The sequence below is a fragment of the Loxodonta africana genome, unplaced genomic scaffold, assembly GCF_030014295.1.
Source record: "Loxodonta africana isolate mLoxAfr1 unplaced genomic scaffold, mLoxAfr1.hap2 scaffold_34, whole genome shotgun sequence".
Taxonomy (NCBI): domain Eukaryota; kingdom Metazoa; phylum Chordata; class Mammalia; order Proboscidea; family Elephantidae; genus Loxodonta; species Loxodonta africana.
In genome coordinates, this window is record NW_026975055.1 from 105,203 (window position 1) to 249,381 (window position 144,179).

The 144,179-nt window shown below is 36.1% G+C and overlaps 3 protein-coding genes and 2 pseudogenes across 3 annotated transcripts; all 5 read right to left on the minus strand.

The window, feature by feature from the left end:
- Positions 1-1,824: 1,824 nt before the first annotated feature.
- On the minus strand, positions 1,825-2,711 carry LOC135229520 (olfactory receptor 4A47-like). Its single transcript, XM_064279037.1, has one exon. The coding sequence runs from the start codon at positions 2,632-2,634 to the stop codon at positions 1,825-1,827; it is 810 nt and encodes a 269-aa protein (XP_064135107.1). The 5' UTR covers positions 2,635-2,711.
- A 12,521-nt stretch (positions 2,712-15,232) lies between these two features.
- On the minus strand, positions 15,233-16,587 carry LOC135229535 (olfactory receptor 4A5-like; annotated as a pseudogene).
- A 26,934-nt stretch (positions 16,588-43,521) lies between these two features.
- Positions 43,522-53,954, minus strand: LOC135229525 (olfactory receptor 4A5-like; annotated as a pseudogene).
- A 42,857-nt stretch (positions 53,955-96,811) lies between these two features.
- LOC135229528 (olfactory receptor 4A5-like) lies at positions 96,812-102,308 on the minus strand. Its single transcript, XM_064279042.1, has one exon. It carries the CDS (start codon positions 100,790-100,792, stop codon positions 99,806-99,808), a length of 987 nt encoding a protein of 328 aa, XP_064135112.1. The 5' UTR covers positions 100,793-102,308; the 3' UTR covers positions 96,812-99,805.
- Positions 102,309-138,150: 35,842 nt separating this feature from the next.
- On the minus strand, positions 138,151-139,462 carry LOC135229531 (olfactory receptor 4A8-like). The gene is given in 2 exon segments (XM_064279045.1): positions 138,151-138,759; positions 138,761-139,462. Coding segments are annotated over 2 exon segments (840 nt in total). The 5' UTR covers positions 139,019-139,462; the 3' UTR covers positions 138,151-138,177.
- Between the last annotated feature and the right edge of the window lie 4,717 nt (positions 139,463-144,179).

Below are 144,179 nucleotides of genomic sequence, written 5' to 3' on the forward strand. Positions count from 1 at the left end.
GTGTGTTATTCCTAATTCATAGGTGGGAGAGCTGAGGTTCAGAATGTTTTGTTTCACTCACCCAGTGTTGTATAACTACTAAGCACTAGAACTAAAAGCCAGCTTATTCTGTTTCAGTTCCATTACATTCTCTAATGTAAGATTTCTCCTAAATCAGAAGTCTCTGAAACGAGTTGGACCATGTTTCCTACTGAGCAAAGTAATAACCTACTCATATATTATAATGAGAATTTTCTGAGAATCTAAGCACATGGAGGGCAGAATGTGATCTATAAATAAATAAGTAGATAGATGATAGATGATGGATGGACGGATGGACGGACGGACGGATGGACGGGCGTGCGGGCGGGTGAGTGGGTGGGTGGCTGGATCAGTTGGTAGATTCTTTTCATTTTGCAAATGAGGATAACTGAGATTAAGAAAAGAAACAGACATTTACAAAATTGCACATTCATATGGTGGTAGATTAAGGACAAGAATTCAGGTTTCCTGAGTCTCAACCTGTTTATCTTTTCCCTACATGGAATAGCCAATAGTCTCACTTTTTACATGTAATTCAAACAAAAGTTATTGTTTTATTTGCCTAATTGATCTATATAATTGTCCCAATTACTGTAATGAATTGAATTTTTTCCCCCCAAAATTTTGCCAACTTGGCTAAACCAGAACGTCCAGTACTGTGTGACCTACCACAATTTTGTCATCTGATGTGATTTACCTATGTGTTGTAAATCCTATCTCTATGATGTTAATGAAGCGGGATTAGTGGCAGTTATGTTAATGAGGCAAGACTCAATCTACAAGATTAAGTTGTTTTAAGCCAATCTCTTTTGAGATATAAAAGAAATAAATGAACACAAGCACTTAACCATTGCACCAAACTACTATAGGACAATTGTAAACAGAGAAGACACCGGTGATTTAGCACCTAAGTCAACAAGAATGTGTAGTCTATTTTACTGACAATCAGAAAGGCATTCATTACATAAAACAATCTGTTCCAAAAACATTTAATACTTGTTGTGTGTCTTAATTACCTAGTGCTGCTGTGGCATAACAGTTAGGAGCTATGGCTGCTAACCAAAAGATTGGCAGTTTGAATCCACCAAGCATTCCTCAAAAATACTATGAGGTGGGAGGCGGGGCCAAGATGGATGAGTAGGTAGAAGATACCTCGGATCCCTCTTGCAACAAAGATTCGGAAAAACAAGTGAATCGATCACATTCATGACAATCTACGAACTCTGACCATCAAACACAGATCTAAAGAGTTGACCTGAGTGACAGGGGAGCACTATATTTAAAACATATTTAAAAATAAATACATAAATTTCTAAGTAATATATTCTGTCTCTGTTTGGGATGGAAGGAACAATTTTTATGTTATATTTCAAAATGTATTATTCTGAAATTGACAATGAGCACTACTAATTGTGAAAAAAGGATTAGACTTATTTAAAAGACATGAGAGAACCTTCCATCAACTAAAATAGCTTTCTGGCATTAGATGTAGCATAAGTCATCACACAGAATATAAATCCATAGACTCAACAGAACTATTCTACATAAAAAAAGTATGTATATTTTCTCAGGAAATAAAAATCTCAAAAATTTATTTTCAACAAAATTAATCATTGGAGGTATCCTAATAAGTGTTTTCCATCATGCACAATCATGATGACTTGAAGAAATATTTACTACAATTAAATAATTACACACAGCTTCCCTGGAATTGACTGGATGGCAGTGGATTTCAGTTTTATCTTTTGTTTTCCTGGAAGGGAAAACCTTTATTCAAAGTAGGTGATGCATTTGCCTATTGCCTCATTTTCTTTTTCTTGTCCAAAGCTTCTTCACGGCATTTTTCATCTCTGAATTTCTCAAAGTATAGATTAAAGGATTAAACATAGGTGTGAAAACAGTGCAAAACACCGTCAAGAATTTATCAATGGGTAAGGTGGAAGGAGGTTTCACATACAGAAAAATACCAGGGACAAAGAAGAGGACCACCACAGTGATGTGGGAGCCACAGGCGGGTAAAGCTTTGTGCCTCCCTTTCTGACTAAGATTCTTCAGGGAGTGCATAATGACTCCGTAGGAGATGAGTAACAGCATAAAGATAACCACACATATTACCCCATCATTGACAATCACAGTGAGACCAATGACATAGGTGTCAGTGCAGGCAAGCTTTAATAATGGATACATGTCACAGCAAAAGTGGTCAATAACATTGGGACCACAGAAGGGAAGACTGTAAACAAAGAGAAGGTGAGCTATACCATGCACAAAACCTCCGACCCAGGTCACCAGCAGCAGCAAAACACGCACCCTTTGGTTCATGATCATCATATAATGCAGGGGTTTGCAGATAGTCACGTGGTGATCATAGGCCATGACCACCAGAAGTAAAATCTCAGAACCACCAAATAAGTGTTCTGCAAAAAGCTGGGTCAGGCAATCTTGGAAAGAGATGGTTTTCTTCTCATAGATTAAGTCTATAATCATATTTGGGGTAACTGTAGTAGAATAAACAGCATCCATAAATGATAAGTAGCCAAGAAAGAAGTACATAGGAGCATCCAGTGTTGGGCTGACCCCCACAGTCATGATAATGAGGAGGTTGCCCACCATTGTCACAATGTAGATGAGCAAGAACACAACAAATAATACCTTCTGACCCTGGAGACTCTGAGTGAGCCCCAAAAGGACAAACTCAGTCACATTGTTCCATACGTTCTTCTGTGTATCCTTATTTTAGACGTCAGGACAAATTTACCTGTAAATGTAATGGCAACTAGTGACTTTATGAAATCTCCCTATAAGTTGTTTATTCTTTCAACAAATAGGCATTAGGATTTATTATATTTCAGCACTGTACAAAATTTTAGGAATATAAGGCTGATTAAAATATGGTCCATAACCTCAGAGATCTTATCAAATAACAAAGATAAACAAGTAATTAGAAACATATGGGAAAAGAGCAGATTATGAAATAAATAGGTTTAACACGCTAATTTGCCACATCTGCTAGAAAATAAAATTGAGTATATATACTCAATACTGTTTATAAAAATAAAATGTAAATAAAGTTTTAGTACAAAAATAAAGGAAGATTTATTTAATATTCACTTTCATGTTAGCAAATGAGATTTTTTTTCTGCATTGTAGGAATGGCAGAATCTTTTTAACTAATAACTGAAATCCACAATGGACATACTTCACAATTTTAAAAATACTTATAACAACTACTGTTGAGCAACAAAGAAATAAGCATGAAATTATGTATAATACTATTATAAGACAAAATAAAAATAATTATGTGAGCATGAATAAAACATGGAAAGGTTAAATTTTTGTTGAAAACCATTTACTTTTTGCTGGTGATGTGTGTGCAGGAGTGAAAAAGACTAGGGAAGAGATTTCAAGGAAAAAATGAAAAAGAATATGGCACACACAAACACAAAGTATATCATAAATATCTTCAATATTAACCAACCCTGGTTTCTCTTAAAATAATCCTAGTAATGATATCTAGTTACTCTTGAAGTCCCTATTGACATTTGCTTCAATATCTGACATTGTAATTCTGCTGGACCTCTTCACAATATATGAATTTTCTGTTTCTATGACCAAACCCTCTGTGTTCACTAGATCCCATCTCTTTACCACTTTTAAAATAGTCCTCCTGTAATTGTCTCTTCCATTTTCTACGGTAACAATTTTCCTCTCTATATTTATACAGTGTAGTATCTCCATTGTTTAAATAATTAATCCATCTACTCTACATCTATTTCAAGCAAGCAACCCAATTCTATGTTCTTCATTGTTAAAACACTATTTGCTAAGTTTACTGATCAATTTCAGTCCTCTTCTTACTCAATCTCTCACTCCTATGAACTGAAGTAATAACTGCTTACATAAGTATCATCTTAGGTCCTTGAAAGCCACTCATGCAAGGTTTAAAGATTTACATTATAATCGAATTATTAACAGATTACAGAGCACTTCCGTTGATCCTATATGAGCTTTACAAATCTCTGCCTATTAGAATAACCCCCAAATACCCTTACATTAGTTTCTAAGAACACTGATGTAAGAGGAGGTAAATGTATTCTAGATCTTTACACTATGAAAGTATCCAAAAAGGTATTTCAGAATTAAGTCAATCCCCATATTTTTATCGACCACAAAGGTTCTCTAACATGGCTCATTATCAGAATCACTCAGGAGAACTTTTAAAAGACTATGACTTTCCAAATCACACTACCAATGTACCCTTGCATAATATAAACCCTAATGAAGACTCTTATGTGTACAAACACTTCCTGGGTTACCTACATAATGAAACAGTCATTCATTCTAAGTTCTGAATTGTGGTTCCTTCTCCCTTGTCCTAAAAAATAAGAGCCTCATACACCGTCTCTGTGATGCCGTCTCTGTGAACACAGAGAGTAAGATAGTACATGCACCATCACCTGAATTAGAACTGTTTCTTTGTGGCCAAACTTTCCATGCTTCAGGAAGTCCGTCTCAATCTTTCATAAAATTGTTACCTTTTAAATTGTTGGTACTTCTAACACAAATATCAAAAATGTCTTCTAGCCAAAAGAAGTCTGAATCTTCATTATAAGCAGAGAGAGCCAGAGACCTCAACACTGGGATAATTTGTTCTAAAAAATCAAATGTTAAATAAGTTGTATGAGGTTAAAAAAGTAAATAAGAAGTAAATTTCGTGGGAGAGAGAAATGTGACTAGAAAAATATTTTGCATTTTGTGGTTTAGAAGTGAAATAGCCGTTACAGCCTTTTGATTCTCAATCTGTTATATTGGTCTGACTTTTTACAACAAAGTCAAACTTTGGTTTGCCTGAAGGATGGAGAATAATTTCATATTCATATGTCATTACGCTTTGGGTCCAACATTTCAATTCCTGAAAAAATTAGTCATGTAAACACTCACTTAGGCAAGCACTCTCTGTGGTAACATAAGAATCTTTGGCATTTTATTTACACTTGAACTACAAAAAATATTTTTGAGTCATTTAATAGATGTATCTTAAGTAGTGATGCTTCCATCATTAAATTCATTGTGACCTTAATCATAATTCTGAGAGTAGGTTCTGCATCTCTAGAGATGTTGCAAGGATAATCACCCATGTAAAATAGGATTTATAGGACCAGGTACTCACGGGAGAAAAATCACAAAAATATAACCTGAGGTCAAATCATCCAAAGGGAAGAGTCCAGACTGGGAAGAACTTAAATATGTAACAATTCTCCTTTTTAAATCATGACCTCCAAAATAGGCAAGCCTTTTGAATGTGTACTGTTAAGTTATATCCTTGCAGATGATATCTGAACTCGCTCCCACTGGACGAAGACTATTGATTTCAGAACAAATCATTGAAAATTCAATTCAAATATATATAAAGCAGGGTTCTCACTTGTTATGGATTCAGTTGTGTCCCTCACAAACATAAATTGAAGTCCAAACCCCTATACTTGTGAATGTGACACTTTTAATAGGATCTATGAAAATGTTATTAGTTAGATTAATAAGAGATTTTAGTGGAGTAGGGTGGGTCACACTGGTGATTTTATAAAAGAGAAAGTACACAGAGACAAAGAGAGAAAGATGAAGGACTCCATGTGATGCTGCAGTAGCAACTCAGGAATTCTTGGAGCTACTAGGAGCTAGGTTAGAGGAGCAGAACAGACCTCCATCAAAGCCTCAGAAGGAATCAGCACAGTTGACACCCTGATGCTGAACCTCCACCTCCAGAGCTGAGACTAACTTTCTGTTGTTTAAAGCCACCTACTTTGCAGAATTTTGTTATGGTAGCCCTAGGAAACTAATATATCACACTAGCAGTAACAGCCTTGAGTTTGTCACTGTAAGAGTTTCAGACAGGCAAATTGGTAAAATCTGTATTAAACATGAAATAAAGGAAGTAAAAAAAGTTAAAGGAATAGCTTGCAAATCTATGATTCTTAGTGTTAGACCTTATATTTCCAGGAAAATCAGTAGTCCCAGATTTAAAAAATTAAATTCCCAGCATTCTTTGAAAGCTAAGGTGACATAAGATACGAGTTAAGTCATTAAATGAGACACGCAGGAAGTGAAATGATCAAATTCGAAGCCAAACTCCCTTTTACCCTTTCTCCTTGATGCTTCTCTAGATCTCAGACAAATTGTTCAGAGCTCCAACAACCATCCTGTGACCACAATCATACCAAAGAATGGAAGTTAAGAGAATGGGAGGTGAGAGTCTTTCTACTCTGTTCTTTTTCAAGATTGCTTAGGCAACTAAGAGCCCTTGGCAGTTCCATGCATATTTGAGGATTGATTTTTCCATTTCTGGAAAGAAGGCTGTTGGAACTTTGAGGGGGATTTTCTTGAATTTATAAGCTGTTTTAGGTAGTATTGACATCTTGACAATACTGAATTTTCCAGTCCACGAGCATGAAATGCCATTCCATTTATTTAAGTCATCTTTAATTAATTTTAGTACTCTTTTACACTTTTCTCTGTACAAGTCTTTCTAAAATTAATCCTAGTGATTATATTCTTTTAGATGATATTGTAAAAGGGAATTTTTTTTTCCTCTTTAGTATGTTCATTGCTGATGCAGAAAAACTCAACTTACATGCATGAGCACAAGGAAATTTTTCCCAGAGATACTCTTGAAGTTTTAAATCTTAAACCAAAGCTAACCCCTGAAGTCTTCTTTGAACGAAAAAATACATTATTTTCATTAGTAAATTACCTCTGCTTTGAGCATTGTGTGCTTTTAAAGAATGATCTATGTGAGATCAAATTTACAAATGGCAACTCAAAACATTGAATGGGAAACTTAGGCAGCAGTTAGTTTAAGATAATGGTAGTAGAATAATGAAGAAATGGTAACTAGTAAGTATGGTAGCACAATTTGAATAATGTAACCAATGTCACTGAAATGTGCATGTAGAATTTGTTAAAATGACGTATCTTTGGCTCAGTATACTTTAGCCAAAATAAAGAAATTAAGAAAAATAAAATAACATGGAAGTCAAGAGTTAATAATTGCTGAGTAGAAGAATTCAATGTCCATAAGCAACCTACTCTGTACTTCTTTTGTAAACAGAAAATCAAAACTCTACCTTGTTAAGGTCACAGTTCTTTTAGATCTTTCTTACTAGCAGCCCCCAAATCATCTTAATTACACTTCAGAATGTGTGGTGAAGGATTCTGTGGCATGTCCTAGTTCTTCTCAGGCTGCTCAGTAGAAACGAAAATTGTTGCATACATCAATGGTTCCCCACTATCTAATTTCCTTGTGTAATCAATCCTATTGTCAAAAATCATGAGTGTGTCTATTTACAGGTTAAAACACGTAGCTTAATTTTTTAAACATTTCATACAATTTCATTAGCCAATATCCATAAAAGAGTGCTTAAATCGACAATTACCTACATTTCATTCTGAAGAAATTTTTAGAAATAAATATTTCTAGACTGGAATATAATTATAGATATAAATTCACTTTAAGGAAATGATAAAATCACTGCAATTTATACTACAAAAAGAATTTGTATACAATTATTTCTTAACATTAAATCAAATTATAAAACTCAACCCAAAATTCCTATAATAATTCTAAAATGAGAAGTTATAGTTTGTACAATAAAATGTTGGGTAATGATCATCTGACTTAAAGCTTTATATTAAACCAATAAAGACAAAAGTAAAGTGACGGTATGGCAATAGAGAAGAGAAAGGAAATCTGGGACTATTCTATTTATCACAAAGTCCTCATGGAACATTCACCAAAATAGACAATATCCTAGCACAAAACAAGCTGCAATACATTTCAGAGGACTTATTCAGAAATATGTGTGATAATATTAGCATTCAACTAGGAAATTTGATTAAACAAGTAACTATACACTCCCCAACTATTTACAAATTAAAAAACACAGTTCTTAATAAGCTATGGATCAAAGAAAAAGTCACAGTAAAAATTAGAATGTATTGTGTACATTATTATATTATAAAAAATACTAAAATTTGTTGGATGCAGCTTACTTAGATAGTGCATAAAGAGAAATGTATACCTTAAATTGCAAATATTGGAAAATAGGAAAGATTATTTAAAAAATGAACTAGCTTCTACCTCAAGAAGCTAGAAAGGAAAGAGCAAAATAAACCCGGAGAATATTGTAGAATTGAAACAGTAAATATAAAAAAGAAATCATAAACATAGAAATTAATTTAAAATAGAGAAAATACATAAAACTAAGAGTTGGTTTTTGAGAAGACTAATAAAATGGATAAGTGTCTAGCAAAATGAATTTAAAAAAAAAAGAGGAAAAACAAACCGAGATCTGGTAGAGAAGAAAGTGTCATCACTGCTGATTCTGTATATTCTAAAGGATAATAAAAGGATATTCTAAACAAATACATGCCGATATTTTTCTGAACTGAGAAGAGGTGAAGGAAGCCTTTGAAAAATACAACTTTCTGAACACACACACACAAAATTAAAAATCAAAATAATAACATGATACCTGTTAAATGATGCTTTAATTTCTCCCCCCCCCAAAAAAAAAAAGATCCATCCACATATAGCTTTATCAATGAATTCAACTCATCATTTCAGCAAAAAATCCTTCTGGGACAAAAGAAAATTAAAATACTTTCAAACTCATTTTCTACACACAGCATAACTCAAGCAAAGATAAAAAAGGAGTTACAAAATTTTGTAAAAATTCATCAAAATAGCCTCAAAATCTCTCAAGTATTATTTAGCAATTCGAATACAGCCATATATTTTAAAAATCTAACATGACAAAGTAGGTTTTATTTTAAGAAAAAAATCTGGCCTTAATATTTGAAATAAGTTGATGTAATTCAAATGACTACAGGAAGCACCATAGCCTTTCACTTGCCACTTTTTTGAAAAGTAGTGTCTATTTTGATAATCTTGCATTCCCTCCCATTGTATGTTGTGTGTGTGAAAGAGAGAACATGACTCCAGTTCATATGTCTTTAAATACAGAAAAACAATAATTTAGGAGCTGTACGAAATGAACTGTACCCACGGAGTCTCACCCATACCTGATATGGATTTAGAAATTGAAGTCCTGAACTTCAAGCTGAGGCAACGATGAGATAAGATGTTGGTGAAGAGGTTGAGTGTACCTTGCCTGTGTATGATTGTGATTGTGACCTTAGGTGAACCGATACAAATTGTATTTCTAAAGGTTGACACAACTCTTCTATCTTATACTTTTCTACATGTTATGTTAAAACTACCCAAAGATATGGTGTTAGTTTCTTCACCCTTATCAACCTGAACAAGTATATGGTTGCCTTGGTCTCTAGAATATGACAGAATCTTGAGCCATTTGTGGGGATAGCCCTTAACTAGCCTGGCAACTTCTACGTGCTCCCTCTGAGAGGCATGAGTAGTCATTTTAGAAGTCTAATAAGCTCGCTGGAGAAACCTTCTCTACATAGGTCTACATGGACTACAGAACAAATGTAATTAACACTCTGTTACACTGTTGCACAATTACACAAACAGTTGAACAAAATTGAACACAGAGTCTAGAAATAGAACCACACATATATACTCGTGAATTTTCAACAAAGTTTTATTAAATTCAATAGGGAAGTGAAAGACTTTTAAGGAATGGGTATTCAAAGAACTGGATACACATATTAAAAAATGAATCATGTGAATCCAGCTTACATTACATCCTAGACACAAGCACCATGCCATCTCTCTGAAGCAAAGACCCAAAAAACTAAGTAAAAGAGATACAAACATCAATCCTGGAACTTTAAGCATCAAATGAAGGGATGAGGAACTAGGTCAAAAACTGAATGAAAGAAGATATTGACAGAAAGCAGAGAGCTAGGAGAGACATGAAGTAGAGGTCCCTGTCAACTATTATGAAACAACCAATAATGACCCCAGACAGGGAAGATGGAAATCAACTTCAAAGAGCTCACAACACGGTACAGAACACCTCGTAACCAGAAAAACAAGCTTTTTCACACTTCCTCCTTCAGTACCTATGCCACTTCCTCCCCTTTATCTGGACCCCTCCCTGCTGCCAAGGCTAGAGTATCCCCAACACTCAGGCATACCTCCACCCCAGACTTCCATTGCATGTGCCTTTCCACCACTCAACCAACAGCTGAATGGTGGGAAGTAAGCCTGTACCACCACCCATCTGACACCCTGTTCCATATAGTGAGGGGCTGTGAATGCTCCCACACCTCTGGACCAACATCAGAAAGCAAATATCACCCACCCAAGCCACCTTAACCCACCTCACCAAATCAGTGTAGAAAGAAGAAGCCTTACTCTGACTGCCGCTGCTCTGCCCACTGGACAAGGTGGTGAGAAATATTGTGCCCACAACAAGCAAGCAGCAAGCAAGCCCAGCCTACCCACCCTGATATCAAAACGAAAGAGAAAAACAGGATGAAACAAACAAATATACAATCAATAAACAAAGAAAATAAGACCTTAATGTCTTAGAGACAGAACAAGTTGGCTCCAGAAAGTGACCAAAATAATCAGATAAACTTCTGGTAGAAGAAAAGGCAGTGGAACTACCTGATAATACAAAATACTAATATTTAGAGCTCTCCAAGACATTAGGAAAGAGATAAATAAACACAGAAAAAAAAAGAAAAAAATACACAACATTATGAAAAAAAATAGATGAAAACAACAAAAACAAAGACAAAAAAAGGAAAACACAGACAAAAATATAGAAGAATTCAGGAAAATAATACAAGAACAAAACTACACAATAAATAAAGAATTAGAAATCATGAAAAAAGGCAACTAAAAGTCAGAAAGATAACAAAATTTCAGAAATAGACAACTCAATAGAAGGCTTTAGAAGCAAAATTGAAACAATGGAAGACAGAATCAGTGATATTGAAAAAAATATATGGACACCACTCTGAGGAAAAATTAGAGAAGACAATGAACAAAAATTAAGAATTATGTGGAATACAATTGAGAGCAAAATTTGCACATGATTGGAGTTCCAGAGCAGGAGAAGAAAGTGGAAAAAACAGAGAAGATTGTTGAAGATGTGCTGACAGAAAACTTCCAAAATAGCATGAAAGAAGAAAAAATGACCAGCCAGTAAGTTCAGAAACCCCATATAGGATGGACTCCAAAAGAAGTTACCATGATATATCATAATTACACTTTCCAAAACCAAAGAAAAAGAATCCTGAGAGCAGCTCTAGAAAAACAAAAAGTCACTTACAAAGAGAAAAAATAAGATTAAACTCTGATTACTCAGCAAAAACAATGCAGGCAAGAAGGTGATGGGATGACATATAAAAAACCTTGAATTAATAAAATTGCCAACCAAGAGTAATATATCCTGCAAAACTCTCCAATAAAATAGCAAAATTAGCACGTATCCAGATAAACAGAATTTAAGGGAATTCTAAAACACCAAACCAAACTTACAGGAAATGTAAAGGGAGACCTTCTGTTATAGAACCAACATCAGACAACAACCACAATCTAGGACAAAGGTAAGCATCCGTCAGATACCAACCTAGGCAAAGAAATCTCAATAATAAAACAAAGCTAAAGACTCAGAAAGGAAAACAGAAACATCAATCAATAAATGATGACAACATCAAAACAATAAAAAGTAGAATAAATGGGTAGGTATAGAACTTTCAGATGGAGAGGTAGTCAAGACAATATCAAGTAATAAACGACTGATTCAAACGTAGGAAGATAAGGGTAAATTTCAAGGAAACCATAAAGAAAGTTAACAAAACTAACCATCCAAAAAATAAAAAAAATAAAGACTCAGTAAACACAAAATTTATAATAATGAAAGAGAGGAAAAGAAAATCCACAAACAAAAGGAACTCAGCATGGGAAAGTAAGAGAAAAAAGAAAACGTGAGCAACACAGAAGAAAAGCACAGTATGACAGGAATAAACTCATATCCGTCCAACAATAATTACACTGAATATAAATGGCTTAAATGCACCCATAAAGAGATACAGAGTGGCAGAATGATTAAAAAATAATATTTCACCAATATTCTATCTACAAGAGACATATCATTGACAAAAAGACATAAAAATACTAAAAATTAAAAGAAAAAAAATCAAGGAAACAGTAACCAAAAAAGAGTAGGAATGGAAATATTACTCTCAGATAAAATAGACTTTGAGGTAAAATAGAACATAAAGACAAGGGAGGACAGTATATAATGATTAAAATGACAATCGAATATCTATACATTCAATGACAGGGTTCCAAAATACATAAAGCAAACTCTAAGAGCATGGAGAAGAGAAATACTCAGTTCCACAGTAATAGCAGAAGATTTCAACACACCACTGTATAAAGGACAGAACATCTAGAAAGAAATACAACAAAAATGCAGAAGATAATAAAGACCATTATCACCCAACTCTACCTCATAGGATTATATAGAACACTTCAGCACACAAAGCAAAACGTGAATTTTTTTCAACGCACATGAAACATTCTCCAGAACAGACCACATTTTAGGGACAAAACAACTCTCAATAAAATCAAAAACATTAAAATAATACAAAACGTTCTCTCTAATCAGAACACCATAAAAGTAGAAATCAACAACAAAAGAGCAAGGGAAAAAAAATCAAATACATGAAACCTGAATAACATCTTACTTAAAAACCACTGGCTAATAGAAGAAATCAAAGAGGGAATCAAAAAATTCCTGGAATCAAATGAGAATGTAAACATAGCATATCAAAGCCCTTGAGAAACAGCAAAGGCTGTGTTCAGAGGTCAATTTATAGCAGTAAATGCACACATCAAAATAGAAGAACATATCAAAAGAAAAATGTTAGGTCTACAACTAGAACAAATAGAAAGAGAATAGCAAAAAGAGGCCACAGTCAACAAAAGGAAGTAATAAAGATTAGAGCAGAAATAAATGAAATATCAGAAAAAAACAACATAAAGAATCAACAAGACCAAACTTCTTTCTTTGAAAAGACCAAACAATTCTGCAAACCATCAGACAAGCTGACAAAAGAAAAAAAAAGGAGAGGAAAAAAATAACCCAAATAAAATGAGAAGAGAGACATTACAACAAACCTACCTAAAATAAAGAAGATCATAACAGAATACTATGAATAATTGTACTCCAACAAATTCAAGAAACTAGAGGAAAGAGTTAAATTTCTAGAAACACACTACCTACCTAAATGAACAAAAACTGAGAGAGAAAATCTGAAAAATGCATAACAAGAGAAGAGATTGAATGGGGTAAAAAAAAAAAAAAAAAAAGAACTGCCAACAAATAAAAGCCCTGGCCTGAATGGCTTCACTGGAGAAGTCTACCAAATATTCGAGAAGAGCTCACACCAGCACTATTCAAACTATTTCAGAGCAAAGAAATGAAGGAAATCTCTCAAATTCATTCTATAAAGCCAGTAAAACCCTGGTACCAAAGCCAGGAAAACACACAAATATAAAAAATTAAAGTACAGACTAAATTTTATCTCTCATGACAAAAGCAAAAATACACAGCAAAATTCTTGCCTGTAGAATTCAGCATCATATTAAAAAAGTAATACGCCACTAGCAAGTGGGATTCATACCAGGTGTATCAGGATGGTTCAACATTAGAAAATCAATCAACATAATCCATCATACAAAAAGAATGAGAGAAAATAATCACATGATAAAACAATTGACATTTGATAAAGCCCAACACTTATTCCTGATTAAAAAAAACCAATAAAATAGGAATAGTAGAACAATTTAAGGAACATTTATACAAAACCAAAAGCCAGCATCATTCTCAATGGATAGAGGTTGAAAGCATTCCCCCTGAGAACAGGAATAAGACATAGAGGCCCTTTATCACCACTCCTATTTAAACTAGTGCTGGAAGTCCTAGCTGGAGAAATTAAAAAAAAATTAGGCAAGAAAAATAAATAACGGCATTCAAATTTAAAAAGAATTGTTAAAACTATCCATATGCACAGATGATATGATCCTACACATAGACAACACACAACACAACACCAAATATTCCATAAGGAACCTACTGGAATAAGAATATCTAAACAATATTCTTTAAGGATACATACACACATAAACTATTTTTAACTATGGTTAAAAATTAGGATTGGGATTAATTCTGAGAAGAGGTGGAGAAATGGCATCAGAGAAGTGCAATCACGTAGTTTCAATTATATAGATAATATTCTAGGTAAGAGGCTACAAGATTTATAAATAATTGCATATATTGCTGGATATACATGAAAAATTACACACTAAGATTTAAAAAATAAGAAATGTTTTAAAATCTTTCTTTTAGTTAGAAAAGTAAACTCTTGTTAAGCATAATGTTCCATATTACACTGAAAAAAATCTTTCTGCTTTCTGGTTTCTGATGTTCCTGGATGGGCTGTAGACTAAGAAAAACTTATTTTTTTACATAAAATTGAAAAAATAAAATTTTGTTTTTATCAAACCAAATCATTACTAAGTGCTACATAAAAAAGCATTTAAGTTTAGTACAACTTTTAGGGAACATGCTGCTTATGAAAAATAACACATTTCTTTCTACGTCTTCAATTTCATGGAGATAAAATCAGAAGCTGTATTTAATCTTTTAAGAACCACAAAAAATGCACATAATAACTAATGAGGAAAATATAAATATGTTTATAACTTAGATTAATGTCATTTTCAAATCCAAAGTGAAAGAGTAGTATCTTTCCTCTAATCGAGAACAAGATTGGGTTTTCTTCATCAACCACATCCCATCTATCAAAATTGCTCACTGATGGTGTCTCAAACCAAACACAATATCATGTCCCACTAAAATATGCAGAATTGGAAATACATAGAAATTGCCCAGAGGAACAGAAGTAATCTTAAACACAAAACGGATAGTGGAGCTAAAAAAAAAAAAAAAAAAACTGTTGTGTTAATAGAATAATGAACAGTAAAATTTTAAAACCGCACTCTTGGCCTCAAAAATTTGTTCTAAGTATTGGCCAAATTGTTTTCTCACTAATATGGATGATAGAAAATTTTTGTAAGTAACTTGTTTTTTTCTCTTTTTAAAAGGAAAAAAAATAATTTTTTGACTCCTCTTTCAGTATATACTGAGAAAAATAAAATTAAAAGTAAACTTATTTTTATTTATAACAGGAAAAATACTTATGGCTTCTATCCAGCCTCCAGAATGTCTCGATTAGTTTCATTCTAATGTCAAAGGATAATTTATTCTACATTTTGGATGCCTTTACGTCAGTAAAGAGAAGTATTCCTAGGGAATCCATTGAATTGACTTAATCATTCAATGTAATAGTTCATTGCCTATTACTTGCTTTAGAATTACCAATATTTTCAGTGTGGATGCAAATTCTTATTCTACATGTGGTTAACTTTCTACTCCAGATTTTTTCCATAGCATTTTTCATTTCAGAATTTCTCAGGGTGTATATCAGAGGATTCAACATGGGAGTGATAACTGTATAAACCACAGTCATAAATTTGTCAATTGGAAATTTGGAAAGAGGTCTAACATACATGAAAACACAGGGAACAAAAAAGAGGGCAACCACTGTAATGTGGGAGCTGCAGGCAGACAGGGCTTTGCACCTCCCTTCCTGACTGTGAGTCTTCAGGGATCTTAGGATGACCCCACAGGAGATTAATAGAAGGATAAAAATTACCATACAGGTGTCTCTGCCATTGGCAACAACAGTGGGCCCTATAAAATAGGTGTCAGAGCAAGCAAGTTCCAGTAATGGGTACATGTCACACATGAAGTGATCAATGACATTGGGGCCACAGAAGGGGAGGCTGTACACAAAGAGAAGTTGAACCACAGAGTGCAAAAAACCTCCAACCCAGGCCACCACCAGCAACAGAATGCAAACATGTCGATTCATGATGGTTAAGTAATGCAGTGCCTTACAGATGGCCACATAGTGGTCATAGGCCATTGCCACCAGAAGAAAAACCTCGACACCACAAAACAAGTGCATTATAAAGAGCTGGCCCGTGCAAGCTGGGAAGGAAATAGTCTTTTTATCACAGAGTAACCCTAGAATCATTTTGGGGAAACGGCAGTGGAATAAACAGCATCCATGAGTGACAGATAGGCAAGGAAGAAGTACGTGGGGGAGCCCAGGGAGGGGCTGACAACAACAGTCATGACAATAAGCAGGTTGCCCACCATTGTCACAATGTAGATGAGCAAAAACATGACAGTTAACACTCTCTGGCCCTCAGGATCCTGCGTGAATCCCAGGAGGACAAATTCTGTTACATTGTTACTGTATCCCATTTACTCTTCTATAAGACCTAATTCAGAGATGAGAGCTTAGGAGAACAATACCTGTAAAGAAATCATGAACATCAGTGTGAATATGTCCATTAGGTCTTGGAGTTCTTCTTCACTATTAATCTTGTGCAGTGGCTTATTCATAATAAATATTTAGAAATATGTACTGAGTTTCTCTTCCAAAGATTCCAGTATGTCTTCCCTTAACAATTCTACTTCTATTCATGTGCCCATGAATAACAGGTTCTCTCTCTAAATCTTAGTGGATCTTCTACACAGAAGATCAGTCAGTGGCTCAACAGTCTTTCATTCATTTAATACTTCTTTTTTAAAACATGACAGTGCTTGGCACAGAGGTCAGCAATGACAAAGAGGGAAAGGATTTCTGCTTTCAAGAAACATTCTCTGGTGGCGAAGATAAACTCTAAACAAATAAATGGATATAAAACCAGTACTTACAGTTGGTAATATTTGTGGTGTGTCCCTTTACAATATGATCTATATAGCAGCAAAAATAACCCCTCTTCAGGAATATCTCATGAAATATTATGATATTCCACTATTAGAAGCTTGGTCCTTCCTGCCTCAAATGGCTTTCAATGTTTATGAATCTCTCACTAAATTTGAAGAGCCTGGACTTTGAAATGCATCAGATAACTACAAAATTATTTAGTATATTATTCCCTCTAGCAATTATTTGGACATAGATTTTCTGTCTCTTCTTAAGAACTCATAATGCCTTCCATTTTCTGTTTGCTTATCCCACAACTCCTAACATACTTTTATACTCTACTGACATACAGTCAGTACTTTGAGTTGGTAGTATTTGTGGTGAGTACCCTTACAATATGATCTATATTTTCAGCAAACATTTTTGAACTGAAGTTAACTGACACATAACAATTAACAACTAGTACCTTAGCAGCCAGCATTTTTCAAACCCATCGCAGGTGTGCTGGGTAGCCATGGGGGAGAAAATAGACACTGTAAAGAGAGATAAAGGACAACGGAAGAGGTTTTTATATATAATACTTCTTAGGCGCTGAGAGTGGTCAGAATTAGAACTTCAATATCCAGATTCCGAAAAGGAACATACTCAAAGGAAAAATCCAAACTCAGTGTAAGAAGGTATGAGTTTTAGTTGTTTTCTGTATTTAGCCACAAATCTGTCTCAATTTACTCATTGGAAAATAAAGGATTAAACTAGATGATCTTAGAATCGTTTCTAATCCAACTGTCTATGACACTATCAGTGAAACCCCATCTTATTTTATTCTGCTGGATATTTCTATTTATATATTTGTAATTAAACAACAATCTCGAAACTCATCAATGATACTTTAAAAAATGCTAGTCAGCGTTGGAATTGGATCATTCAAGTGACCAAATAATGGTTAGCTTTCTCACTCAGTGTGCGCCTGTTTAAGGCCCAGGACACCCCTGGAAAGAGCGCACAGCACAGTGACGATTAATGCGTACTCTGGGGCAACACTGTCTGTGTTTGAATTCTGCCTTCACCGCTTACTATCTCTGTGACCTTGTGCAACTTCGTAAACCTCTTTGTGCCTCAGTTTCATAATTCGTAAAATGGGGAAATCAATTGTATGTATCTCTGAAGTTAGTGTGTGTGTGTTTTTACGTGTAAAGTACCTAAAGAACTGCCTGGATCCTGATAAAGAATCAATAAACAATAGCTTTTTATTATTGTCCTTGAATGTTTCTCTATGGACATTTGATCAGAACAAATCATCTGGATCTTTTATAAGTATATTACTTATAAAAAGAATATTATGTATTTATAATTCACAGACACACATTTTTGGACATAGGATAAAACTGTACATTATAAGAATTGTCTATTTTGTTGAATGTGTCTTAATATTTACCTCTCATGGTGAGTATATTGATGAAAGTTAAGCAGGAAAAAAGGAAAAACTTGTACCCACGCATCAGATGGAGACCTAAAAAGTAGAAAATGAAAGAAAAGAAGAATCAAATCAGGAAGCAGAGAAATTATATTTAAGAAATTAATATACACAGGTAATGGGGATATTAATGTGTTAAGTGGGGATAGCTTTCTTAAGAAATCTTCAGAAAGATTTCTTCTCGTGAAAGAGTGCTGGAAGACCAACCGCTGAGGCTTCCTGAACTTACTCAGGAGGCTTCTTGGGAAGCCATTACAATTAAACACAGAGCCCATCCTACAAAATAAAGAATAAAAAGGGAAAGGAAGGGGAAAACAGAGATGAGAGTGAAACAAAAAAAAAAAAGAAGAAGAAGAAGAATAAGAGTGGAGAAAAGGAGAGAAGGAAAGAGAAAGCAAGTGAAGGAAAAGGGTAAAAAGAAAAGAAAATTCAAAGGAAAAAAAAGAAAGAACATTGATCCCTCAGAGGCCCTAGCACTTATGGTTAAAGACAAACTCAAATAAGAGTGGACAGTAAATATATAGATACAAACACAATCTTTAGGATTATTCTTTCTTGCAGAAAATTGCTGAATTACTAAATCTCAAATGTAGACAAGCTGATTTCATTGATATTGATTTGATTGAGGGGAAAGAACACGTGCAGAGGAATTTTGAGCTATCTTTTAGGAACCAGCTCTAATGAGTCTTCTATATGTCTGTGTGGTTCAGGAGTTCTTTCATTTTTGAAGATTTGTAGATTAATAAAGGCACAGCTGTTGAAGAATATAATGGTTAAAGATAGTTTATATCTAATTTTTCTTTAACTATTTTCTTCAAGGTCTAGTGCTCTTAATTTTATTAATGTCAATGCTGGATTTCACCGAAATAAATATTCTATTGGCCAGCTAAATTATTTCCATGTAAAACAATCAGTATGTGAAGTATCCACTATAGTTTCAGTCCTCAAAGATTTGATACTATAAAAACTAAAATAATTACTAGGCTCTCAATGTAAACCACTAAGCTTACACCTTTCTAGAAAAAAAATCATTTAACTTATTTTTATAAGGACATGGCTTTTTACAAATAGAAATTAAAATGCCATAGTAACAAAAATAACCTCTATAGTACATTACGATTACAGTTTTTTAAGTCTAAGTGGCAGTAGGCAAGGTACTTCCTGATCACCAGTTTCTTTTTGTATAATTAAAAAAAGTTATATATATATATATATATATAGGCATTTGTACATATTGTTGTTGTCATAATTTTGTATATATACAAAAAGGTATACATATGTATATATATATATATAAGGTTGTTAGCATAATTTTAAAATATTCCCACTTAAAAGCACATATCAAATTTTCAGACATAACTTTTTTTTTACACCCTGACACTTGATATAATACATAGTTTTAAATTTTCTTGTTCAAATATGGAGCCTCCGTGGTGCAGCGGTTAAGAGCATGGCTGTTAACTAAAAGGTCGGTAGTTTGAATCCACCAGCTGCTCCCTTGAAACTCTATGGGGCAGTTCTACTCTGCCTTTCAGGGTCACTATGAGATAGAATCCACTTGACAGCAAAGGGTTTGGTTTTTTGATCTAGCTCAAATATTTCTAAAATAACTATAAATATATATTAACATATCACATATAGTTTACAAATCTGTTGACTTATTGTAATGCATAACTTGCTTCATTTTTTATCCTGCAAATGGACAGTAAACATCTATCAGGATAAAATACTTAAGCAAAATAGACTGTGTATGTTCTGGCTAATTTCTGTGTTTCTCTTGCTTAATTTTACAAATTCACAATTAATCTAGTGAAATATATTTAAGAACTTAACTCTATTTCAATATATCATGGACATTTTTAATGAGTGTCCTCCATCAGATGTTTCAAAAACTCACCTCTTGGTTCTTGTCCTTGGTCCTGAAAATCAGGGCTTCTTTCATTGAGACTAACTGTAGATACCTCATGTATTTATCTGAAATCACAGAACACATGGCAATGTGCACTGCTCAGTGGTTCTAGAAATAGTTACAAGTTGTTACACTTCTCATACTTCCACACAAGCTGCCCATCGTATCATTTTTTTTTTTCAGAAAACTGTAGAAGTGTACATGTGGATGCCTGAACACAAAGACACTTAAAAAATAATAGTAAACAGTTTAACTTTCTCACCTGTTGGGAAAATGTGCTGGAAGAAAAATGAAGATGCTATGTTTGCATGACTATGTAAAAACTGGGCAAATTAATGGAAATTAACCTGGCCAAGCCTGTTATTTAGTGACACAAACAAAGTAAAAATCACTGAAATTAGTTATTTGAATTTGTCTTTTTTTAATCAATTATGATGAAGCAAACAAAAGTTTTTGACTGAGGATCTAGGGTCATACTCATGTCTCCCTCCTCATTAATTCTGTACTTAACAAAGCAAAGGCTGGGATTTAACTTCCCAGAAAAGCCAACGACAGAGCTTCTCACAGATAGAACAGATCTTTTCAGCAATTCAGTCATTCAAAAAGCATATCCAAAGACCATTTCTTTCCTCACTAGAAGAATGCCCCTACATCTCTCCACCTGCACTCCAGAAAATCATGACTTTCCATAAATTCCAACAAGGAATGACAGATATGTATCAACAGAAAATATAACATGAAACCATCTACAGGACGAGATGCTAATTACAGACAGTCCCCATCCTAGACAGGAATTTGAGTTTTCAGAAATCTCTTGGGTCATTCTATCAGGAAATAATTCTTCCATTTATATGTGCAGATGTAGTGTGTGGCTTTTTACATAATCACTGTTTTAAATGAAGGACAACGCAAGTTCATTATAAATTAGTTTGTTAGAATATTTGGAACAAATTCAAATGAAATTTCCTCTCCTGCATAGTTTTCTTCCCTAGACATCCCTAGAGGAAAAAGGCTTGAGTCTTGCCAAGAAAAAGTAGCAGACAAGCAAGTAATGAGAAAAGTCTGTAATGTGAAGAGAAAATTCTAAAATAAAGTGAATACTAAATTATGAGTTTTATATTAGTAAATCTTTAGACAAAGTGTTGTTTTTAGGTGCCATCGAGTCGTTTACAACTTGTAGAAACCTGATGCACAACAGAATGAAACACCGCCTGGTTCTGAGCTATCCCTACAATCGTTGTTATGCCTGAGCTCATTGTTGCAGCCACTGTGTCAATCCACCTCGTTGACCGCCCTCCTCTTTTCTGCTGACCCTGTACTCTGCAAGCTTGATGTCCTTCTCCAGGGACTAATTCCTCCCGAAAACATGTCCAAAGTATGTAAGACGCAGTTTCGCCATCCTTGCCTCTAAGGAGCATTCTGGCTGTACTTCTAAATCAGGTTTATTCTTTCTTTGGCAGTCCATGGTATATTCAATATTCTTCGCCAACACCACAATTCAAAGGCGTCAATTCGTCGGTCTTCCTTATTCATTGTCCAGCTTTCACATGCATATGATATGATTGAAAATGCCATGGCTTGGACCAGGCCCAGCTTAGTTTTCAAGGTGACATCTTCCCTCTTCAACACTTTGAAGAGTTCTTTTGCAGCAGATTTGCCCAATGCAATGCGTCTTTTGATTTCTTGACTGCTGCTTCCATGGCTGTTCATTGTGGATCCAAGTAAAACGGAATCCCTGACAATTTCAATCTTTTCTCCATTTATCATGATGTTGCTCATTGGTTCAGTTGTGAGGATTTTTGTTTTCTTTATGCTGAGGTGCAATCCATACTGAAGGCTGTGGTCTTTGATCTTCATTAGTAAGTCCTTCAAGCCTCTTCAATTTCAGCAAACGAGGTTGTGTTATCTGCATAACGCAGGTTGTTAATGAGTCTTCCTCCAATCCTGATGCCCCGTTCTTCTTCATACAGTCCAGGTTCTTGTATTATTTGCTCAGTATACAGATTGAATAGGCATGGAGAAAGAATACAACCCTGACTCACACCTTTCCTGACTTTAAACCAATCAGTATCCCCTTGTCTTGTACAAACAACCACCTCTTGATCTATGTAAAGGTTCCTCACGAGCACAATTAAGTGTTTTGGAATTCCCATTCTTTGCAATGTTATCCATAGTTTGTTATGTTCCACACAGTCGAATGTCTTTGCATAGTCAATAAAACACAGGTAAACATCCTTCTGGTATTCTCTGCTTTCAGCCTGAATCCGTCTGACATCAGCAATGATATCCCTGGTTCCACGTCCTCTTCTGAAACCGGCCTGAATTTCTGGCAGTTCCCCGTTGATTTACTGCTGCAGCCATTTTTGAATGATCTTCAGCAAAATTTTGCTTGGGTGTGATATTAATGATATTGTTCTATAATTTCCACATTTGGTTGGATCACCTTTCTTGGGAATAGGCATAATATGGGTCTCTTCCAGTCAGTTGGCCAAGAAGCCTTCTCCCATAATTCTTGGCATAGACGAGTGAGCACCTCAGGTGCTGCATCTGTTTGTTGAAACATCTCAACTGATATTCCATCGATTCCTGGAGCCTTGTTTTTCACCAATGCCTTTAGAACAGCTTGGACTTCTTCCTTCAGTACCATTGGTTCCTGATCATATGCCACCTCTTGAAATGGTTGAACATTGACTAATTCTTTAGATAAAGTAGATAATATTTATTCCAAAATGAAGGGAGAACAAGTCCCAGACTCTCATGCGTTACTATATTCCTAGTAGAGGAAGGCCTTACTCTGACTGTTAGAGCGTTATACCCAATAAACCTTATGGCTCAGAGGCAGAGAACACTGGGACTAGGTAAGTTACTGAAATTTACCTTCCGATTCTTGAAAAGGCAGATAATCACAGTTCTGCACTTCTGCATTGGAGCAGATGTTGTTGATCTAAGCCTGAATCTAGATCAGCTAGAACCACACTGATCTATCTCGCAAACACCATCAGCAATTGCTTTCATGAATAGTTACAACATGAAGATTTAACTCCCGATCCAAGAAGATGTGTCTTAACTTAATCATGTTATTCTTTCTTGGACCAAGACTCAACTTGACTAGGACTTCAAACTGGCACCTTAACTTTGAGTGAGCTAAGTTTTACTTGCATGCATGGCTCCTTTACACAAAACTAATACACTTTATCGACTAACCCTGAAGCTTGCCATAACCTTGAAGTTTATAGTTACAATGACCATTTAATAAGTACATTTACAGTTCAAAAAGTTTCTAGTTGAGTTTTCTGTCATTTGCAACCAAAAGCATCCTAACTGAAACACCCTAATCTTAAATGCATATATGAATTTAGGTTAGTTTATGTGTATGAGTGTGTTTTTGGGGCAGCATCACTTTTTTTTTTTATCACTTGACTTTAATTTTACATTATAGTCTCTCTTCTTATCGGCAACAGTTCATTAATCTTTCAAAATTTTAATGGAATTTCCATGCTTTTCTGCTTCCAAATGGGCTTTTAGAATTAGAGAAATGTTAGGCATAGTTATATGTAGAAAAAAGGGAAATATGTATTTACTCTTTTCCCCAAGGATTGACTTAGCATATTATCATACTTTTGTGAAATAAAATTTAGACAGGATCATACTCAAAGTAAGTTAACTCATTACATTCTTCTGACAGTCCATGGTATTTTAAATATCCTTTGCTGACACCACAGTTCAGATGTACTAATTCTCCTTTTGTCTTCTTTTTTCTTTGTATAGCTTTTGCATTAGAAAGCCATAATCCTAGTGCTCAGATAGCTTTGGAAATGTCTGTTATACGAACATTTGTGCATGGAGACACTGGCAGAAGTCTAATATTGTCACCCAGTGATGAACACTAGGAGGCAGGATTCAATAGTTTCCTGATACACTGGTAACATGCATGCTATTTGAAAGACAGCTAGCGTAAGGTCATTGGAATTCATAGGGACACAAGGAAATGACATCATGAGTGCCCTTTACATCATGCTTGATATCAGAGAGTCATTCACTAAAAGATTGAGCAGCATAACAAAACTCCTTAATAAAAACAAAATTGTACATACAGATACATGGCCAGGGATGTGGCTCAGGGGAAGTATGCTATATTCATAAGTATAATTTTCAGAACAAATGAAACTTCTGTCAAGATTTCCATTCTGTTTTTGAGTGATATGACTGTGATGCTCACTTTCTGAAAGAAAAACAAAATCCTTTGTTTTCCAAAGAGAGTTCTTAAATAAAAGGGTGTGGCATAGTGGTCAAAGAGCTCAGCTGCTAGCCAAAAAATCAGCATTTTGACTCTACCAGCTGCTCCTTGGAAACTCTATGGGGCAGTTCTGCTCTGTTCTACAGAGTGACTATGAGTCAGAATAGACTCGATGGCAACAGATTTGGTTTCTTTTGGGGGTGTACCAGGTATAAATAACATTAGAAATATTTGATTACTGAAATATGTGTTTTAGTAGCAGAGAAATAAACCAAAAATAGAAGAAAAGATTTAATTCTTTTAAAGGTGTATAAAATGACATATTAACAGGAAAAAAATTTCAATTTGTACTTAATTAATAAGCTATGCTGGCAGAATATTTTACCTATTTGGAGAAAATAGTTTTAGATAGTCTCTTTCCACAAATAAAAATAAATTCTAGACGGCCTGAAAACAGAATTATTTGCAAAGTTACTTACAAAACAAAACAAAAAAGATTAAAATGTATAGTCAATGAAAGGGAATAGAATTCCTCAAGTTTAAGTAAATGAAGAATTCTAAAAGTAAAAGAGTTTTTAAATAGAATGTATATAAAAACCAGTCATAATGATAATATGAAAAACATGGTATGCTAAACATTTCTAGCAAATATCAAAGAAAACTAGTACATATATTTAATACATGGAGAGTTCATCAGAATTCATCAGTAAAAATTCTGATTCCAATAGATTGAGAATTCAAAAATACAAAGAATTTAAAAGTTTCTGGTGTGATTTCTATATCCCATACATTGCACAAGAAAGAGAGGGCACAACAATAATTAACTTTTTTACCTTCCGGTAACTTATAAATCAGTGAACATAGATAATTAACTAGAATTTTTATCTCATCGTTTGAGATAACTATGCAAATTTTAAAATTGACTAAATTGCCAAAAGTGAAGGATTTAGTTATGTTAACTCAGACCAACCAAATGTTTGACATTATTTGATGAATTGTGTTAGGCTTTTGAGTTGGTGTAAGAAATAGCCATGTAATAATATCATACTGGAGATAAATTCCAGGATACAAAGTCATGCATACAGTGTGCTTTACCAGTGAAATGGACCCAATCTCCCACCACATTAGACCATCATAAAATAGGCCTAAATAGGGAAGGCAGGGACCAGGAGTGTCTTTGACCACAAGTTTCCTACTATCACAGGGGTAGATAATATTTTAAGCCTGATTCAACAGAGAAATGCTCACAAAAATGTAATGAATGAGGCCTCTGTCAAATAAAACAATATATTCCAATCTCTTTATTACTTAATAATCTGCATTCCCCTAGGAAGAGATGTGAGGATGGAAACAGCATGAATGGTCAGCATCTTTCTTGAGATGAAATCACACAAAACAATCCAGTGTCAAGTTCTGGAGTGTACACGTGAAGCTCAGTGATTATGGATTTTGCTAATTTTCCATGAGAAAGGCAGGGCCTAAGTCCTTTTGGAAACCCTGGTGGTATAGTGGTTAAAAGCTACAGTTGCTAACCAAAAGGTCAGCAGTTTGGTTCCGCTAGGCACTCCTTGGAAACCCTATGGGGCAATTCTACTCTGTCCTACTGGGTCTTTATGAGTTAAAATCGACTCGAGAGCAACAGGTTCGGTGTTTTTGGTTTAGGACCTTTTGGAAGACCATGAATCCCAAGAGCAAGAAGGAGATGGGATATTGAAAAATAACAAAGCATTCATCAGATATTTTAAATGACTTTGGAAGATGAATTCATCATCTTTCTGAAAACATAACACCAAACAAAGCTTCTCCACTTGAGGAGATAAGATGATTTCCCAATTGGGAAAATAAGACTGAGACATTTTCCTGCCTATCTGCCTTGTTCATTCACATTCTTTTTGTATGTTTAGTCTCTTTATGATTAATTTAGAATTCTGACTCATTCTTTACGATAAACCTTAACATGCTAATATAAACAAAACACCATGTTTAAATTATCTTGCGGATACAAAAATAAATATATAATATTCTTAGTATTAGCAGTTATCTCTTTATGGTGTGGATGGAAACATTTTTATGTTATATTTCAAAGTGTGTTATTCTGATATTGGCAATGAGCATCATTATTTGTGAAAAAAGGAGTAGATTTATTTAAGAAAGAGACATGAGAGAACCTTCCATCAACTAAAATAAATTTTTGACATTAGCTGTAGCATAAATCATCACATAGAACATAAATCTATAGACTCAACAGAACTATTGTACACCAGGAAAAAAAGGATGTATATTTTCTTAGGAAATAAAAATCTTAAAAATGTATTTTCAACAAAATTAATCATTGGAGGTATCCTAATAAATGTTTTTCATCAGGCACAAGCATGATGACATGAGGAAATATTTAGCACAATTAAATAATTAAACGCAACTTCCCTGGAATTGACTGGATGGCAATGGATTTCAGTGTTTTGTTTTAGTGGAAGGGAGAATTTTTTATCGAAAGTGGGTGACACATTTGCCGGTCACCTCATTTACTTTTTCTGATTGAGAGATTCTTCATGGCATTTTTCATCTCTGTATTTCTCAGAGTATATATTAAGAGATTCAAAATCGGGGTGAAAACAGTGCAAAATACCGTCAAGAATGTATCAGTGGGTAAGGTGGAAGAAGGTTTCACATACAGAAAAATACAAAGGACAAAGAAGAGGACCACCATGGTGATGTGGAAACCACAGTTGGATAAACCTTTGCGCCTCCCTTCCTGACTAAGATTCTTCAGGGAGTGCATAATGACTCCATAGGAGATGAGTAAACAGCATAAAAATGACCACATATATTGCCCCATCATAGGCAATCACGGTGAGACCAGTGACATAGGTGTCAGTTCAGGAAAATTTTAATAAGGGGTACATGTCACAGCAAAAGTGGTCAGTGACATTGGGACCACAGAAAGGAAGATTGTAAACAAAAAGAAGGTGAGTTATACCGTGCACAAAACCTCCAACCCAGGTCACCAGCAACAGCAAAACACTCACCTGTTGGTTCATGATCATCATATAATGCAGGGGTCTACAGACAGCTACGTAGCAATCATAGGCCATAACCACCAGAAGTAAAGTCTCAGAACCACCAAATAAGTGTTCTGCAAAATGTGGGTCAGGCAAGCTTGGAAAGAGGTGGTTTTCTTCTCATAGACTAAGTCTGTAATCATATTTGGGGTAACTGTAGTAGAATAAATAGCATCCATAAATGATAAGTAGCCAAGAAAGAAGTACATAGGAGCATCCAGTGTTGGACTGACCACCACAGTCAGGACAATGAGGAGGCTGCCCACCATTGTCACAATGTAGATGAGCAAGAACACAACAAATAATAGTTTCTGACCCTAGAGGCTCTGAGTGAGCCCCAAGAGGACAAACTCAGTCACATTGTTCTCTTGTTCCATATATTCTTCCGTGTGTCCTTGTTTTAGACTTCAGGACAAATTTACCTGTAAATGTAATGGCAACTAGTGACTTTATAAAATCTCCAGATAAATTGTTTATTCATTCAACAAGCAGACATTATGATTTATTATGTTTCAGCACTGTACAAAATTTTAGGAATATAAGGCTGATTAAAATATGGTCCATAACCTCAGTGATCTTATCAAATAACAAAGAAAACAAGTAATTAAAAACATATGGGAAAAGAGCAGATTATGAAATAAATAGGGTTACCATGCTAACTTGCCACATCTGGTAGAAAATAAAATTGTGTATATATAGTTAATACTATTTATAAAAATAAAATGTAAGTAAAGATTTAATATAAAAATAAAGGAAGATTTACTTAATATTCACTTTCATGTTAGTAAATGAGGTTTTTTTTAATGCATTGTAAGAATGGCAGAATCTTTTTGACTAATAACTGAAACCCCCAATGGACATGTTTCACAGTTTCAAAAATTTGTACTGACAAGGTACTGTTGAGCAACAAAGAAATAAGCAGAAAACTACGTATAATACTACTATAAAACAAAATAAAAATAATTATATGAACATGACTAAACATGGAAAGATACAATTTTTGTTGTATGCAGTTTTCTTTTTTGGTGGTAATATGTGTGCAGGAGTAAAAAACATGAGAAAAGAGATTCCAAGGAAAAAAAGAAAAAAGATGGCGTGCACACACACACACACAATATCATAAATATCTTTAATAGTAACCAACCCTGCTTTCTTTTAAAATAATCCTAGTAATGATATCCAGTTACTCTTAAAATCTCTATTGATTTTTACTTCAATATCTGATGTCACAATTCTGCTGGATCACCTCTTCACAATGCATGGATTTTCTGTGTTTCTATGGCCAAACCCTTCATGTGTGCACTAGGTCCCATCTCTTTATTACCCTTAAAATAGTCCTCCTGTAATTGTCTCCTCCATTTGCTACCTTAACAATTTTCCTCTCTATATTTATACAGTATAGTATCTTCATTGTTTAAATAATTAGCCCTTCTACTCTACATTTTCCTCAAGCAAACAACCCAATCCTCTGTTCTTTTTTTATAAAAAACACCTTCTATTTGCTAATTCTACTGATCAATTTCAGTCCTCTTCTTAGCCAACCTATCAATCCTATGAATTGAAGTAATAACCTGCTTGCATAAGTATTATCTTAGGAGCTCAAAAGTCACTCATTCAAAGTTTACAGATTTACATCATACTCTAATTATTAACAGATTACAGAAAATTTCCTTTGATCGTATATGAGATTTACAAATCTCTGTCCGTCAAAATAAAGTCCAAATACTTACCCTTGAAAGTAGTTTCTAAGAATATTGAAGTTAGATGAGGTAAATGTACTCTAGATCTTTATGCTATGAAAATACCCAAAAGGGTATTGCAAAATTAAGTCACTCTACATATTTTTATCGACCACAAAGGCTCTTTAATACGGCTGATTGTTGGAATCACTCAGGAGAACTTTTTAAAGACTATGGCTTTCCAAATCACAGTACCAATGTACTCTTGCATAATGTAAACCCTAGTGAAGACTCATATGTCTAAAAACCCTTCCTGGGTTACCTGCATAATGAAACAGTCATTCAGTCCAAGTTCTGGATTTTGGTGTCTTCACCCTTGTCCCAAAAGATTACAGTCTTATACACAGAGCCATCTCTGTGAACACAGACAGTGAGATAATACTTGCACCATCACCTGAACTAGAAATGTTTCTCTGTGGCCAAACTTTCCATGCTTCAAGAAGTCTGTCTCATCTTAATCTTTCATAAAATTATTACCTTTTAAATTACTGGAACTCCTAATACAAATATCAAAAATGTCCTCTAACAAAAGGAAGTCTGAGTCTTCATTATAAGTAAAAATCAAACCAAACCCACTGCTGTTGAGTCGATTCCAACTCAAAGTGACCCTGTAGTGACCCTATAGTGCAGAGTAGAACTGCCCCATAGAGTTTACAAGGAGCGACTGGCAGATTCCAACTGTCGACCTTTTGGTTAGCAGCCGTAGCACTTAACCACTACACCACGAGGGTAAGGAGAGTTAAAAACCCCCATGCTGGCATAATTTGCCCTAAAATATCAAATATTAAATAAGTAGTAGGAGGTTAAAAAAACAAATAAAAAGTAAATTTTGTGGGAGAAAGAAGTGTGAATAGTTTACAAAAATATTTTGCATTTTGTGGTTTAGAAGTGAAATAGCCTTTAGAGCATTTTGATTCTCAATCTGTTATACTGGCCTGACTTCTTACAACACAGTTAAACTTTGGTTTGCCTGAAGGATGGCGATTAATTTCCATTTTCATATTTTTCTTAAGCATTGAGTCCATCATTTCAATTCCTGAAAACACAGTCATGTAAATACTCACGTAGATAAGCACCCTCTGTGGTAACATGAGAGTCTTTGAAACTTTTATTTACATTTTAACTACAAAAAATATTGTTCAGCCATTTAATTGATGCATAGGGTGACTCTTCCATTATTAAACTCATTGGGACATTAATCCTAATTCTGAGAGTAGGTTCTACGTCTCCAGAGAGGCTGCAATAATAATCACCCACATAGTACAGGATTACAGGACTGGCTCCACGGGGGAGAAAAATCACAAAAGTGTAATCGGAGGTCAAATCAACCAAATGGAAGAATCCAGATTGGGGAGAGTTTGAAAATGTAAAAACTCTCTTTTTTAAATCATGATCTTCGAAATAGGCAAACCTCTTCAATGTGTAATTTTAAGTTATACCTTTGCAGATGACATCTGAACTCACTCTCACTGGACCAAGAAAGTGAATTTCAGAACAAGTCATTGAAAGCTTAATTCAAATACTTATAAAGCAGGATTCTCACCTGTTACAGATTGAATTGTGCCCCTCACAAACATATGTTGAATTACAAACCCCTATGCTTGTGAATATGGCTGTTTGTAAAGAGGGTCTATGAAAAAAATTTTTGTTTGTAAAGAGGGTCTATGAAAAAAATTTTTTATTGAAGTAGCGCTGGTCACACTGGTGCTCTTATAAAACAGAAGATACACAGAGACAAAGAGAGAGATGAAGGATGCCATGTGATGCTGCCGTAGCAACTCAAGAATTCCTGGACCTACTAAGTGAAAGGAGTAGAACAGATCTCCATCAAAGCCTCAGAAGGAAACAACACAGCTGACACCCTGATGCTGGACCTTGGCCTCCAGAACTGAGACTATCTTTCTGTTGTTTAAAGCCACTTACTTTGCAGAATTTTGTTATGGTAGCCCTAGGAAACTAATATATCACAATGGTAGTAAGCATCTGGAGTTTGTCACAGAAAGAGCTCCAGACAGGCAAATAGGTTAAACCTGTATTGAACATGAAAAAGAAGAAGTATAAAAAATTTAAAGGAATAGCTTGAAAATCTAAGAATTCTAAGTCATCACACAGCACAGCCCTTTCTGAGGAAAACACTGCCGTTTTTTTACACAAAGTTTCAAGGAACAGTGTTCCTGTGGGAGGAGGAAATTCCATCACTTGGAAATGGGCATAAGGAGACTGAAAATTTGTAGAAATTGTAGAATTCTGGTTACCTTCTTTATATTTTCTCCTCCCTCCACCTTAGTGTTAGACCTTGTATTTCCAGGGAAAGTGATAGTCCCAGATTTAAAAAATTAAATTTCCCAGCATTTTTTGAAGATTATGAGACATGCGGGAAGTGAGATGATTCAACTGAAACCCAAACTCCCTTTTACCCTTCCTCCTTGATGTTTCTCTAGATCTCAGACAAGTTGTCCAGAGCTCCAACAGCCATCCTGTGACCATGATCTTGCCACAAGAATGAAAATCAAGAGATTTGGAGGTAAGAGTTCTCCTATTCTGTTGTTTTTTTCAAGGTTGCTTAGGCTGTTTGGAGCCCTTGGCAGTTCCATACACATTTGGGAATTAATTTTTTTCCATTTCTGTAAAGAAAGCTGTTGGAATTTTGAGGGGGCTTTCCTTGACTCTATTAATTGCTTTAGGTAGCATTGACATCTTGACAATATTGAGTCTTCCAATACATGAGCATGAAATGTCCTTCCATTTATTTAGGTTATCTTTAATTTCTTTTAGCACTCTTTTACAGTTTTCTGTGTGGAAGTCTTTCACTTCCCTGCTGAAATTATTCATAGGAATTTTATCTTTTTAGATGTTATCGTAAAAGGGAATTTTTTTCTTTGTTTCCTTTTGAGCATGTTCACTGTTGATGCAGAAAAACTCAACTTATATGTGTGAGCACAAGAAACTTTTTCCCTGAGATAATTTTTAAACTTTAAACCTTAAACCAAAACTATCCCCTGAGGTCTTCTGTGAACCAAAAAATAGATTATTTTCGTTCGTAAATTACCTCTGCTTGGAGCATTGTGCTCTTTTAAAGAATTATCTATGTTAGATCAAATTTACAAATGGTGACTCGAAATATTGGATGGGAAACTTAGACAGCAGTTTTAAGATAATTGTGGTAGAATAATGTGGAAAAGGAAACTAGCAAGAATGGCAGCACAGTTTGAAGAATGTAACCAGGGTCACTGAAATGTGCATGTAGAAATTGTTAAAATGATGTATCTTTGACTCAGTATACTTTATTCAAAAGAAAGAAATTTAAAAAAATTAAATAACATAGAAGTCAACAGTTACTAATTACTGAGTAGAAGAATTCAGTGTCCGTAAGCATTTGAGACTAAATTCAATCAACCTACTCTGCATTTCCTTGAAGACAAAAAATCAAAACTCTACCTTGTTAATGTCACAGTACTTTTAGATCTTTTTTTTTTTAGATCTTTTTTTTTTTTCTAGCAGCCCCTAAATCATCTTAATTACTCTTCAAAATGTATGCTGAAGGATTCTGTGACATGTCCCAGTTCTCCTTCAGGCTGCTTTGTCTTTACAGGAATGAAATTCATTACATACATCAATGGTTTCCCCACTATCTAATTTCCCTGTGTAATCAATCCTTATTGTCAAAAATCACATGAGTGTGTCTATTTACAAGTCAAAACACCTAGCTTCAATTTTTAAAAAATATTTCATACAATTTTATTAGCCAATGTCCGTGAAGGTGTGCTTAAATTGACAATTTCCTATATTCCATGGTGAGAAAATTTCTAGAAATAAATATTTTTAGAATGGAATATAATTATAGATATAAATTTCATTTTGGAATTCATTTTAAAGAAATGATAAAAAAATTCATTACAACTTATACTGCAAGAAGAATATGTATACAATTATCTCTTAACATTAAATCTGATTATAAAACTGAACCCAAATTTCCTATAATAATTATAAAATAATGAGTTATACTTTGAAGAATAAAATGCTGAGTAATGATCATCTGAATCTAAAGCTTGATATTAAACCATTAAAGACAAAATTAAGGTGATGGTATGGCAATAGAAAAGAGAAAGGAAATGTGTGACTATTTTGTTTATCACAAAGTCCTCATGGAACATTCACCAAAATAGACAATATTCTAGTACAAAACAAGTTACAATACATTTCAGAGGACTTATACAGATATATGTCTCATAATAATAACATTCAATTAGGAAATTTGATTAAAAACTATACACTCCCCAACTATTTACAAATTAAAAAACACAGTTCTTAATAAGCTATGGATCAAAGAAGTCACAATGAAAATTAGAAAATATTTTGTATAGTAGTATAATGAAAAAATACTAAAATTTTTTAGATGCAGCTTAGATAGTGCTTACAGAGAAATATATAGCTTTAATTGAAAATATTAGAAAATAGGAAAGATTAAAAAAAAAATCAACCAACTTCTAGCTCAAGAAGCTAGAAAGGAAAGAGCAAAATAAACCTGGAGAACATGGTAGAATCGAAAGAGTAAATATAAAAGGAAATTGTTACCATAAAAATTAATTTAAAAATAGAGAAAATGTATAAAATTAGGAGTTGAATTTTGACAAGACTAATAACATGGATAAGTGTCTAGCAAAACGAATTTAAAAAATAAGAGGAAAAACAAAGTTCCAGATTTGGTAGAGAAAAATAGTCCATCACAGCAGATTCTGTATATTCTAAAAGGATATTATAAACAAATGTATGCCAATATTTTTGCCAACTGAGAAGCGCAGGAAACCTTTCAGTTACACAACTTTCGGAACACACATACACAAAATTAAAAATCAATATGAATTAATTTATTAAATTAATCGAAACTTTAACTAAGACAATTCTTCCCCACCCTCCCCCCCCAAAAAAACTCCATTCATATATAGCTTTATCAATGAATTCTACTCAACATTTCAGTAAAAAACACTTTTGGGACAAGAGAAAATTAAAATACATTCAAACTAATTTTCTACACGCAGCATAACTCTTAAGCAAAGATGAAAGAGACTTACAAGGTTGTGTAAAAATTCATCAACATAGCCTCAAAATGTCTCAATTATTATTTAACAATTCAAATACAGCCATATATTTTAAAAATTTAACATGACAAAAAAAAACCCAAAGTAGATCTTATTTTACGAATAAAAGCTGGGCTAATGTTTGAAATAAATTGATGTAATTCAACTGACTACAGGAAGCACCATAGCCTTTCGCTTTCCACTCTTCTGAAAATTAGTGTCTATTTTGGTTATCTTGCATTCCCTGCCATTGTACGTTGTGTGTGTGGAAGAGAGAATATGACTCCAGTTCATATATCTTTAAACATAGAGAAACAATAATTTAGTAGCTGTAAGAAATGAACTGTACCCAAGGAGCCTCATCCATAGCTGATAAAGATTTAGAAATAGAGGTCCTGAACTTCAAGCTGGTACCATAATGAGATAAGATGTTAATGAAGAGGGTGAATGTACCTTGCCTGTGTGAGTGTGTTATTGTGAACTTAAGTGAACTGGTACAAATTGTGTTTCTAAAGGTGAACACAATGTCTTCTATCCTATGCTTTTCTTCATGTTATATTAACACTGCCCAAAGATACAGTGTCAATTTCTTCACCCTTATCAATCTGCACAAGTCTGTGGCTAATTTGATCACTAGAATATGACAGAATGTTGAGCCATTTGGGGGGATAGCCCTTACCTAGCCTGGCAGCTTCTGCCTTCTCCCTCTGAGAGCCATGAGTAGCCATTTTAGGAGTCTAACAAGCTCGCTGGAGAAATCTTCTCTACATAGGTCTACATGGAGAAGAAGAGGGATCCAGCAGAGCCTAGTCTTCAAGACATTCCTGCCAGGGCACCATTCATATGAGTGAAGTCATCTTGGTCCCCCTGTAAGTATGGCCATTAGCAAAATATCAAACGCTAAACTAAGTTCATGCTATATGGAGCAAAATTGATGAGTCAAGTTCTGTCTAAATTTCTAACATACTAAAAATGTGAGATATAAAAAAAAATGTGTTTTTTGAAGCCACCAAGTTTTAGGGTAGTTGGTTGTGCATCAATGCATAACTGCAACAGTTGAAATGAGCAAGAGATTCTAAAATATATGTTAGAATGAAAAGGTCCTACAACTAAAATAATCTTGAAAATAAAAGTGGTAGAATAACACTACACGATTTTAGAATTTACTACAGAACAAATGTAATTAATACTCTGTTATGCTGTTTTTTATGCTGCAGAAAGTCAGATAAATAGTTTAACAAAATTGACCACAGAGTCTAGAAAAAGAACCACACATATATGCTCATGTATGCTCAAAAATTTTCATTAAATTCAATAGGGAAGAGAAAGACTTTCAAGGAATGGGTATTGAAACAAGTGGTAATCCATATTAAAAAAAGAATCATGTGAGTCCAGCCAATATGACTCTAGACAGAGGCATTATGCCATCTCTCTGTAGAAAAGACCCAAAAAACTAAGTAAAACAGATACAAACATCAATTCTGGAACTTTAAGTATGAAATGAAGGGATAAGAAACTAGGTCAAATACTGAATGAGAAAACCAGGAGGCAGGGCCAAGATGGCTGACTAGGTAGAAGCTACCTCAGATCCCTCTTACAACAAACACTCAGAAAAACAAGTGAATCGATCACATACATGACAATCTACGAACCCTGACCATCAAACACAGATCTAAAGAGTTGACCTGAGTGACAGGTGAGTGAAAAGCTGCATCCTGAAGCAGCAACAGCCTCTGGAACCTGCGTCTGGTGCCACAGCCTTGAGCCCTCGTGGTTCCCTGATGCCAAGTGGCGGAGCTGATTGCAACTTGCTGAGGCGGGGCAGGCAGGGGACAAAGCCCTAACCCCTAGCCCCCTGTGGTTACCTCGGTAAAGACTCAGCCAGCGCAAGCAGGTTGCACCCTGATGGGGCTAACGAGAGAACGAGCAACAACGGGGAAGCAGCAACTGTGTTTAGAGCCTGGAGCCAGAGTCCCAGTCAGAAAACCTTGGCGCCGGGTGTTGGACTGGGCGCAGGGAGCTGAGAACAGCTTCCTGAGATGGCACAAACACAGGACCCAGCCCTAGCCCGCTGAAGTGACCTCAGGGGAAGCCCAGCCAGTGCATCAGGCAGCAAGCGCAGCAATGCAGCTGACAGAGAAGTGACCAGGAGGCAGCAACGGGTTTTGGAGCCTGGAGTGCGGCGTCCCAGGTGGGGAACCTTGGCGCCGGGCTTTGGACTGGGAGCAGAGAACTTGGCCACGGTTCTGAGAAAGCACAAGCACAGGACGTGCGGGCCTGACCCTCGGGGGCAATCTCGACCTAGCCAGAGCACACAGACTACATGCCCCTCAGGAATCTCAGATAAATCAGTCATCACCAAGCAAGATAAGTACCTTTGTCTATTTTCCTGGGTGCTACTCTGTCCTATTTATCTGGTCCCTCCCCTCACTTCCCAGGCTTCATTAACATTGGAATTTCCTGGGCCAGGGAGTGAAGTGCTCTGCGTTTTTTTTGTGTGTGTGTCTTTTCCTGACCCATTCTCCTGGCCTGAGAGAAGCAGCTACTAAAAACCCAGGGGCCAAAAATCCATCCCTGACTTCCCGAAATTGGAATAAAAATATGGAACCAGCTCCAGCCAAGCTTATGAGATCCACAGTCTTGGGCTTTCATCCCTACAGGGAGCAAGGTGGTTATTATAATGCAAAGGCTTTCTGATACTGATCTGACTGTAATTGTTTTATCAGGTTACTGGAAGGACAAGTTTTCCAGGTCTGATATCTCTACCTATTAAACAGAGCCCTCACTGACACACACGGGGAGCTGAGGGCTGAAGCTCCACCCAAACCACCTAGCCTCCTGCCAAAGGGGTCTGAAGATAGTGACACCAACCAATCTGTAGAGGTACATGTATTGGGTGCCTAAGGTACAGCTGCAGAGCCCACCTACCAAAATGCTTTAGGAATGGAGACACACCTACCTCACTGGCACTTGGGGGAAGCCTGTCAGCATCCTGCCCCCCCCCCGGAGAGTGACCTCCTGCTGCTACTAGAATCTGGTGCACACAACTATCACCACCACTCCTCTAAGTGAATAGGTGACAGTCTACACCACACATTTGGTGACCCAAAATCAGATTCTATTCAAGAATAATGAATGGACTCTTAGGCTTATATACCTAGTAAAAGCCCAAACCAGCTGGTAATAGTACATAAGTGATTCAAAGGCTACAACAATCAAGACAGCACAATCTAGTAGTCCTTCTACGTATATTGAAAGAAAATAAAACAAGATAAGACTCAGTGAGCAAATATAAAATAAATCATTACAATATCTTATAGATGGCTCGGAGACAGCACTCGATATCAAACCACATAAACAAGCAGACCATGATTACTTCTACAACTCCCCAGATTAAAGAATCAAAACCTTTCCCTAACGAAAATACAATCCTAGAATTGCCAGATGCAGAATATAAAAGACTAATTTACAGAATGCTTCAAGACATTGGGGATGACCTCAGAAATGAAATAAGGCAATCTACAGAAAAAGCCAAGGAACACACTAATAAAGCACTTGAAGAAATCAAAAAGATTATTCAAGAACATAGTGGAAAAATTAATAAGTTGCAAGAATCCATGAAGAGACAGCATTCAGAAACCCAAAAGATTGACAGTAAAATGATAGAATTAGACAACTCAGTAGGAAGTCAGAGGAGCAGAATCGAGCAATTGGAATGCAGAGAGGGGGAGATGGAGGATAAGGCAGTTGACACCAATATAGTTGAAGAAAAATCAGATAAAAGAATTAAAAAAAAATGAAGAAACCCGAAGAATCATGTGGGACTCTATCAAGAAGAATAACTTGCGTGTGTTTGGAGTTCCAGACAGGGAGGGATAACAGAAACTACAGAGAGAATAGTTGAAGATCTGTTGGCAGAAAACTTCCCTGACATCTTGAAAGATGAAGGGATATCTATCCAAGATGCTCATCAAACCCCATTTAAGATTGATCCAAAAAGAAAATCACCAAGACATATTATCATCAAACTTGCCAAAACCAAAGATAAAGAGAAAATTTTAAAAGCAGCCAGGAATGAAAGAAAGGTCTCCTACAAAGGAGAATCAATAAGAATAAATTCAGACTACTCAGCAGAAACCATGCAGTCAAGAAGGCAATGGGATGACATATATAGAGCACTGAAGGAGAAAAACTGCCAGCCAAGGATCATATATCCAGAAAAACTCTCTCTCAAATATGAAGGTAAAATTAAGATATTTACATATAAACACAAGTTTAGAGAATTTGCAAAAACCAAACCAAAGCTAAAAGAAATACTAAAGGAAATTGGTCAGAAAATCAATAATATCAGATACCAACACAACACAAGGTCACAGAACAGAACATCTGGATATCAACTCAAATAGGGAAATCACAAAAACGAATTAAGATTTATTTTAAAAAGAAAAAAAGGCTTAAAACAGGGATTCATTGAAGTCATTAGGTAAAAGATCACAATAATCAAAAAGAGGGACTAAATACAGGGGGCATAGAACTTCCATATGGAGAGGAAAACAAGGTGATATAGCACGATACAAGTTAGGTTTTTACTTAGAAAAATAGGGGTAAATATTAAGGTAACCACAAAGAGGTCTAATAATTCCGTAACTCAAAACAAAAACAAAGAAAAATATAACGATTCAGCAAACATAAATTCAAATACTATGAAAATGAGGAAAACACAATTTGTGCAGAAAAAATCTCAGCACAAAAAAGTAAGTGGAAAAATGAAATCGTCAACAACACACACAAAAAGGCAACAAATGACAACACTAAACACATACTTATCTATAATTATCCTGAATGTAAATGCACTAAATGCACCAATAAAGAGATAGAGAGTCTCAGACCGGATAAAGAAACAAGATCCGTCTATATGCTGCCTACAAGAGACACACCTTAAACTTAGAGACACAAACAATCTAAAACTCAAAGAATGGAAAAAAATATATCAAGCAAACAACAATCAAAAAAGAGCAGGAGTAGCAATATTAATTTCTGACAAAATAGACTTTAAAGTTAAATCCACCGCAAAACATAAAAAAGACACTATGTAATTATTAAAGGGACAATTGACCAGGAAGATACAACCATATTAAATATTTACAACCCAATGACAGGGCTGCAAGATATATAAAACAAACTTTAACAAAACTGAAATGTGAGATAGACACCCCCACAATTATAGTAGGAGACTTCAACATGCCACTTTCGGAGAAGGATAGGACTTCCAGGAAGAAGCTCAATAGAGACACGGAAGACCTAATTCTACAATCAATCAAATTGACCTCATAGACTTATACAGAACACTCCATCCAACAGCTGCAAAGTATACTTTTTTTTTCTAGTACACATGGAACATTCTCTAGAATAGATTACATATTAGGTCATAAAACAAAACTTTGCAGAATCCAAAACATTGAAATATTACACAGCATCTTCTCAGAACACAAGGCCATAAAAGTGGAAATCAATAAAAGAAAAATCAGGGAAAATAAATCAAGTACTTGGAAACTGAACAAGACCCTGCTCAAAAAAGACTGGGTTATGGAAGACATTAAGGAGGGAATAAAGAAATTCATAGAATGCAATGAGAATGAAAACACTTCCTATCAAAACTTCTGGGACACAGCAAAAGCAGTGCTCAGAGGTCAATTTATATCAATAAATGCACATATACGTAAAGAGGAAAGAGCCAAAATCGGAGAACTGTCCCTACAACTTGAACAAATAGAAAGTGAGCAACAAAAGAATCCATCAGGCACCAGAAGAAAACAAATAATAAAAATTAGAGCTGAACTAAATGAATTAGAGAACAGAAAAACAATTGAAAGAATTAACAAAGCCAAAAGCTGATTCTTTGAAAAAATTAACAACATTGATAAACCATTGGCCAGACTGACTAAAGAAATACAAGAAAGGAAACAAATAACCCGAATAAGAAACGAGAAGGGCCACATCACAACAGACACAACTGAAATTAAAAGAATCATATCAGATTATTATGAAAAATTGTACTCTAAAAAATTTGCAAACCTAGAAGAAATGGATGAATTCCTAGAAAAACTCTACCTACCTAAACTAACACAATCAGAAGTAGAACAACTAAATAGACGCACAACAAAAAAAGAGATTGAAAAGGTAATCAAAAAACTCCCAACAAAAAAAGCCCTGCTCCGGACGGCTTCACTGCAGAGTTCTACCAAACTTTCAGAGAAGAGTTAACACCACTACTACTGAAGGCATTTCAAAGCATAGAAAAGGATGGAATACTACCTAACTCCCTCTATGAAGCCACCATATCCCTGATACCAAAACCAGGTAACGACACCACAAAAAAGAAAAATACAGACCTGTATCCCTCATGAACATAGATGCAAAAATCCTCAACAAAATTCTAGCCAATAGAATTCAACAACATATCAAAAAAATAATCCACTATGACCAAGTGGGATTTATACCAGGTATGCAAGGTTGGTTCAATATTAGAAAAACCATTAATGTAATCCACCATACAAACAAAACAAAAGACAAAAACCACATGATCTTATCAATTGATGCAGAAAAGGCATTTGACAAAGTCCAACACCCAATCATGATAAAAACTCTCAGCAAAACAGGAATTGAAGGAAAATTCCTCAACATAATAAAGGGCATCTATACAAAGCCAACAGCCAGCATTATTCTAAATGGAGAGAGACTGAAAGCATTTCCCTTGAGAACGGGACCCAGACAAGGATGCCTTTTATTACTGCTCTTATTCAACATTGTGCTAGAGGTCCTAGCCAGAGCAATTAGGCTAGACAAAGAAATAAAGGGCATCTGGATTGGCAAGGAAGAAGTAAAATTTTCTCTATTTGCAGATGACTTGATCTTATATACAGAAAACCCTAAGGAATCCTCCAGAAAACTACTGAAACTAATACAAGAGTTCGGCAGAGTCACAGGTTAGAAGATAAACATACAAAAAGCACTTGGATTCCTCTACATCAACAAAAAGAACATCGAAGAGGATATCACCAAATCAATAGCATTCACAGTAGCCCCCAAGAAGAAAAAATACTCAGGAATAAATCTTACCAAAGATATAAAAGACCTATACAAAGAAAACTACAAAGTACTAGTGCAAGAAACTAAAAGGGACCTACATAAGAGGAAAAACATACCTTGCTCATGGATAGGAGACTAGACATAGTAAAAATGTCTATTCTACCAAAAGCCATTTATACATACAATGACCTCCAATCCAAATTCCAATGACATTTTTTAATGTGATGGAGAAACAAATCACCAACTTCATATGGAAGGGAAAGAAGCCCCGGATAAGTACAGCATTACTGAAAAAGAAGAAGAAAGTGGGAGGCCTTGCTCTACCTGATTTTAGAATCTATTATACAGCCACTGTAGTCAAAACAGCCTGGTACTGGTACAACGACAGGCACATAGACCAATGGAACAGAATTGAGAACCCCTAATCCATCCACATATGAGAAGCTGATATTTGACAAAGGCTCAGTGTCAGTTAATTGGGGAAAAGATAGTCTTTTTAACAAATGGTGCTGGCTTAACTGGATATTCATTTGCAAAAAAATGAAACTGGACCCATACCTCACACCATGCACAAAAACTAACTCCAAGTGGATCAAAGACCTAAACATAAAGACTAAAACAATAAAGATCAAGGACGAAAAAATAGGGACAACTTTAGGAGCCCTAATACAAGGCATAAACAGAATACAAAATATTACCAAAAATGACGAAGAGAAACCAGATAACTGGGAGCTCCTAAAAATCAAACACCTATGCTCATCTAAAGACTTCACCAAAAGAGTAAAAAGACCACCTACAGACTGGGAAAGAATTTTCAGCTATGACATCTCCGACCAGTGCCTGATCTCTAAAATCTATATGATTCTGTTAAAACTCAACCACAAATAGATAAATGATCCAATCAAAATTGGGCAAAGGATATGACCATGCACTTCACTAAAGAAGATATTCAGGCAGCTAACAGATACAGGAGAAATGCAAATTAAAACTAGGATGAGATTCCATCTCACTCCGACAAGGCTGGCATTAATCCAAAAAACACAAAATAATAAATGTTGGAGAGGCTGTGGAGAGATTGGAACCCTTTTACACTGCTGGTGGGAATGTAAAATGGTACAACCACTTTGGAAATCCATCTGGCCTTTTCTTAAAAAGTTAGAAATAGAACTACAATACAACCCAGAAATCCCGCTCCTCAGAATATAACCTAGAGAAATAAGAGACTTTACAAGAACAGATATATGCACACCCATGTTTATTGCAGCATTGTTTACAATAGCAAGAAGCTGGAAGCAACCAAGGTGTCCCTCAATGGGTGACTGGTTAAATAAATTATGGTATATTCACACAATGGAATACTATGCATCAACAAAGAACAGTGAAGAATCTGTGAAACATTTCATAACATGGAGGAACCTAGAAGGCATTATGCTGACTGAAATTAGTCAGAGGCAAAAGGACAAATATTGTATAAGACCACTATTATGAGATCTTGAGAAATAGTATAAACTGAGAACACATTCTTTTGTGGTTACGAGAGGGGGGAGGTAGGGAGGGTGGGAGAGGGTTATTTACTGATTAAATAGTAGATAAGAACTACTTTAGGTGAAGGGAAGGGCAATACCCAATATAGGGAAGGTCAGCTCAACTGGACTGGACCAAAAGCAAAGAGGTTTCCTGAATAAACTGAACGCTTCGAAGGTCAGTGGAGCAAGGGCATGGGTTTGGGGACTATGGCTTAAGCGGACTGCTAAGTCAATTGGCAAAATAAATTGTATGAAGAAAACATTCTGCATCCCACTTTGAAGTGTGGCATCTGGGGTCTTAAATGTTAACAAGCGGCCATCTAACATGCACCAGTTGGTCTCAACCCACCTGGATCAAAGGAGAATGAAGAACACCAAGGTCACACGATAACTATGAGCCCAACACAGAAAGGGCCACATGAACTAGAGACTTACATCATCCTGAGACCAGAAGAACTAGGAGGTGCCCAGCCACAACTGATGACTGCCCTGACAGGGAGCACAACAGAGAATCCCTGAGGGAGCAGGAGAACAGTGGGATGTAGACCCCAAATTCTCATAAAAAGACCAGACTTAATGGTCTGACTAAGACTAGAAGTATCCCGGGGGTCATGTTTACCAAACCTTCTGTAGGCCCAGGACAGGAACCAGTCCTGAAGACAACTCATCAGACATGGAAGGGACTGGACAAGGGGTTGGAGAGAGATGCTGATCAAGAGTGAGCTATTTGTATCAGGTGGACACTTGAGACTGTGTTGGCAGCTCTTGTCTGGAGGGGAGATGGGAGGGTAGAGAGGGTTAGAAACTGACAAAACGGTCATGAAAGGAGAGACTGGAAGGAGGGAGCGGGCTGACTTATCAGGGGGAGAGTAAATGGGAGTATGTAGTAAGGTGTATATAAGTTTATATGTGACAGACTGACTTGATTTGTAAACTTTCACTTAAAGCACAAGAAAAATTATTTTAAAGAATACCGAATGAGAGAAGATACTGACAGAAAACAGAGATCTAGGAGATACACGAAGTGGAGGCCCCCTGTCAACAAATGTGAACAGTGTTGCCATCTTGAAGCACAGCCAGCAACGAGCTCAGACAGGAAAGATGGGAAAGCAACTTCACAGAGCTCACAACAGGACATAGAACCCTTGGTAACCAGAAATACAAGCTTTTCCATACCTCACCCTTCTGCCCCATATGCCGCTTCCCTCCTTTTACTTGGGCCCCCACAAAGCAGCCAAGGCTAGAGCATCCCCCAACACTCAGGCACACCTCCATCCCAGATTTCCATTGCACGTCCTCTACCACCACTCAACCAATTGCTGAATGGTGGGAAGTAAGCCTGTACCACACCCCATCTGACACCCCCGCCCAACTGGTGAGGGGCTGTGAATATTTGCACACCTCTGGAACAACATCAGAAGGCAAAAAACACCCACCCAGTATACCTTCACCCACCTCACCAAATCAGCGTAGAAAGAAGTGGGCTCACCCTGCCTGGTGTTGCCTTGCCAGTCAGAGAAGGTGGTGAAAGCTATCATACCAGAGACAAGCAAGCACCAAAGAATGTCCAGCCTACCTACCCTGAGATGAAAACAAAAGAGAAAAACAGGATGAAACAAATAAATATACAATCAATATATAAAGAAAATAAGACTTTAATATCTTGGAGACAGCAGGACAAGATGGCTCCAGCAAGTGACCAAAATAAAGAATCAGATAAACTTCTGGTAGAAGAAAAGGCAATGGAACTACCTAGTAATTCAAAATACCAATATTTAGAGCTTTCCAAGACATTAGGAAAGAGATTAAGAAAAACACAGGGGAAAAAAAAGAAAAAATTCACAAAATCATGGAAAAAAAGAGATGAAACCAACAAAAACATACTCAAAATCAAGGAAAACAAAGACAAAAATATACAAGAATTCAGGAAAATCACAATAAATAAACAATTAGAAACCATGCAAAAGAAAAAAAAAGGCAAATCTAAATCAAAAAGATAACAAAAGTTCAGAAATAGACAACTTAATAGAAGGTTAAAAGCAAATTTGAAACAATAGAAGACAGAATCAACTATATTGAAGGCAAACATATGTACACCACTTTCTCTGAGGAAAAATTAGAGAAGACAATGAAGAAAAATTAAGAATTATGTGGGACATAATCAAGAGCAAAAATTTGCATATGATTGGAGTATAAGAACAGGGAGAGAAAGTGGAAAACATAGAGAAGGTTGTTGAAGATTTACTGACAGAAAACTTCCAAATATCATGAAAGAAGAAAACCTGACCATCTAATAAGCTCAGATAGCCCCATATATGATGAACTACAAAAGAATGTCACAACAATACATCATAATCACACTTGCCAAAACCAAAGACAAAGAAGGAATCCTGAAAGCAGATCTAGAAAAACGAAAAGTCACTTATAAAAGGGAAAAATAAGATTAAACTCTGATTACTTGGCAAAAACAATGCAGGTAAGAAGGTGATAGGATGACATATATAAAACCTCGAATTGATAAAAATGCAAACTAAGAATAATATATCCTGCAAGACTCTCCAATACAATAGCAAAATAAGTACATATCCAGATAAACAGAAGTTGAGGTAATTCTAAAAAACCAAACAAATATTGAGGGCAGACCTTATGTTAGAGAACTAGCAACATCAGACAACACCAGAGTCTGGGACATAGGTCAGCATCAGCCAGATACTAACCTAGATAAAGAACTCTTAATATTAAAATAAAGCTAAAGACTTAGAAAGGAAAACAGAAATGTCAATCAGTAAATGATGACAGTGTCAAAACAATAAAAAGGAGAATAAATGGGGTAAACATAGAATTTTCAGATGGAGAGGAAGTCAAGGCAATATCAAGCAATAAACAACTGATTCAGACTTAGGAAGATATGGGGAAATTTCAAGGAAACCACAAAGAAAGTTAACAAACTTAACCATCCAAATAAAAAAAAGAAGAAACACACAAAAATTCAGTAAACACAAAACCTACACAAACGAAAGAAAATCCACAAACAAAAGGAACGCAGCACAGGAAAGTAAGAGCAACAAAGAAAACATCAGCACCACAAAAGAAAAGCACAACATGAAGGCAATAAATGCATACCTGTCTATCAATAATCACACTGAATGTTAATGGCTTAAATGCACCCATAAAGAGACAGAGAGTGTCAGAATGGATTAAAAAAAAAAGATTCATCAATATGTTGTCTACAAGAGACATATCATTGACACAAGACATAAACATAATAAAAATTAAAAGAAAGAAAAACTATATCAAGCAAGCAGTAACCAAAAAAGAGTAGGTGTAGCAATATTACTCTCAGATAAATAAGACTTTAAGGTAAAATCGATCATCTAGACAAGGGAGGACATTATATAATGATTGAGATGACAATCAACCAAGAACACATAATCTTAATAAATATCTATGCACTCAATGACAGGGTTCTAAAATACATAAAAGGAATTCTAAGAGCAAGGAAAAAAGAAATGCTCAGTTCCACAATAATAGTAGAAGACTTCAACACATCACTAGGTGAAGGACAGAACATCTAGAAAGAAACTCAGCAAAAATACAGAACATCTAAAGGCCATGATCACCCAACCTGACCTCAGAGGTGTATGTAGAACACTCCACCAAACAGCAGCGAAGTGTGCATTTTTTCAAAGCATATGAAACATTCTCTAGAATAGACCACATTTTAGCACAAAACAAGCCTCAATAAAATCCAAAACATCAAAATAATACAAAACATTCTCTCTAATCACACCACCATAAAAGTAGAAAACAACAATAAGAAGAGCAAGGGAAAAATCAAATACATGAAACCTGAATAACATCTTGCTTAAAAACCATTGGCTAAAAGAGAGAATCAAAAAATTCCCAGAATCACATGAGAATGTAAACTTGTCCTATCGAAGCTTTTGCAACACAGCAAAGGCAGTGTTCAGAGGTCAACTTATAGCAATAAATGCACACATCAAAATAGAAGGACAAATCAAAATGAAAATGTTAGCACTATGACTCAAACAAGTAGAAAGAGAATAGCAAAAAGAGGCCAGAGGCAAGAGAAGAAAGGAAGTAATAAGGATTGGAGCAGAAATAAATGAAATAACAGGAAAAAAAAAAATAGAAAGAACCAACAAGACAAAAACTTCGCTGCTTGAATAGATCAAAAAATTCGGCAAACCATTGGACAAGCTGACAAGAGAAAAGCAGAAGAGGAAAACACCCAAATAAGCTGAGATGAGAGACTTTACAACAGAAATAACGAAAATAAATATCACACCAGAATACTATGAAAAATTGTACTCCAACAAATTTGAGAAACGAGAGGAAATGGACAAATTTCTAGAAACACACTACCTACCTAAACTAACAAAAACTGAGATAGAAAATCTGAAAAATGCATAACAAGAGAAGAGATTGAATGGGGTAAAAATAAAAAATAAAATAAAATAAAAAACTCCCAACAAAGAAAAGCCCTGGTCTGGACAGCTTCACTGGAGAATTCTACCAAACGTTCAGAGAAGAGATCACACCAGTGCTATTCAAACTATTTCAGAGCATAGGAATGCAGGAAATCTCCCAAATTCATTCTATAAAGCCAGTATAACCCTGATACCAAAGCCAGGAAAACACACAAATTTAAAAAATAAAAATACAGACCAATATCTCTCATGAATACAAAAGCAAAAATGCACAGCAAAATTCTAACTAATAGATTTCAGCATCACATTAAAAAAGTAATACACCCCTACCACGTGAGATTCATACCAGATATGCAAGGTTGGTTCAACATTAGAAAATCAATCAACATAATCCATCATATAAATAGAACAAAAGAAAAAATCCCATAACACAGTAGACATTTGATAAAGCTCAACACTTATTCCTGATAAAACTCTCAATAAAATAGGAATAGTAGAGAAATTCCTCAACATAATAAAGGACATCTATGCAAAACCAAAAGCCAACATCATTCTCAGTGGAGAGAGGCTGAAAGCATTCCCCCTTAGAACATCAGCAAAACAAGGAGGCCCTTTATTGCCACTCCTATTTAACCTTGTGCTGGAAGTCCTAGCTAGAGCAATAAGGCAAGAAAAAGAAATAATGGCATCCAAACTGAAAAGGAATTGGCAAAACTATCCCTATTCGCAGATGATATAATCCTACACATAGACAATACCAAATAGTCCATAAGGAAACTACTAGAATAAGAAAATCTAAACAATATACATTAAGGATACATACATACATAATTAAACTATTTTTAATTGTGATTAAAAACTTAGCATTGGGATTACTTCTGAGAAGAGGTGGAGAAATGTCATCAGAGAAGAGCAATCAGGTAGTTTCAATGATATTGATAATATACTAGGTAAGAGGCCATAAGATTTATAAATAATTGCATATGTTGCTGGATATACATGAAAAATTACACATCAAAAGTAAGAAAAGTTCTAAAACCTTTCTTTTAGTTAAAAAAGTAAAATCTTGTTAAGAGTAGATTATGTTCCATATTACGTTAAGAAAATTCTTTCTGTTTTCTGGTTTGGGGATGTGTCTGGATGGGCTGTAGACTGAGAAAAGCATTTTTTTTACATGAAAATGAAAAAACCAAAACTTTATTTTTACCAAAACAAATCATTACTAAGTGTTTACATTAAAACATATTTAAATTTAATACAACTTTTAGAGAACATGCTGCTTATGTAAAATAACACATTTCTTTTCATAAATTCAATTTCATGGAGATAAAATCAGAACCTCTATCTAATCTTTTAAGAATTGCAAAAATGCACATAATTGCTAATGAGGAAAACATTGTTTATAACTTAGATTAATGTTATTTTCAAACCCACGTGAGCATACTATCTGTCCTCTAATCAAGAGCTAGAATGAGTTTTCTTCATCAACCACATCCTATCTACCAAAATTGCTCACCGATGGTGTCTCAAACCAAACACAATATCATGTCCCACTAAAATCTGCAGAATTACAAATGCATAGGCATTGCCCAGAAGAAGAGAAATAATCTTAAACACAAAGTACATAGTGGAGCTTAAAAAAAAACTGTTGTGCTAATAGAATAATGAAGAGCAAAATTTTAAAACCGTACTTTTGGCCTCAGAAATTTGTTCTAAGGATTGGCCTAATTGTTTTCTCATTAATTTGAATAATACAAAATTTTCCAAAATAGCTTGTTTTTTTCTCTTTTTAAAAGGAAAAAAAACAAAAGAATTTCTTCTAAGTCTTGTTTCAGCATGTACTGAGAAAAATAAAATTACAATGTGAGCTTAGTTTTACTTTTATTTATAAAATAAAAAATACAAATGCCCTTCATCCAGCCTCCAGAATGTCTCTATTAGTTTAATTCTAACCTCAAAGAGTAATTTATTCTACATTTTGGATGTGTTTGCATCAATAAAGAGAAGTATTCCTCGAGAATCCACTGAATTGCCTTAATCGCTCCTTGTGATCATTGTGATCATTTATCGCCTATATTTTGCTTTAGAATTAGCAATGATATTTTCAGTGTGGACACAAATTCTTACTCTACCTGTGGTTAACTTTGTACTCCAGATTTTTTTCCACAGCTTTTTTCATCTCAGAATTTCTCAGGGTATATATCAGAGGATTCAACATGGGAGTGATAACTGTAAAAACCACAGTCATGGATTTGTCAATAGGAAAGTTGGAAACAGGTCTAACATATACGAAGATACATGGGACAAAAAAAAGGACAACCACTGTGATGTGGGAGCTGCAGGTAGACAGGGCTTCGTGCCTCCCTTCCTGACTGTGAGTCTTCAGGGATCTTAGGATAACCCCATAGGAGATTAGTAGAAGGATAAAAATTGCCATACAGATGGCTCCACCATTGGCAACAACAGTGAGCCCTATAAAATAGGTGTCAGAGCAAGCAAGTTCCAATAACGGGTACATGTCACACATGAAGTGATCAATGACATTGGGGCCACAGAAGGGGAGTCTGTGCACAAAGAGAAGTTGAATCACAGAGTGCAAAACTCCTCCAACCCAGGCCACCACCAGCAAGAGAATGCAAAACCGTCGATTCATGACGGTCAAATAGTGCCGTGGTTTACAGATGGCCACATAGCGGTCATAGGCCATTGCCACCAGAAGAAAGACCTCAGTACCACTAAATAAGTGTTCTATAAAGAGCTGGCCCATGCAAGCTGGGAAGGAAATAGTCTTTTTATCACAGAGTAAGTCTAGAATCATTTTGGGGGAAATGGCAGTGGAATAAACAGCATCCATAAGTGACAGATAGGCAAGGAAGAAGTACATGGGGGAGCCCAGGGAGGGGCTGACAATAATAGTCATGACAATAAGTAGGTTGCCCACCATTGTCACAATGTAGATGAGCAGAAACATGACAAATAACACTTTTTGGCCCTCAGGGTCCTGAGTGAGTCCCAGGAGAACAAATTCTGTTACACTGTTACTGTATCCCATTTACTCTTCTATAAGACCTGCTTCAGAGATGAGAGCTCAGAAAAACAAGACCTGTAATGAAATCATGGACATCACTGTGAATATATGCATTAGGTCATGGAGCTCTTCTTCACTATTAATCTTGTACTGTGGCTTATTCACAATAAACATTTAGAAATATCTACTGAGTTTCTCTTTCAAAGATCCCAGTATGTCTTCCCTTAAGAATTCTACTTATTCTCAGATGACTGGATTGGGCCTATGATTACGAGGTTCTGTCTATAAATCTTAGTGGACCTTATATAGAGAAGATCAGTCAGAGGTTCGACAGCCTTTCATTCATTTAATACTCTTTTTTTAAAACATGACAGTGCTTGGCACAGAGATCAGCAATGACAAAGAGGGAAAGGATTTCTGCTCTCAAGAAACATTCTCTAGTGATGAAGATAAACTCTAAACAAATAAATTGACATAGAATCAGTACTTAGAGCTGGTAGTATTTGTGGTGAGTCCCTTTACAATATGATCTATACAGCACCAAAAATAACCCCTTTTTAGGAATATCTCACTAAATATTATGATATTCCACTCTTAGAAGTTTGGTCCTTTATGCCTCAAATGTTTTTCTGTCTTTATGAATCTCCCATTAAATTTGAAGGGGCTGGAATTTGAAATGTATCAGATAACTATGAAATTATTTAGTATATTATTCCCTGTACAAAGTATTGGGCCATAGATTGAATGTCTCTTCTTAAGGATCCATAGTCCCCTCCATTTTCACTTTGGTTATCCCACAACTCCTAACACATTTCTATACCTTATTGACGTACAGTCAGTATCTTGAGTTGGTTGTATTTGTGGTGAGTACCCTTGCAATATACTCTATATTTTCAGCAAACATTTTTGAACTGAAGTTAACTGACATATAACAACTAACAACTAGTACATTACCAGCCAGCATTTTTCAAATCCATTGCATGTGAGCTGGGTAGCCATGGGGGAGAAAATAGATGCTGTAAAGAGAGGTAGAGGACAACAGAAGAGGGTTTAATATGTAATACTTCTTAGGCGCTGAGAGTGGTCAGAATTAGAACTTCAATATCCAGATTCCGAAAAGAAACATACTCAAAGAAAAAATCCAAACTCAGTGTAAGAAGGTATGAGTTTTATTTATTTGCTATATTTTCTAGATTTAGTCTCAAATCTGTCTCAATTTACTCATTGAAAAATAAAGATTCAAACTAGATGATCTTAGAATCCTTTCTAGTCCAACTGTCTGTGACACTATCAGTGAAACCCCATCTTATTTTATTCTGCTGGATGTTTCTGTTTATATATTTGTAACTAAACAACAATCTCCAAGCTCATCAATGTTACTTTAAAAAATGCTAGTCGGTGTTGGAATTGGATCATTCAAGTGACCAAATAATGGTTAGCTTTCTCACTCAGTGTGTGCCTGTTTAAGGCCCAGGACACCCTTGGAAACAGCGCACAGCACAGTGACGAATAATGCGTACTCTGGGGCAACGCTGTCTGTGTTTGAATTCCGCCTTCACCGCTTACTGTATCTGTGACCTTGTGCAACTTCATAAACCTCTTCGTGCCTCAGTTTCATAATTTGTAAAACGGGAAACCAGTAGTACATATCTCTGAAATTTGTGCGTGTGTGTGTTTTTATATGTAAAGTGCCTAGAGCACTGTTGGATCCTGATAAAGAATCAATAAACAACACCTTTTTATTATTGTCCTTGAATGTTTCTCTATGGACATTTCATCAGAATAAATCTTCTGGATCTTTTTCACATTAGGAATAAGCATACTTCTTATAAAAATAATATTATATACCTGTAACTCACAGACACACAGTTTTGGACATAGGATAAAACTGTGCATTATAAGAACTATCTATTTTGTTGTATATGTGTCATAATATATACCTGTCATGGTATGTATATTAATGAATGTTAAGCAGAAAAAAAGGAAAAACTTGTACCCATGGATCAGATGGAGACCTAAAGAGTAGAAAATGAAAGAAAAGAAGACTCAAAACAGGAAGCAGAGAAATTATATTTAAAAAATTACTATACACAGGTAATGGGGATATTAATGTGTTAAGTGGGGATAGCTTTCTTGAGAAATCTTCAGAAAGACTACTTCTAGTGAAAGAGTGCTGGAAGGTCAACCTCTGAGGCTTCCTGAATTTACTCAGGAGGCTTTCTGGGAAGCCATTACAAATAAACACAGAGCCCATCCTAGAAAATAAAGAATGAAAAAGGAAAGGAAATGAAAGGAAGGGGAAAAGGGAGACAAGAGTAAAACAAACAAACAAAAAAAGAAGAGCAGAGGAGAGAAGATGGGAGGGGAGGAGAGAAGGAAAGAGAAAGGAAGGGAAGGAAAAGAAGAAAAAGAAAAGAAAATTCAAAGGAAAAAAAAGAACATTGATCCCTCCGAGGACCTAGCACTTCTGGTTAAAGACAAACTCAGATAAGACAGAACAGTACATATACAGATACAAACACAATCTCTAGGATTGTTCATTCTTGCAGAAAATTGCCAAATTACTACTTCTCAAACGTAGACAAGCTGATTTCATTTATATGGATTTGGTTGAGGGGAAAGAACCTGTGCAGAAGAATTCTGAGCTTTCTTTTAGAAACCAGCTGTAATGAGCACTCTGTATGTCTGGGTGATTCAGGAGTTCTACCATTTTTGAAGCTGTAGATTAATAAAGGCACAGCTATTGAAGAACATAATGGTAAAGATAGTTTATATCTAATTGTTTTTTAACTACTTATTTTCTGCAAGGTCTAGTGCCCTTAATGTTATTAATAATCAATGCTGGATTTCACTGAAATAAATATTCTATTGCCCAGCTAAATTATTTCCATGTAAAACAATCAGTATGTAAAGTATCCACTATAATTTCACTCCTCAAAGATTTGATACTATAAAAACTAAAATAATTACTAGGCTGTCAACTTAAACCACTAAGTTTACACCTTTCTAGAAGAAAAATCATTTAACTTATTTTTATAAGGACATGGCTTTTTACAAATATTAATTAAAATGCCATAGTAACAAAAATAACTTCTATATAGTACATTACAATTACAGATTTATAAGTCTCTCTAAGCGGCAGTTTTTTTCTAAGCGGCAGTAGGCAAGGTACTTCCTGTTCACCAGTTTCTTTTAGTATAAATTTTTTAAAAAACATATATAGTACTATGGTTGTTGTCAAAATTTTGTATATATACAAAAAGATATACATAAGTAAATATAATATATACATACATATGTAAGGTTGTTGTCATCATTTAAAACATTCACACTTAAAAGCACATATCAAACTTCCAGACATAACAGACATTTTTTTACACCCTGACACACTTGATATAATACATAGCTTTAAATTTTCTAGTTCACATATGGAGCCTTGGTGGTGCAGTGGTTAAGAGTATGGCTGTTAACTAAAAGGTTGGTAGTTTGAATCCACCAGCTGCTCTTTGGAAACTCTATGGGGTAGCTCTACTCTGTCCTTCAGGGTCGCTATGAGTTAAAATCCACTTGACAACGATGGGTTTGGTTTTTTGATTTAGCTCAAATACATCTAAATTAATTATAAATCTTTATTAACATATCGCATATCCTACGAACCAAGGTTACAGACCTACTGAATTCGTTGTAATGCACAGCATGCTTCTTTTGTTTTCTGGCAAACGGACAGTAAACGTCTATCTGATAAAATACTAAAGCGGAATAGACTGTGTAGGTTCTGGTTAATTTCTGTGTTTCTCTTGCTTAATTTTACCAATTAGCAATAAACCTAAAGAAATATTTTTAAGAAACTAGCTCTATTTCTATATATCATGTAATATTTTTAATGAGTGTCCTCCTTCAAATGTTTCAAAATCTCACCTCTTGGTTCTTGTCCTTGGTCCTGAAAATCAGGGCTTCTTGAGAGTAATCGTACATACCTCATGTATTTATCTGAAATCACAGAACGCATGGCAATGTGCATCTGATCAGTGGGCCCAGAAATAGTTCCAAGTGGTTACACTCTTCACACTTCCACACAAGCTACCCATCATACCATTTTTTTTCAGATAACTGTGGAAGTGTATATATAGATGCCTGGAAAATGAAGACTTTTAAAAATAATAGTAAACAGTTGAACATTCTCACCTGTCGGGAAAATGTGCTAGAAGAACAATGAGGGTGCCATGTTTCCATGACTATGTAAAAACTGGGCAAATTAATGGAAATTAACCTGGCCAAGCTCATTATTTAGTGACACAAAGTAAAAATCACTGAAATTAGTTATTTGAATTTTTCTTTCTTAATCAATTATAATGAAGCAAACAAAAGTTTTTGACTGAGGATTTAGGGTCATGCTCATGTCTCTCTCCTCATTAATTCTGTACCTAACAAGGCAAAGGCTGGGATTTAGCTTCCCAGAAAAGCCAATGACAGAGCTTCTCACAGATAGGAACAGAACTTTTCAGACATTCAGTCATTCAAAAAGCATATCAAAGACCATGTCTTTCCTCACTAGAATAATGCTCCTACATCTCTCCAACTGCACTCCAGAAAATCATGACCTTCCAGGAATTCCTACAAGCAATGAGAGACATGTATCAAGAGAAAATATCACAAAAAAACCATTTACAGGACTAGATGCCAATTAAAGAGAGTCTCCAGCCTGGACAGGAATTTGAATTTTCAGAAATCTCTTGGGTCATTCTATCTGGAAATAATTCTTCCATTTATATGTGCAGACATAGTGTGTGGCTTTTTACATCATCACTATTTTAAATGAAAGACAATGCAAGTTCATTATGAATTAGTTTATTAGAATATTTGGAAAAAATTCAAATGAAATTTCCTCTCCTGGAAGGTTTTCTTCCCTAGACATCCTAGAGGAAAAAGGCTTGAGTCTTGCTAAGAAAAAGTAGCAGACAAGCAAGTAATGAGAAAAGTCTGTAATGTGAAGAGAAAATTCTAAAATAAAGTGAATACTAAATTATGAATTTTATATTAGTAAATAAAATGTTGTTGTTGTTGTTGTTAGATGCCATCGAGTCGGTTCCGACTCATAGAAACCCAATGCACAACAGAACGAAACACCGCCTAATTCTGAGCTATCCCTACAATAGTTGTTATGCCTGAGCTCATTGTTGCAGCCACTGTGTCAATCCACCTCCTTGAGGGTCCTCCTCTTTTCCACTGACCCTGTACTCTGCCAAGCATGATGTTCTTCTCCAGGGACTGATTCCTCCTGACAACACCTTCAAAGTATGTAAGACGCAGTTTCACCAGCCTTGCCTCTAAGGAGCATTCTGGCTGTACTTCTAAATCAGGTTTGTTCTTTCTTTTGGCAGTCCATGGTATATTCAATATTCTTCGCCAACACCACAATTCAAAGGCATCAATTCTTTGGTCTTCCTTATTCATTGTCCACTTTCACATGCATATGACGTGATTGAAAATACCATGGCTTGGGCTCGGCCCACCTTAGTTTTCAAGGTAACATCTTTGTTCTTCAACACTTTGAAGAGGTCCTTTGCAGCAGATTTGCCCAATGCAACGCGTCTTTTGATTTCTTGACTGCTGCTTCCATAGCTGTTGATTGTGGATCCAAGTAAAATGAAATCCTTGACAATTTCAATCTTTTCTCCATTTATCATGATGTTGCTCATTGGTCCACTTGTGAGGATTTTTGTTTTCTTTGTGCTGAGGTGCAATCCATACTGAAGGCTGTGGTCTTTGATCTTCATTAGTAAGTCCTTCAAGTCCTCTTCAATTTCAGCAAGCGAGGTTGTGTTATCTGCATAATGCAGGTTGTTTGAGTCTTCCTCCAATCCTGATGCCCCGTTCGTCTTCATATAGTCCAGCTTCTCGTATTATTTGCTCAGTATACAGATTGAATAGGCTTGAAGAAAGAATACAACCCTGACTCACACCTTTCCTGACTTTAAGCCAATCAGTACCCCCTTGTCCTGTACGAACAACCGCCTCTTGATTTATGTAAAGGTTCCTCATGAGCACAATTAAGTGTTCTGGAATTCCCATTCTTCGCAATGTTATCCATAGTTTGTTATGACCCACACAGTCAAATGTCTTTGTATAGTCAAGAAAACGTAGGTAAACATCCTTCTGGTATTCTCTGCTTTCAGCCAGGATCCATCTGACATCAGCAATGATATCCCTGGTTCCACATCCTCTTCTGAAACCGGCCTGAGTTTCTGGCAGTTCCCTGTCGATATACTGCTGCAGCCATTTTTGAATGATCTTCAGCAAAATTTTGCTTGGGTGTGATATTAATGATATTGTTCTATAGTTTCCACATTTGGTTGGATCACCTTTCTTGGGAATAGTCATAAATATGGATCTCTTCCAGTCAGCTGGCCAGGAAGCTGTCTTCCACATTTCTTGGCATAGACAAGTGAGCACTTCAGGTGTTGCATCTGTCTGTTGAAACATTTCAATTGATATTCCATCAATTCCTGGAGCCTTGTTTTTCGCCAATGCCTTCAGAGCAGCTTGGACTTCTTCCTTCAGTACCATAGGTTCCTGATCATATGCCACCTCTTGTTATGTTTGAACATTGACTAATTCTTTAGATAAAGTAGATAATATTTATTCCAAAATGAAGGGAGAACAAGTCACAGGCTCTCATGCGTTACTATATTCCTAGTAGAGGAAGGCCTTACTCTGACTGTTAGAGGCATTATACCCAATAAACCTTATGGCTCAGAGGCAGAGAACATTGGGACTAGGTAAGTTACTGAAATTTACCTTCTAATTATTGAAAAGGCAGGTAATCACAGTTCTGCACTTCTGGATTGGAGCAGATGCTGTTGATCTAAGCCTGAATCTAGATCAGCTGGAACCATACTGATCTATTTCTCAAACACCATCAGCAATTGCTTTCATGAATAGTCACAACATGAAGATTTAACTCCCAATCCAAGAGGATGTGTCTTAATCACTTCATTCTTTGTTGGACCAAGACTCAACTTGACTAGGACTTCAAACTGGCACCTTAACTTTGAGTGAGCTAAATTTTACTTGCATGCATGGCTCCTTTACACAAAATTGATACACTTTATCAACTAACCCTGAAGCTTGCCATAACCTTGAAGTTTATAGTTACGATGACCAATTATTAAGTACATTTATAGTTCGAAAAGTTTTTAGTTGAGTTTTTTGTCATTTGCAACCAAAAGCGTCCTGACTGAAACACCCTGATCTTAAATGTATATGTGAATTTAGGTTAGTTTATGTGTATGAGTGTGTTTTTGGAGCAGTATCACTTGACTTTAATTTTACATTATAGTCTCTCTTCTTATTGGCAACAGTTCATTAATCTTCCAAAATTTTAATTGAATTTCCATGTTTTCTGCTTCCAAATGAACTTTTAGAATTAGAGAAATGTTAGGCATAGTTATATGTAGAAAAAATGGAAATATGTATTTACTCTTTTCCCCAAGGATTGACTTAGAATATTATCACACTTTTGTGAAATAAAATTTAGACAAGATCATACTCAAAGTAAGTTAACTCATTACATTCTTCTGACAGTCCATGGTATTTTAAATATCTTTTGCTGACACCACAATTCAGATGTACTAATTCTCCTTTTGTCTTCTTTTTTCTTTGTATAGCTTTTGCATTAGAAAGCCATAATCCTAATGCTCAGATAACTTTGGAAATGTCTGTTATACGAACATTTGCACATGGAGACACTGGCAGAAGTCTAATACTGCCACCCAGTGATGAACACTAGGAGGCAGGATTCAATATTTCCCTGATACACTGGTAACATGCATGCTATTTGAAAGACAGCTAGCGTAAGGTCATTGGAATTCATAGGGACACAAGGAAATGACATCATGAGTGCCCTTTACATCATGCTTGATATCAGAGAGTCATTCACTAAAAGATTGAGCAGCATAACAAAACTCCTTAATAAAAACAAAACTGTACATACAGATACATGGCCAGGGATGTGGCTCAGGGGAAGTATACCATATTCATAAGCATAATTTTCAGAACAAACGAAGCCTCTGTCAAGATTTCCATTTCTGTTTTTGAGTGATATGACTGTGATGCTCACTTTCTGAAAGAAAAACAAAATCCTTTGTTTTCCAAAGAGAGCTCTTAAATAAAAGGGTGTGGCATAGTGGTCAAAGAGCTCAGCTGCTAGCCAAAAAATCAGCATTTTGACTCTACCAGCTGCTCCTTGGAAACTCTATGGGGCAGTTCTGCTCTGTTCTACAGAGTGACTATGAGTCAGAATAGACTCGATGGCAACAGATTTGGTTTCTTTTGGGGGTGTACCAGGTATAAATAACATTAGAAATATTTGATTACTGAAATATGTGTTTTAGTAGCAGAGAAATAAACTAAAAAAAGAAAAAGTAGAAGAAAAGATTTGATTATTTTAAAGATGTATAAAATGACATATTAACAGGAAAAAAATTTTCAATTTGTACTTAATTAATAAACTATGCTGGCAGAATATTTTACCAATTTGGAGAAAATAGGTTTAGATATTCTCTTTCTAGAAATAAAAATAAATCCTAGATGGGCTGAAAACAGAATTATTTGAAAAGTTACTTACAAAACAAAATAAAAAAGATTAAAATGTATAGTCAATGAAAGGGAATAGAATTCCTCAAGTTTAAGTAAATGAAGAATTCTAAAAGTAAAAGAGTTTTTAAATAGAATGTATATAAAAACCAGTCATAATGATAATATGAAAAACATGGTATGCTAAACATTTCTAGCAAATATGAAAGAAAACTAGTACATATATTTAATACATGGAGAGTTCATCAGAATCCATCAGTAAAAATTCTGGTTCCAATAGATTGACAATTCAAAAATACAAAGAATTTAAAAGTTTCTGGTGTGATTTCTATATCCCACACATTGCACAAGAAAGAGAGGGCACGACAATAATTAACTTTTCCACCTTCAGGTAACTTATAAATCAGTGAACATAAATAGATAATTAACTAGAATTTTTATCTCATCGTTTGAGATAACTATGCAAATTTTAAAATTGACTAAATTGCCAAAAGTGAAGGATTTAGTTATGTTAACTCAGACCAACCAAATGTTTGACATTATTTGATGAATTGTGTTAGGCTTAGGAAGGGTTGAGTTGGTGTAAGGAATAGCCGTGTAATAATACTGGAGATAAATTCCAGGATACAAAGTCGTGCATACAGTGTGCTTTACCAGTGAAATGGACCCAATGCCCCATCGCATTAGACCATCATAAAATAGGCCTAAATAGGGAAGGCAGGGACCATGAGTGTCTTTGACCACATTTTTCCTACTATCACAGGGGTAGATAATATTTTAAGCCTGATTCAACAGAGAAATGCTCACAAAAATGTAATGAATGAGGCCTCTGTCAAATAAAACAATATATTCCAATCTCTTTATTACCTAATAACCTGCATTTCCCTAGGAAGAGATGTGAGGATGGAAATGGCATGAATGGTCAGCATCTTTCTTGACAATGAAATCACACAAAATAATCCAGTGCCAAGTTCTGGAGTGTACACGTGAAGCTTATTGATTATGGATTTTGCTAAATTTCCAAGTGAAAGTCAGCCTTTTGGAAACCTTGGTGGCATAGCGGTTAATAGCTAAAGCTGCTAACCAAAAGGTGGGCAGTTAGATTCCACCAGGCACTCCTCGGAAACCCTATGGGGCAATTCTACTATGTCCTACAGGCTCTCTATGAGTCGGAATCGGCAACAGGTTTGTTTCTTTTTTTTGTTTGTTTAGGACGTTTTGGAAGACCATGAAACACTATGAGAAAGAAGGAGAAGGGATATTGAAAAATAACAAAGGCTCCATCAGGTATTTTAAATGATTTTGGAAGATGAATGCTTCATCTTTATGAAAATATAACACCAAACAAAGCTGCCCCACTTGAGGAGATGATTTCCCAATTTGGAAAACAAGCCAGATTGAGTCATTTTTCTGCTTACCTGCCTTGTTCATTCACATTCCTTTTGTAGCTTTAGCCACTTTATGATTAATTTAGAATTCTGAAGCATTCTTTCTATAAACCTTAACATGCTAACCAATATAAGCAAAACTACATATTTAAAAGATCTTTCAGATATAAAAATAAAAATATAAAATTTTAATGTAATGTGACCTATCTCTGTATGGGGTGGAGTGAAACATATTTTTATGTCATATTTAAAAATGTATTATTCTGAAATTGGCAATAACACTATTAATAGTAAACAAAGGATTAGTTTTACTTAAGAAAGAGACATCAGAGAATCTTCTATCATCTAAAATAAATTTCTGGCATCAGCTGTAGCATAAGTCATCACATGCAACATAAATCTATAGACTCAACAGAACTATTCTACACCAAGAAAAAAGAAAATGTATATATTCCCAGGAAATGAAAATCTTAAAAATATATTTTCAACAAAAGAAATCATCGGAAGCATCCTAATAAATGTTTTTCATCATGCACAATCATGATGACGGGAGGAAATATTTACTACAGTTAAATAATTACACGCAGCTTCCCTGGAATTGACTGGGTGGCAGTGGATTTCAGTGTTTTGTTTTGTTTTCCTGGTAGGGTGGTCGGGACAGTTTTCTTATTGAAAGTAGGTGATGCATTTGTTTAAGACCTCATTTTCTTTTTCTGGCCGAGAGCTTCTTCATGGCATTTTTCATCTCCGATTTTCTCAGAGTACAGATTAAGGGATTCAACATAGGGGTGAAAACAGCGCAAAACACAGTCAAGAATTTATCAGTGGGTAAGGTGGAACGAGGTTTCACATACAGGAAAACACAAGGGGCAAAGAAGAGGACTACCACGGTGATGTTGGAACCAGGTGTAGATAAGGCTTTGCACCTTCCTTCCGGACTAAGATTCTTCAGGGAGTGCATAATGACTCCATAAGAGATGAGTAACAGCATAAAAATGACCACACATATTTCCCCATCATTGGTAACCACAGTGAGACCAATGACATAGATGTCAGTGCCGGCAAGTTATAATAAGGGGTACACGTCACAGCAGAAGTGGTCAATGACATTGGTAGTACAGAAGGGAAGATTATAAACAAAGAGAAGATGAAGTATAGCATGCACAAACATCCAACCCTGGTCATGGACAGCAACAGAATATGCACCCGTTGGTTCATGATGGTCATCTAATGCAAGGGTGTGCAGATAGCCACTTAGTGATCATAGGCCATGACCATCAGAAGTAAAACCTCAGAACCACCAAATAAGTGTTCTGCAGAAAGCTGGGTCAGGCAATCTTGGAAGGAAAATCTTTTCTTCTCATAGAGTAAGTCTATGATCATATTTGGATTAACTGCAGTAGAAGAAACAGCATCTACACATGCTAAGTAGCCAAGACAGAAGTACATAGGGGCACCCAGTGTTGGGCTGACCACTACAGTCACACCAATAAGTAGTTTGTCCACCATTGTCACAATATAGATGAGCAGGAACACAACAAACAATATTTTCTTACCCTGAAGACTGAGTGAGCCCCAAGAGGAAAACTAGGTCACATATTTCCTTTGTTCCATAAGTTCTTCTGTGTGTCCTTATTTCAGAGTTCAGGACAAATTTACATGTAATTATAATGACTAGTGACTTTATGAAATCCCCAGGTAATCTATTTATTCATTCAACACATAGGAATTATGATTTACTATGTTTCAGTCCTGTATGATATTTTTAGAATACAATGCTAATTAAAATATGGTCCATAACCTCAGTGATCTTATCAAATAACAAAAGACAAAAATGTAATTAGAAACATAGGGGAATGGAATAGATTATGAAATAAATAGGGTTACCACACTAACTGGCCACATCTGGTAGAAAATAAAATTGTGCATATATGGTTAATGCTATTTATAAAAATAAAATATAAATAGAATAAAGCTTTAATATAAAAATAAAAGAAGATTTACTTAATACTCACTTTCATATTAGTAAATGGGATTATTTTCTACATTCTAGGAATGGTAGAATCTTTTTTTTTTATTAACTTTTATTGAGCTTCAAGTGAATGTTTACAAATCAAGTCAGTCTGTCACATATAAGTTTATATACATCTTACTCCGTACTCCCACTTGCTCTCCCCCTAATGAGTCAGCCCTTCCAGTCTCTCCTTTCGTGACAATTTTGCCAGCTTCCAACTCTCTCTATCCTCCCATCCCCCCTCCAGACAGGAGATGCCAACACAGTCTCAAGTGTCCATAACTAGCTCACTCTTCATCAGCATCTCTCTCCTACCCACTGTCCAGTCCCTTTCATGTCTGATGAGTTGTCTTCGGGGATGGTTCCTGTCCTGTGCCAACAGAAGGTCTGGGGACCATGGCCGCCGGGATTCCTCTAGTCTCAGTCAGACCATTAAGTATGGTCTTTTTATGAGAATTTGGGGTCTGCATCCCACTGATCTCCTGCTCCTTCACGGGTTCTCTATTGTGCTCCCTGTCAGGGCAGTCATCGATTGTGGCCGGGCACCAACTAGTTCTTCTGGTCTCAGGATGATGTAGGTCTCTGGTTCATGTGGCCCTTTCTGTCTCTTGGGCTCTTAGTTGTCGTGTGACCTTGGTGTTCTTCATTCTCCTTTGTTCCAGGTGGGTTGAGACCAATTGATGCATCTTAGATGGCCGCTTATTAGCATTTAAGACCCCCGATGCCACATTTCAAAATGGGATGCAGAATGTTTTCATAATAGAATTATTTTGCCAATTGACTTAAAAGTCCCCTTAAACCATGGTTCCCAAACCCCCGCCCTTGCTCCGCTCACCTTTGAAGCATTCATTTTATCCCGGAAACTTCTTTGCTTTTGGTCCAGTCCAATTGAGCTGACCTTCCATGTATTGAGTGTTGTCCTTCCCTTTACCTAAAGCAGTTCTTATCTACTAATTAATCAGTAAAAAACCCTCTCCCTCCCTCCCTCCCTCTCTCCCCCCCGTCGTAACCACAAAAGTATGTGTTCTTCTCAGTTTATACTATTTCTCAAGATGTTATAATAGTGGTCTTATACAATATTTGTCCTTTTGCCTCTGACTTTGCTCAGCATAATGCCTTCCAGGATCCCCCATGTTAGGAAATGTTTCACAGATTAGTCACTGTTCTTTATCGATGCGTAGTATTCCATTGTGTGAATATACCACAATTTATTTACCAATTCATCCGTTGATGGACACCTTGGTTGCTTCCAGCTTTTTGCTATTGTAAACAGAGCTGCAATAAACATGGGTGTGCATATATCTGTTTGTGTGAAGGCTCTTGTTTCTCTAGGGTATATTCCGAGGAGTGGGATTTCTGGGTTGTATGGTAGTTCTATTTCTAACTGTTTAAGATAACGCCAGATAGATTTCCAAAGTGGTTGTACCATTTTACATTCCCACCAGCAGTGTATAAGAGTTCCAATCTCTCCGCAGCCTCTCCAACATTTATTATTTTGTGTTTTTTGGATTAATGCCAGCCTTGTTGGAGTGAGATGGAATCTCATCGTAGTTTTAATTTGCATTTCTCTAATGACTAATGATCGAGAGCATTTTCTCATGTATCTGTTAGCTGCCTGAATATCTTCCTTGGTGAAGTGTGTGTTCATATCCTTTGACCACTTCTTGATTGCGTTGTTTGTCTTTTTGTGGTTGAGTTTTAACAGAATCATATAGATTTTAGAGATCAGGCACTGGTCGGAGATGTCATAGCTGAAAATTCTTTCCCAGTCTGTAGGTGGTCTTTTTACTTTTTTGGTGAAGTCTTTAGATGAGCATAGGTGTTTGATTTTTAGGAGCTCCCAGTTATCGGGTTTCTCTTCATCATTTTTGGTAATGTTTTGTATTCTGTTTATGCCTTGTATTAGGGCTCCTAAGGTTGTCCCTATTTTTTCTTCCGTGATCTTTATTATTTTAGTCTTTGATCCACTTGGAGTTAGTTTTTGTGCATGGTGTGAGGTGTGGGTCCAGTTTCATTTTTTTGCAAATGGATATCCAGTTATGCCAGCACCATTTGTTAAAAAGACTATCTTTTCCCCAATTAACTGACACTGGGCCTTTGTCAAATATCAGCTGCTCATATGTGGATGGATTTATATCTGGATTCTCAATTCTGTTCCACTGGTCTATGTGCCTGTTGTTGTACCAATACCAGGCTGTTTTGACTACTGTGGCTGTATAATAGGTTCTGAAATCAGGTAGAGTGAGGCCTCCCACTTTCTTCTTCTTTTTCAGTAATGCTTTACTTATCCGAGGCCTCTTTCCCTTCCATATGAAGTTGGTGATTTGTTTCTCTATCACCTTAAAAAATGACATTGGAATTTGGATCGGAAGTGCATTGTATGTATAGATGGCTTTTGGTAGAATAGACATTTTTACTATGTTAAGTCTTCCTATCCATGAGCAAGGTATGTTTTTCCACTCAAGTATGTCCTTTTGAATTTCTTGTAGTAGAGCTTTGTAGTTTTCTTTGTATAGGTCTTTTACATCCTTGGTAAGATTTATTCCTAAGTATTTTATCTTCTTGGGGGCTACTGTGAATGGTATTGATTTGGTTATTTCCTCTTCGATGTTCTTTTTGTTGATGTAGAGGAATCCAAGTGATTTTTGTATGTTTATTTTATACCCTGAGACTCTGCCAAACTCTTCTATTAGTTTCAGTAGTTTTCTGGAGGATTCCTTAGGGTTTTCTGTGTATAAGATCATGTCATCTGCAAATAGAGATAATTTTACTTCCTCCTTGCTAACCCGGATGCCTTTTATTTCTTTGTCTAGCCTAATTGCCCTGGCTAGGAGTTCTAGCACGATGTTGAATAAGAGCAGTGATAAAGGGCATCCTTGTCTGGTTCCTGTTCTCAAGGGAAATGCTTCCAGGTTCTCTCCATTTAGAGTGATGTTGGCTGTTGGCTTTGCATAGATGCCCTTTATTATGTTGAGGAATTTTCCTTCACCTTCTATTTTGGTGAGAGTTTTTATCATGAATGGGTGTTGGACTTTGTCAAATGCCTTTTCTGCATCAATTGATAAGATCATGTGGTTTTTGTCTTTTGTTTTATTTATCTGGTGGATTACATTAATGGTTTTTCTGATATTAAACCAGCCTTGCATACCTGGTATAAATCCCACGTGATCGTGCTGAATTATTTTTTTGATATGTTGTTGAATTCTATTTGCTAGAATTTTGTTGAGGATTTTTGCATCTATGTTTATGAGGGATATAGGTCTGTAATTTTCTTTTTTTTGTAATGTCTTTACCTGGTTTTGGTGTCAGGGAGATGGTGGCTTCATAGAATGAGTTGGGTAGTATTCTGTCCTTTTCTATGCTTTGAAATACCTTTAGTAGTAGTGGTGTTAACTTTTCTGTGAAAGTTTGGTAGAACTCTGCAGTGAAGCCGTCCGGGCCAGGGCTTTTATTTGTTGGGAGTTTTTTGATTACCTTTTCAATCTCTTTTTTTTGTTATGGGTCTCTTTAGTTGTTCTATTTCTGAATGTGTTAGTTTAGGTAGGTAGTGTTTTTCCAGGAATTCATCCATTTCTTCTAGGTTTGCAAATTTGTTAGACTACAATTTTTCGTAATAATCTGATATGATTCTTTTAATTTCAGTTGGGTCTGTTGTGATGTGGCCCTTCTCGTTTCTTATTCGGGTTGTTTGTTTCCTTTCCTGTATTTCTTTAGTCAGTCTAGCCAATGGTTTATCAACTTTGTTAATTTTTTCAAAGAACCAGCTTTTGGCTTTGTTAATTCTTTCAATTGTTTTTCTGTTCTCTAATTCATTTAGTTCATTTAGTTCAGCTCTAATTTTTATTATTTGTTTTCTTCTGGTACCTGATGGATTCTTTTGTTGCTCACTTTCTATTTGTTCAAGTTGTAGGGACAGTTCTCTGATTTTGGCTCTTTCTTCTTTTTGTATGTTTGCATTTATCGATATAAATTGGCCTCTGAGCACTGCTTTTGCTGTGTCCCAGAGGTTTTGGTAGGAAGTATTTTCATTTTCGTTGCATTCTATGAATTTCCTTATTCCCTCCTTGATGTCTTCTATAACCCAGTCTCTTTTCAGGAGGGTATTGTTCATTTTCCAAGTATTTGATTTCTTTTCCCTAGTTTTTCTGTTATTGATTTCTAGTTTTATTGCCTTGTGGTCTGAGAAGATGCTTTGTAATATTTCGATGTTTTGGATTCTGCAAAGATTTGTTTTGTGACCTAATATGTGGTCTATTCTAGAGAATGTTCCATGTGCGCTAGAGAAAGAAGTATACTTTGCAGCAGTTGGGTGGAGAGTTCTGCGTAAGTCAATGAGGTCAAGTTGGTTGATTGTTGTAATTAGGTGTTCCGTGTCTCTATTGAGCTTCTTACTGGATGTCCTGTCCTTCTCCGAAAGTGGTGTGTTGAAGTCTCCTACTATAATTGTGGAGGTGTCTATCTTACTTTTCAGTTCTGTTAAAATCTGATTTATGTATCTTGCAGCCCAGTCATTGGATGCATACATATTTAATATGGTTTTGTCTTCCTGATCAATTGTCCCTTTTATCATTATATAGTGTCCTTCTTTATCCTTTGTGGTGGATTTAAGTCTAAAGTCTATTTTGTCAGAAATTAATATTGCTACTCCTGCTCTTTTTTGCTTATTATTTGCTTGATATATTTTTTCCATCCTTTGAGTTTTAGTTTGTTTGTGTCTCTAAGTCTAAGGTGTGTCTCTTGTAGGCAGCCTATAGACGAATTGTGTTTCTTTATCCAGTCTGAGACTCTCTGTCTCTTAATTGGTGCATTTAGTCCATTTACGTTCAGCATAATTATAGATAAATAAGTTTTTAGTGTTGTCATTTTGATGCCTTTTTATGTGTGTTGTTGACAATTTCATTTTTCCACATACTTTTTTGTGCTGAGACTTTTTCTTAGTAAATTGTGAGATCCTCATTTACGTAGTGTTTGACTTTATGTTTGTTGAGTCGTTACGTTTTTCTTGGCTTTTATCTTGAGTTATGGAGTTGTTATACCTCTTTGTGGTTACCTTAATATTTACCCCTATTTTTCTAAGCAAAAACCTAACTTGTATTGTTCTATATCGCCTTGTATCACTCTCCATATGGCAGTTCTATGCCACCTGTATTTAGTCCCTCTTTTTGATTATTGTGATCTTTTACATATTGACTTCAATGATTCCCTGTTATGCGCATTTTTTTAAATTAATCTTAATTTGTTTTTGTGATTTCCCTATTTGAGTTGATATCAGGATGTTCTGTTTTGTGACCTTGTGTTGTGCTGGAATCTGATATTATTTGTTTTCTGAAGAAACAGTTTCCTTTAGTATTTCTTGTAGCTTATGTTTGGTTTTTGCAAATTCTCTAAGCTTGTGTTTATCTGTAAATATCTTAATTTCGCCTTCATATTTGAGAGAGAGTTTTGCTGGATATATGATCCTTGGCTGGCTGTTTTTCTCCTTCAGTGCTCTACATATGTCATCCCATTTCCTTCTTGCCTGCATGGTTTCTACTGAGAAGTCTGAACTTATTTTTATTGATTCTCCCTTGAAGGAGAACTTTCTTTTCTCCCTGGCTGCTTTTAAAATTTTCTCTTTATCTTTGGTTTTGGCAAGTTTGTTGACAATATGTCTTGGTGTTTTTCTTTTTGTATCAATCTTAAATGGGGTTCAATGAGCATCTTGGATAGATATCCTTTCGTCTTTCTTGATGTCAGGCAAGTTTTCTGTCAGCAGATCTACTATTTTCTCTGTGTTTTCTGTCCTCCCTCCCTGTTCTGGGACTCCAATCACACACAAGTTATCCTTCTTGATAGTGTCCCACATGATTCTTAGGGTTTCTTCATTTTTTTTTTAATTCTTTTATCTGATTTTTTTTTCAGCTATGTTGGTGTTAATTCCCTGGTCCTCCAGATGTCCCAGTCTGCATTCTAATTGCTCGAGCCTGCTCCTCTGACTTCCTGTTGCGTTGTCTAATTCTGTAATTTTATTGTTAATCTTTTGGATCTCTACATGCTGTCTCTCTATGGATTCTTGCTACTTATTAATTTTTCCACTATGTTCTTGAATAATCTTTTTGAGTTCTTCAACTGTTTTATCAGTGTGTTCCTTGGCTTTTTCTGCAGTTTGCCTTATTTCGTTTGTGATGTCTTGAAGCATTCTGTAAATTAGTTTTTTATATTCTGTATCTGATAATTCCAGGATTGTATCTTCATTTGGAAAAGATTTTGATTCTTTTGTTTGGGGGGTTGTAGAAGCTGTCATGGTCTGCTTCTTTATGTGGTTTGATATTGACTGCTGTCTCTGAGCCATCACTAGGATATAAAAAGTGGTTTATTCTATAATTGCTCACTGAGTCTTATCTTGTTTTGTTTTCTTTCAATATACGTGGTTGGGTTACTAGATTGTGCTGTCTTGTTTGTTGTAGCCCTTGACTTATTTATGACCTATTACCAGCTGGTTTGGGCTGTTGCCCGATATATATGCCTGAGTCTGTTCACTATTCTTGAGTAGAATCTGATTTTGGGTCATCAAGTGTGTGCTGCACCCTAATACCTATCCACCTCAAGAAGTAGTGGTGATAGTTGTGTGCACCAGATTCTATTAGCAGCTGGGGTTCACCCTCCGGGGGGGGCAGGATGCTGACAGCCTTCCCCCACGTGTCAGTGAGGTGGGTGTGTCTCTATTCCTATAGCACCTTGGTGGGAGGTCACTGCAGCTGTACCTTAGGCCCCCAGTGCAAGTACCTCTACTGATTGGTAGGTGTCACCCTCCTTAGACCCCTAAGGCAAGAGGCTAGGTGGTCTGGGGGGAGCTTCAGCCCTCATTTCTCTGTTGTGGGTCAGTTAGGGCTCTATTGAATAAGCAGAGATATCAGACCTGGTAAACTTGTTTTTCCAGAATATCCGCTAAAAAAAAATGCAGTCAGATCCCTATCAGAACTGCCTTTGCATTATAACTGCCACCTTCTTCCCTGTAAGGATGAAAGCCTGAGATTTGGATCATATATGCTTGGCTGTAGCTGGTTTTGTGTTTTCAGTCCAGTTAGGGATGGATTTTTTGTCCCTGGGTTTTTTGTGTTTCCTTCTCTCAGGCCGGAAGAATGGGTTAGGAAAAGACCAAAAAAAAAGGGGGGGAAGCAAAGCCGCCGCGGATCCGGAGCCGTTCTCCCTCTGGCTCAGGAAATTCCAATGTTAATGAAGCTGCCTGGGAAGGGTGGGTGAGGGTTCAGAGAGATAGGAGAGTAGCACCTCGGAATATAGCGAAAGTTGCTTGTCTTGCTTGGAATGACTATTTCATCTGAGATTGCCAAGGGGCGTGTCGCCTACGTGTGCTGGCTGTGTGGAGATTGCCCCCGGGGGTCTGGCCCACTGAAGCCACGGTCAGATCCTCCGCTACCAGTCCAAAGCCCAGCGTCAAGGTTCCCCTGCTGGGACGCTGCACTCCCGGCTCCAAAATCAGTCGCTGCCTCCCAGGAACTTCTCGTCCCGCCAGCCGCGTCACCTCGCTGCCCCTGCGGACTGGCTGGGCCCCCTCCCGGGGTTAGTTCAGGGGAGTAGGGCTGCCCCCCTTGTTTGCGCCATCACAAGATTTTTGAGTTCAGCTCCCCTGGGCCCGGAAGCCTGGTGCCAATGCTACCTGACTGGGACGCTGGCTCTAGGCTCCGAAAACAGTCACTGCTTCCCCGTATTTGTTCGTTTTCTGCCTCTAAATCTGTGTTTGTTGTTCAGGGTTCGTAGATTGTTATGTATGTGATCGATTCACCTGTTTTTCTGAGTCTTGGTTGCAAGAGGGATCCGAGGTAGCATCTACCTAGTCCGCCATCTTGGCCCCCACCCCAGAATCTTTTTAAGTAATAACCAAAATCCCCAACGGACATATTTCACAATTTCAAAAACTGGTACTGACAAAGTACTGCTGAGCAACAAAGAAATAAGCATAAAAATGTGTATAATACTACCATAAACCAAAATAAAAATAATTATACGTGCATGAATTTAACATTCTAAGATACAATTTTTGTTGTAAATAGATTACAATTTTACTGGTGATGTGTGTGTAGGAGTGAAAGAGATGAGAGAAGAGATCCCAAGGAAAAAAGAAGACCACACACACACAACTATATAATAAATATCATCGATATTAACCAGCCCTGCTATCTCTTAAAATAATCCTAGTAATGATATCCGGTTACTTTTGAAATTTCTGTTGACATTTACTTCAATATCTGATGTCATAATTCTGCTGGACCTCTTATTCACAGTACATGGATTTTCTGTTTCTATGGCTAAAACCTCTGTGTGTGCACTAGATCCCATCCTCTTTGTTACTCTTCCTCCTTTAAGGATACATACATAGTTAAACTATTATTAAAGTATGATTAAAAATTTAGAATTGCGATTACTTCTGAGAAGAGGTGGAAAATGGCATCAGAGAAGTGAACCAGTAAGTTTCAATGATTTTGATAATATTCTAAGTAAGAGGCTACAAGTTTATAAATAATTGCATATGTTGCTGGATATACTTGAAAAATTACACACTAAAATTGAAAAATAAGAGAAGTTGTAAAATCTTTCTTTTTATTAGAAAAGTAAACTCTTGTTAAGCATAGATAATGTTCCATATTACCCTGAGAAAATTCTTTCAGCTTTCTGGATTTGGGATGTTCCAGGATGGGCTGTAGGTGGAGGAAAAACTTATTTTTTTTTTACATAAGATTGAAAAAAACAAAATTTTGTTTTTACCAAAAAAATCATTACTAAGTATCTACGTAAAAAATATTTAAGTTTAATACAACTTTTGGGAAATGCTGCTTGTGTAAAACAACACATTTCTTTCCAAATATTCAATTTCATGGAGATAAAATCAGAAGCTCTGTCTACTCATTTAAGAATCACAAAAAGTGCGTATACTGACTAATGAGGAAAATATAAAATATGTTTATAACTTGGATTGGTGTTATTTTCAAATTCAAACTGAAAGAATACTATCTGTCCTCTAGTCAAGAAAACTAGAATGAGTTTTCCTCATCAACCACATCCTATCTACCAAAATTACACACTGATGGTGTCTCAAACCAAACACAATTTCATGTCTCACTAAAATATGCAGAATTGCAAATGCATAGACATTGCCCAGAGGAACAGAAGTAATCTTAAACACAAAATGCATAATGAGGTTAAAAAAAAGCTCTTGTGTGAAGAGAATAATGAACAGCAAATTTTTTTAAAAGCACACTTTTAACCTCAGAAATTTGTTCTAAGTATTGGCCAAATTGTTTTCTCATTAATTGGAATGATATAAAATTTTCCAAAGAAACTTGTGTTTTCTCTTTCTAAAAGGAAAAAAACAAAGAATTTCTTTGAAGCCCTGTTTCAGTATATACTGAGAAAAATGAAATTACAATGTTAGCTTAGTTTTATTTTTATTTAAAGAGAAAAAATATGTTTGCCTTTTATCCAGCCTCCAGAATGTCTCTACTAGTTTAATTCTAATGTCAAAGAATAATTTATTCTACATTTTGGATGCCTTTTGTCAATAAAGAGAAGTATTCCTAGAGAATCCATTGAATTGACTTAATCATTCATTGTGATCATTCGTTGCCTATTTCTTGCTTTAGAATTAGCAATGTTATTTTCAGTGTGGATGCTCATTCTTACTCTACCTGTGGTTAACTTTCTACCCCAGATTTTTTTTTTCATAGCATTTTTCATCTCAGAATTTCTCAGGGTGTATATCAGAGGATTCAAGATGAGAGTAATAACTGTATAAACCACAGTCATGGATTTGTCAATGGGAAATTTGGAAAGAGGTCTAACGTACATGAAAATACATGGCACACAAGAGAGGACAACCACTGTGATGTGGGAGCTGCAGGTAGACAGGGCTTTGTGCCTCCCTGACTGTGAGTCTTCAGGGAGCTTAGGATGACCCCATAGGAGATTAGTAGAAGGACAAAAATTATCATACAGATGGCTCCACTATTGGCAACAACAGTGAGACCTATAAAATAGGTGTCAGTGCAAGCGAGTTTCCAATAATGGGTACATATCACAGCAGAAGTGATCTATGATGTTGGGGCACAGAAGGGGAGGCTGCACACAAAGAGAAGTTGAACCAAAGAGTGCAAAAAACCTCGAACCCAGGCCACCACCAGTAACAGAATGCACACCTGTCGATTCATGGTGGTCAAGTAATGTAGTGGCTTACAGATGGCCACATAGCGATCATAGGCCATTGCCACCAGAAAAAAGACCTCGGCACCACCAAATAAGTGTTCTATAAAGAGCTGGCCCATGCAAGCCGAGAAGGAAATAGTCTTTTTATCACAGAGTAAGTCTAGAATCATTTTGGGGGAAATGGCAGTGGAATAAACAGCATCCATGAAGGACAGATAGGCAAGGAAGAAGTACATGGGAGGGCCAAGGGATGGGTTGACAATAACAGTCATGACAATGAGCAGGTTGCCCACCATCGTGACAATGTAGACGAGCAAAAACATGACAAATAACACTTTTTGGCCCTCAGGGTCCTGAGTGAGTCCCAGGAGGACAAATTCTGTTACACTGTTACTGTGTCCCATTTATTCTTCTGCAAGACCTGTTTCAGAGATGCGAGCTCAAGAGAACAAGCCTGTAATGAAATCATGAACATCACTATGAATATGTCCATTAGGTCATGGAGCACTTCAGTGTTAATCTTCTACAGTGGCTTATACATAATAAACTTTTAAGAATGTCTACTGAGGTTCTCTTCCAAAGATCCTAATATGTCTTCCCTTAAAAATTCTACTTTTCAGAAGACTGCATTGGGCCTATGAATAACAAGTTCTATCTCTAAATCTTAGTGGACCTTCTGTAGAGAAGATCAGTCAGAGGCCTAACAGACTTTCATTCATTGAATATTCTTTTTTAAAACATGACCGTGCTTGGTACAGACGTTAGCAATGACAAAGAGGGAAAGGGTTTCTGCTTTAAAGAAACTTATTCTCTGGTGGTGAAGATAAACTCTAAATTAATAAATTGAAGTAGAATCAGTACTTAGAGTTGATAATATTTATGATGAGTACCTTTACAGTGTAATCTATATAAAACCAAATAATAGCACCAAAAATAACCCCTCTTCAGGAATATGTCATACATATTATGACATTCCACTATGAGAAGTGTGGGCCTTCCTGCCTCAAAGGTTGTTCAGTCTTTATGAATCTCTCACTAAATCTGAAGAGCCTGGACTTTGAAATGTATCAGATCACTATAAAATTATTTAGCACACTATTCCCTGTAGCAATTATTTGGGTATAGATTGCTCTTTTCTTAAGCATCCATAATCTTTTCTATTTCCTCTTTGCTTATCCCACAACGCTTAACACACTTCTACACTCTACTGACATACAGTCAGCACTTTAAGTTGGTAGCATTTGTGGTGAGTCCCCTTACAATATGATCCATATTTTAAGCAAATATTTTTGAACTGAAGTTAACTGACACATAACAATTACCAACTAGTACCTTAGCAGCCACTATTTTCATACCAATTGGGGGTAAGCTGGGCAGTGATGGGGGAGAAAATAGACACTGTAAAGAAAGGTAGAAGACAGTGGAATGGGGTTTTGTATATAATGCTTCTTAGGCAATGAGTGTGGTCAAATTTAAGAACTTCACTGACAAGATTCCAAAAAGGAACATACTCAAAGGAAAAACCCAAACAGTGTAAGAAAGTATGAGCTTTAGTCATTTTCTAAATTTAGTCACAAGTCTGTCTCAATTTACTCATTGGAAAATAAAAGGTTTAAACAAGATGATCTTAGAATCCTTCCTAGACCAACATTCTATGATAAATGATACTATCAGTGAAAGCCCATCTTATTTTATTCTGCTGGGTACTTCTATTTGTATACTTGGAATTAAACAACAATCTCCAAGCTCGTCGACGTTACTTTAAAAATGCTAGCCAGTGTTGGAATTGGATCATTACTGTGACCAAATATTGGGTAAGGTTTCTCACTCAGTGTGCACCTTTGTACAGCCCAGGGCTTCCTTGAGGAGAGAGCACAGCACAGGGATGACTAATGTGCACTACAGAGCAACACTGTCTGTGTAGGAATTTCCCCTTCACCAATTAATATCCCGGTGACCCTGAGCAACTTCATAAACCTCTTTGTGCCTCAGTTTCGTAATTAGTGAATGGGAGAACCAATCGTACCTATCTCTTAAGTTTTTGTGTGTGTTTGTTTACATGTAAAGTGCCTAGAACACTCCCTGGATGCTGATAAAGGATCAATAAATAATAGCTTTTTATTATTGTTCTTGAATGTTTCTCTACGGACATTCGATCAGAACAAATCATCTGGATCTTCGTCACATTAGTAATAAGAATATTACTTATAAAAAGAATTTTACAAGCACACAATTTTGGACATAGGATAAATTGTACATTATAAGAGTTATCTATTTTATCGTATATGTTTGGTAATATCGACCTGTCACGGTGTGTATATTGGTGGAAGTTAAGCAGAAAAAAGGAAAAACTTGTACCCATGCATCAGATGGAGGCCTAAAGAGTAGAAAATGAAAGAAAAGAAGAACCAAATCAGGAAGCAGATAAATTATATTTAAGAAATTAATATACACAAGTAATAGGGATATTAATGTGTTAAGTGGGGATAGCTTTCTTAAGAAATCCTCAGAATGATTTCTTCTAGTGAAGGAGAGCTGAAAGGCCAACATCTGAGGCTTGCTGAACTTACTCTTCTTGGGAAGCCATCAGGTATAAACACAGAGCCCATCCTAGAAAATAAAGAATAAAAAAGAAAGGGAAATGAAAGTAAAAGAAGGGGAAACGGGAGAAGAGACAAAAAGAAAAAAAAAGTCAAGAGGACAAGAGAGGTGATGGGAGGAGAAGAGAGAAGGAGAGAGGAAAGACAAAGGAAAGGAAGGAAAAGAAGAAAAAGAAAAGAAAATCCAAAGGGAAAAAAAAAGAACATTGAATCCTCAGAGTTCCTAGCACTTATAGTTGAAGACAAAATCAAGAGAGAATAGTACATATGTAGATTCAAACACAATCTTTAGGATTATTCATTGTTACAGAAAATCACTGAATTACTAAACCTCAAATGTAGACAAGCTGATTTCATTTGTATTGATTTGGTTGAGGGGAAAGAACATGTGCAGAAGAATTCTGAGCTTTCTTTTAGAAACCAGATGAAATGAGCACTCTGTATGTCCAAGTGACTCAGGAGTTCAATCATTTTTTGAAGCTGTAGACTAATAAAGGCACAGCTGTTGGAGAACATAATGGTAAAGATAGTTTATATCTAATTGTTTTTTAACTACTTATTTTCTGCAAGGTCTAGTGTCCTTAATCTTAGTAATAATCAATGCTGGATTGCACTGAAATAAATATTCTATTGGCCAGTTAAATTATTTCCATGTAAAACAATCAGTATGTAAAGTATCCACTATAGTTTCATTCCTCAAATTTTTGATATTATACAAACTAAAAGAATTACTAAGCTTTCAACTTAAACCACTAAGTTTACACCTTTATAGAAAAAAAATCCTTTAACTTATTTTTATAAGAACATGGCATTTTACAAAGAGAAATTAAAATACCATAGTAACAAAAATAACCTCTATAGTACATTACAATTACAGTTTTATAAGTCTCTCCAAGTGACAGTAGGCAAGGTACTTCATGATCGTTGCTTTCTTTTTGTATATATAAAAAAGATATATATATATATATATGGTTATTGTCATAATTTTGTATACACACAAAAAGGACACACAGTATAAAGTTATCATAATTTTAAAATATTCACACTTAAAAGCACATATCACATTTCCAGGCATAACAGGCATTTTCTCTTTACACCTTGACACACTTGATATAATACACAGTTTAAAATTTTCTAGTTTAAATACGGAGCCTTGGTGGTGAAGAACATGGCTGCTAACCAAAAGGTCAGCAGTTTGAATCCACCAGCTGCTCCCTGGAAACCCAATGGGGCAGTTCTTCCCTATGAGTTGGAATCCACTTGACTCGACAGCAGTGGGTTTGGATTTTTTATTTAGTTCAAATATATCTAAATTAATTATAAATCATTATTAACATATCACATATCCTATGAACCAAGATGACAAACCTATTGACTTACTCGTAATGCATAACGTACTTCTTTTGCTACCTGGTAAAAGGATAGTAAACATCTATCAGGATAAAATACTAAAGCAAAATGGACTGTGTATGTTCTGGTTTATTTCTGTGTTTTTCTTGCTTAATTTTACAAACTCAAAATTAATATAAATGAAATATATTTAAGGAATTAGCTCTATTTCAATATATCATGTAAATTTTTAATAAGTGTCCTCTGTCAGATGTCTCAAAAACTCACCTCTTGGTTCTTGTCCTTGGTCCTGAAAATCAGGGCTTCTTTCCTTGAGAGTAACTGTAGATACCTCATGCATTTATCTGCAATCACAGAACACATGGCAACTTGTGGGTGATCAGTGGATCTAGAAATAGTTCCAAGTGGTTACACTTTTCATACTTTCACACAAGCTGCCCATCATATCATTTTTTTTTTCAGGTAGCTGTAGAAGTGTGTATGTGGATGACTGGAACATGAAGATATTTAAAAATAATAATAAACAGTCGAACGTTCTCACCTGTTGGGAAAATGTGCGGGAAGAACAATGAAGATGCTGTGAGTACCTGACTGTAGATACTGGGCAAATTAATGGAAATTAACCTGGCCAAGACTGTTATTTAGTGACACAAATGAAAAAAAGGGAAAAAATCACTCAGTTTAGTTTATTGAAATTTTCTCTTTTTAATCAATTTTGATGAAGTAAGCAAAAATTACTTTGTTTTAACTGAGGTTTTAGAGTAACACTCATATCTCTAGTCATTAAATCTGTACCAAACAAGGCAAACACTGCGATTTAACTTCCCGGAAATGCCAATGACAGAGCTTCTCACAAATAGAAGCAGAACTTTTCAGCAATTCAGTCATTCAAAAACCATATCCAAAGACCATTTCTTTCCTCATTAGAAGAATGCCCCTATATCTCTCCAAATCGTGGCCTTCCATAAATTCCTAAAAGCAATGGGAGGTACGTATCAATGGAAAATATAACAAGAGAACATCTACAGGATTAGATGCCAGTTAAAGAGAGTGTCTCCAGCCTGGACAGGAATTTGAGTTTTAAGTAATCTCTTGGGTCATTCTGTCAGGAAATAATTATTCCATTTATATGTGCAGAGGTAGTGTGTGGCTTTTTACCTCATCACTGTTTTAAGTGAAAGACAATGCAAGTTCCTTGTAAATTAGTTTGTTAGAATATTTGGAACAAAGTCAAATGAAATTACCGCTCCTGGACACTTTTCTCCCCGAGACATCCCTAGAGGAAAAAGACTTGGGTCTTGCCAAGAAAAAGTAGCAGATGACCAAGTGATTAGAAAAGTCTGTGATGTGAAAATTTTAATATAAAGTGAATAATAAGTTATGAGTTTTATATTAGTAAGTCTTTAGATAGAGTAAATAATATTTATTCCAAAATGAAGGAAGAACAAGCCCCAGATTCTCTTGCCTAACCATATTCCTAGCAGAGGAAGGCCTTACTCTGACTATTAGAGGGTCTAATACCAAAAACCCCTGTGGCTCAGAGGCAGAGAACCTTGGGGCTAGGTAACTTATTGAAATTTACTGTCCATTTCTTGAAAAGGCAGATAATCACAGTTCCGCACTTCTGGATTAGAGCAAATGTTGTTGATCTAAGCCTGAATCTAGGTCAGCTGGAACCTTAAAGATCTATTTCTCAAACACAGTCAACAATTGCTTTCATGAATAGTCACAACATGAAGATTTAACTCCTGATCCAGGAGGATGTCTCTTAACTTAATCACTTTGTTTTCATTTGTACCAAGACTCAACTTGACTAAGACTTCAAACTGTTACTTAACTTTGCATAAGCTGAAATTTTACTTGCATGCACGGCTCCTTTACACAAAATTGATATACTTTATCAACTCACCCTGAACCTTGTCATAACCTTGAAGTTTATGGATATGATGGCCAATTAATAAATATCTTTATATTTGAAAAAGGCTTCAGTTGAGTTTTCTGTCATTTGTAACTAGAAGCATCCTATCTGAAACACCTCGAATTTAGGTTAGCTTACATTTATGAGTGTGTTTTCTGAGCAGTATCACTTGATTTTGATTTTTACAACATTAGAATCTGTCATATTATCAGCAACAGTTCATTGCTTTTTCAAAATTTGATGCAATTTCCATATTGTTCTGCTTCCAAATGAGCTTTTAGAATTAGCAAAATGTTATTTGTGGAAAGAAGTGAATAATATTTACATTTTTCTTTAAGGATTGACTTAGCATACTATCACAGTTCTGTGAGATAAAAACTTAGACATGATCATACTCAAAGTATGTTAATTCATTACAATCTTCAGGCAGTCCATAGTATGTTAAATATCCTTTGCTAACACCACAATTCAGATGTATCAATTCTTCTTTGGTCTTTTTTCTTTGTTTGGCTTTTCATTAGAAAGCCGTAATCCTAGTGCTCAGACAACTCTGGAAATGTCTATTATATAAACATATGCAGACGGTGACACTGGCAGAAGCCGAATACTGCCACCCAGTGGTGAACACTAAGAGGTGGGATTCAAAAATTCCCTGATACAGTGACAAGATGCACGTTATTTGAAAGACTACTACTGGAAGGTCATTGGGCTTTCACAGAGACACAAGAAGATCAAATCATGAGTGCCCTTTAGTCCATGGGTGATGTCAGAGGGTCATTCACTAAAAGACTGAACAGCATAACAAAACACTTTAATAAAAAAAAAATACTACATACAGATATACGGCAAAGAATGTGGCTCAGGGGAAGTCTATCATACAGGTATAATTTTCAGAACAAAATGGAGCCTCTGGCAAGATTTCCATTGCTGTTGTTGAGTGATATGAATGATGTAACATTCACCTCCCGAAAGAAAAACAAAATTCTTTGTTTTCCAAAGAGAGTTCTCTAATAGAATCATGTGGCTTAGTGGTTAAAGAGCTTTGCTGCTAACTAAAAAGTCGGCACTTCGAATCCACCAGCTGCTCCTTGGAAACCCTACAGGGCAGCTATAGGGTGACTATGAATCAGAACAGACTTGATGGTAACGGATTTGGTTTCTTTCTTTCTTTCTTTCTTTTTTTGACCAGCTATAAATAATGTTGAAAATATGTGATTACTGAAATAGTGTGTGTTAGTGCCAGAGAAATAAGCCAAAAGAAAAAAAAAGTAGAAGAAAAGATTGACAATTTTAGATGTATGAAATGACATATTAACAGAAAAAAGATTAAGTTAGTACTGAAAATAATTAATAAACTATGATGTCAGAATATTTTACTCATTTGGAGAAAACAGGTTTAGGTTTCTTCACCACAAACGAAGATAAATTCTAGATGGTTGAAAGCAGAATTATTTCAAAAGTTATTTACAGGACAGAAAAAAAAGGTTAAAGTGTATAAAGTCAATGAGAGTGAATGGAATTCTCCAAGTATATGTAAATGAAGAAATCAAAAAGCAAAAGAGTTCTTAAATATAACATTTGTATATAAAAAAGCCCGTAATTATAATATGAAAAACATGGTACAGTAAACATTTATAGCAAATATCAAAGAAAAGTGGTACATGTATTTAATACACAAAAAGTTCATCAAAATTCCTCAGTAAAAATTCTAACTCCAATAGGTTGAGAATTCAAGAATACAAGTAATTTACAAAGTTTTTGAGGTGAATTCTTTATCCCAGACATTGTACAAGAAACAGAGAGCACAAAAATAATTATCTGCCTTCAGGTAACTTATAAATCAGTGAACATAAATAGGCAATTAACTAGAATTTTTATCTCATCACTTGATATAACTATACAAATTTGAAAATTGACTAGATAGCCAAAAGCTGAGCATTTAGTTATACTAACTCAGAACAACCAAATGTTTAATATTATTTGATGAATAGTGTTATGCTTAGGAAGGGTTGAAATGGTATAAAAAATAGCAGTGTAATAATACTGTAGATAAATACCAGGATACAAAGTCAAGCATACAGAATGCTTTACCAGTGTAATGGACCCAACACCCCAACACATTAGCCCTCGTGAAATAACACTAAACGGGGGGGCAGGGACCATGAGAGCCTTTGACCACAAGTTTCCTACTATTACAAGGGCAGATAATATTTTAAGCATGAGTCCAAAGAGAAATGTTCACAAAGATGTAATGAATGAGGCCTCTGTCAAATAAAACAATATATTCCGATCTCTTTATTACCTAATAATCTGCGTTCCACTAGGAAGAGACGTGAGGGCGAAAACAGCATGAATGGTCAGCACCTTTCTTGATAATGACATGATGAAAGATAATCCAGTGTCAAGATGTGGACTGTATATTTGAAGTTCATTGATTATGGATTTTGCTAATTGTCCATATGAAAGGCAGGGTGTGGGTCCTTTTGGAAACCCTGGTGGCATAGTGGTTAAGAGCTACAGCTGTTAACCAAAAGGTCAGCAGTTTGATTCCACCAGGCACTCCTTGGAAACGGTATTAGGCAATTCTACTCTGTCCTACAGGGTCGCTGTGAGTTGAAATCGGCAACAGGTTTGCTTTTTTTTGGTTTAAGACCTTTTAGAAGGCCATGAAATACTATGAAGGAGATGAGATATTCAAAAACAACAAAGTCTTCATCAGATAATTTTAAATGACCTTGAAAGATGAATGCGTCATCTTTATGAAAATACAACACCGAACAAAGCTGCTCCACATGAGGAGATGATTAACCAACTGGGAAAAGAAGCAAGATTGAGTCATTTTTCGGCCTACCTGTCTTGTTCACTCACATTCTTTTTTGTATGTTTAGCCTCCTTATGGTTAATTTAGAATTCGGAAGCATTATTTCTCATAAACCTTAACATACTAGCCAATATAAGTGAAACTACATATTTGAAATATTTCGCAGATACAAAAATAAATATATAAGCTTCTAAGTAACATGAGCTATCTCTGTATGGGGTGAAGGGAAAGATTTTCATATTTCAAAAAGTATTTTTCAGAAATCTGTAATGACCGCTATTAATTTTGAAAAAAAGGATTAGATTAATTTAAGAAAGAGAAATTAGAGAATCTTCTATCAACTAAAATAAATTTATGGCATTAGCTGTAGCATAAGTCATCACATACAACATAAATCTATAGACTCAATAGAACTAATCTACACCAAAAAAAGTATGCATATTTTCTGAGGAAAAGAAAATCTTAAAAATATATTTTCAACAAAATTTATCACTGGAGATATCCCAATATATGTTTTTCATCAGACACAAACATGATGACTTGAGGAAATATTTACCACGATTAAATAATTACATACAACTTTCCTATAATCAACAGGATGGCAAAGGATTTCAGCGTTTTGTTTTGTTTTGTTTTCCTGGAAGGGACAGTTCTTTATTGAAAGTAGGTGATGCATTTGCCTGTCACCTCATTTTCTTTTTCTGATTGAGAGCTTCTTCATGGCATTTTTCATCTCCGCATTTCTCAGAGTATAGATTAAAGGATTCAACATAGGGGTGAAAACAGTGCAAAACACAGTCAAGAATTTATCAGTGGGCAAGGTGGAAAGAGGTTTCACATACAGAAAAATACAAGGGACAAAGAAGAGGACCACCACAGTAATGTGGGAGCCACACATGGATAAGGCTTTGTGCCTCCCTTCCTGATTAAGGTTCTTCAGGGACTGCATAATGACTCCATAGGAGATGAGTAACAGCATAAAAATGACCACACATATTGCCCCATCATCGGCAATCACAGTGAGACTAATGACATAGGTATTAGTGCAGGCAAGTTTTAATAAGAGATACATGTCACAACAGAAATGGTCAATGACATTGGGACCAGAGAAGGGAAGATGGTAAACAAAGAGAAGGTGAGCTATAGCATGCACAAAACCTCCAACCCAGGTCACCAGCAGCAGTAGAATATGCACCTGTTGGTTCATGATCATCATATAATGCAGGGGTCTACAGATAGCCAAGTATCAATCGTAGGCCGCGACCACCAGAAATAAAATATCAGAACCACCAAATAAGTGTTCTGCAAAAAGCTGGGTCAGGCAACCTTGAAAAGAAATGGTTTTCTTCTCATAGAGTAAGTCTATAATCTTATTTGGGGTAACTGTAGTAAATAAACAGCATCCATTAATGATAAGTAATTAAGAAAGGAGCGCATAAGGGAATCCAGTGTTGGGCTGACCATAACAGTCACGCCAAAAATTAGGTTGCCCACCATTGTCACAATGTACATGAGCAAGAACACAACAAAAAATATTTTCTGACCCTGGAGACTGTGAGTGAACCCCAAGAGGACAAATTCAGTCACATTGTTCCATTGTTCCATATGTTCTTCTGTGTGTCCTTATTTCAGAGTTCAGGACAAATTTACCTGTAAATATAATGGCAACTAGTCACTTTATGAAATCTCCAGATAATTTATTTATTCATTCAACAAATAGGACTTATTTGTTATGACTTATTATGTTTCAACACTGTACAATATGTTAGGAATATAAGGCTGATTAAAATATGGTCCATAACTTCAATAATCTTATCAAATAATGAAAGACAAACAAGTAATTAGAAACTTAGGGGAAAAGAGAAGATTATGAAATAATTAGGTTACCACACTAAATTGTCACATCTGGTAGAAAATAAAATTCTGTATATATAATTAATACTATTTATATTATTTTTATAAAATAAAATCTAAATAGAATAAGTTTTAATATAAAATAAAGGAAGATTTACTTAATATTCACCCTCATGTTAATAAATGAGATTTATTTTTCTGCATTCTACGAATGGCAGAACCTTTTTAACTAATAACTGAAATCCACAATGGTCATATTTCATAATTTTAAAAATTGTTGCTGACAAGGTACTGTTGAACAACAAAGAAATAAGCATAAAATTATGAACAATACTATTATAAAAAAATGTGAGCATGAATAAAACATGGAAAGATACAATTTTTGTTGTAAATGATTTACTTTTTTGCTAGTGATGTGTGTGCAGGAGTGAAAAAGATGAGAGAAGAGATTCCAAGGGAAAAATGAAAAAGAAGACGGCACACACACACACACACACACACACACAGGCACACACACAAACTATATCATAAATATTTTCAATATTAACCAACCCTGATTTCTCTTAAAATAATCCTAGTAATGATATCCAGTTACACTTGAAATCCCTAGTGACATTTGCTTCAATATCTGACATGATAATTCTGCTGGACCTCTTCTTTACAATGCATGAATTTTCTATTTCTATGACCAAAATCTCTGTGTGTGCACTACATGCCATCACTTTATCACTCTTAAAATAGTTCTCCTGTAATTGTCTCCTCCATTTCCTGCAGTCATTATTTTCCTCTCTATTTTTCTATCTCCATTGTTTAAAATATTAATCCATCTACTCCACATCTATTTCAAGCACACAACCCAATTCTGTGCTCTTCTTTATAAAAACACCTTCTATTTGGTAAGTCTACTGAACAATTTCAGTCCTCTTCTTACCCAACCTATCACTCCTGTGAATTGAAGTAAAAACCTGCTTTCGTAAGTATCATCTAAGGTCTTTGAAAGTCACTCATTCGAGGTTTAAAGATTTACATTATACTTTAATTATTAACAGATTACAGAGCACTTCTGTTGATCCTATATGAGATTTGCAAATCTCTGTCCATTAAAATAACTCCCACATACTTACCCTTTAAACTAGTTTCTAAAAATATTGATGTTACAGGAGGTAAATATACTCTATATATGTACAGTATGAAAATATCCAAAAGGATATTACAAAATTAAGTCAATCCCCATATTTTTTATAGACCACAAAGTTTCTCTAACATGTCTGATTATCAAAATAACTCTGGAGAACTTTTAGAGGACTACAATTTTCCAAATCACACTACCAATGTACTCTTGCATAATATAAACCCTAGTGAAGACTCTTAGGTGTAAAAACACTTCCTGAGTTTCCTGCATAATGAAACAGTCACTCAGTCCAAGTTCTGGATTGTTCTTCCTTCTCCCATGTCTTAAAAGATAACAGCCTCATACACTGATGCAATCTCTGTGAACACAGACAGTAAGATAGTACATGTACCATCACCTGAACTAAAAATGTTTCTCTGTGGCCAAACTTTCCATGCTTCAGGAAGTCTGTCTCAACCTTTCATAAAATTGTTACCTTTTAAATTACTGGGACTTCTAACACAAATATCAAAAATGTCCTCTAGGAATAAAGAAATTCATAGAATGCAACGCGACTGAAAACACTTCCTATCAAAATCTCTGGGACACAGCGAAATCAGTGTTCAAAGGTCGATTTATTTCAATAAATGCATACATACATAAAGAAGAAAGAGCCAAAATCAGAGAACTGTCCCGACAACCTGAACAAATATAAAGTGAGCAACAAAAGAATCCATCAGGCACCAGAAGAAAACAAATAATGTAAATTAGAGCTGAACTAAATGAATTAGAGAACAGAAAAACAATTGAAAGAATTAACAAAGCCAAAAGCTGGTTCTTTGAAAAAAGTAACAAAATTGATAAACCCTTGGCCAGACTGACTAAAGAAATACAGGAAAGGAAACAAAAAACCCAAATAAGAAAAGAGATGGGCCATATCACAACAGACCCAAAAGAAATTAAAAGAATCATATCGGATTACAACAAAAAATTGTACTCTAACAAATTTGAAAACCTAAAAGAAATGGATGAATTCCTAGAAACACACTACCTACCTAAACTAACACAATCAGAAGTAGAACAACTAAAGAGACCCATAATGAAAGCAGAGATTGAAAAGGTAATCAAAAAACTCCCAACAAAAAAAAGCCCTGGCCCGGACGGCTTCACTGCAGAGTTCTACCAAACTTTCAGAGAAGAGTTAACACCACTACTACTAAAGGTGTTTCAAAGCAGAGAAAAGGACGGAATACTCCCTAGCTCATGCTATGAAGCCACCATATCCCTGATACCAAAACCAGCTAAAGACAGCACAAAAAAAGAAAATTACAGACCTATATCCCTCATGAACATAGATGCAAAAATCCTCAACAAAATTCTAGCCAATACAACTCAACAACATATCAAAAAAATAATCCACCACGGCCAAGTGGGATTTATACCAAGTATTGAAGGTTGGTTCAACATTAGAAAAATAATTAATGTAATCCACCATATAAATAAAACAAAAGACAAAAACCACATGATCTCATCAATTGATGCAGAAAAGGCATTTGACAAAGTCCAGCACCCATTCATGATAAAAACCCTCAGCAAAATAGGAACAGAAGGAAAATTCCTCAACATAATAAAGGGCATTTATACAAAGTCAACAGACAACATCATCCTAAATAGTGGGACCATGAAAGCATTTGCCTTGAGAATAGGAACCAGACAAAGATGCCCTTTATCACCACTCTTATTCAACACTGTGTTGGAGGTCCTAGACAGAGCAGTTAGGCTGGATAAAGAAATAAAAGGCATCCAAACTGGGAAGGAAGAAGTAAAATTATCTCTATTTGCAGACGACATGATCTTAGACACAGAAAACCCTACGGAAATCTCCAGAAAACTACTGAAACCAATAGAAGAGTTCAGCAGAGTATTAGGTAACAAGATAAACATAAAAAAATCAGTTGGATTCCTCTACATCAACAAAAAGAACATCAAAGAGGAAATCACCAAATCAATACCATTCACAGTAGCCTCTAAGAAGGTAAAACACTTAGGAATAAGTCTTACCAAAGATGTAGAAGACCCAAACAAAGAAAACTTCAAGGTACTACTGCAAGAAACCAAAAGGGACCTACATAAGTGGGAAAACAAACCTTGCTCATGGATAGGAAGACTTAGCATAGTAAAAATGTCTATTCTACAAAAAGCCATCGATACATTTAATGCAATTCCAATCCAAATGCCAATGACATTTTTTAATGTGATGGAGAAACAAATCACCACCTTCATATGGAAGGGAAAGAAGCCTCGGATAAGTAAAGCATTTCCGAAAAAGAAGAACAAAGTGGGAGGCCTCACTCTACCTGATTTTAGAACTTATTATACTGCCACAGTAGTCAAAACAGCCTGGTATTGGTACAACAACAGGCACATAGACCAATGGAACACAATTGAGAATCCAGATATAAATCCATCCACATAGGAGCAGCTGATATTTGACAAAGGCCCAGTGTCAGTTAATTGTTGAAAAGATAGCCTTTTTAACAAATGGTGATGGCATAAATGGATATCCATCTGCAAAAAAATGAAACAGGACCCATACCTCACACCACGCAGAAAAACTCCAAATGGACCAAAGACCTAAACATGAAGTCTAAAACGATAAAGATCATGGAAGAAAAAATAGGGACAACATTAGGGCCCCTAATAAAAGACATAAACAGAATACAAAACACTACTAAAAATGCCGAAGAGAAGCCAGATCACTGGGAGCATCTAAAAATCAAACACCTACATTCATCTAAAGACTTCAATAAAAGAGTAAAAAGACCACCTACAGACTGGGAAAAAATTTTCAACTATGACACCTCCAACCAGTGCCTGATCTCTAAAATCTACATGATTCTGCTAAAACTCAACCACAAAAAGACAAACAACCCAATTAAAAATTGGGCAAAGAATATGAACAGGCACTTCACTAAAGAAGACATTCAGGTGGCTAACAGATACATGAGGAAGATTTCTCAATTATTAGCCATTACAGAAATGCAAATCAAAACTACAATGAGATTCCATCTCACTCAAAAAAGTCTGGCATTAATCCAAAAAACACAAAAGGATAAATGTTGCAGAGGCTGTGAAGAGATTGGAACACTTCTACACTGCTGGTGGAAATGTAAAACGGTACAACCACTTTGGAAATCCATCTGTCACTTTCTTAAAAAGCTAGAAATAGGACTATCATACGATCCAGAAATCCCACTCCTCAGAATATACCCTAGAGAAATAAGAGCCTTTACACGAACAGATATATGCACACCCATGTTTATTGCAGCACTGTCTACAATAGCAAAAAGATGGAAGCAACCAAGGTGCCCGACAGTGGACAAATGGATAAATAAATTATGGTATATTCACACAACAGAATACTAATCAACAATAAAGAACAGTGAGGAATCTGTGAAACATTTCATAACATGGAGAAACCTGGAAGACATTACACTGAATGAAATTAGTCAGTTGCAAGAGGACAATATTGTATAAGACCACTATTATAAGATGTTGAGCAATGGTTTAAACTGAGAAGAACACATTCTTTTGTGATCATGAGAGTGAGGAGGGAGGGAGGATGGGAGAGGGATATTTACTAATTAGTTGATAAGAACTATTTTAGATGAAGGGAAGGACAACACTTAATACAAAGGAGGTCAGCACAACTGGACTAAACGAAAAGCAAAGAAGTTTCCTGAATAAACTGAATGCTTCGAAGGTCAGTGAAGCAGGGGCAGAGGTTTGGGGACCATGATTTCAGGGGACATCTAAGTCAATTGGCATAATAAAATCTATTAAGAAAACATTCTGCATCCCACTTTGAAGTATGGCGTCTGGGGTCTTAAATGTTAGCAAGCGGCCATCTAAAATGCATCAGTGAGTCTCAACCTACCTGGACCAAAGGAGAATGAAGAACAGCAAGCACACAAGGTAATTACAACCTCAATAGACAGAAAGGGCTGCATGAACTAGGGACTACATGTTCTTGAGACCAGAAGAATTAGATGGTGCCGGGCCACAACAGATGACTGCCCTGACAGGGAACACAACAGAGAACCCCTGAGGGATTCAGTGGGATGCAGACTCCAAATTCTTATAAAAAGACCAGACTTAATGGTCTGACTGAGACTAGAAGGGCCCCAGTGGTCATGGTCCCCAAACCTTCTGTAGGCCCAGGACAGGAACCATTCCCAAAGCCAACCCATCAGACATGGATTGAACTGGACAATGGTTTGGAGAGAGATGCTGATGAGGAGCGAGCTACTTGCATCAGTTGGACACTTGAGACTAGGTTGACACCTCCTGTCTTTAAGGGAGATGGGACAGTAGAGGGGGTTAGAAGCTGGCAAAATGGTCACGAAAAGAGAGACTGGAAGGAGAGAGCGGGCTGTCTCATTAGGCAGAGAGTAATTGGAAGTATGTAGTAAGGTGTGCATAAGTTTATATGTGAGAGACTGACTTGATTTGTAATCTTTCACTTAAAGCACAATAAAAATTATTTAAAAAAAAGGTCCTCCAAAAGAATTCCGAATCTTCATTATAAACAAAGAGATTCAAAAACCCCAATCCTGGCATAATTTGTTCTAAAAAATCAAATGTTACTTAAGTTGTATGAGGTTAAAAAAATAAAAAGTAAATTTTGTGAAAGAGAAAACTGTGAATAGTTTAGGGAAATATTTTGCATTTTGTGGTTTAGAAGTGAAGTAGCCCTTACAACATTTTGATGCTCAATCTGTTATACTGGCCTGACTTCTTACAACATAGTTAAACTTTGGTATGCGTGAAGGATGGAGAATAATTTCATTTTAATATTTCATTACGTTTTGGCTCCAGCATTTCAATTCCTAAAACTACCAGTCAGTCATGTAAATACTCACACAGGTAAGCACTCTCTGGGGTAATGTAAGAACCTTTGGACATTTTATTTCCATTTGAAGTACAAAAAATATTGTTGAGTCATTTAATTGATGCATCTCAAAGGGTGACACTTCCATCATTAAATTCATTGGAACCTTAATCATAATTCGGAGAGTAGAGTCTGCATCTCCAGAGATGCTACAAGAATAATCACCCATGTAAAAATAGGATTTACAGACCCAGGTCTTCAGGGGAAAAAAATCCCAAAAGTATAACCTGATTGGGGAGAATTTAAATGTGTAGAAATTCTCTTTTTTTAAATCATGACCTCCAAAATAGGCAAACCTTTCGAATGTGTAATTTTAAGTTATACCTATCAGATGACATCTGAACTCGCTCCCAATGGACCAAGAATACTGATTTCAGAACAAATCATTGAAAGTTTAATTCAAATACATATAAAGCAGGGTTCTCACCTGTTACGGATTGAATTGTGTCCCTCACAAACATAAGTTGAAGTTCAAACCCCTGTACTTATGAATGTGACTCTGTTTGTAAATAGATTCTATGAAGATGTTATCAGTTAGATTAATATGAGATTTCATTGGAGTAGGGTGGGTCACACTGGTGATCTTATAAGAGAGAAGATACACACAGAGAAAGAGAGAGAGATGAAGGGTGCCATGTGATGCTGCAGTAGAAACTCAGGAATTCTGGAGGTATTAGGAGCTAGGAGAGGAGTAGAACAGATCTGCATCAAAGCCTCAGAAAGAATCAACACAGTTGATACCCTGATGCTGAACCTCTGCTCCAGAAGTGAGACTAACTTTCTGTTGTTTAAAGCCACCTATTTTGCAGAATTTTCTTATCGCAACCCGAGGAAACTAATATTTCACACTAGCAGTAAGAGTCTTGAGTTTTTCATGAAAAGAGTTTTCAGACAGACAAACTGGTAAAATCTGTATTGAACATGAAAATAAAGGAAGAATAAAAAAAATTAAAGGAGTAGCTTGAAAATCTAGGAATTCTAAGTCTTATCACACAGCCCTTTCTGAGGAAAACACTACCAACTGTTTCTTTTTACAAAAAGCTTCAAGGAACTCTGTTCCTGTGGGAGGAGGAAATTCTATCACTTGGAAATAGTCATAAAGAGAATGAAAATTTGTAGGAATTGCAGAGTTCTGGTGGCCTTCTTTATATTTTCTGCTCCCACCACCTTAGTGTTATACCTTATATTTCCAGGGAACTCAATAGTCCCAGGTTTAAAAAAAATTAAATTTCCCAGCATTCTTTGAAAATTAATGTGACCTTTATAAGATACAAGTTAAAGTCATTAAGTGAGACATACAGGAAGTGAGATGATTCAATTGGAAGCCAAACTCCGTTTTACCTTCCTCTTCGATGTTTCTCTAGATCTCAGATAAAATGTTCAGAGCTCCAACAGCCATCCTGTGACCACAATCATACCACAAGAATGGAAGTCAAGAGATTAGAAGTTGAGAGTCCTACTCTGTTCCTTTTCAAGATGCTTAAGCAATTAAGAGCCCTTGGCAGTTCCATGCACATTTGAGGATTGATTTTTCCATTTTTGTAAAGAAAGCTGTTGGAATTTTGGGGGGGAGGAATTTTCTTGAATTTATAAATTGCTTTACGTAGTATTGACATCTTGACAATACTGAGTCTTCCAATCCGTGAGCCTGAAATGTTCTTCCATTTATTTAAGTCATCTTTAATCAATTTTAGTACCCTTTGCACCATTCTCTACACAAGTCTTTCTAAGATTATTCCTAGGGATTATATTCTTTTAGATGATATGGTAAAAGGGAGTTTTTTTTTTTCTTTGTTTCCTCTTTAGTATGTTCATTGTTGATTTAGAAAAACTCAAATTACATGCATGAGCACAAGAAAATTTTTCCCAGAGATAATCTTAAAGTTTTAAATCTTAAAACAAAACTATCCCCTGAAGTCTTCCATGAACTAAAAAATAGATTATTTTAATTAGTAAATTACCTCTGCTCTGAGCATTCTACTCTTTTGAAGAATTATCTTTGTGAGATTAAATTTAGAAATGGTAACTCAAAACATTGTATAGGAAACTTAGGCAGCAGTTAGTTTAAGATAATGATGGTAGAATAATGTGGTAAGGTAACTAGCAAAATGGTAGCACAATTTGAATAATGTAACCAATGTCACTGAAATGTACATGTAGAAATTATTAAAATGATGTATCTTTGGCTCAGCATACTTTCCCCAAAATAAAGAAATTAAAAAATAATAATAACATGGAAATCAAGAGTTAATAATTACTGAGTAGAAGAATTCGGTGTCCATAAGCTTTTGGGACTCAATTCAGTCAACTTACTCTGTATTTCTTTCATAAACAGAAAATCAAAACTCTACCTTGTTAAGGTCACAGTTCTTTTAGATCTTTGTTACTATCAGCCCGCAAACCACCTTAATTACGCTTCGAAATGTATGCTGAAGGATTCTGTGGCATATCCCAGTTCTCCTTCAGGCAGCTCAGTCTTGACAGAAATGAAAATTGTTACATACATCGATGGTTCCCCACTGCCTAATTTTCCTGTGTAATCAATGCCTATTGTCAAAAATCACATAAGTGTTCTATTTACAAGTCAAAACACGTACCTCAATTTTTAAAAAACATTTCATACAATTTGCTTCCCAATACCCATTAAAGTGTACTTAAATTAACAATTACTATATTTCATTCCAAAGCAATTTTTAGAAATAAATATTTCTAGACTGGAATATAATTATAGATATAAATTTCATTTTGGAATTCATTTTAAGGAAACGATTAAAAATTCACTGTAACTTATACTGCAAGAAGAATTCTATACAATTATCTCAACATTAAATCTGATTATAAAACTCAGTGCAAAATTCCTATAATAATTCTAAAATAAGAAGTTATACTTTGTAGAATAAAATGCTGGGTAGTGATTATCGGAGTCTAAAGCTTTATAAAAACAAAAAAATTATAGTAAACCAATGAAGACAAAAGGTGATGGTATGGCAATAGAGAAAAGAAAGGAAATGTGGGACTATTTTATTTATGACAAAGTCCTCATGGAACATTCACCAAAATAGAAAACATTCTAGCACAAAACAAGCTGCGATACATTTCAGAGGACTTATATCATACGGAAATATGTATGAGAATATTAACATGCAGCTACAAAATTTGAATAAACAAGTAACTATACACTCCCCAATCATTTACAAATTAAACGACACAGTTCTTAATAAGTTATGGATCAAAGAAAAAATCACAATGAAAATTAGAATATATTGTGTACAGTAATATAGTAAAAAAACTAAAATTCATTGGATGCAGCTTAGATAGTGCTTAGAGAGAAATATATATCTTTAATTGTCAATATTAGAAAATAGGAAAGATTATTAAAAAATGAACTAGCTTCTATCTCAAGAACTTAGAAAGGAAAGAGTAAAATTAACCCAGAGAATATTGTAGAATTGAAACAGTTAATATAAAAGAAAAATCATTAACATAGAAATTAATCTTAAAAGTAGAGAAAATATATAAAACTAGGAGTTGCTTTTTGACAAGACTAATAAAATGAATGTGTCTAGCAAAATGGATTTAAAAAAATAAGAGGAAAACAAACTGAGATTTGCTAGAGAAAAAAGTGCCATCACGGCACATTCTGTATATTCTAAAAGGATATTATAAATGAATACATGCCAATATTTTTGTCAACTGACAAGAAGTGGAGGAAAACTTTGAAAAATACAACTTTCTGAACACAAATATACAAAATCAAAAAACATAATAACATGATGCCTGTTAAATTAAATGACATTTTACTATCTCCTCCCCCTCCAAAAAAATCAATTCGCATATAGCTTTATCAATGAATTCTACTCACCATTTCAGCAAAAGATACTTTTGGGACAAAAGGAAATTAAAATACTTTCAAACTCATTTCGTGTAACAGCATAACTCTTAAGCAAAGATGAAAAAAGGAGTTACGAGGTTTTGTAAAAATTCATCAACATAGCCACAAAATTTCTCAAGTATTATTTAGCAATTCAAATACAGCCATATATTTAAAAAATCTAATATGACGAAGTAGGTTTTATTTTAAGAATAAAAGCTGGGCTAATGTTTGAAATAAATTGATGTAATTCAACTGACTACAGTAAGCACCGTAGCCTTTTGCTTGCCACTCTTTTGAAGAGTAGTGTCTATTTTGGTTATCTTGCATTCCCTCCCATTATATGTTGTGTGTGTGAAAGAGAGAACATGACTCCAGTTCATATATCTTTAAATACAGAAAAACAATAATTTAGGAGCTGTACGAAATGAACTATATCCAAGGAGCCTCATCCATACCTGATATGGATTTAGAAATTGAAGTCCTGAACTTCAAGCTGATGCCATGGTGAGATAAGATGTTGATGAAGAGGATGAATGTGCCTGCTTGTGTGAGTATGTGTGTTATTGTGACCATAGGTAAATCAGTAAAAATTGTATTTCTAAAGGTGGACACAATATCTTCTATCTTATGCTTTTCTTCATGTTATATTAACGCTGCCCAAAGATATGGAGTCAATTTCTTCACCCTTATCAATCTGGACAATTGTATGGTTGCCTTGATCTCTAGAATATGACAGAACATTGAGCCATTTGGGGGGATAGCCCTTACCTAGCATGGCAGCTTCTGCCTTCTCCCTCTGAGAGGCATGAGTAGCCATTTTAGGATTCTAACAAGCTTGCTGGAGAAACCTTATCTACATAGGTCTGCATGGACTACAAAACAAATGTAATTAATACTCTGTTACACTGTTGCACAATTAGACAAATAGTTGAACAAAATTGAACACAGAGTCTAGAAATAGAACCACACATACATGTTCATGTATTTTCAACAAAGTTTCATTAAATTCAATAGAGAAGAGAAAGACTTTCAAGGAATGCGTATTCAAACAACTGGATATCCGTATTAAAAAAAGAATCATGTGAATCCAGCCTACATTACATCCTAGACAGATGAACCATGCCATCTCTCTGCAGCAAAGACACAAAAAACTAAATAAAACAGATACAAATATCAATCCTGGAACTTTAACCATCAAATGAAGGGATAAGGAATCAGGTCAAATACTGAATGAAAGAAGATATTGACAGAAAACAGAGAACTAGGAAAGACATAAAGTGGAGGTCCCCTGTCAACTAATATGGAACAGTGCTGCCACCTTGAAGCATAGCCAACAATGACCCCAGGCAGGGAAGACAGGAAGGAACTTCATGGAGCTCACAACAGGATACAGAATACTTTATAACCAGAAAAACAAGCTTTTTCACACCTCACCCTTCTGCCCCATATGCTACTTCCTACCATTTATCTGGACACCCTCCCAGCTGCCAAGGCCATAGCATCCCTGATACTCAGGCACACCTCCACCACAGACTCCCATTGCACATGTCTTCCCACCAATTGACAAACAGCTGAATGGTGGTAAGTAAGCCTGGACCACACCACGTTTGAATCCCCCACCCATCTGGTGAGAAGCTGTGAATGCTCCCACAACTCTGGACCAGTATTGGAAGGCAAATAGCATGCACCCAGGCCACCTTCACCCACCTCACCAAATCAGTGTAGAAAGATGTGGCCTTCCCCTGACTGTTGCTGCTCTGCCCACCAGACAAGGTGGTGAGAGCTATCGTTTTCACAACAAGCAAGCAGCAAGCACGTCCAGCCTATCCATCATGACATCAAAACAAAAGAGAAAAACAGGATGAAACAAACAAATATACAATCAATAAATAAAGAAAAAAAGACCCTAATGTCTCAGACACAGCAGGAAAAGAGGGCTTCAGCAAGTGACCAAAATAAAGAATCAGATGAAGTTCTGGTAGAGGAAAAAGCAGTGGAACTACCTGATAATTCAAAATAGTAATATTTAGAGCTCTCCAAGGCATTAGGAAAGAGATACAGAAAAAAACACAAGGAAAAAAATACACAAAATCATCAAAAAAAAAAAAAAAAAGAACAAAAGAAAACAAAGCCTAAAAAAGGGAAAACACAGACAAAAATATGGAAGAATTCAGGCAAATAATACAAGAATAAAACAATCACACTAAATAAACAATCAGAAATCGTGAGAAAAGGCAACTAGAAATCAGAAAGATAATAAAATTTCAGAAATAGACAACTTAATAGAGGGCTTAAGAAGCAAATTTGAAACAATGGAAGACAGAATCAGTGATATTGAAGACAAATATATGGATACCACTTTGAGGAAAAATTAGAGAAGACAAAGAAGAAAAATTAAGAATTATGTGGGACACAATCAAGAGGAAAAATTTGCACATTATTGGAGTTCCAGAACAGGGGGAGAATGTGGAAAACACAGAGAAGATTGTTGAAGATGTGCTGACAGAAAACTTCCAAAATAGCATGATAGAAGAAAAAGTGATGATCCAGTAAGCTCAAAGAAGCCTATATAGGATGGACTCCAAAAGAAGTTACTGTGATATATCATTACTACACTTGCCAAAACCAAAGATAAGGAAAGAATCCTGAAAGCAGCTCTAGAAAAAAACAAAAAGTCCCTTACAAAGGGAAAAAATAAGATTAAACTATGATTACTTGGCAAAAGTAATGCAGGCAAGAAATTGATGGGACGACATATATATATATATAATTGACAGCCAAGAATAATATATCCAACAAAACTCTCCAATAAAATAGGAAAATTAGTACTTATCCAGATAAAAAGAAATTCGTGGAATTCTAAAAAAAAAAAACCAAACTTACAAGAAACATTAAAGGGAGACTTTTTGTTAGAGAACCAACATTAAACAACAACCGGAGTCTAGGACATAGGTAAGCATCAGCCAGATACCAACCTAGGTAAGAACTCTCAATACTAAAATAAAGCTAAAGACTCAGAAAGTAAAACAGAAACGTCAGTCAATAAATGATGACAATGTCAAAACAATAAAAAGGAGAATAAATGGGTAGGTATAGAACTTTCAGATGGAGAGGAACTCAAAGCAATATCAGGTAATAAACAACTGATTCAGACTAAGGAAGATAAGGGTAAAATTCAAGGAAACCACAAAGAAACTTAATAAACCTAACCAGCCAAATAAAAAAAACAAAAAAATAATAAAGAGTAAACACAAAATCTACCGTAACGAAAGAAGAAAAGAAAATCCACAAACAAAAGGAACTTGGCATGGGAAAGTAAGAGGCACAAAGAAAACGTCAGCACCACAGAAGAAAAGCACAGTATGACAGCAATAAATTCACACCCATGTGTCAATAATTACACTGAATGTAAATAGCTTAAAAGCACACATAAAGAGACAGAGAGTGGCAGAATGAATTAAAAAAAAAAAAAGATTCATCAATATGCTGCCCACAAGAGACATATCACTGACAAAAACACATAATATACTGAAAATTAAAAACAGAAAAAATATATCAAGCAAACAGTAACCAAAAAAGAGTAGAACTGGCAATATTACTCTCAGGTAAAATTTAAGGCAAAATTGAACAGAAAGACAAGGGAGGACATTATACAATGATTAAAATGACAATCAAATATCATCTATACACTCAATGACTGGGTTCCAAAATACATAAAACCAACTCTAAGACCATAAAAAAAAAAAAAAAAAAGAGCATGGAGAAGAGAAATACTCCGTTCCACAATAATAGTGGAAGACTTCAACACACCACTATATAAAAGACAGAACATCTAGAAAGAAACACAGCAAAAATACAGAAGATCTAAAGGCCATGATCACCCAACTTGACCTCGGAGACATATATAGAACACTCCACCAAACAGCAGCAAAGTGGATATTTTTTACAACACACATGAAACATTCTTCAGAATAGACCACATTTTAGGCCAAAAAATGCCCTCAATAAAATCCAAAATATTAAAATAATACAAAACATTCTGTCTAATCACAACACCATAGAAGTAGAAATCAACAAAAAGAAGAGCAAGGGAAAAAATTAAATACATGAAACCTGAATAACATCTTGCTTGAAAAGCACTGACTAATAGAAGAAATCAAAGAGGAAATCAAAAAATTCCTAGCATTAAATGAGAATGTAAAGATATCATATCAAAGCCTTTGAGACACAGCAAAGGCAGTGTTCAGAGGTCAATTTATAGCAATAAATGCAAACATCAAAATAGAAGAACACACCAAAATAAAAATGATAGCTCTATGAGAATAACAAAAAGAGGCCACAGTCAACAGAAGAAAGGAAGTAACAAAGATTAGAGCAGAAATAAATGAAATATCTGGAAAAAAAAAAAAAAAACAGAAAGAATCAACAAGACCAAAACTTTGTTGTTTGAAACAATCAAAAAATTCAGTAAACAACTGGACAAACTAACAAAAGAAAAATAGGAGAGGAAACAAATAACCCAAACAAGATGAGAAGAGAGGCATTACAACAAACCTTGCTAAAATAAAGATCATAACAGAACACTACGAAAAATAGTACTCCAACGAATTCGAGAAACTAGAGGAAAGAGATAAATTTCTAGAAACACACTACCTACCTAAATGAACAAAAACTGAGATAGAAAATCTGAAAAATACATAACAAGAAAAGAGATTGAATGGGGTTCAAAACAAAACAAAACAAAAACTCCCAACAATTAAAAGCCCTGGCCTGGACGGCTTCACTGAAGAATTCTACCAAATATTCGAGAAGAACTCACACCAGTGCTATTCAAACTATTTCAGAGCAAAGAAATGAAGGAAATCTCCCAAAATTCATTCTATAAAGCCAGTAAAACCCTGGTACCAAAGCCAGGAAAACACACAAATATAAAAAATAAAACATAAAAGCAAAAATGCTCAGCAAAATTCTAGCCAATAAAATTCAGCATCGTATTAAAAAAGTAACACAACACTACCAAGTGGGATTCATACTATGTATACAAGGATGGTTCGACATTAGAAAATCAATCAACATAATCCATCATACAAAAAGAACGAAAGAAAAAAATCTCATGATAATGCCAATTGACAATTGATAATGCCCAACACTTATTCCTGATAAAAAAAAAAAGCCCTCAGTAAAATAGGAATAGTAGAGAAATTTGAGGAACATCTATATCAAACCAGAAGCCAGCATCATTCTCAATGGATACAGGCTGAAAGCATTCCCCCTGAGAACACAAACAAGACATGGAGGCCCTTATCATCACTCCTATTTAACCTTGTGCTGGAAGTCCTAGCTAAAGCAATAAGGCAAGAAAAAGAAATAATGGCACCCAAATTGAAAAGGAATTGGTAAAATGATTCCTGTTCACAGATGATATGATCCTACACACAGACAACACCAAATATTCTTTAAGGAAACTACTGGAATAAGAAAACCTAAACAATATTCTTTAAGGATACACGCATACCTAGTTAAACTATTTTTAACTATGATTTAAAAGTTAGGATTGGGGTTACTTCTGAGGAGGGGTGAAGAAATGGCATCAGAGGAGTGCAATCGGGTAGTTTCAACGACGTCAATAGTATTCTAGGTAAGAGGCTATGAGATTTATAAATAATTGCATGTTGCCAGATATACACGAAAAAGTACAAACTAAAATCTAAAAATAAGAAAAGCTCTAAAATCTTTTAGTTAGAAAAGTAAACTCTTGTTAAGCACAGATAATGTTCCATATTACACTGGGAAAATTCTTTCTGCTTTCTGGTTTTGGGATGTTCCTGGATGGACTGTAGACTGAGAAAAATTTATTTTTTTTACATAAAATTGAAAAACAAAATTTTGTTTTTACCAAAACAAATGATTTCTAAGTCTCTATGTAAAAATGTATTTTAGTTTAATACAACTTTTAGGGAACATGCTGCTTATGGAAAATAACACATTTCTTTCCATATCTTCAATTTCATGGAGATAAAATCAGAAGCTCTATCTAATATTTTAAGAATCACAAAAAATGCACATAATAACTAATGAGGAAAACATAAATGTTTATAACCTAGATTAATGTTATTTTCAAATACAAAGTGAAAGAGTAGTATCTGTCCTCTAATCAAGAACTAGATTGAGTTTTCTTCATCAATGACATCCCATCTACAAAATTGCTCACTGATGGGGTCTCAAACCAAACACAATTTCATGTCCCACTAAAATAGGCAGAATTATAAATATGTAGACATTCCCCAGAGGAACAGAAGTAATCTTAAACACAAAATGCACAGTGGAGCTAAAAAAAGCTGTTGTGCTCATACAATAATGAACAGTAAAATCTTAAAACCACACCCTTGGTCTCAAAAATTTGTTCTAAGAACTGGGTAAATCGTTTTCTCATTAATTTGAATGATAGAAAAATTTTTAAAGTAACTTGTTTTTTTCTATCTTTAAAAGGAAATAATTTTTTTTCTAAGCCCTGTTTCAGTATATTCTGAGAAAAATAAAATGACAATGCTAGCTTAGTTTTATTTTTAATTATAACAGGAAAAATACTTATGGATTTTATCCAACCTCCAGAATGTCTCTATTACTTTCATTCTAATGTAAAAGATAATTTATTCTACATTTTGGATGTCTTTGCATCAATAAAGGGAAGTATTCCTAGAGAATCCATTGAATTGACTTAATTGTTCATTGTGATAGTTTATTGCCTATTTCTTGTTTTAGAATTAGCAATGATATTTTCAGTGTGGACACAAATTCTTATTCTACACGTGGTTAACTTTCCACTCCAGGTTTTTTCCATAGCATTTTTCATCTCAGAGTTTCTCAAAGTGTATATCAAAGGATTCAACATGGGAGTAATAATTGTATAAACCACAGTCATAGATTTGTCAACGGGAAAGTTGGAAACAGGTCTAACATACATGAAAATACAGGGAACAAAGAAGAGGACAACCACTGTGATGTGGGAGCTGCAGGTAGACAGGGCTTTGTGCCTTCCCTCCTGACTGTGAGTCTTCAGGGACTTTAGGATGGCCCCATAGGAGATTAGTAGAAGGATAAAAATTACCATACAGATGGCTCCATCATTGGCAACAACAGTGAGCACTATAAAATAGGTTTCAGAGCAAGCAAGTTCCAATAATGGGTACAGGTCACACATGAAGTGATCAATGACATTGGGGCCACAGAAGGGGAGTCTGTGCACAAAGAGAAGTTGGATCACAGAGTGCAAAAATCCTCCAACCCAGGCCGCCACTAGCAACAAAATGCAAACCTGTCGATTCATGATGATTAAGTAATGCAGTGGCTTACAGATGGCCACATAGCGATCATAGGCCATTGCCACCGGAAGAAAGATCTCAGAGCCACCAAATAAGTGCATTATAAAGAGCTGGCCCATGCAAGCTGGGAAGGAAATAGTCTTTTTATCACAGAGTAAGTCTAGAATCATTTTGGGCGAAATGGCGGTGGAATAAACAGCATCCATGAGTGACAGATAGGCAAGGAAGAAGTACATGGGGGAGCCCAGGGAGGGGCTGACAACAACGGTCAAGACAACGAGCAGGTTGCCCACCATTGTCACAATGTAAATGAACAAAAACATAACAATTAACACTTTTTGGCCAACAGGATCCTGCGTGAGCCCCAGGAGGACAAATTCTGTTACACTGTTACTGTATCCCATTTACTCTTCTATAAGACCTAATTCAGAGATGAGAGCTCAGAAGACCAAGACCTGTAATGAAATCATGAACACCACTGTGAATATGTCCATTAGGTCATGGAGCTCTTCTTCACTATTAATCTTGTTCAGTGGCTTATTCGTAAAAAACATTTAGAAATATCTACTGAGTTTCTCTTTCAAAGATCCCAGTATGTCTTCCCTTAACAATTCTACTTCCTCTCAGATGACTGGATTGGGCCTATGAATAAGAGCTTCTACCTCTAAATCTTAGTGGACCTTCTATAGAGAAGATAAGTCAGAGGTCCAACAGTCTTTCATTCATTTAATACTCCTTTTATAAAACATGACAGTTCTTGGCACAGACGTCAGCAATGACAAAGAGGGAAAGGATTTCTGCTTTCAAGAAACATTCTCTAGTGGCGAAGATAAACTGTAAACAAATGAACTGACATAGAATCAGTACTTAGAGTTGGTAATATTTGTGGTGAGTCCCTTTACAATATGATCTACATACCACCAAAAATAACCCCTCTTCAGGAATATCTCACGAAATATTATGATATTCCACTATTAGAAATTTGGTACTTCCTGCCTCAAATGTTTTTCTGTCTTTATGACTCTCTCATTCAATTTGAAGAGGCTGAACTTTGAAATGTATCAGATAACTACAAAATTTTTTAGTACATTCTTACCTGCAGCAATTATTTGGACATAGATTGTCTCTTTTTAAAGGTCTGTAATGCCTTCCATTTTCTCTTTGCTTATCCCACAACTCCTAACATACTTCTATACTCTATTGAAATACAGTCAGTACTTTGAGTTGGTAGTATTAGTATTTGTGGTGAGTACCCTTACAATATGATCTATATTTTCAGCAAACATTTTTGAACCGAAGTTAACTGACACATAGCAATTAACAACTAGTACATTAGCAGCCAGCATTTTTCAAATCCATGGCAGGTGAGCTGGGTAGCCATGGGGGAGAAAATAGAGGCTGTAAAGAGAGGTAGAGGACAACGGAAGAGGGCTTTATATACAATACTTCTTAAGCACTGAGAGTGATCAGAATCAGAACTTCAATCTCCACATTCCGAAAAGCAACATACATAAAGGAAAAATCCAAACTCAGTGTAAGAAGGTATGAGTTTTAGTTATTTTCTACATTTAGTCTCAAATCTGTCTCAATTTACTCGTTGAAAAATAAAGATTCAAACTAGATGATCTTAGAATCCTTTCTAGTCCAACTGTCTGTGATACTATCAGTGAAACCCCATCTTATTTTATTCTGCTGGATGTTTCTATTTATATATTTGTAACTAAACAACAATCTCCAAGCTCATCAATGTTACTTTAAAAAATGCTAGCCAGTGTTGGAATTTGACCATTCAAGTGACCAAATAATGGTTAGCTTTCTCACTCAGTGTGCACCTGTTTAAGGCCCAGGACACCCTTGGAAAGAGCGCACAGCACAGTGGTGAATAATGCGTACTCTGGGGCAACACTGTCTGTGTTTGAATTCCACCTTCACCACTTACTGTCTCTGTGACCTTGTGCAAATTCATAAACCTCTTTGTGCCTCAGTTTCATAATTTGTAAAATAGGGAAACCAGTCATACATATCTCTGAAATTTGTGTGTGTGTGTTTTTACATGTAAAGTGCCTAGAGTGCTGCTGGATCCTGATAAAGAATCAATAAACAATAGCTTTTTATTATTGTTCTTGAATGTTTTTATGTGGACATTTGATCAGAACAAATCATCTGGATCTTTGTCACATTAGGAATAAGTGTATTACTTATAAAAAGATGTTATATATCTATAACTCAGAGACACACATTTTTGGACACTGAATAAAACTGTACTTTATAAGAATTATCTATTTTGTTGAATATGTATCATAATATCTACCTGTCACGGTATGTATATTGATAAAAGTTAAGCAGAAAAAAAGGAAAAACTTGCACCCACGCATCAGATGGAGACCTAAACAGTAGAAAATGAAAGAAAAGAAGAATTAAATCAAGAAGCAGAGAAGTTGTACTTAAGGAATTAATATACACAGGTAATGGGGATGTTAATGTGTTAAGTGAGGATAGCTTTCTTAAGAAATCTCCAGAAAGACTTCTTGTACTGAAAGAGTGCTGGAAGGTCAACCTCTGAGACCCTGAACTTAGGAGGCTTCTTGGGAAACCATTACAAATAAACACAGAGCCCATCCTAGAAAATAAAGAATAAACGATGAAAGGAAAGGAAGGGGAGTAGGGAGACGAGAGTAAAAAAAAAAAAAAAAAAGAAGAGCAGAGGAGAGAAGACAGGAAGAAAGGAGAGAAGGAAAAAGAAAGGAAAGGAAGGAAAACAGGAAAAAGAAAAGAAAATTCAAGGAGAAAAAAAAAGAAGAATGCTGATCCCCCAGAGGCCCTCGCATTTATGGTTAAAGACAAACTCAAATAAGAGAGAATAGACATATATAGATAGAAACACGATCTTTAGGGTTATTCATTCTTGCAAAAAAATTGCTGAATTGCTACTCCTCAAATGTAGACAAGCTGATATCATCTTATTGATTTGCTTGAAGTGAAAGAACCTGTTCAGAAGAACTTTGAGCTTTCTTTTAGAAACCAGGTGTAAAGAGCACTCTGTATGTCTGGGTGATTCAAGAGTTCTATCATTTTTGAAGCTGTAGATTAATAAAGGCACAGCTGTTGATGAATATAATGGTAAAGATAGTTTATATCTAATTGTTTTTTAACTACTTTTTTTCTGCAAGGCCTAGTGCCCTTAATGTTATTAATAATCAATGCTGGATTTCACTGAAATAAATATATTATTGGCCAGCTAAGTTATTTCCATGTAAAACAACCAGTATGTGAAGTATCCACTATAGTCTAAGTCCTCAAAGATTTGATACTATAAAGACTAAAATAATTACTAGGCTGTCAACTTAAACCTCTAAGTTTACACCTTTCTAGAAAAAAATCTTTTAATTAATATTTATAAGAACATGGCTTTTTACAAATAGAAATTAGAATGTCATAGTAACAAAAATAACCTCTACATTGCATTACAATTGCAGTTTTGTATGTTGAATCGATTTGATGGCACTGGATTACTGGGTATGTCTAAGTGGCAGTAGGCAAGGTACTTCCTCATTTCCAGTTTCTTTTTGAATAAATAAAAAAAGGTATATATATGTATACCTCATTATGGTTGTCATAATTTTGTATATATACAAAAAGATATACATATGTATGTATATATATATACATAAAGGTTGTTGTCATAATTTAAAATATTCATGCTTAAGAACACATATCAAACTTCCAGACATAACATTTTTTTTTTACACCCTGACACACTTGATGTAATACATACTTTCTAGTTCAGATACAGAGCCTGGGTGGTACAGTGGTTAAGAGTATGGCTGTTACCCAAAAGGTCGGCCGTTTGAATCCACCAGCTGCTCCCTGGAAGCTCTATGGGGCATTTCTACTCTGTCCTTCAGGGTTGCTATGAGTTAAAATCCACTTGACAGCAATGGGTTTGGTTTTTGATTTAGCTCAAATACATCGAAATCAATTATACATCTTTATTAACATATCACATATCCTATGAACCAAGATTACAAACCTACTGACTTCCTTGTAATGCATAGCATGCCTCTTTTGTTATCTGGCAAATGGACAGTAAACGTCTATCTGATAAAATACTAAAGGGAAATACACTGTGTAGGTTCTGGTTAATTTCTGTGTTTCTCTTGCTTAATTTTACCAATTAGCAATTAATCTAATGAAATATTTTTAACAAGCTAGCTCTATTTCTGTATATCACGTAAAATTTTTAATGAGTGTCCTCTGTCAGATGTTTCAAAATCTCACCTCTTGGTCCTTGTCATTAGTCCTGAAAATCAGGGCTTCTTTCATTGAGAGTAATTGTAGATACCTCACGTATTTATCTGAAATCACAGAACACATGGCAATGTGCATCTAATCAGTGGGCCCAGAAATAGTTCCAAGTCGCTGCACTCTTCACACTTCCACACAAGCTGCCCATCATACCATTTTTTTTCCCAGATAACTGTAGAAGTATATATGTGGATACCTGGAACACGAAGACATTTAAAAGTAACAGTAAAAAGTTGAACGTTCTCACCTGTTGGGAAAATGTGCTAGAAGAGCAATGAAGATGCTATGTTTGCGTGACTATGTAAAAACTGGGCAAAATAATGGAAATTAACCTGGCAAAGCCTATTATTTAGTGACACAAAAAAAGAAAAAATCATTGAAATTAGTTATTTGAATTTTTCTTTTTTTAATCAATTACGATGAAGCAACCAAAATTTACTTTACTTTGAGGATTTAGGGTAATACTTACATCCTTAGTCATTAATTCTGTACCTAACAAGGTAAAGGCTGGGATTTAACTTCCTGGAAAAGCCAATGACAGAGCTTCTCACAGATAGGAACAGAACTTTTCAGACATTCAGTCATTCAAAAAGCATATCCAAAGACCATTTCTTTCCTCATTAGAAGAATGCCCCTACATCTCGCCAATCTCACTCCAGAAAATCATGACTTTTCAGATTCCTACAAGCAATGAGAGATATGTATCAAGAGAAAATATGACAGGAAACCATCTACAGGACTAAATGCCAATGAAAGAGAGTCTCCAGCCTGGACAGGAATTTGAATTTTTAGAAATCTTCTGGGTCATTCTCTTAGGAAATAATTCTTCCATTTATATGTGCAGACATAGTGTGTGGCTTTTTACATCATCACTGTTTTAAATGAAAGACAATGCAAGTTCATTATAAATTTGTTTGTTAAATATTTGCAAGAAATTCAAATGAAGTTACCTCTCCTGGACAGTTTTCTTCCCTAGACAATCCCTAGAGAAAAAAGTCTTGAGTCTTGCCAAGAAAAAGTCACAAACAAGTATGAGAAAAGTCTGTAACGTGAACAGAAAATTCTAAAAGTGAATAATAAATTATGAGTTTTATATTAATAAATCTTTAGATAAAGTAGATAATATTTATTCCAAAATGAAGGGGGAACAAGCCCCAAATTCTCTTGACTAACCATGTTCCTAGCAAAGGAAGGTCTTACTCTGACTGTTCGAGCCATTATAACCAATAAACCCTATGGCTCACAGGCAGAGATCATTGGGACTAGGTAAGTTACTGAAATTTACCTTCCAATTCTTGAAACTGCAGATAACCACAGTTCTGCTGTTCTGGGCTGGAGTAGATGTTGTTGATCTAAGCCTGAATCTAGGTCAGCTGGGGGCATAATGATCTATTTCTCAAACACAATCAGCAATTGCTTTCATGAATAGTCACAACATGAAGATTTAATTCTGGATCCAAGAGGATGTGTCTTAACTTAAGCACTTTACTCTCAGTTGGACCAAGACTCATCTTGACTAGGACTTCAAACTGGAACCTTAACTTAAAAAGCTAAATTTCACTTGCGTGTATGGCTCCTTTACACAAAATTGATACACTTTATCAACTAACCCTGAAGGTTGCCATAACCTTGAAGTTTATAGTTATAATGACCAATTAATAATTATATTTATAGTTCAAAAGTTTTTAGTTGAGTTTTCTGTCATTTGCAACCAAAAGCATCCTAACTGAAACACTCTGATCTTAAATGGATATATGAGTTTAGGTTAGTTTATGTGTATGAGTGTGTTTTTGAGCAGTATCACTTGATTTTAATTTTTACATTATAATCTGTCTTATTATCAACAACAGTTCATTACTCTTTCAAAATTTAACTGCAATTTCCATATTGTTCTGCTTCCAAATGAACTTTTAGAATCAGAGAAATGTTAGGCATAGCTATATGTGGAAAGAAGTGAAATATATATTTACATTTCTCCTCAAGGACTGACTTAGCATACTATCACAATTCTGTGAGATAAAATTTTGACATGGTCACACTCAGAGTAAGTTAATTCATTACAATCTTCGGACAGTCCATAGTATGTTAAATATCCTTTGCTAACACTACAATTCAGATGTATCAATTCTTCTTCTTCTTTGTACAGCTTTTGCATTAGGAAGCCATAATCCTAGTGTTCAGATAACTTTGGAAATGTCTATTGCATGAATATTTGCACATGGAGAGACTGGCGGAAGCCTAATACTGCCACCCAGTGATGAACACTAGGAAGCGGGAATCAAAAATTCCCTGATACACTCGTAACATGCGTGCTATTTGAAGGACAACTAGTGTAAGGTCATTGGGTTTCATAAGGACGCAAGGAAATGACACCATGAGTGCCCTTTACATCATGCTTGATGTCAGAAGGTCATCCATTAAAAGACTGAGCAGCATAACAAAACTCCTTAATAAAAACAAAATTGTACGTACAGATATATGGCCACAGGGAAGTGGCTCAGGGGAAGTATATCATATTCATAAGTATAATTTTCTGAACAAATGAAACCTCTGGCAAGATTTCCATTTCTGTTGCTTAGTGATATGAACGCAATGCTAACTTCCTGAAAGAAAAACAAAATTCTTTGCTTTCAAAAGAGAGTTCTTAAATAGAAGGGTGTGGCGTAATATTCAAAGAGCTCAGCCGCCAACCCACGAGTCAGTATTTTGAATCCACCAGCTGCTCCTTGGAAACTCTATGGAACAGTCCTGCTCTGTCCTGTAGAGTAGCTAGGAGTCAGAATAAACTCAATGGCAATGAATTTGGTTTCTTTTGGGGGGGCGGGGAACAGGTATAAATAACATTAAAAATATTTGACTACTGGAAGGGTGTGTTTTAGTGGCAGAGAAATAAACAACAAAAAAAGTAGAAGACAAGATTGATTCTTTTAAAGATGTATAAAACAACATATTAACAGGAAAAAAAATTAAATTTGTACTTAAAATAATTAATAAGTTATGCTGGCAGAATATTTTACCAGTTTGGAGAAAATAGGTATAGATATTCTCTCACCACAAATAAAAATAAATTCTAGATGGGTTGAAAATAGAATTATTTGAAAAGTTATTTATAAAACAAAGCAAAACAAAAGAAGATTAAAATGTATAAAGTCAATGAAAGAGAATGGAATTCTCCAAGTATAAGTAAATGAAGAATTCAAAAAGTTAAAGAATTTTTAAATAGAACATCTGTATATAGAAACACTCATAGTATGAAAAACATGGTAACATAAACATTTGTAGCAAATATCAAGGAAAACTGGTACATATATTTAATACATGAAAAGTTCATCAAAATTCATCACTAAAAATTCTGATTCCAATAGACTGAGAGTTCAAAAATATAAATAATTTACAAAGTTTCTGAGGTGAATTCTATACCCCACACATTGCACAAGAAAGAGAGAGCACAAAAATAATTAACTTTTCCATCTTCAGGTAACTTATAAATTGTGAACATAAATAGATAATTAACTAAAATTTTTATCTCATCACTTGATATAACTATGCAAATTTGAAAATCGACTGAATAGCCAAAAGTGGAGGATGTAGTTACGTTAACTCAGTCCAAACAAATGTTTGATATTATTTGATGAATAGTGTTAGGAAGGGTTGAGGTGGTATAAGAAATAGCCATGGAATAATACTAGAGATAAATACCAGGATACAAAGTCATGCATACAGTGTGCTTTACCGTGAAATGGGTCCAATCCCTATCATCGCATTAGACCATCATAAAATAAGACTAAATAGGGGAGGCAGGAACCACGAGTGTGTTTGACCACAAGTTTCCTACTGTAACAGGGGCAGATAATGTTTTAAGCCTGATTCAAAAAAGATATGTTCACTAAAATATAATGAATGAGGCCTCTGTCAGATAAAACAATATATTCCAATCTCTTTATTACCGCATAACCTGCTTTCCTGTAAGAAGAGATGTGAGAATGGAAACAGCATGAATGGTCAGTATCTTTCTTGACAATGAAATCATGCAAAGTAATCCAGTGTCGAATTCTGGAGTGTATACTTGAAGATCAGTGATTATGGGTTTTGCTGATTTTCCATGTGAAAGGCAGGGTCCAGGTCCTTTTGGAGAACATGGTGGCATAGTGTTTAAGAGCTAAAGCTGCTAACCAAAAGGTAGGCAGTTTGATTCCAAGAGGCACTCCTTGGAAACCCTATGGGGCAATTCTACCCTGCCTATGGGCTTACTATGAGCCAAAATTGGCCAACAGGTAGGTTTTTATTTTTTTGGTTTAGGATCTTTTAGAAGACTGTGAAACACTATGAGCAAGAAGGAGATGGGATATTGAAAAATAAGAAAGTCTTCATCAGATATTTTAAAATACATTGGAAGATGAATGCATCGTCTTTATGAAAATATAACACCAAACAAAGCTGCTCCACTTGAGGAGATGATTTCCCAATTGGGAAAAGAAGAGCAAGGTTGAGTCATTTTTCTGCCTATCTGCCTTGTTCTTTCACATTCATTTTGTATGTTTAGCCTCCTTATGATTAGTTTAGAATTCTGAAGCATTTTTTCTATAAACCTTAACATGCTAACCAATATATGGAAAACTACATATTTAAAAGATCTTGCAGATACAAAAATAAAAATATAAAATTCTAATGTAATATGAGGTATCTCTGCATAGGGTAGAGTGAAACATAATTTTATGTCGTATTTCAAAATGTATTATTCTGAAATCGGCATGAACACTATTAATTGTGAAAAAGGATTAGATTTATTTAAGAAAGAGACATGAGAGAATCTTCTATTAACTAAAATAAATTTCTGGCACTAGCTGCAGCATAAGTCATCACATGCAACATAAATCTATAGACTCAACAGAATTATTCTACACCAAAAAAGTATGTATATTTTCCCAGGAAATGAAACTCTTAAAAATATATTTTAAAAAAAAATCATTGGAAACATCCTAATAGATGTTTTTCATCATGCACAATCATGATGACGTGAGAAAGTATTTTCCACAATTAAATAATTACATGCAGCTTCCCTGGAACTGACTGGATGGCAGTGGATTTCAGTGTTTTGTTTTGTTTTCCTGGTAGGGACAGTTTTCTATCGAAAGTAGGTGGTGCATTTGTTTAAGACCTCATTTTCTTTTTCTGGTCCCAAGCTTTTTCATGGCATTTTTCATCTCTGCATTTCTCAGAGTATAGATTAAGGGAGTCAACATAGGGGTGAAAACGGTGCAAAACACACTCAAGAATTTATCAATTGTTAAGGTGAAGGAGGTTTCATATACAGAAAAATACAAGGGACAAAGAAGAGGACCACCACGGTAATGTGGGAGCCACAGGAGGATAAGGCTTGGTGCCTCCCTTCCTGACTAAGGTTACTCAGGAACTGCAGAATGACTCCACAGGAGATGAGTAACAGCATAAAAATGACCACACGTATTGCCCCATCACTGACAATCACAGCAAGACCAATGACATAGATGTCAGTGCAGGCAAGTTTTAATAAGGGGTACATGTCACAGCAGAAGTGGTCAATGACATTGGGACCACAGAAGGGAAGATTGTAAACAAAGAGAAGATGAAGTATAACATGTAGAAACCCTCCAACCCAGGTCACCAGCAGCAGCAGAACGCACACCCGTTGGTTCATGATGGTCATAGAGTGCAAGGTTTTGCAGATAGCCACAAAGAGGTCATAGACTATGACCATGAGAAGTAAAACCTCAAAACCATCAGTGTTCTGCAAAAAGCTGGGTCAGGCAAGCTTGGAAAAAAATTGTTTTCTTCTCATAGAGTAAGCCTATAATCATTTCTGGAGTAACTGCAGTAGAATAAACAGCATCCATACATGATAAGGAGCCAAGAAAGAAGTACATAGGGGTATCCAATGTGGGGCTGACCACTACAGTCATGCCAATAAGTAGGTTTCCCACTATTGTTACAATATAGATGAGCAAGAACACAACAAATAATATTTTCTGACCCTGGAGACTCTGAGTGAGCCCCAAGAGGACAAACTCAGTCACATTTTTCCTTTGTTCCATATATTCTTCTATGTGTCCTTATTTCAGAGTTTGGGACATATTTACATGTAATTATAATGACTAGTGACTTTATGAAATACCCAGAAAATCTGTTTATTCATTCATAATAGGCATTATGATTTATTATGTTTCCGCCCTGTACAATATTTTAAGAATACAAGGCTGATTAAAACATGGCCCATAACCTCAGTGATCTTATCAAATATGGAAAGACAAAAATGTAATTAGAAACATAGGGGAAAGGAGTTGATTATAAAATAAATAGGGCTACCACACTAACTTGTCACATCCAGTAGAAAATAAAATTGTATATAGTGGGTTTTATATGGTTAATGCTATTTATAAAAATAAAATATAAGTAGAATAAAGCTTTAATATAAAAATAAAGGAAGATTTACTTAATACTCAATTTCATGTTAGTAAATGTGATCATTTTCTACATTCTAGGAACTGTAGAATCTTTTTAACAAATAACTGAAATCCCCAATGGACATATTTCACAATTTCGAAAACTGGTACTGACAAAGTACTGCTGAGGAACATAGAAATAAGCATAAAAGTACGTACAATACCATTATAGAACAGAAATAATTATATGAGCATGAATAAAACATGGAAAGATTCAATTTTTGTTGTAAACAGTTTACTTTTTTACTGCTGATGTGTGTGCAGGAGTGAAAGAGATGAGAGAAGAGATCCCAAGGAAAAGAAGAAAAAGGTCACACACACACATACGCACACACACACTCACACAAAGCTATATCATAAATACCATCAATATTAACCAGCCCTGCTATCTCTTAGAATAGTCCTAGTAATGATATCCAGTTACTTTTAAAATCTTTGTTGACATTTACTTCACTATTTGACATAATAATTCTGCTGGACCTCTTCACAGTACATGGATTTTCTGTTTCTGCTAAAACCTCTGTGTGTGCCCTAGATCCCATCCTTTTGTCACTCTTCCTCCTGTAATTGTCTCCTCCATTTCCTACAGTAACAATTTTCTTCACTATATTTACACAGTATAGTATCCTCATTGTTTAAATTATTAAGGCTTCTACTCCACATCTTTTTTTTTTTTTTAAATTTTTATTAAGCTTCAAGTGAACATTTACCATTCCAATCAGTTTGTCACATGTAGGTTTACATACATCTTACTCCCTTCTCCCACTTGCTCTCCCCCTATTGAGTCAGCCCTTACAGTCTCTTGTTTCATGCCAATTTTGCCATCTTCCCTCTCTCTCTATCTTCCCATCCCCCCTCCAGTCAAGAGTTGCCAACACACTCTCCCGTGTCCACCTGATTTAATTAGCTCACTCTTCATCAGTATCTCTCTCCCCCCCACTGACCAGTCCTTTTCATGCCTGATGATTTGTCTTCTGGGATGGTTCCTGTCCTGTGCCATCAGAAATTCTGGGAAGCATTGTCTCTGGGATTCCTCTAGTCGCAATCATACCATTAGGTGTGGTCTTTTAATGAGAATTTGGGGTCTGCATCCCATTGGTCTCCTGCTCCCTCAGGAGTTGTCTGTTCTGTTCCCTGAGAGGGCAGACATCGATTGTGGCCGGGCACCAACTAGTTCTTCTGGTCTCAGGATATTGTAGGTCTCTGGTTCAAGTGGCCCTTTCTGTCTCTTGGGTTCTTAGTTGTCGTGTGACCTTGGTGTTCTTCCTTTGCCTTTGCTCCCGATGGGTTGAGACCAATTAATGTATTTTAGATGGCTGCTTGTTGGCATTTAGGACCCCAGGTGCCACAATTCAAAGTGGGATGCAGAGTGTTTTCATAATAGAATTGTTTTGCCCATTGATTTAGAAGTCCTCTCAAACCAAGTTCCCCAGACCCCAGCCCCTGCTTCGCTATCCTTTGAAGCTTTCATTTTATGTCGGAAACCTCTTTACTTTTAATCCTGTCCAATTAGGCTGACCTTCCTTGTTTTGAGTGTTGTCTTTCCCTTCACCCAAAGCAGTTCCCATCTACAGATTGATCAATAAAAAGCCCTCTCCCTCCCTCCCTCCCTCCCTCCCCCCTTTGTAACCACAAAAGTATGTGTTTTCCGTTTTTTCTATTTCTCAAGATCTTATAATAGTGGTCTTATACAATATTTGTCCTTTTGCAACTGACTCATTTCGCTCAGCATAATGCCTTCCAGATTCCTCCATGTTATGAAGTGTTTCAGAGATTCGTCACTGTTCTTTATCGATGCGTAGTATTCCATTGTGTGAATATACCACAATTTATTTACCCATTCGTCCGTTGATGGACATCTTGTTTGCTTCCAGCTTTTTGCTATTGTAAACAGAGCTGCAATAAACATGGGTGTGCATATATCTGTTTGTGTGAAGGGTCTTGTATTTTTAGGGTATATTCCGAGGAGTGGGATTTCTGGGTTGTATGGTAGTTCTATTTCTAACTGTTTAAGATAACGCCAGATGGATTTCCAAAGTGGTTGTACCATTTTACAATCCCACCAGCAGTGTATGAGAGTTCCAGTCTCTCCGCAGCCTCTCCAACATTTATTATTTTGTGTTTTTTGAATTAATGCCAGTCTAGTTGGTGTCAGATGGAATCTCATCGTAGTTTTAATTTGCATTTCTCTAATGACTAATGATCGAGAGCATTTTCTCATGTATCTGTTGGCTGCCTGAATATCTTCCTTAGTGAAATGTGTGTTCATATCCTTTGCCCACTTCTTGATTGGGTTGTTTGTCTTTTTGTGGTTGAGTTTTGACAGAATCATGTAGATTTTAGAGATCAGGCGCTGGTCTGAGATGTCATAGCTGAATATTCTTTCCCAGTCTGTAGGTGGTCTTTTTACTCTTTTGGTGAAGTCTTTAGATGAGCATAGGTGTTTGATTTTTAGGAGCTCCCAGTTATCTGGTTTCTCTTCATCATTTTTGGCAATGTTTTGTATTCTGTTTATGCCCTGTATTAGGGCTCCTAGGGTAGATCCTATTTTTTCTTCCATGATTTTTATCGTTTTAGTCTTTATGTTTAGGTCTTTGATCCACTTGGAGTTAGTTTTTGTGCATGGTGTGAGGTATGGGTCCTGTTTCATTCTTTTGCAAATGGATATCCAGGTATGCCAGCACCATTTGTTAAAAAGACTATTATTTCCCCAATTGACTGACACTGGTCCTTTGTCAAATATCAGCTGCTCATACGTGGATGGATTTATATCTGGATTCTCAATTCTGTTCCATTGGTCTATGTGCCTGTTGTTGTACCAGTACCAGGCTGTTTTGACTACTGTAGCTATATAATAGGTTCTGAAATCAGGTAGGGTGAGGCCTCCCACTTTCTTCTTCTTTTTCAGTAATGTTTTGCTTATCCGGGGGTTCTTTCCCTTCCATATGAAATTAGTGATTTGTTTCTCTATCCCCTTAAAGTATGACATTGGTATTTGGATTGGAAGTGTGTTATATGTATAAATGGCTTTTGGTAGAATAGACATTTTTACTATGTTAAGTCTTCCTATCCATGAGCAGGGTATGTTTTTCCATTTAAGTGTGTCCTTTTGAATTTCTTGTAGCAGAGTTTTATAGTTTTCTTTGTATAGGTCTTTTACATCCTTGGTAAGATTTATTCCTAAGTATTTTATCTTCTTGGGGGCTACTGTGAATGGTATTGATTTGGTTATTTCCTCTTCGGTGTTCTTTTTGTTGATGTAGAGGAATCCAAGTGATTTTTGTATGTTTATTTTATATCCTGAGACTCTTCCAAACTCTTCTATTAGTTTCAGTAGTTTTCTGGAGGATTTCTTAGGGTTTTCCATGTATACGATCATGTCATCTGCAAATAGTGATAGCTTTACTTCCTCCTTACCAATCTGGATCCCCTTTATTTCTTTGTCTAGCCTAATTGCTCTGGCTAGGACTTCAAGTACGATGTTGAATAAGAGCGGTGATAAAGGGCATCCTTGTCTGGTTCCCGTTCTCAAGGGAAATGCTTTCAGGTTCTCTCCATTTAGAGTGATATTGGCCGTCGGCTTTGCATATATGCCCTTTATTATGTTGAGGAATTTTCCTTCAATTCCTATTTTGGTGAGAGTTTTTATCATAAATGGGTGTTGGACTTTGTCAAATGCCTTTTCTGCATCAATTGATAAGATCATGTGGTTTTTGTCTTTTGTTTTATTTATGTGATGGATTACATTAATGGTTTTTCTGATATTAAACCAGCCTTGCATACCTGGTATAAATCCCACTTGATCAGGGTGAATTATTTTTTTGATGTGTTGTTGGATTCTATTGGCTAGAATTTTATTAAGGATTTTTGCATCTATGTTCATGAGGGATATAGGTCTAAAATTTTCTTTTTTTGTAATGTCTTTACCTGGTTTTGGTATCAGGGAGATGGTAGCTTCATAGAATGAGTTGGGTAGTATTCCGTCTTTTTCTATACTTTGAAATACCTTCAATAGTAATGGTGTTAAGTCTTCCCTGAAGGTTTGGTAGAACTCTGCAGTGAAGCCATCTGGGCCAGGACTTTTTTTTGTTGGGAGTTTTTTGATTACCGTTTCAATCTCTTTTTTTGTTATGGGACTATTAAGTTGTTCTACTTCTGAATGTGTTAGTTTAGGTAAGTAGTATTGTTCCAAGAATTTATCCATTTCTTCTAGGTTTTCAAATTTGTTAGAGTACAATTTTATGTAGTAATCTGATATGATTCTTTTAATTTCATTTGGTTCTGTTGTGATGTGGTCCTTCTCGTTTCTTATTCGGGTTATTTGTTTCCTTTCCTGTTTTTCTTTAGTCAGTCTAGCCAATGGTTTATCAATTTTGTTAATTTTTTCAAAGAACCAGCTTTTGGCTTTGTTAATTCTTTCAATTGTTTTTCTGTTCTCTAATTCATTTAGTTCAGCTCTAATTTTTATTATTTGTTTTCTTCGGGTGCCTGATGTATTCTTTTGTTGCTCACTTTCTATTTGCTCAAGTTGTCGGGACAGTTCTCTGATTTTGTCTCTTTCTTCTTTTTGTATGTGTGCATTTATCGATATAAATTGGCCTCTGAGCACTGCTTTTGCTGTGTCCCAGAGGTTTTGATAGGAAGTATTTTCATTCTCGTTGCTTTCTAAGAATTTCCTTATTCCCTCCTTGATGTCTTCTATAACCCAGTCTTTTTTCAGGAGGGTATTGTTCAGTTTCCAAGTATTTGATTTCTTTTCCCTAGTTTTTCTGTTATTGATTTCTAGCTTCATTGCCTTGTGGTCTGAGAAGATGCTTTGTAATATTTCGATGTTTTGGATTCTGGAAAGATTTGTTTTATGCCCTAATATGTGGTCTATTCTAGAGAATGTTCCATGTGCGCTAGAAAAAAAAGTATATTTTGCAGCAGTTGGGTGGAGAGTTCTGTATAAGTCAATGAGGTCAAGTTGGTTGATTGTTGTAAGTAGGTCTTCCGTGTCTCTATTGAGCTTCTTACTGGATGTCCTGTCCTTCTCCGAAAGTGGTGTGTTGAAGTCTCCTACTATAATTGTGGACGTGTCTATCTCACTTTTCAATTCTGTTAAAATTTGATTTATGTATCTTGCAGCCCTGTCATTAGGTGCGTAAATATTTAATATGGTTATGTCTTCCTGATCAATTGTCCCTTTTATCATTATATAGTGTCCTTCTTTATCCTTTGTGGCGGATTTAAGTCTGAAGTCTATTTTGTCAGAAATTAATATTGCTACTCCTCTTCTTTTTTGCTTATTGTTTGCTTGATATATTTTTTTCCATCCTTTGAGTTTTAGTTTGTTTGTGTCTCTAAGTCTAAGGTGTGTCTCTTGTAGGCAGCATATAGATGGATCGTGTTTTTTTATCCGGTCCGTGACTCTCTGTCTCTTTATTGGTGCATTTAGTCCATTTACATTCAGCGTAATTATAGATAAGTAAGTTTTTAGTGCTGTCATTTTGATGCCTTTTCATGTGTGTTGTTGGTCATTTCATTTTTCCACATGTTTTTTTGTGCTCAGACGTTTTTCTTAGTAGCTTGTGAGATCCTCATTTTCATAATGTTTAACTTTGTGTTTATTGAGTCGTTGCATTTTTCTTGGCTTTTTTCTTGAGTTATGGGATTGATATTCCTTTTTGTGGTTACCTTTTTATTTACCCCTATTTTTCTAAGTAAAAACCTAAGTTGTATCCTTCTATTTCGCCTTGTATCACTCTCCATCTGGCAGTTCAATGCCTCCTATATTTAGTCCCTCTTTTTGATTATTTTGATCGTTTATCTATTGATTTCCATGATTTCCTGTTGTGTGTATTATTTTGTTTATTTATTTGTTTTTTAGAATTAGTCTTAATTTGTTTGTTTTTGTGCTTTCCCTGTTTGAGTTGCGTTGATATCAGGACGTTCTGTTTTGTGACCTTGTATTGTGCTGGTACCTGATATTATTGGTCATCCGGCCAAACAATCTCCTTTAGCATTTCTTGCAGTCTTGGTTTAGTTTTTGCAAATTCTCTAAACTTGTGTTTATCTGTAAATATCTTAATTTCTCCTTCATATTTCAGAGAGAGTTTTGCTGGATATATGATCCTTGGTTGGCAGTTTTTCTCGTTTAGTGCTCTGTATATGTCGTCCCATTCCCTTCTTGCCTGCATGGTTTCTGCTGAGTAGTCTGAACTTATTCTTATTGATTCTCCCTTGAAGGCAACCTTTCTTTTCTCCCTGGCTGCTTTTAAAATTTTCTGTTTGTCTTTGGTTTTGGCAAGTTTGATGATGATATGTCTTGGTGTTTTTCTTTTTGGATCAATCTTAAATGGGGTTCGATGAGCATCTTGGATAGATATCCTTTCTTCTTTCATGATGTCAGGGAAGTTTTGTGTCAGGAGTTCTTCAACTATTTTCTCTGTGTTTTCTGTCCCCCCTCCCTGTTCTGGGACTCCAATTACTCGCAAGTTATCCTTCTTGATAGAGTCCCACATGATTCTTAGGGTTTCTTCATTTTTTTTAATTCTTTTATCTGATTTTTTTTTTCAGCTATGTTGGTGTTGTTTCCCTGGTCCTCCAGATGTCCCAGTCTACATTCTAATTGCTCGAGTCTGCTCCTCTGACTTTCTATTGCGTTGTCAAATTCTGTAATTTTATTGTTAATCTTTTGGATTTCTACATGCTGTCTCTCTATGGATTCTTGCAACTTGTTAATTTTTCCACTATGTTCTTGAATAATCTTTTTGAGTTCTTCAACAGTTTTATCAGTGTGTTCCTTGGCTTTTTCTGCATTTATCCTAATTTCATTTGTGATATCTTTAAGCATTCTGTAAATTAGTTTTTTATATTCTGTGTCTGATAATTCCAGGATTGTATCTTCATTTGGGAAAGATTTTGATTCTTTTGTTTGGGGGGTGGAGAAGCTGTCATGGTCTGTTTCTTTATGTGGTTTGATATGGACTGCTGTCTCCGAGCCATCACTGGGAAACTAGATTTTCCAAGTAGTCAGCTAAAAAAAAATGCAGTCAGATCCCTATCTGAATTCTCTCTCTGGCTCTGGGTATTCGGATGTTAATGGGGTCGCCTGGGGAGGGTGGGGGAGGGATCTGAGAGCTAGGAGTGTAGCACCACAGAATATAGAGCTGAACACCACGTTCACGCTCCGCCCCCGTTCACCAAAATCCGGGCTGGACGGGTCCCTGGCTAGGACACTGCTTTCCTTGCTCGGAAACCAGTCACTTCCTCCTGGGGACTTCCTCCGGTGCGCGGCACCGCTCGTGGGCACTGGGTGGGCGTTTCCCGCACGAACGGGTGGGCCCGCCCCCAGGGTCTATTCAGGCGATTATAATTAGGTCCCGCGGTCACGCCCCGCCTGTGCGCGTGCCCAAATCCCAGCGGGATGACTTCCGGGTTGAGACGCTGCTTTCCCCGTTCCGGAACCAGTCACTTCCTCCCCGGGACTTCTCCTTCTGGAGCACCACACCTCTCACGCGAACTGGTTTGGCGTCACCTGCACAGCCAGGTGGGCCCGCCCCCTGGTTCAATTCAGGGCAATAAAAATGGACTCCGCGCTCACGCCCCGCTCGTGTGCGCGCCCAAGCCCCGGCAGGACAGCACCCCGTCTGGGACGCTACTTTCTGCGCTTCGGGACCAATCAGTTCCTCCGCACGGCCAGGTGGGCCCGCCCCCTGGGTCAATTCAGGGCAATAAAAATGGACTCCGCGCTCACGCCCCACTCGTGCGTGCGCCCAAGCCCCGGCAGGACAGCACCCCGTCTGGGACGCTACTTTCTGCACTTCAGGACCAATCAGTTCCTCCCGGGGACTTCTCCTTCTGGTGTGCCACACCTCTCGCGCAAACTGGGAGGGCGTCACTGGCACGACCAGGTGGTCCCGCCCCCTGGGTCAATTCAGGGTAATAAAAATGGACCCCGCGCTCATGCCCTGCCTGCGCGCGTGCGCGCCCGCGCGGGTGCCCAGATCCCAGCGGAATGGCTGCCCGTCTGGGATGCTGCTTTCCCTGTTTTGAGACCAGACACTTCCGGGGATTTCTCCCTCTGGTGTGCCGTGCCACACACGCGGACTGGGTGTGCGTCCTCCCGCACGAACGTGTGGGCCCTGCCCTGGGGTCACTTTAGGGAAATATAGTTGACCCCCCACCCGCTCGCGCCCCGTTGGCTTCTCGCCTAACTCCCGGCGGGACGGCACCCCAGCTGGGACGCTGTTCTCCCCCCTCCCAGATCAGTCTCTGCCTCCCGGGTGCTTCTCCCTCCGGCTGCGCCCCTACGCCGCCCGCGCCAACCTGCTAGGCTTCCTCCCGGGATGGGTTCGGGGGGGAAGGGGTGGGCCCCCTTTCTGTGCCGTCTGCCCCCCTGGGCTCTGCCCCCGATCGAGCTCCGAAGGTCACCTGCCTGGTGCGCTGGCTCCTAATTCTGAAAACAGTCGCTGTCTGCCCGTATTTGTTCGTTTTCCGTCTCTAAGTCTGTGCTTGTTGTTCAGAGTTCGTAGATTGTTATGTGATCAATTCCCTTGTTTTTCCGAGTCTTTGTTGCAAGAGGGATCCGCGGTAGCGTCCACCTAGTCCGCCATCTTGGCCCCCGCCCTCCACATCTTTTTTAAAGCAAGCAACCAAATTCTCTGTTCTTCTTCATAAAAACACCTTCTATTTGCTAAGTCTACTGATCAATTTCAGTCCTCTTCTTATCCAACTTATCACTCCTATGAATTGAAGTCATAACCTGCTTGGATAAGTATTATCTTAGGTCCTTGAAAGTCACTCATTCAAAGTTTACAGATTTACATCATACTCTAATTATTAACAGATTACCGAGAACTTCCGTTGATCCTTTATGAGATTTACAAATCTCTGTCCATTAAAATAACCCCCAAATACTTACCTTGAAATTAGTTTCTAAGAGTATTGATGTTAGAGGAGGTAAATATACTCTAGATCTTTACAGTATGAACATACCCAAACGGGTATTACAGAATTAAGTCAATCCCCATATTTTTATCGACCACAAAGATTCTTTAATACGGCCGATTATCAGAATCACTCAGGAGAACTTTTAAAAGACTATGACTTTCCACGTCACACTACCAATGTACTCTGGCATGACATAAACCTCAGTGAAGACTCTTATGTGTCAAGACACTTCCTGGGTTACCTGCATAATGAAGCAGTCATTCAGTCCAAGTTCTGGGTTGCGGTGCCTTCTCCCTTGTCCTAAAGGATAACAGCCTCATACACTGATGCTGTCTCTGTGGACACAGTAAGACAGTACATGCACCATCACCTGGACTAGAAACGTTCCTCTCTATCCAAACTTTCCATGCTTCAGGAAGTCTGTCTCCTCTCAATCTTTCATAAAATTGTTACCTTTTGAATTATTGGGCCTCCAAATACAAATATCAAAAATGTCCTCTAACCAAAACAAGTCTGAATCTTCATTATAAACAAAGAGAGTCAAAAAACCCAGTACTTACCTAATTTGTCCTAAAAAAATCAAAAGTTGAATAAGTGGTATGGGGTTAAAAATAAATAAATACAAAGTAAATTTTGTGGGGGAGAGAACTGTGAATAATTTAGAAAAATATTTTGCATTTTGTGGTTTAGAAGTGAAATAGCCTTTACAACATTTTGATTCTCAATCTGTTATACTGGCCTGATTTCTTCCATAGTTAAACTTTGGTTTACCTGAAGGATGGAGAATAATTTCTTTTTCATATTTTGTTACACTTTGAGTCCGACATTTCAGTTCCTGAACAAACAGTCATGGAAATACTCAGATAAGCACTCTCTGTGGTGACATAAGAGTCTTTGGACCTTTTATTTACTTTTGAAATACAAAAAATATTGCTGAGTCATTTCAGTGATGCATCTCAAAGGGTTACTCTTCCATCATTAAACTCATTGGAACCTTAATCATAATTTTGAGAGTAGGTTCTGCATCTCGAGAGATGCTACAAGAATAATTACCCACATAGAACAGGATTTACAGGACCAGGTACTCAGGGGAGAAAAATCACGAAAGTATAACCTGAGGTCAAACCATCCAAAGGGAAGAGTCCAGAATGGAAAGAATTTAAATATGTAACAATTCTCTTTTTTAAATCATGACCTTCAAAATAGGCAAACCTGTTGAATGTGTAATTTTAAGCTATATCTTTGCAGATGACATCTGAACTACTCCCACTGGACTAAGAAGTTAATTTCAGAACAAATCATTGAAAGCTTAATTCAAATGCATGTAAAGCAGGGTTGTTACCTCTTATGGATTGAGTTGTGTCCCTCACAAACATATGTTGAAGTCCAAGCCCCTGTACTTGTGAATATGACTGTTTGCAAATAGGGTCTATGAAGATGCTATCAATTAGATTAATATGAGATTTTACTGGAGTAGGGTGGGTCACACTGGTGCTTTTATAAAAGAGAAGACACACAGAGACAAAGAGAGACAGATGAAGGATGCCATGTGATGCTGCTGTAGCAACTCAGGAATTCTTGGAGCTACTAGAAGGTAGGAGAGAGAAGTAGAACAGATCTCCATCAAAGCCTCAGAAGAAATCAACAGAGCTGACGTCCTGTTGCTGAACCTCTACCTCCAGAGCTGAGACTAACTTTCTGTTGTTTAAAGCCACCTACTTTGCAGAATTTTGTTATGGCAGCCCTAGGAAACTAATATATCACACTAGCAGTAAGAGTCTTGAGCTTGTCACAAAAAGAGTTACAGACAGGCAAATTGGTAAAATCTATATTGAACATAAAAAAAAAAAAAGTATAAAACATTTAGAGGAATACCTTGAAAACCTAGGAATTCTAAGTTTTATCACACAGCACTTTCTGAGGAAAACATTACCAACTGTTTCTTTTTACACAAAGTTTCAAGGAACTCTGTTCCTGTGGGAGGAGGAAACTCCATCACTTGGAAATGGGCATAAAAAGAAAGAAAATTTGTAGAAATTGTAGAGTTCTGGTAGCCTTCTTTATATTTCTGCCCCCCCTTTTTTACCTTAGTGTTAGACCTTATATATCCAGGGAAAGCAATAGTCCCAGATTAAAAAAAATTAAATTTCCCAGCATCCTTTGAAAATTAAGGTGGTCTATAAGATAAAAGTTAAGTCATTAAGTAAGACATGCAGGAAGTGAGATGATTCAACTGGAACCCAAACTCCCTTTTATCGTTCCTCTTTGATGTTTCTCTAGATCTCAGACAAGTTGTCCAGAGCTCCAACAGTCATCCTGTGACCTTGGTCATACCACAAGAATAGAAAACAAGAGATTGGGAGGTGAGAGTCCTCCTCTTCTGTTGTTTTTTCAAGGTTGCTTAGGCTGTTTGGAGCCCTTGGCAGTTCCATATACATTTGGGAATTGATTTTTTTCCATTTCTGTAGAGAAGGCTGTTGGAATTTTGAGGGGGATTTCCTTGAATTTATTAATTGCTTTAGGTAGTATTGACATCTTGACAATATTGAGTTTTCCAATCCATGAGCATGAAATGTCCTTCCATTTATTTAAAAAAAAAATTTATTTAGGTTATCTTTAATATCTTTTAGTACTCTTTTACAGTTTTCTGTGTAGAAGTCTCACTTCCGTGCTAAAATTATTCCTAAGAATTTTATCCTTTTAGATGCTATCGTAAAAGGGATTTTTTTTTCTTTGTTAACTTTTGAACATGTTCACTGTTGATGCAGAAAAACTCAACTTACGTGTGTGAGCACAAGAAACTTTGTCCCGGAGATAATCTTTAAACTTTAAACCTTAAACCAAAAATATCACCTGAGGTCTTCTATGAACCAAAAAATAGATTATTTTAATCTGTAAATTACCTCTGCTTGGAACATTGTGCTCTTTTAAAGAATTATCTATGTTAGATCAAATTTACAAATGGTGACTCAAAACATTGGGTGGGAAACTTAGAGGGCAGTTAGTTTAAGATAATTGTGGTGGAATAATGTGGAAAAGGAAACTAACAAGAATGGTAGCACAATTTGAAGAATGTAACCAGGGTCACTGAATTGTACATGTAAAAGTTGTTAAAACGATGTATCTTTGGCTCAGTATACTTTCTCCAAAACAAAAAAATTAAAAAAAAGTTAAATAACATGGAAGTCAAGAGTTAATAATTACTGAGTAGAAGAATTTAGTGTCCATAAGCATTTGGGACTAAATTCAATCAATCTACTCTGTATTTCTTTTAAGACAAAAAATCAAAACTCTACCTTGTTAATGTCACATTTCTTTTAGATCTTTGTTACTAGCAGCCCCCAAATTATCTTAATTACACTTCAAAATGTATGCTGAAGGATTCTGTGGCATGTCCCAGTTCTCCTTCAGGCTGCTTTGTCTTTACAGCAATGAAATTCATTACATACACCGATGGTTCCCCCACTATCTAACTCCCTGTGTAATCAATCCCTATTGTCAAAAATCACATGAGAGTGTCTATTTACAAGTCAAAACACCTAGCTCCAATTTTTTAAAAATATTTCATACAATTTTATTAGCCAATGTCCATGAAAGTGTGCTTAAACTGACAATTTCCTATATTCCATGGTGAAGAAATTTATAGAAATAAATATTTTTAGATTGGAGTATAATTACAGATATAAATTTCATTTTGGAATTCATTTTAAGGAAATGATAAAAAAAACTTCACAGCAACTTATACTGCAAGAAGAATATGTATACAATTATCTCTTAACATTAAATCTGATTATAAAACTGAACCCAAAATTCCTATAATAATTCTAAAATGACAAGTTATACTTTGTAGAATAAAATGCTGGGTGATGATTATCTGAATCTAAAGCTTTGTATTAAACCATTAAAGACAAAAGTAAGGTAATGGTATGGCAATAGAAAAGAGAAAGGAAATGTGTGACTATTCTGTTTATCACAAAGTCATCATGGAACATTCACCAAAATAGACAATATTCTAGTACAAACAAGTTACAATACATTTCAGAGGACTTATATCATACAGATATATGTCTCATAGTTAAAATACATTCAAACTAATTTCTACACACAGCATAATTCTTAAGCAAAGATGAAAAAGAGAGTTACAAGATTTTGTAAAAAATCATCAACATACCCTCAAAATGTCTCAAGAAGCTAGAAAGAGCAAAATAAACCTGGAGAATATGGTAGAATAGAAACAGTAAATATAAAAGAGAAATCATTTCTCTAGAAATTAATTAAAAAATAGAGAAAATATATAAAACTAGGAGTCGGTTTTTGACACTAATGAAATGGATAACAGTCTAGCAAAAGGAATTTAAAAAATAAGAGGAAAACAAACTGCCAGATTTGGTAGAGAAAAATGGGCCATCGCTGCAGATTCTGTACATTCCAAAAGGATATTATAAACAAATGTATGCCAATATTTTTGCCAACTGAGAAGTGGAAGAAACCTTTGAATAACACAACTTTTGGAAGAGACACACACAAAATTAAAAATCAGAATAACATAATACCTGTTAAATTAATCAATATTTTAAATAAGACAAATCTCCCCCCCTCCCAAAATTCATATATAGCTTTATCAATGAATTCTACTCAGCATTTCTTTAAAAAATACTTTTGGAACAAGAGAAAATTAAAATACTTTCAAACTAACTTCTACACACTGCATAACTTTCGCTTTCCACTCTTTTGAAAAGTAGTGTGTATTTTGGTTATCTTGCATCCCTTCCCATTGTATATAGTGTGTGTGGAAGAGAGAAGGACTGCAGTTCATATAGCTTTAAATATAGAGAAACAATAATTTAGGAGCTGTATGAAATGAACTGTACCCAAGGAGCCTCATCCATACCTGATATAGATTTAGAAATTGAAGTCCTGAACTACAAGCTGATGCCATGATGGGATAAGATGTTGACGAAGAGGATGAATGTACCTTGCCTGTGTGAGTATGTGTGTTATTGTGACCATAGGTATACTGTATACAATTTATACAGTATAAATTGTATATCTAAAGGTGGACACAATATCTTTTATCCTATGCTTTTCTTCATGTTATATTAACACTGCCCAAAGATATGGAGTCTATTTCTTCACCCATATCAATCTGGACAAGTCTGTGGCTGGCTTGATCACTAGAATATGACAGAATATTGAGCCATTTGGGGCGATAGCCCTTACCTAGCCTGGCAGCTTCTGCCTTCTCCCTCTCAGAGCCATGAGTAGCCATTTAAGGAGTCTAACAAGCTCGCTGGAGAAATCTTCTCTACATAGGTCTATATGGAGAAGAAGAGGGATCCAGCAGAGCCCAGTCTTCAAGACATTCCTGTCAGGGCACCATTCATCTGAGTGAAGTCATCTCGGTCCCACTGTAAGTACAGCCATTAGCAGAATATCAAACACTGAACTAACTCCATGCTGTATGGCGCAAAATTGATCAGTCAAGGTCTGCCTAAATTTCTAACCCCCTAAAAATGTGAGATACAAAAAATAATATAAGTTTTTTTAAGCTACCAAGTTTTAGGGTAGTTGGTTATACGTCAATGCCTAACAGGAACAGTAGAAATGAGCAAAGAGATTCTAAAATATATATTAAAATGAAAAGGTCCTGCAGTTAAAATAATCTTGAAAATAAAAATGGTAGAATAACACTACATGATTTTAGAATTTACTACAAAACAAATGTAATTAATACTCTCTTATGCTTCTTCAGTTAGACAAATAGTTGAACAAAATTGACCACAGAGTCTAGAAATAGAACCACAGTATATGCTCATATATATTCAAAAAGTTTCATTAAATTCAATAGGGAAGAAAAACACTTATAAGGAATGGGTATTTGAACAAATGGATATCCATATTACAAAATGAATCGTGTGAATTCAGCCAACGTGATGCTATAGACAGAACCACCATCCCATCTCTCTGTAGCAAAGACCCAAAAAACTAAGTAAAACAGATACAAACGTCAATCCTGGAACTTTTTTCCATCAAATGAAGGGGTAAGGAACTACGTCAAATACTGAATGAAAGAAGATATTGACAGAAAACAGAGAGCCAGGAGAGACATGAAGGGAGGTCTCCTGTCAACAAATATGAGCACTGTTGGCATCTTGAAGCACAGCCAGCAATGACCCAAAACAGGGAAGATGGGAAAGCAACTTCACAGAGCTCACAACAGGATGTAGAACACTTGGTAACCAGAAATACAAGCTTTTCCACACCTCACCCTTCTGCCCCACATGCCATTTCCCTCCCTTTGCTTGGGCCCCAACCCAGAAGCCAAGGCTAGAGCATCCTTGACACTCAGGCACACCTCCACCCCAGACTCGCATTGCATGTCCTCTCCCACTACTCAACTAATGGCTGAAAGGTGGGAAGTAATCTTGTACCACACCCCGTCAGACACCCCCACCCATGTGGTGAGGAGCTGTGAATGTTCCCACACCTCTGGACCAACATCTGAAAGAAATAGCACCCACACAGTCCGCCTTCACCCACCTCATCAAATCAGTGTAGAAAGAAGTGGACTCATCCTGACTGCTGCTGCCCTGCACACCAGACAAGGTGTGCAAGAGCCTACCCACACTGACATCAAAAGAAAAGATAAATATAGGATGAAACAAAAAATATGCAATCAATAAATAAAGAAAATAAGAAGAATGACTCAGAGACAGTAGGACAAGATGGCTCCAGCAAGTGAACAAAAATAAAGACTCAGATAAACTTCTGTTAGAAGAAAAGGCAGTGGAACTACCTGATGATTCAAAATACTAATATTTAGAGCTCTCCAAGACATTAGGAAAGAGATCAAGAAAAACACAGGAAAAAAAAGGTAAAAAATACATAAAATCATGGAAAAAGATGAAACCCACGAAAACACAACCAAAATCAAGGAAAACAAACACAAAAATATGGGAGAATTCAGGAAAATAATGCAAGAACAACTCATCACAATAAATAAACAATTAGAAACTATGCAAAAAAGGCAACTAGAAATCAGAAAGATAACAAAAGTTCAGAAATAGACAACTCTACAGAAGGCTTTAGAAGCATATTTGAAACAATGGAAGACAGAATCAGCAACATTGAAGACAAATACGTGGACACCACTTTGACGAAAAAATAGTGAAGAAAATGAAGAAAAATTAAGAATTTTTAAGGGACACAATCAAGAACAAAAATTTTCACGTGATTGGAGTTTCAGAACAGGGGAGAAAGTAGAAAACACAGAGAAGATTGTTGAAGATTTGCTGACAGAAAACTTCCAAAATAGCATGAAAGATGAAAAACTGACCATCCAATATGCTCAAAGGACCCCAAAAAGGTGGACTCCAAAAGCATGTAACCACAATATATCATAATCACACTTGCCAAAACCAAAGACAGAAAGAATCCTGAAAGGAGCATTAGAAAAACAAAAAGTCACTTACAAATGGGAAAAATAAGATTAAACTCTGATGACTTGGCAAAAACAGTTCAGGCAAGAAGGTGATGGGGATGACATATATAAAACCTTGAATTGATAAAACTGCCAACCAAGAATATATCCTGCAAACTCTACAATGTGATTGCAAAATTAGTACATATCCAGATAAACAGAAATTAAGGGAATTCTAAAAAAAACAAACCGAACTTACAAAAAATATTAAAGGGAGACTATCTGTTAGAGAACCAGCAACATCAGACAACAACCAGAGTCTAGGACATAGGTCAGCATCAGCCAGATACCAACGTAGGTAAAGGACTCTCAGTATTAAAACAAGGCTAAATACATGGAAAGGAAAACAGGAATGCCTATTAGTAAATGATGACAATGTCAAAACAATAAAAATGGAGAATAAATGGGACAGATATAGAACTTTCAGATGGAAAGGGATTCAAGGCAACATCAAGTAATAAATGACTGATTCAGACTTAGGAAGTTAAGGGTAAATTTCAAGGAAACCGCAAAGAAAGTTAACAAACCTAACCATGCTAATAAAAAAAGAAGAAACACATAAAGACTCATTAAAACAAAACCTATGATAATGAAAGAAAAGAAAAGAAAATCCACAAACAAAAGGAACTCAGCACAGGAAAGTAAGAGGAACAAAGAAAACATCAGCACCACAAAAGAAAAGCACAAGACGGCAATAAACTCATACCTATGAAACCCTGGTGACATAGTGGTTAAGTGCTATGGCTGCTAACTAAAAGGTCAGCAGTTCAAATCTGCCAGGCCCTCCTTGCAAACTCTATGGGGCAGTTGTACTCTGTCTTATACTGTCAATACGAGTCGGAATCGACTTGACAGTGCTGGAGTTGTGTATCTATCGATATTCACACTGAATGTTAATGGCTTAAATGCACCCATAAAGAGACAGAGAGTGGCAGAATGGATTAAAAAGAATTCACCTATATGCTGTCTCCAAAAGACATATCATTGACACAAAGTCATAAACATACTAAAAATTAAAAGAAAGAAAAATATATCAAGCAAACAGTAAACAAAAAAGAGTAGGTGTAGCAATATTACTCTCATAAAATAGACTTTACAGCAAAACTGATCATAAAGACAATAATGATTAAAATGACAATCAACCAAGAACACAAAACTTTAATAAATATCTATACACTCAATGACAGGGTTCCAAAATACATAAAGCCAACTCTACAAGTACAGAAGAGAGAAATGTTCAGTTCCACAATAATAGTAGTAGACTTCAGCACATCACTCATTAGTGGGCAGAACATCTAGAAAGAAACACAGCAAAAATACAGAAGATCTAAAGGCCATGATCATCCAACTTTACCTCATAGACATATATAGAACACTCTACCAAGTGCCAGCAAAGTGTCCATTTTTTCCAATGCACATGAAACATTCTCCAAAATAGGCCACATTTTAGGCACAAAACAACCCTCAATAAAATCCAAATCATTAAAATAATACAAAAAATTCTAATCACAACACCATAAAAGTAGAAATCAACAAGAAAAGAGCAAGGGAAAAAAATAAAATACATGAAGATTGAATAACATCTGCCTTAAAAACCACTGGGTAATAGAAGAAATCTAAGAGGGAATCAAAAAATTCCTAGAACCAAATGAGAATGTAAACGTATCATATTGAAGCCTTTGAGACACAGCAAAGGCAGTGTTCAGAGGTCAATTTATAGCTATAAATGTACACATCAAAATAGAAGAACACACAAAAATAAAAATGTTAGCTCTATGACTTGAACAAATAGAAAGAGAACAGCAAAAAGAGGCCAGAGGCAATAGAAAAAAGGAACTAATAAAGATTACAGCAGAAATAAATGAAATATCAGAAAAAAAAAAAAAAAACAGAAAGAAAGAATCAAGAAGACCAAAACTTCGTTCTTTGAAAAGGTCAAAAACTCTGGCAAAGCATTGGACCAGCTGGCAAAAGAAAAACAGGAGAGGAAGAGGAAACAAATGACACAAATAAGATGAGAAAAGAGACATTACAATAGACCTATCTAAAACAAAAAACATCACGATAGAATACTATGAAAAATTGTACTCCAGCAAATTTGAGAAACTACAGGAAATGGGCAAATTTCTAGAAGCGCACTACCTACCTAAACTTACAAAAACGGAGATAGAAAATCGGAAAAATGCATAACAAGAGAAGAGACTGAATGGGGTAAAAAATAAAAACTCCCAATAAAAAAACCCTGGCCTCAACTGCTTCACTGGAGAAGTCTACCAAACATTCAGAGAAGAGCTCACACCAGTACTATTCAAATTATTTCAAAGCATAGAAATGAAGGAAATCTCCCAAATTCGTTCTATAAAGCCAGTATAACCCTGATACTAAAGCCAGGAATACATACAAACTTAAAAAATAAAAATACAGACCAATATCTCTCATGAACATAAAAGCAAAAATGCACAGCAAAATTCTAGCCAAAAGTATTCAGCATCACATTAAAAAGGTAATACACCACTACCACGTGAGATTCATACCAGGTATGCAAGGGTGGTTCAACATTAGAAAATCAATCAACGTAATCCATCATATAAATAGAACAAAAGAAAAAATCACATGATAACACAGCTGACATTTGATAAAGCCCAACTCTTATTCCTGATAAAAAAAACTCTCAATAAAATAGGAATAGTAGAGAAATTCCTCAACATAATAAAGGGCATCTATGCAAAACCAAAAGCCAACATCATTCTCAATGGAGAGAGGCTGAAAGCACTCCCCCTTAGAACATGAACAAGACAAGGAGGCTTTTTATCACCATTCCTATTTAACATTGTACTGGAAGTCCTAGCTAGAGCAGTAAGAAAAGAAAAAGAAATAATGGCATCCAAATCGAAAATGAATTGGTAAAACTCTCTCTATTTGCAAATGATATGATCCTACACATAGACAACACCAAATATTCCATAACGAAACTACTGGAATAAGAAAATCTAAACAATATACTTTAAGAATACTTACAGGCATAATTAAACTATTTTTAACTATGATTAAAAAATTAGGATTGGGATTAATTCTGAGAAGATGTGGAAAAATGGCATCAGAGAAGTACGATCAGGTAGTTTCAGTGATATTGATAATCTAGGTAAGAGACTACAAGGTTTATAAATAATTGCATATGTTGCTGGGTATACGTGAAAAATTACTCACTAAAATTTAAAGACAAGAAAAGTTCTAAAGTCTATGTTTTAGTTGGAAAAGTAAACTCTTGTTAAACATAGATAATGCTCCATACTACACTGAGAAAATTCTTTCTGCTTTCTGATTTTGGGATGTTCCTGGATGGGCGGTAGGCTGAGAAAAACTTTTCTTTTTTTTTTTTTTACATAAAATTGAAAAAACAAAATTTTCTTTATACCAAACAAATCATTACTAAGTCTCTACATAAAAAAAAAAACCTTTAAGTTTAATACAACTTTTAGGGAAAGTGTTGCTTATGCAAAATAACACTTTTCTTTCCATATCATGGAGATAAAATCAGAAGCTCTATCTAATCTTTTAAGAATCACAAAAAATGCACATAATAACTAATGAGGAAAAATATAAATATGTTTATAACTCAGATTAATATTATTTTCAAATCTAAAGTGAAAGAGTACTATCTGTCCTCTAATCAAGAACTCATGCGTTTTCTTCATCAACCACATCCCATCTCTCAAACTTGTTCACGGATGGTGTCTCAAACCGAACACAACATCATGTCCCACTAAAATATGCAGAATTGCAAATGCACAGACATTGAACAGAGGAACAGAAGTAATCTGAAGCACACAATGCATAGTGGAGCTTCAAAGTAGCTGTTGTGCTAATAAATAACGAACAGTAAAATTTTAAAACCATACTTTTGCCCTCAGAAATTTGTTCTAAGTATTGGCCAAATTGTTTTCTCATTAATTTGAATGATACAAAATTTTCCAAAGTAATTTGTTTTTTCTCTTTTTAAAAGAAAGTCCTGTTTTGGTATGTACTCAGAAAAACAAAATTACCATGTGAGCTTAGTTTTATTTTTATTTATTTATTTTCTAATTTTTATTGTGCTTTAAGCGAAATTTTACAAATCAAGTCAGACTCTCACACAAAAAACTTATATACACCTTGCTACATACTCCCAATTACTCTCCCCCGAGACAGCCCGCTCCCTCCCTCTACTCTCTATTTTTGTGTCCATTTTGTCAGCTTCTAACCCCCTCTACCATCTCATCTTCCCTCCAGGCAGGAGATGCAAACATAGTCTCAAGTGTCCACCTGATCCAAGAAGCTCACTCCTCACCAGCATCCCTCTCCAACCCATTGTCCAGTCCAATCCATGTCTGAAGAGTTGGCTTCGGTAATGGTTCCTGTCCTGGGCCAACAAAAGTTCTGGGGACCATGACCACCGGGGTCCTTCTAGTCTCAGTCAGACCATTAAGTCTGGATTTTTTATGAGAATTTGGGGTCTGCATCCCACTGCTCTCTTGCTCCCTCAGGGGTTCTCTGTTGTATTCCCTGTCAGGGCAGTCATCGGTTAGAGCTGGGCACCTTCTAGTTCTTCTGGTCTCAGGATGATGTAGTCTCTGGTTCATGTGGCCCTTTCTGTCTCCTGGGCTCGTAATTACCTTGTGTCTTTGGTGTTCTTCATTCTCCTTTGATCCAGGTGGATTGAGACTCATCTGAGATGCATCTGAGATGGCCACTTGCTAGCATTTAAGACCCAAACACCAGTCTTCAAAGTGGGAAGCAGGATGTTTTCTTCATAGATTTTATTACGTCAATTCACTTAGATGTCCCCTGAAACCATGGTCCCCAGACCCCTGCCCTTGCTATGCGGGCCTTCAAACCATTCAGTTTATTCAGGAAACTTCTTCGCATTTGGTTTAATCCAGTTGTGCTGACCTTGCCTGTATTGTGTGTTGTCTTTCCTGTCGCCTAAAGTAGTTCCTTTCTACTATCTACTTAGTGAATACCCCTCTCCCACCTTCCCTCCTACCCTCCTCTCGTAACCGCAAAAGAATGTTTTCTTCTCAGTTTAAACTATTTCTCAAGTTCTGATAATAGTGGTCTTATACAATATTTGTCCTTTTGCAACTGACTCATTTCACTCTGCATAATGCCTTCCAGGTTCCTCCATGTTATGAAATGTTTCACAGATTTCTCAATGTTCTTAATCGATGCATAGTATTCCATTGTGTGAATATACCATAATTTACTTATCCATTCAGCCGTTGATGGGCATCTTGGTTGATTCCAACATTTTGCTATTGTAAACAGTGCTGAAATAAACATGGGTGTGCATATATCTGTTCATATAAAGGCTCTTATTTCTCGACAATATATTCCGAGGAGTGGGATTGTTGGGTCATATGGTAGTTCTATTTCTAGCTTTTTAAGGAAGTGCCAAATCAATTTCCAAAGAGGTTGTACCATCTTACATTCCCACCAGCAGTGTATAAGTGCTCCAATCTCTCCACAGCCTCCCCAACATTTATTATTTTGTGTTTTTTGGATTAATGCCAGCCATGTTGGAGTAAGATGAAATATCATTGTAGTTTTGATTTGAATTTCTCTGATGGCTAATGACCATGAGCATTTCCTCATTTATCTGTTAGCTACCTGAATATCTTTTAGTGAAGTGTCTTTTCATATCGTTTGCCCATTTTTTAATTGGGTTATTTTTCTTTTTGTAGTTGATTTTTTGCAGTACTCATGTAGATTTTAGAGATCAGGTGCTGATGGGAAATGTCATAGCTACCCAGTCTGTAGGTAGTCTTTTTGCTCTTTTGGTGAAGTCTTTGGATGAGCATAAACAAAACCACCCAGTGCCCTTGAGTTGGATGAGCATAAGTGTTTGAATTTCAGGAGCTCCCAGTTATCTAGCTTTTCCTCTGCATTCTTAACAATGTTTTGTATACTGTTTATGCCTTGTATTAGGGCTCCTAAGGTCGAGCAGCTAAAGCAAAAGGAAGAAATGATGAAGTAAAAGAACTGAACAGAAGATTTCAAAGGGCGGCTCCAGAAGACAATGTAAAGTATTATAATGACTTGTGCAAAGAGCTGGAGATGGAAAACCAAAAGAGAAGAACAAGCTTGGTTTTTCTCAAGCTGAAAGAACTGAAGAAAAAATTCAAGGCTCAAGTTGCAATAGTGAAGGATTCCATGGGGAAAATATTAAATGATGCAGGAAGCATCAAAAGAAGATGGAAGCAATACACAGAGTCATTACACCAAAATGAATTAGTCGATGTTCAACCATTTCAAAAGGTGGCATATGATCAGGAACTGATGGTACTGAAGGAAGAAGTCTAAGCTGCTCTGAAGGCATTGGGGAAAAGCAACGCACCAGGAATTGATGGAATATCAATTGAGATGTTTCAACAAACAGATGCAGCGCTGGAGGTGCCCACTCTTCTATGCCAAGAAATATGGAAGACAGCTTCCTGGCCAACTGACTGGGAGAAATACATATTTGTGCCTATTCCCAAGAAAGCTGATCCAATCAAATGTGGAAATTATAGAACAATATCATTAATATCACACGCAAGTAAAATTTTGCTGAAGATCATTCAAAAACGGAGGCAGCAGTATATCCACAGGGAACTGCCAGAAATTCACGCCGGTTTCAGAAGAGCACGTGGAACCAGAAATATCATTGCTGATGTCAGATGGATCCTGGTTGAAAGCAGAGAATACGAGAAGGATGTTTACCTGTGTTTTATTGCCTATGCAAAGGCATTTGACTGTATGGATCATAACAAACTATGGATAATGCTGTGAAGAATGGGAATTCTAGAACACTTAATTGTGCTCATGAGGAACTTTTACATAGATCAAGAGGGGGTTGTTTGGACAGAACAAGGGGATATTGATTGGTTAAGAGTCAGGAGAGGTGTGCATCAGGGTTGTATTCTTTCACCAAATCTATTCAATCTATACGTTAAGGAAATAATCCGAGAAGCTGGACTATAAGAAGAAAAACGGTCCTCAGGATTGGAGGAAGACTCATTAACAACCTGCGCTATGCAGATGACACAACATTATTTGCTGAAAGTGAAGAGGATTTGATGCACTTACTAATGAAGATCAAAGACCACAGCCTTCAGTTTGGATTGCTGAATCGCATGGTAGTTCTATTTCCAGCTGTTTAAGGAAGCACCAAATCTATTTCCAAAGTGGTTGTACCATTTTAAAATTCCCACCAGCAGTGTATAAGTGTTCCAATCTCTCCACAGCCCCCCCCAACTTTTATTATTTTGTGTTTTTTGGATTAATGCCAGCCTTGTTGGAGTGAGATGAAATATCATTGTAGTTTTGATCTGCATTTCTCTAATGGCTAATGATCGTGAACATTTCCTCACATATCTCTTAGCTACCTGAATGTCTTCTTTATGAAGTGTCTATCCATATCTTTTACTCATTTTTTAATTGGGTTATTTGTCTTTTTCCAGTTGAGTTTTTGCAGTATCATGTAGATTTTAGAGATCAGGCACTCATCAGAAATGTCATAGCTAAAAACATTTTCCCAGTCTGTAGGTAGTCTTTTTACTCTTTTGGCGAAGTCTTTGGATAAGCATTTGTTGTTGTTAGGTGGCGTCGAGTTGGTTTTGACTCATAGCGACCCTATGCACAACAGAATGAAACACTGCCGGTCCTTAGCCATCCTTACAATCGTCGTTATGCTTGAGCTCATTGTTGCAGCCACTGTGTCAATACACCTTGTTGAGGGTCTTCCTCTTTTCCGCTGACCCTGTACTCTGCCAAGCATGATGTCCTTCTCCAGGGACTGATCCCTCCTGACAACATGTCCAAAGTATGTAAGACGCAGTTTCGCCATCCTTGCCTCTAAGGAGCATTCTGACCGCACTTCCTCTAAGACAGATTTGTTCGTTCTTTTGGCAGTCCATGGTATATTCAATATTCTTCGCCAACACCACAATTCAAAAGCATCAACTTATTCACTGTCCAGCTTTCACATGCATATGATGTGATCAAAAATACCATGGCTTGGGTCAGGCGCACCTTAGTCTTCAGGGTGACATCTTTGCTCTTCAACACTTTGAAGAGTTCATTTGCAGCAGATTTACCCAATGCAATGCGTCTTTTGATTTCTTGACTGCTGCTTCCATGGCTGTTGATTGTGGATCCAAGTAAAATGAATTCATTGTCAACTTCAATCTTTTCTCCATTCATCATGATGTTGCTCATTGGTCCAGTTGTGAGGATTTTTGTTTTCTTTATGTTGCGGTGTAATCCATACTGAAGGCTGTGTCCTTTGATCTTCATTAGTAAGTGCTTCAGATCATCTTCACTTTCAGCAAGCAAGGTTGTGTCCATCTGCATAACGCAGGTTGTTAATGAGTCTTCCTCCAATCCTGATGCCCCGTTCTTCATATAACCCAGCTTTTTTTTTTTTCCTGGGGTTATCTGTTCAGCATACAGATTAAATATGTATGGTGAAAGAATACAACGCTGACGCACACTTTCAGTTAGGCCTGTTGTAAGATTGCCCATCTCACTTCTTTTTCAGGTTATTTGCTTCCTCTCCTGTTTTTCTTTTATCAGTTTCTGCCAAGTAGTCCAAGCTTATTCTTATTGGCTCTCCTTTGTAAGTGACTTTTTGTTTATCCCTCACTGCTCTTATAATTGGAAACCCTGGTGGCATAGTGGTTAAGTGCTACGGTCGCTAACCAGAGGGTCAGCAGTTCGAATCCGCCAGGCACTCCTTGGAAACTCTATGGGGCAGTTCTACTCTGTCCTATAGGGTCTCTATGAGTCAGAATCGACTCGACGGCACTGGGTTTTTCTGGGTTACAATTCTCTCTTTATCTTTGGTTTTGGCAAGTTTGATTATAATACGTCTTGGTGACTTTCTTTATGTGGAGTTCGATGAGCATCTTGGATAGATATCTTCTCGTTTTTCACAATATTAGGGAAGTTTTCTGCCAACAAATCTTCAACAATTTTCTCTGTATTTTCTGTTATTCCTCCCTGTTCTGGTACTCCAATCACTAGTAGGTTGTTTCTCTTGATAGAGTCCCACATGATTCTTAAGGTTTCTTCATTTTTTAAAAGTTCTTTTATTTGATTTTTCTTTAAATATATCAGTGCCAAGTGATTTATCTTCAAGTTCAGAAATTCTAGGTTCTACTTGCTCAATTCTGCTCCTCTGATTTTCTATTGAGTTGTCTAATTCTGTAATTTTATTGTTAATCTTCTGAATTTCTGATTGCTGTTTGTCTATGGATTTTTCCAGCTTATTACACTTTTCATTATGTTCCTGAATAATCTTTCTAATTTCTTCACTTGCTTTATCTGTGTGTTCCTTGGCTTGTTCTGTGTATTGCCTCATTTCCTTCCTGATGTCTTGAAGGGTTCTGTATATTAAACTTTTGTATTCTGCATGTAGTAATTCCAGGAATGCACTTTCATCTAGAAGATCCCTGGATTCTTTGTTTTGAGAGCCTGTTGAGGTGATCATGGTCTGTTTCTTTATGTGACTTGATATCGACTGTTGTCTCGAAGCCATCTATAAGTTATTGTGTTAGTTTGTGCTTGTTGACTGTGTTGTAGGTTCTTGCTTTGTTTTGTTTTGATATACCCAAATGGGTTACTTGAGTGAGCTAGCTTGATTATTTTTGCCTTTGGAGTTCTGATGTCCTGTCCCCAGATGGCTAGAGCTGTTATGAAGTGTATCAGTCTAGGAACCTATTTGCTTTTCTTGTATGAATTCAGCTCAGGTTTCCAGGTAGCTGACCATCAAGTGTGTGGTACAGGCTCTGTCCTACAGCCTTAGAGGGGCAGCGTGATTAGTGTATGTACCAGAATCTGATTGCAGGAGGGGGTCACACTCTGAACAAGGTAGAGGGCTGAGAACCAACCTACGAGTGTCTCTGAGGAAAGTGCGTCCCTATTCCCTAGAGCGTGCAGTGGGTGGGCTCTGAAGTTGGAACGTGGGCACCCAAAGTTTTTTGTTGTAAGGACTGGGAGGTACCAGTTATCCTTGGACCCCTGTCATGGGTGGCAGGGCGACCTGAGTGGAGCTACGAGTCCTTAGGTCTCTGATGTGGGTAGGTGAAGACCTTGTTTAATGGGCAGTTCATTTTCTAAGCTTGTCTTTGAAGCTCAGGGCTCCCAGCTTGTCACAAATATACTTGTTTCACTTTCTTTTTCTGGTCTTTGTTGTAAAAAGGGCTCGCTGGAAGTGCCTGTCTATTCTGCCATCTTGGCTCAGCCTCCTATTTTTATTTATAACATTAAAAATATATATGCCCTTTATCTAGCCTCCAGAATAACTCTATTAGTTTAATTCTAACGTCAAAGAGTAATTTATTCTACATTTTGGATGTCTTTACATTAACAAAGTGAAGTATTCATAGAGAATCCATTGATTGACTTAATCGTTCATTGTGATCATTTATTGCCTATTTCTTGCTTTAGAATTAGCAATGATATTTTCAGTGTGGGTACACATTTTTACTCTATCTGTAGTTAACCTTTTACTTAAGATTTTTTCCATAGCATTTTTCATCTCAGAATTTCTCAAGGTGTATATCAGAGGATTCTACATGGGAGTGATAACTGTATACAGCACAGTCATGGATTTGTCAATGGGAAAGTTGGAAACAGGTCTAACATACAAGAAAATACAGGGGACAAAAAAGAGGACAACCACTGTGATGTGGGAGCTGCAGGTAGACAGGGCTTTGTGCCTCCCTTCCTGACTGTGAGTCTTCAGGGAGCTTAGGATGACCCCGTAGGAGATTAGTAGAAGGATAAAAATTACCATACAGATGGCTCCACCATTGGTAACAACAGTGAGGCCTATAAAATAGGTGTCGGTGCAAGCAAGTTCCAATAACGGGTACATGTCACAGCTGAAGTGATCAATGACATTGGGGCCACAGAAGGGGAGGCTGTACACAAAGAGAAGTTGAACCACAGAGTGCAAAAATCCTCCAACGCAGGCCGCCACCAGCAACAGAATGCAAACCTGTCGATTCATCATGGTCAAGTAATGCAGTGGCTTACAGATGGCCACATAGCGGTCATAGGCCATTGCCACCAGAAGAAAGACCTCAGTACCACCAAATACGTGTCCTATGAAGAGCTGGCCCATGCAAGCTGGGAAGGAAATAGTCTTTTTTATCATAGAGTAAGTCTACGATCATTTTGGGAGAAATGTCAGTGGAATAAACAGCATCCATTAGTGACAGACAGGCAAGGAAGAAGTACATGGGGGAGTTCAGGGAGGAACTAACAATAATGATCATGACAATGAGCACATTTCCCACCATCGTCACAATGTAGATGAGCAAAAACATGACAAATAATGCTTTTTGGCCCTCAGGATCCTGAGTGAGTCCCAGGAGGACAAATTCTGTTACATTGTTTCTGTGTCCCATTTACTCTTCTGTAAGACCTGTTTCAGAGATGGGAGCTCAGGAGAACAAACCTGTAATGAAATCATGAAGACAATTATGAGTATGTCCATTAGGTCATGGAGCACTTCTGCACCATTTATTTTCTACAGTGGCTTATACATAAGAAACATTGACAAATGTCTACTGAGATTCTCTTCCAAAGATTCAAATATGCCTACCCTTAACAATTCTAGTTCTTCTCAGATGACTGGATTGGGCCTACAATAGACAAACTCTATCTCTAAATCTTAGTGGATCTTCTATAAATAAGTCAGAGGCCCAACAGTCTTTCATTCATTTAGTATTTCTTTTTTTAAACATGACAGTACTTGATATAGAGGTCTGCATGACAAAGAGGGGAAGGATGTCTGCTCTCAAGAAACTTATTCTCTGGTGGCGAAGATAATTAAATTGACATAGAATCAGTACTTAGAGTTGGTAATCTTTATTGTGAGTCCCTTTACAGTATGATCTATATAGCACCAAAAATAACCCCACTTCGGGAATATCTCACGAAATATTATGATATTCCACTATTAGAAGTTTGGATCTTCCTGCCTCAAAGGTTGTTCAGTCTTTATGAATCTCTCACTAAATTTGAAGAGCCTGGACTTCGAAATGTATCAGATTACTATAAAATTTTTTGCACATTATTCCCTGTAGCAATTATTTGGGCATAGTCTTAAGGATCCACAATGCTTTCCATTTCCTCTTTGCTTGTCCCACAACTCAACACACTTCTATACACTAGTGACATACAGTCAGTACTTTGATTTGGTAGTATTTGTGGTGAGTGCCCTTACAATATGATCTCTATTTTAAGCAAACATTTTTAACTGAAGTTAACTGCCACATAATGGTTACCAACTAGAACATTAACAGCCAGTATTTTCAAACCAATTGGGGGTAAGCTGGGCAGTAATGGGGGAGAAAATAGAAACTGTAAAGAGAAGTAGAGGACAATGGAACAGGGTTTTATGTATAATGCTTCTTAGGCACTGATAGTGGACACAATTAGGAACTTCAATGTCAAGTTTCCAAAAAGGAACATACTCAAAGGAAAAGACCAAACTCAGTGTAGGAAAGCATGAGCTTTAGTGATTTTCTAAATTTAGTCACAAGTCTGTCTCAATTCACTCACTGGAAAATAAAGGATTAAATAGATGATCTTAGAATCCTTCTTTGACCTACTGTCTTTCATACTATCAGTGAAATCCCAACTTATTTTATTCTGCTGGGTACTTCTATTTGTATATTTTTAATTAAACAACAATCTCCAAGCTCATTGATGTTACTTTAAAAATGCTTGCCGGTGTTGGAATTGGATCATTACTGTGGCCAAATATTGGGTAAGGTTTCCCACTGAGTGTGCGCCTTTGTACAGCCCAGGGCTTCCTTGAGGAGAGAGCACAGCACAGTGATGACTAATGTGCACTACAGAGCAACATTGTCTGTGTAGGAATTTCCCCTTCCCCAATTAATATCCCAGTGACCCTGAGGAACTTCATAAACCTCTTTGTGCCTCAGTTTCATAATTTGTGCATGGGGAAACCAATCGTATCTATCTCTGAAGTTTTTGTGTGTGTGTTTTTACATGTAAAGTGCCTAGAGCACGCTCTGGATCCTGATGAAGAATCAAAAAATCATAGCTTTTTACTATTGCTCTTGAATGTTTCTCTATGGACATTTGATCAGAACAAATCATCTGGATCTTTGTCACATTAGTAATAAGTGTATTACTTATAAAAAGAATATTATATACCTATAACTCACAGACACACATTTTGGGCATAGAATAAAACTACATTTTAAGAATTATCTATTTTGTTGCATATGTGTCATAATATCTACCTATCATGGTATGTATATTGATGACAGTTAAGCAGAAAAAAAGGAAAAACTTGTACCCATGCATCAGATGGAGGCCTAAAGAGTAGAAAATGAAAGAAAAGAAGAATCAAATCAGGAAGCAGAGAAATTATATTTAAGAAATTAATATTCACAATAATAGGGGTATTAATGTGTTAAGTGGGGATAGCATTCTTACGAAATCTTCAGAAAGATTTCTTCTCGTGAAAGAATCCTGGAAGGCCAACCGCTGAGGCTTCCTGAACTTACTCAGGAGGCTTCTTGGGAAACCACTACAAATAGACACAGATCCCATCCTACAAAATAAAGAGTAAAAAAAGAAAAGGAAATGAAAGCAAAAGAAGGGGAACGGGGAGAATAGATGAAAAGATAAAAGAGGAGAAGAGAGAAGATGGGAGGAGAGGAGGGGAGAGAAGGAAAGAGAAAGAAAGGGAAGGAAAAGGAGAAAAAGAAAAGATATTTCAAAGGACAAAAAAAACAAAAAAACAAAAAAAACATTGATTCCTCAGATTCCCGAGCACTTATGGTTAAAGACAAACCCAAGACAGAATAGTACATATGTAGAGTCAAACACAATCTTTAGGACTATTTATTGTTGCAGAAAATCATTGAATTACTAAACCTCAAATGTAGACAAGCTGATCTCATTTATTTTGATTTGGTTGAGAGAAAAGAACACGTGCAGAAGAATTTTGAGCTTTCTTTTAGAAACCAGCTGTAATGAGCACTCTGTATGTCTAAGTGATTCAAGAGTTCTCTCATTTTTGAAGCTGTAGATTAATAAAGGCACAGCTGTTGAAGAATATAGTGGTAAAGATAGTTTATATCTAAATCTTTTTTTTATTAACTTTTATTGAGCTTCAAGTGAACGTTTACAAATCAAGTCAGTCTGTCACATATAAGTTTACATACATCTTACTCCGTACTCCCACTTGCTCTCCCCCTAATGAGTCAGCCCTTCCAGTCTCTCGTTTTGTGACAAATTTGCCAGCTTCCCACTCTCTCTATCCTCCCATCCCCCCTCCAGACAGGAGATGCCAACACAATCTCAAGTGTCCACCTGATATAATTAGCTCACTCTTCATCAGCATCTCTCTCCCACCCACAGTCCAGTCCCTTTCATGTCTGATGAGTTGTCTTCGGGGATGGTTCCTGTCCTGTGCCAACAGAAGGTTTGGGGACCATTGCTGCCGGGATTCCTCTAGTCTCAGTCAGACCATTAAGTATGGTCTTTTTATGAGAATTTGGGGTCTGCATCCCACTGATCTCCTGCTCCCTCAGGGGTTCTCTGTTGTGCTCCCTGTCAGGGCAGTCATCGATTGTGGCCGGGCACCAACTAGTTCTTCTGGTCTCAGGATAATGTAGGTCTCTGGTTCATGTGGCCCTTTCTGTCTCTTGGGCTCTTAGTTGTCGTGTGACCTTGGTGTTCTTCATTCTCCTTTCCTCCAGGTGGGTTGAGACCAATTGATGCATCTCAGATGGCCGCTTGTTAGCATTTAAGACCCCAGACGCCACATTTCAAAGTGGGTTGCAGAATATTTTCATAATAGAATTATTTTGCCAATTGACTTAGAAGTCCCCTTAAACCATGGTCCCCAAACTCCTGCCCTTGCTCCACTGACCTTTGAAGCATTCATTTTATCCCGGAAACTTCTTTGCTTTTGGTCCAGTCCAATTGAGCTGACCTTTCATGTATTGAGTGTTGTCCTTCCCTTCACCTAAAGCAGTTCTTATCTACTAACTAATCAATAAGAAACCCTCTCCCTCCCTCCCTCCCTCCCTCGTAACCACAAAAGTATGTGTTCTTCTCAGTTTATACTATTTCTCAAGATCTTATAATAGTGGTCTTATAAAATATTTGTCCTTTTGCCTCTGACTAATTTCGCTCAGCATAATGCCTTCCAGGTTCCTCCATGTTATGAAATGTTTCACAGATTCGTCACTGTTCTTTATCGATGTGTAGTATTCCATTGTGTGAATATACCACAATTTATTTAACCATTCATCCATTGATGGACACCTTGGTTGCTTCCAGCTTTTTGCTATTGTAAACAGAGCTGCAATAAACTATGGGTGTGCATATATCTGTTTGTGTGAAGGCTCTTGTTTCTCTAGGGTCTATTCCGAGGAGTGGGGTTTCTGGGTTGTATGGTAGTTCTATTTCTAACTGTTGAAGATAACGCCAGATAGATTTCCAAAGTGGTTGTACCATTTTACAATCCCACCAGCAGTGTATAAGAGTTCCAATCTCTCCCCAGCCTCTCCAACATTTATTATTTTGTGTTTTTTGGATTAATGCCAGACTTGTTGGAGTGAGATGGAATCTCATCGTAGTTTGAATTTGCATTTCTCTAATGATCGAGAGCATTTTCTCATGTATCTGTTAGCTGCCTGAATATCTTCTTTAGTGAAGTGTGTGTTCATATCCTTTGCCCACTTCTTGATTGGGTTGTTTGTCTTTTTGTGGTTGAGTTTTGACAGAATCATGTAGATTTTAGAGATCAGGCGCTGGTCGGAGATGTCATAGCTGAAAATTCTTTCCCAGTCTGTAGGTGGTCTTTTTACTCTTTTGGTGAAGTCTTTAGATGAGCATAGGTGTTTGATTTTTAGGAGCTCCCAGTTATCTGGTTTCTCTTCGTCATTTTTGGTAATGTTTTGTATTCTGTTTCTGCCTTGTATTAGGGCTCCTAAGGTTGTCCCTATTTTTTCTTCCATGATCTTTATCGTTTTAGTCTTTATGTTTAGGTCTTTGATGCACTTGGAGTTAGTTTTTGTGCATGGTGTGAGGTATGGGTCCTGTTTCATTTTTTTGCAAATGGATATCCAGTTAAGCCAGCACCATGTGTTAAAAACACTATCTTTTCCCCAATTAACTGACACTGGGCCTTTGTCAAATATCAGCTGCTCCTATGTGGATGGATTTATATCTGGGTTCTCAATTCTGTTTCATTGGTCTATGTGCCTGTTGTTGTACTAGTACCAGGCTGTTTTGACTACTGTGGCTGTATAAGAGCTTCTGAAATCAGGTAGAGTGAGGCCTCCCACTTTCTGCTTCTTTTTCAGTAATGCTTTGCTTATCCGAGGCTTCTTTCCCTTCCATGTGAAATTGGTGATTTGTTTCTCTATCACCTTCAAAAATGACATTGGAATTTGGATCGGAAGTGCATTATATGTATAGATGGCTTTTGGTAGAATAGACTTTTTTACTATGTTAAGTCTTCCTATCCATGAGCAAGGTATGTTTTTCCACTTAAGTATATCCTTTCGAATTTCT

Coding starts and splice junctions, on each gene's coding strand:
- LOC135229528 (XM_064279042.1), bottom strand. CDS start 100,792: ATGGGATACAGTAACAGTGTAACAGAATTTGTCCTCCTGGGGCTCACG.
- LOC135229520 (XM_064279037.1), bottom strand. CDS start 2,634: ATGGTGGGCAACCTCCTCATTATCATGACTGTGGGGGTCAGCCCAACA.